General features: G+C 44.2%; 8 protein-coding genes across 11 annotated transcripts; 3 read left to right on the top strand and 5 right to left on the bottom strand.

Moving 5' to 3' along the window:
* Positions 1–53,659: 53,659 nt before the first annotated feature.
* Positions 53,660–65,735, top strand: lrfn2b (leucine rich repeat and fibronectin type III domain containing 2b; the record flags this gene model as incomplete). Its single annotated transcript, XM_079996728.1, has 2 exons — positions 53,660–55,050; positions 64,748–65,735. 2 exons carry the CDS (start codon positions 53,660–53,662, stop codon positions 65,733–65,735), a joined length of 2,379 nt encoding a protein of 792 aa, XP_079852854.1.
* Positions 65,736–79,130: 13,395 nt separating this feature from the next.
* LOC307244480 (ankyrin repeat domain-containing protein 9) lies at positions 79,131–80,960 on the top strand. Its single transcript, XM_080019659.1, has one exon. The coding sequence runs from the start codon at positions 79,249–79,251 to the stop codon at positions 80,128–80,130; it is 882 nt and encodes a 293-aa protein (XP_079875785.1). The 5' UTR covers positions 79,131–79,248; the 3' UTR covers positions 80,131–80,960.
* A 281-nt stretch (positions 80,961–81,241) lies between these two features.
* LOC307248097 (4-galactosyl-N-acetylglucosaminide 3-alpha-L-fucosyltransferase 9-like) lies at positions 81,242–83,967 on the bottom strand. Of its 2 annotated transcripts, none has more exons than XM_080024328.1 (2): positions 83,872–83,967; positions 81,242–82,665 (listed from the first exon to the last, which is right to left on the bottom strand). In XM_080024328.1, the coding sequence occupies exon 2, from the start codon at positions 82,661–82,663 to the stop codon at positions 81,554–81,556; it is 1,110 nt and encodes a 369-aa protein (XP_079880454.1). In that variant the 5' UTR covers positions 82,664–82,665; positions 83,872–83,967; the 3' UTR covers positions 81,242–81,553. The 2 variants fall into 2 exon arrangements, with proteins under 2 accessions (XP_079880454.1, XP_079880455.1); XM_080024329.1 differs by lacking the exon at positions 83,872–83,967 and adding an exon at positions 82,751–82,798.
* Positions 83,968–86,628: 2,661 nt separating this feature from the next.
* On the bottom strand, positions 86,629–87,595 carry LOC307247821 (4-galactosyl-N-acetylglucosaminide 3-alpha-L-fucosyltransferase 9-like; the record flags this gene model as incomplete). Its single annotated transcript, XM_080023942.1, has 1 exon — positions 86,629–87,595. Exon 1 carries the CDS (start codon positions 87,553–87,555, stop codon positions 86,629–86,631), a length of 927 nt encoding a protein of 308 aa, XP_079880068.1. The 5' UTR covers positions 87,556–87,595.
* Positions 87,596–92,136: 4,541 nt separating this feature from the next.
* Positions 92,137–101,322, bottom strand: LOC307248099 (4-galactosyl-N-acetylglucosaminide 3-alpha-L-fucosyltransferase 9-like). The gene is made up of 2 exons (XM_080024331.1): positions 101,184–101,322; positions 92,137–93,635 (listed from the first exon to the last, which is right to left on the bottom strand). Exon 2 carries the CDS (start codon positions 93,626–93,628, stop codon positions 92,561–92,563), a length of 1,068 nt encoding a protein of 355 aa, XP_079880457.1. The 5' UTR covers positions 93,629–93,635; positions 101,184–101,322; the 3' UTR covers positions 92,137–92,560.
* LOC307248098 (4-galactosyl-N-acetylglucosaminide 3-alpha-L-fucosyltransferase 9-like) lies at positions 99,562–101,301 on the bottom strand. Its single transcript, XM_080024330.1, has 2 exons — positions 101,184–101,301; positions 99,562–100,814 (listed from the first exon to the last, which is right to left on the bottom strand). Coding segments are annotated over exons 1-2 (1,092 nt in total). The 5' UTR covers positions 101,186–101,301; the 3' UTR covers positions 99,562–99,724.
* Positions 101,323–103,805: 2,483 nt separating the features above from the next.
* Positions 103,806–108,058, bottom strand: LOC307247970 (4-galactosyl-N-acetylglucosaminide 3-alpha-L-fucosyltransferase 9-like). The gene is made up of 2 exons (XM_080024145.1): positions 108,039–108,058; positions 103,806–106,122 (listed from the first exon to the last, which is right to left on the bottom strand). The coding sequence occupies exon 2, from the start codon at positions 106,113–106,115 to the stop codon at positions 105,048–105,050; it is 1,068 nt and encodes a 355-aa protein (XP_079880271.1). The 5' UTR covers positions 106,116–106,122; positions 108,039–108,058; the 3' UTR covers positions 103,806–105,047.
* An 8,314-nt stretch (positions 108,059–116,372) lies between these two features.
* On the top strand, positions 116,373–132,065 carry LOC307245490 (beta-taxilin-like). 3 transcript variants are annotated; one of them, XM_080021083.1, is made up of 11 exons: positions 116,373–116,499; positions 121,368–121,557; positions 122,041–122,116; positions 122,205–122,296; positions 122,970–123,140; positions 126,184–126,378; positions 126,552–126,671; positions 127,655–127,729; positions 129,652–129,744; positions 129,833–129,928; positions 130,425–132,065. In XM_080021083.1, exons 2-11 carry the CDS (start codon positions 121,375–121,377, stop codon positions 131,409–131,411), a joined length of 2,088 nt encoding a protein of 695 aa, XP_079877209.1. In that variant the 5' UTR covers positions 116,373–116,499; positions 121,368–121,374; the 3' UTR covers positions 131,412–132,065. The 3 variants fall into 3 exon arrangements, with proteins under 3 accessions (XP_079877209.1, XP_079877207.1, XP_079877208.1); XM_080021081.1 differs by lacking the exon at positions 127,655–127,729 and adding an exon at positions 127,454–127,528; XM_080021082.1 differs by lacking the exons at positions 116,373–116,499; positions 127,655–127,729 and adding exons at positions 120,502–120,543; positions 127,454–127,528.
* The last annotated feature ends 10,435 nt before the right edge of the window (positions 132,066–142,500 follow it).

The raw sequence follows: 142,500 nt of genomic DNA, 5'->3' as shown, positions 1-142,500 counted from the left end.
TCCGGTCCCCTCGCTGCACCGGTGCGGCTCCTGCGCTGCCCCGTGGGCAAAGTGTCTTCTTGTGGGTCCGCAAACTCTTCTCCTTCAGCGCGGCCTCAGGGTTGATTTGTTCACGAATCTCTTTTTCTGAGACCCGTGCATCCTTTGAAACCAGTGCTCCCGCGACCGGTAAAACTTTTCTCTGTTTTTCTGAAGGAGGCCCACTGCAACACCGAGCTGCATTTTGGTTGATGGAAGGAGCTTGTTTGTGCTGTTGATTTTGGGGAGTGTCACACCAGCCCACGCAGCGAGTTTGAAATCCAAATGATGGGACTTCCTCGGCCAGGGAGTCGGCCTCGACTTTCACGGCGGCGTCCGCACCGCCCTTTCCCTGACTTCTTCCTGGTAAAGGTTCAGTACCGTTAACCCGGCTCTCCCACCGCGCTTCACTGCGGGACCGGAGTGCGAGGTCCACGCGCTTATTCAAGATGGCCGACCTTTGAGGAGAAGCTGCCAAGCGTCTGTCAAGTTTTTCCACGTGGACGCTTGAGTAGCATTGGAAACCATTCGATTCAAGGTATGCGCTTCACAAGGCGCGTGAAACCACACGGTTTCTTCATCACCAGCTTAGCCTGCACACCTTTATTTTTTCGCCCTCCATGTTTGCACCGTCGTCATAAGCTGGTCCCCTGCAGGCAGTCCCTGCAAGAGATGTTCGGTTCTTCAAGCCTGTAAAGAATTGGTGTGGACAAGCATCGACCAGTAAATTCAGGAGCTATGACAAATCCCAACAGGTGTTACTTTATCTCTGGTGTTTTTCCAAGACTTACAGTGCGCACGGCAACAGACGTCTGTTCCTGGTGACTAACATCTGGGGTGCAATCCAATATCACGGCATAATATTCAGAATCTTTCATTTGTGCCACCATTTTGTCCGGTATTTTGTCGCTGACACGGCTTATCAGCTCATTTTGGATTGTTTTCCCCAAGTGATATGCTGCACTCCATTGTGGATTCGTCTCATGTGTCTTGCGTGATCTCTCAAAGCAGGATCAAATTTAAAGTTCCCATTGTTGTCCTGATGTAATGGATCCGCAGACCCCCTGAGAGGCCGGATCCCTTTCTGCCAAGGACCGGATAATACTAATGAAGCGGGGGTGAATATCTCTCCAGCGATTCCTTTCTGCCTCCACGATGGCCCTTTCTGTCTCGACGATAGCGTTCCCCTTTGAACGCCCGGATACAAAATCCTTCCATTTCGCCGTGTCGTCGGAATGATTAGGGCTATTTTCATGCTGTTTTACTAGCGCACCTGTATTGACCCAATCCCGCTGTCCCCGTGTTCCCAGCTGTGTGGGCTTTCTGGAGAACAGTTTGCAGCAGAAGCAGTAGACTGCATCATGTGTTTTTGAATGAGTGAGGCAGCTCCCCTTGTTTTTTTTTTCCCCGTTGACTAATTGCCCGTAGGTGTAGTGGTTGTGGAAGTTTCGGCCATCATGACTTTTATGGAATGTGAAGTTTTCCTTTATGGGCAGGGGCCCTCTGCTTACGACATCAGTCCTTTCTGAGTCGGACAGCACAGATGACCCCCTGAGCTGGGTCGGCTGCAGGAGCTGCTGATCCATGGGTGTGGGCTGGAGGTTGCTGGGGGAGTAGATGTGACGTTGGCGACTACAGAGATAGAAGGACCTATAGGGAAATAAAATTAACAAATAGAATTATAAATATCTATCTGGGGATATTCTCCATTAAGCTGAGGAAAAGGACAGTGGGATCACCTGATGCAGGTGTCGGGAAGTGCTCCTGGCCTGCAGAGAAAGATGGACCTAAGATAATAATATAAAAAAAAATAAAAATAAAAAAAAATAGACAAATAAAAATAATTTAAAAAAAAAAATAATAATAATAATAATAATAATAATAATAATAAAAGCTAGCCATGTTAAATGTCATATTGAAAGGTAATGTAACTACTCAACAACAAAAAAGATCTCACAAAAGGCATGGTTTATCCATGTAACGTCAATATATTGATCTTGAAAGGGAAAATGACCCTTTGTTGAAAACTCACCTGCTTCATTATCATCATCTGAGGAGGATCAGTAGCGTAACTATCGACGGTGCAACCGGGGCTCAGTGGTCGCTAGGGGCCCAGCCATGGGGTTGTCCCGTACCTCCAAATAAAACCGGTGTGTTTTTTTACATGTAGGCTATTTTATTTGACTCCGTTCCTCATTGAAAAAGAAGCACCGTGCCTAATGGACCATGCGTAACGCAGTCACACCCCCAGTACGGAGATGATGGAACACTATGACTTTATTTTACCAACATAAATTCTTATGCTCAGCAGCAAACAGTTTTACAGTTTGTAATGATATTGGAATGTGATAGCAAAAACCCCAAACTGGTGATGTAATCATCTAGGTTGTTATCAGTAGTAGTTTATGGAGACAGATGTATTTTCATTGCAGGAATGCAGTATATACCCAGTGATTTTTTTACACAGAAGGAAAAAAAATGTATTTTATAAATAGCAAGGCTTGTTTTTGACGCAGCTACCGTAGCCAGTGAAATGTTTATGGTAAAATACTGGAATTAGTCATGCAATTTATGCAAACATACCTTTATCTCGCTGTCCTTTTCTTCTTGTCTTTTCTCTGCCCCAGAAGGATGTGTACTTTTTTGCAACATTACTTTTTTTGGACCGTAACCTCACGCACGGTTGTGCTGGCATCAGTGCACGTGGACGTCACGTGGCAGCAGCTCTGACAGAGGCAGCAGGAATTGATTCAACCTGTAGTATTAACATAATATTCTTTTTTTTTTTGTATGATTACCAACAACATAATATAATGTATGAAAAGAAAACATTTCAAGCTCTCTTGGTGGCCCCTCTGGTCGCCACAGGGGCACTATGCAGCCGCTTAGTCTGCTTATGCGTCAGGCCGGCCCCTTTATCTATATATCTGTCAGTTGGTACGTCTGTCTGTCTGTCTGTTATTCTAATTGTCTATATTTGTCTGTCTGTCTATCTATCTAAGTGTCTGTCTCTCTATTATCCTATTACAGGGTAGTACAAGGATAGTGATATAAAATTTAGTAGAAAAAGTCGTAAATGGCTTATCGCCATTATTTGTATGACAGCAACGAAAATGTCATGCTGATGACAGCCCTGGTATTTAGACGGTATTGATTTCGGCAGACGGGACCGTTTTTCCTAAGCTCCGTCTTTGTTCATCTCCCCGTTTGAGCCGCTCTGTGCGGCAGAATCCTCCGGAGCACGGCGCTCGGCGCTGGTCGGCGTTGGGGAGGCAATGCCGCGCTTCCCCGCGGATCGATGAACTGTGTCATGAACTCCTAACCTCGTCGTCAGCGCCTGAAAAGCAGGTCTTCCAACGGGAGGAGGAACTTCAGAGGACGTTCCCGGGGCTTCAGGGCACTGATGCATGGCTGCCATGGGGATGGCTCCCGGGCAGATTGATGCCTAACTCCTCTCTCTCCGCTCTGCTCGTCCACAGGAGGTTGTTATGGTGTGGATGAGCTTTGAGCCCCGGGCTTTGCAGTTGCTGAGGAGATGGAATCCCTGACCCGGGGGGCACTTCCACCATATAATCCCCTCCAAAATTACTGTGAGTACAGCATCCGCCTGTCTACATCTGCCACGCAGGTTGCAATGCCTTCTTTCCACAAAAAGTCCAGGAACGACGGCAAAGGAACCCATACGTGTTTTAAAGGAGTTGTGGAGTCAGAGGACGGGCTGTGGAGAGGCCAGGAAAGGATGTAACGGTGTAAAGGATCTCCAGGAGGAAGAGAAGGTCTTCCAGGCTCAGGCTAGGGCGTGCGGTACCTCTGCGGGAAGGCTGGACGATATATCGTTATCATATCGATATCCTGCCATAGGGTTAGACATCTTCTGGGATTTTGGTGTTCGTGCTATGGCTCTATAATATTACATCCAGACGGCCATCCGGAGCCACGGACCTCTGGCCCCCGAATCGCAGGAACCACACACGTACGAGCGGCTCCACGTTGGTGGTATCGTCCACACTTCGCGTGGTCCTGCCGTGAGAGTTCAGCGGTACTAGGGTTCACTGCCAGGCCCAGTGTGAGTACATCGTCTCCGCCTCATCCGCCTCTTGGCTACCAAGCAGAAATAGATGTATTATTGTACTTTTTTAAATTCAATTCACCGCAGAGAGATCTGTTGAGAGAGCGTTTATGTGTTACTTTACTATATGAAAGTTCTTACCCTTTTTCTGGTTGGAATCTGGAATGCTTCAACCTAAATTTAAGCTAGAGGGCACGGCGATATCTCCTCATAATATCAATATGATAACACAGCTGCAGGCATTCACCAGGTCCCTTATCCACACCAATAACAAATTTTCGAGTTACCATGGAACGTAGCATCAGTTCGTACTGTCGCTCCTCCTGACGTCAGCATTACGTGTAAAACGAGTTAAATTTTCAGAGTTTCATTGGACGCAGCCTGGGCTCACGTGATGACACGGTGAGTCCCAGTGACACGCAGAATTACTAATACAAGGATACACTTGTTGCGTGTTGTGACTTTATCCTAAAAATGAGACGGTGTCTGTCTACTTCCTGCCTCACGGTGTCTGGAAGGAATTCACTCCGTGTGGAAGTTCCCAACAACCCCCTTCCATTCAAACGGATTAAACACTGCACGCCCCCCAGAGACGTTTCATCAACTTTTTAAACTTTTGGGACTAAAATAAAAGTGACATGATTCCGGCCCGTTGCTCAGGAGCTGCGAGCGAGTTCCGTGTTTGACGACACAAATACGGAATGTTTTGGACTCCTACAGTTCGTGTAGGATCGGGGGCACGGCACTGGTTTGGATGCAAATAGATTGTGTTTGTTCACGAAAAGGTAAAACAAATAGAATATCAAACCAAACGCCCCGCTGATGTCAAGCAGGTAAGGCAATACACACACACACACACACACACACACACGCACCAACCAGTATGGAGCGATGGAGTCCACACTATGCAGCTCACACTGCACTCCCAATGCGAATAGACGTTCGTAGCCAAACCTGTAAATATATAGTGAATTGGATGATGATGTCACAAAGCGTCCTACTCCACAAACTCATCTCGCTCCCCCACCGACCGGAAGTTTTTAGAACGTTGCCGTGTCGGCGATGCACAAATGTTCGGCTACTTCCGGTCAAATTTTGGTGATCTTTCACAAATTCCTGCTCCATATGCGGATCAAGTTGGATAAAGGTTCAACTAGGAGATGTCTGCGACCTCCCGGTACTAACGACACCCCAGCCGTGTCCGTAGCTGCAACGGTTGTCCTGTTCCAGACACTTTTAGCCCGATAAGTGCCAAGGAGAATAAAAATATTATTAATAATAATAATAATAATAATAATAATAATAATACAAAAAATAACAGGATGGACCCCTAAATATCCAACCGTGATATGAGACGAGATATCGTCTTGATTTTGATGTTTGTGATATGGTGATACGGTTAAAAGTTGTCTTGAAGGAGCATTGCAGTAAAATAAGGCAGTTTCCTGAACTTCACACACTCTTCTAGATGTTCCCATCAACGTTTCTCAGATATTGCTCATGTGTAAAACCAGTAGCAATCCCCAGAATATCATCAAATAAGCAATATCGAGGCATCCATCAAAGAAATATTATGGTATTATTTGTCAGAAGCCATTTTTGGGGAAAGGCTGTTCTCAAAATGCTTTTCATGGCGATGCCCGTTTCTCTACCACCGACCCCGACCCTGAAATAGAGACGATTATGCGGCAATAAGGAGCATTCGGTTATTTTAACGTCCCAAGGTCGATCGTGGATGACAGTGTTGCCGCAGCGACTCCCTCAGTTTGTTTTAGAGGTTTGGTGACGTGAAGTGAAGACCGGGAGCGATGCTTCCCGGTTTTACAACACCACATCCTGACTGACTATGCCGCTTTGATACGGACTTCCAGCCCTGTCAATTAAATTGCCTTTTTCAGGAGGCTGTTTGGAAGCAACTGGCCGGGAATTGGCTTTTTATTTCAGATGGATATCTCAGCTGCGGACACATTTGTCATTTTGTCATTTTCAAATATTCCCCTAAGGGATTTCCTCTGACATCGTTTGCACATTGACCCCAAAATGCCTGCCTCCGAGCCGCCTTGTCTTAAAACTGTTTTTTTTGGCCGACTGGGAGTGATCGTGTTTCAATAATTACTCAAATTCAAAACAAATCTCCCGGTACCTTGTGCCGATCCGCATTCACTGGGGACAATTATGCAAACCAGTTTCATCAATAGAATTTTCCCTCTTTCTCTTCTCGTCTCAATAAATAAAACATTTTAATAGGGCTTTGACAGCTGCAGACATTATGGCGCTTGTCTCCGGATCCTTTGCATCTTAATCAACAGTGTGGATTTTTCAGCTTTTCTCTCTCTCTCTGTGTATTCTCTCCATTTCCCGCAATAAAACAGAGATTAAATATTGATACAAGGATGAATTGAGAAAGATTAAGATGGGGCGATGGTCGGGTGGAGAATAGTAAGTTGTCGGGTGTTTTGTTGTGTTTATTGGAGCCGATCCCATGACGGGGCGTCGCTCGTTTGGAAGCACGGGACGTTCCCATTACGTCCCCATTAGGTGAAATGTGACTACGAACCCGGACTTGGTTTTAAAATATGAGACTCTACGGTGAGGAGTGCGGGTTGAGTGCAGGTTACTGGAGCAGGCGGAAATTCAAGCGGCGGAAGAGAAGGAAAAATAATTCAAATTATTGAAAGAACAACAAAGCCAGAGCCCCTTACTTGCTCCTGAATATTTCATGGTTGTGTGGTTGGTCCATTCAAGTGCCAAATGAAGCTCCATCAGCAAAGGAGGAGGAGGAGGAACCACAGAAGGTTTCTGGCTCTTGATCATTTATTAATAGACGGTGAAACCTTGTTCATTCCAGGCTCCCTCATCTGGACTTGGCGCTCAACCCAGCTGTGTTTTATTCATCCTTTTTCTTTCCTTTCCGTCGCTGCCTCAGTCGGTTGCTGGGCGGCGGCTGCAAGGGGCAGAAGATCGGGCAGAAGGGCTGGAGACTGAACCCGTGCCGGCGGCGGCGGCCAGATGCGAGGGTCATCGCCGGTTCACAAGTTTTTGTTTCTATGTATGTGCGTGTATATATATTTTAGAAGAAGATTCTTTATTTATCACACACATATATATATATATATATATATATATATATATATATATATATATATATATATACACACACACACACACACACACACACACACACACACACACACACACACACACACACACACACACACACACACACACACATGTACTTCTGAAAAAGCGTCTTATATTTGGGGTCTAGACTTTTAAATCTCCATATACGGTGTAATAATAAAAGATAAAACGTGTGCATTTGGAGGAGTACAGTTCAATCTGTTTCCGCACACATACAGTATCTTACAACTGTGGAGCAACGCCGACACACCGTCCTCGTCCCATCCACCACTCGCTCTCTGTCACTGTCGTAGTTCGCAACTCGGAGCCCGAAATGTTCCCACGTGGTTGTTTTAAAAGAAGCAGGCGTGTCTTCTCGCTCCTGTGTGTCAGACTCATTTCCACTCGGCACAGTGTGACTGACTCAGTCAGACGCCGGTCGGCTTGAGTTAAGCTCTGCATGTTTTTGAATTGAAGACGGCTTCCGGGTGGAACTCGCGTTTGTGAAATTTGGTTCCGCATTTCATACGCTCGTCGGCCACCGCATAATCTAGTACGACTGCATGCTGCGTTATCATTATTTTCATAAAAATAAGATTTGGTCTTCAAAAAGTATTTTTCCAAAAATGAGTCTTGAAAAAATGGAGTCGTCGTATAATGAAGGCCGTGTCATATTGGGGTCAACATTGTATATGTGACCCACCGCAGATTTAAGGTAATTTTGGTGCCGTTTAATTTTCTTTTCGCATCCTTTGAAAGTGAAGAATCAGAGCTTCAAAACGAAGTGTCGCTTTTTTTTTTTAAAGCTATGACTTGTTAATGACGAGGGTGCGAAAAACTGTGTTTCTGAGATAATCACCTTAAAAGTTTTCCCCCCACACTTGGCTTCATTCAGCCAGCTCCCAGAATGCAATGTGTTGGAGGACCAACAAAGCCACATGGCCACCTGACACCCTGCGGAATGGTTCTTGTGTTTTGAGGGAATGTTGAACAGCGTCATCAACACACAGCATCTTTGTTTAAAAAAAAGCTTTTATTTAACAGTAAGAATATACATGTTTTATAAAAGTGGAATTATTTAGGAGTTAAAAAGTGCGGACAACACAACAAAATGTAAAATCTGTCAATAATATTAGTCTTTGTAGATTAACCTCGGTGTGTCATTTAATATATACATGTGCATATGCCAAATATCTTCAAAGTTCTTGGAGTTATTATGTTGGCAAACCCCACCCTACCCCAGCTATACTCTGAAAGTGTGTTTGGGGCCTCTTTGCATTTTTTTTTTGCCCCTGGCTGTATTTTCAGTTTAACTTGAGAATCTTGTGCATTACTACTTGTTCATAATCTGCATTACCAACCTCAACGGACTTCATCACGTCATCTTGTCATATCGTCACATTCAGAACTGACTATCATCGCGGAAAAGTCCAGTACACGCTGCTTACACTGACTTGGATCTATCGCACTGGTCAGATTATGGTCCGCGATATGATTGCGATTTTCCTCCACCCGCTTCTCCTAATCCATAACAACGCAGAGATTAAAGCTTTTACAGACAAGTGAACCCGGATCCTTGTCTTGTTTACGGAAGTGACGCCAGCATTACTTCTTCGTTGGTATACGTTGGTATACACCCACCTTCACAATGATGTCTCAGTGTGTGAGTGTGTGTGTGTAAAAGTAGTACAATTTAAAAGTTGAACTCGATCAAAACGGTTTCACATTGTGACTTCACCTCACACGGAATATGGAGGAATGATCTTCACCCGAACGGTCGCTTTAAAGGAAACAATCGATCAGCGTTGTTCAGCGCAATTCAGCGTCTCTTTAAGTGAACTGTGTTTCCCCATGTAATCTAAAGGGAATATTTAACTCCCCGGTTTACCATTTTTATACTATTTATAAATCAAACTCGGTTTTGAAAATATGTCAAGAGATATATAAAAATAACACAATCTAATTTTCCTTCTAGAAAAGTCTTTTTAACTTATTTTGCTGCTCCTGGCGACTTCAGAAATGTGCGACACTGCGGCTTCTGCTGTTGTGGGTCTCTAGTTTCTGCCTCGCGAACGTCCATCAGATAATAAACATATTTCCACTGAACTCTCAACAGGAACAAGAACATCTGTGTCCGTCCACTTATCCATTCGACCCGAACTCAAACTGACAGCCCCCCCCCGCCATGAAGGGTGTAATGGACCGCGTTGTCCTGTGTTAGATAACTGGGTGTCATTAACGCTTGAGGTTTCTAAAATGTAGACAGAACACGGCTGGGCTGGAGCACTGAACCTTCTCAGGGTTCCACTAAAGCTATTAAGCCTTTCCATCACACCTATTATCTCGTAGCTCCTTTAATTGACTGAATGGCAGCGGATCCTCCGTCTTGATAAAACAAAGCTAATGAGCTTTGCAGGTGTACCGCGCTGTAATTAAGAAGTGGGTTATTTATTTATTTGTATTTTGTTTTATTTAACCTGTGCTGACAGCATACTGGGCATACAACACAGAGTATTTGTTGCTTCTAGGACAGAGTTAGTCTGCAAGTGGAGTTCAACTTCTCCACCTGCAATGCAACTCCTTATTAATTCTTTAATCATTAACAACTGCTGCAATAACTCTGTCCTGTGGACGACCTGTAGGATGACAAGAGCACAGCTTTTGGTTACACAGAACCACCACCGATCCCTCTCTTTGGAGAACCATCTGAACATGTTTTGTTCTAAAAACAACTAATCGTCATTACTTCTCCAAGAGGGGAGAATCCCCACGGGTGAGACAAATAATCAAAGAAACAACAAATAAACATAGACCCAAACATGTAAATAGAAAAAGGTAAACAAATAAACATCAGACGACAACATGTATTAACAAAACAGAGTTTATTTCGTCCAGGAAAAGTAGAACAGCAATTGGGCGCATCCCTCAAGGAGAGGGATGCGCCCTCAGCCACCTGAGTCCCGCAGCCACCCCTGAATTCCCCAGCCACCCCAGAGTCCCGCAGCCACCCCCGAGTCCCGCAGCCATCCTTGAGGCCCGCAGCCACCCCTGAATCCCCCAGCCATCCCTGAGCCCCGCAGCAACCCCTGAGCCCTGCAGCCGTACAGACACTTCACAAACTCAGGAAAGCCCCGACTTGCAGCCACAGAAGACCCCCCCGGGCCCCTAGAGAAGCACTGAGAGCCCACGGAGCAACAGCCACGCCCGGCCCCGAGGAGCATAAACCAGTCCCAGAAGGCGCAAGGAAACCCCGCACCCCCCGAAGCACGCACATACAACCCACCCACACGTGCAGGCACACGCACCGAGAGCGGAAGTGGGTTATTTGACATCTTTTGTGTGTGTGTGTGCGTGTGCGCACACAGCAGCAGCGAATTCCTGTCAGGACGAGTTTCTCTCTCGCAGCGACGACGTCTGAGTTCCTCTCGCTCCAGTGTGCGGAGAAACACCTCGGCATTAAAGAGCCAATCTGTTATCTCCGACGGCGACGCCCCTTCGGTCTCCGCCCCGCAGATTAATTTAGAAAGGTGATGCGTTCCCGTTCACACATCTGCCGTCCCTGGCTCTGGTGTGGGACACGTCTGTGTGCTTGTGGATTTTCAGACTTAGGAAATGAGCAATAAAGGGATAAAGAAGATGGATGACGGGGGCATAGGGGTGATCTTCTTAGGGCGTCGACGGGATAACTGTTGATTTAAGTTGTGCTGTATACAGGCCCCAAAATTAACTTTGAAAGGTGTTTGCCTCGTTGGCAACCGTGTGTGTGTTGGTCGCCAAGCCTGATAAAATGGTTTCCGAATCGTAATAATTTTATAAACTTGCTGATAATGATCGTATGTATAGTAATTCTTACCCATTTTGCGATATTAAGGAAATGAGTCAAGAAATCATCATATCATATCATATCATATAATATTATTCATTATGTTTTTTTGGGGTTCTAATTTTTGGTTGTGTATATAGGTTAAAGGATAGATTCATAGGTTGATGGATTGATAAGGATAAGAATAAGAATCTGTTTATTTGGCCAGGTCAATTTCTATATCCAGGCATTTGTGGTAGTAAAGACTGGTGCATGGCTGAACAGACATAAAGGCATGAAAAGCTTGACAGTCTGAAACGTTAAACGAAAAAATTAGCTAAATATCAAAAGAAAATAGCCCACAAGAAGGCCAAATATACAGAATATGCAAAAAAGCGATCAATCAATTGATCGAGTGATCGACATATATATTTTGGATAAGCTTTACTACCAAAATAATTAACAATGGTAGACTAGACCATGAGTACCAGATGGTTTGCAATGGCCCAAATCTGGTTGCCCAGGGCAACTGGGGAACCCTTATTGTTAATGTCTAAATGGATAAAGATGCAGATACTGTGTGTGTGTGTGTGCGTGCGCCGTTATAATCTTAAAAAGCTTTCTATCCTTCACCGGATAGAAAGGCTCTTCCACACGGCGACCCCACCCTTCCTGATCCGTCCGATCGCTCCGACGCGGGACGCTTACAACCTCGTTAAGATAAGATTAAGGAATGGGGCCGCTGTGTCTTTAACGGGGTGAGGGTTGAGAGAACCGACCATGACCGGACCTTCACAACCCAGAGCTTTGGGGCCGATCCGTCGTGGGGGGCTGGGGCGGGGGCTGAGTGGGGGGCGGAGCCCGGAACGGTCGGCTGCTTCCCAGAAGGAGAGATGACCGATTGCTGACCCTGCGCCGGCCGCCCACACACGTAGGGGAGAGAAAGACCGCGGCTCTTTGGCCAGACTCCCTCCCCAGCCGGAGCCGGAGGGAAAGGAGAAACGGATTCAATTATTGACACCGGCCAAACATCACAGCCACTCGGTAAAAATACAACGGGAGATTATTTAAGTAACTCCACACAATGAGTAAAAAAATAAAATAAAAATAAAAAAATATATATATATATATGTACATATTTATCACACGCCTCTGTGGAATACTCCAGCCTGATTGGTCGATAGCGGTAATCAGCGCTCTGTTATTTCTGAATAATGACCTCCGTTTGATAGTAACGGCTGTTGCCACGGGCAACCACTCCGCCTGGATTCATGTCCCTCATTTCACAGTGTTTAGGCGAGGCGGGGCAGGTTTAACTCGTAGAGCACATTTCGACAACAAGGCAATTCAACATGCTTTACATAAAAGATAAAAAAGAATGAAGACAAAGTGCCAAGAGACACATAAATGCACATGGAATGCATAACCGCAAATATAATTCATGGAATGCGTAACCTCAAATATAATACATGGAATGCATAAAAGTTGCCGTGCAACGCAAGAAATGAAGAAATGAACTCTCAAATTAGACATATAGTTGTGGAGTGTTTTCAAACCGATATTACGCCTCGATACATTATTTAGTAGGTTGTTGTTCAGAAAGCAGCCGTGTCCCTTCAGATGGATACCAGCCTGACGCCGGCTGCACGCCGTCCTCTGCGTCCGCGCGCACGTGGTTGGTACTGACTCGTATACGACGTAGGGAGCCAGGAGCTGGGCTTGGACGGGGTCTCTTTGGACCTGTTCACCAGGCCGTGGCTCCTGCACGCTGCCTCTTCACGCTCCTGTGGCGGCCCGGCACCACCCGCGTCACCCGACTCCGCTGGATAGAACCCCCGCCTGGGTTTGGGGACCAGTGTGGTGGCGGGGCGGGGGGGGGGATTAATCTGGATTTTCTTTCCCCCTCCCATGTCTGCCTTTGAACAAAGCCAGAATCTGGTGAAACGTAAACGACAAAACCAGGAATCAGCGCCTGCGAGCGTGGGGGGAGGACGGGCTCCGCTAGCCACCGCTCCTCATGTACGTCCAGTGGATGACCCGTCTATCTGCGCCTCGTCGGGACGGTTCTTTTGCCCCCCGCGGTCCGGGCTCGTCAGGGGCGCGAGAAAAAAAGCGGACAACAACAACTTACACCGGAGAGAAAAAAAAAAAAAAAGGAGCCTCCAACCCCCACTCCCGCTCCTTCCTCCCACGGTGAGGGGGCAGAGTCCCGGTCGAGGGCGTCCCAGGGTCAGGTTCCCACTCTGACGTCGGGTGGAGTCCACATTAAAACCTCCCCCGAGAAACAAGATGTTTGTTTACCTCCGTTATGGTACCACTGGGCCGGCTGGTATCCATCGGTCTGTCTGTCTGTCTATCTATCTATCTATCTATCTATCTGTCTATCTGTCTATCTATCTATCTATCTGTCTATCTGTCTATCTATCTATCTGTCGGTCTGTCGGTCTGTCGGTCTGTCTATCTCTCTATCTATCTATCTATCTATCTATCTATCTATTTATCTGTCTATCTATCTATCTATCTATCTATCTATCTATCTATCTATCTATCTATCTATCTATCTATCTATCTATCTATCTATCTATCTATCTATCTATCTATCTATCTATCTATCTATCTATCTATCTATCTATCTATCTATCTATCTATCTGTGTCTGTCTGTCTGTATCTCTATAAGTCTATCTGTATATCTATCTATCTATCTTTTTTATCTATCTGTTCTTTTTGATCTATCTATCTAAATGATATTTTCATCCATCTATTTATTTATCTGTCTATCTCTCTAGTTACCTGTCCGTCTGTCCATCTATTCATCTAGATGGACAGACAGATACAGAGTGGTATCTATTTCTCTCTCGCTCTATCAATCTGCCTCCATGTTCTTTTTGATGCATACATTTAAATATTCTTTATGATCTGTGTGTTATATTATACTTCCCGTCAGGGAGCTGTAGCCTTGACGCTGCCAATGTGGAATGTGATCTGCTTCTGCCGCCGCCGCTTAATTCACTGAGGATTCGTCCGTGAGATAATAGCCTCAAAATGTAAAATGTGTAAATCAGGTGTGGATGTCAGCGCCGCGGCGAGCGCCTGGGGTTCACCGCGATTCATTCCCCGTCTCCCTCCTGCCGGACGCTTCCCACCGAGGGCGGCTCCGCTGCAGCAGCGTCGGAGGAGCTGATCTCAGGAGGATTTACCATTATGTAATTAATCATATCTGGACACTGACCCATTTGAGAGGAGCACGCCTAAAAACCTGCTCTGTACACTGAAGTACGTGCGTGTGTGTGTGTGTGTGTGTGTGTGTGTGTGTGTTTATTTGAGAAGAAAATTCTTTATTTATAACACATATATCACATTTATATACACACACACACACACACAGTATATAGTGTTTCCATAGAAATTCAATTTATAAAAAAATATATGTATATTTTTGATTCATTTTATTATAAATTAAATGGGAAAGAAAAAAAAAAAAAAAAAATATATATATATATATATATATATATATATATATATATATATATATATATAAATGATTTTATCAAAGTATGCGACCGAATGCTGCTGGCATTTGTACAAAGCTCGTCCAAATGCTCAGGAACACACTCCTCCCAGCTGTCCCACTCAACGGTTAAACCCTTGAATATTCATCATTCACGAAGGAAAACATTCCTGCTGAGTGGAAGGAGCACCTTCTGTGATACTGACCTGAGGAGGTGGACCAGGCCTGTGACTATTATAGGATGTGAGGGAGACACTTTAGAGAGGCCAACATCAACCATTTTGCCCCCGAAATTTTTGTCGGAAAAATGAGAGTGACTGGAGTTTTGTTTTTTTCTCTTTTATTTCTGAAGTTCTTCACGTTTTTCTGGAGGCAGACCTCGCCCAGAAAACAACCTTTTCTCGCTGTGCTCTCAAACTGAAAAGGGAATTTTTGGTCTGTTTCAAAGGTATTCCGCGTTTCATTTTTGAAAAATGCCAAATTCCCTCCGGTCGGTCCACGTAACGCATGGAATTCCTGGTGTGACCCTTGACGGGTGGTGTCGTCCCCAGGTCGTCGGGCGGAGTTGGACTGAGAGACGTGGAAGCCGAGCCCCATGACTGAACCTATGGCAGAGACACAACACGGTGCAGGTACCAGCCAGGGACGAGGGGGGGGGGTAAAAATGAAAAGGTGTGTGTGAGTGTGTGTGTGTGTGTGTGTGTGTGTGTGTGTGTGTGTGTGTGTGTGTGTGTGTGTGTGTGTGTGTGTGTGTGTGTGTGTGTTACAGTACATGGACGAGCTGCTGTGTTCAAATATACAGTATATGTACTGTACATGTATCTATAAGTTAATATCACTACAACCGTGTCCGTCTATCTGTCTGTCTGTCTATCTGTCTGTCTATCTATCTGTCTATCTATCTATCTGTCTGGCTATCTATCTATCTATCTAGCTCTCTATCTGTCTGTCTGTATTTCTGTCTATCTGTCTATCTATCTATCTGTCTGTCTGTCTGTCTGTTGGTCTGTCTATCTATCTATCTATCTATCTGTCTGTCTGTCTATCTGTCTGTCTCTCCGTCTCTCTGTCTGTCTGTCTACCTACAGTGTCTATCTATCAATCCATCTATCTGTCTGTCTGTCTGTCTGTCTGTCTCTCTGTCTGTCCGTCTGCATGGATATAACTTAATGGGACTCAACATTGCAGCTGTATTTGTCAACGGGATTTAGTCCAAAAGATGTAACTCTGTCTCCTGCGGCGGTGGCTCTGTCCATCCTCCACGTCTTCTTCTTACGTGTCCACCCCCTGACGACCACTTCCCTTCCTCCTCCTACCATATCACAAAAGGCTGTTCTGTTACCGCACGTCCACCAGTTGGAGGGGCACCGAAACCGTACCGCCATGAAGCCTTTCGGAGGGGGGTCGATTTTGTTTTCAGGTGCTCGATCGGTCCACAGCTTCCTGACCTTGATGCTGTTTGGAGGCTCATGCGTCCTGTCGTCTCTCTTTGAATCGTCTAATGGTTAGAAATCAGCCAGGGGAGCGTCACTTCCTCTCTTCGTTTGTTTCGCTTCGCCGGCACGCTGCCGGCACATTTCTCTCATTCTCATTCTCGGTTACGGAGACGACAGCGAAACCAGGATCAAAACAGTCATTACTGTACGCGGTGCCGGCGTCTCCTGAAATCGAAATGCGTAAAATGAATAGAATTAAATAAATAAAATCGACTTCTTTATTTCTATAGCGAAGTGCTTTACATTGAAAGAAAGCTGTCAAACAGTGACAATCAAAGCAAAGCAAGCATCTACAAAGTAGAATCATCAAATTATGAAATACATGAAAAACAGGGTAAGATCTGGGCTTTCTCTACCTGCTCCTTACCTGCATTCTGTTTCTCCCTAATGAATAAAGGTGACGTTTAGCCGTGGATCACTTTGCCGGGGACCCCCTGGGACCTCCCGAAGGACCCCTGATGGGTCCCGGGACCCCCTGTTGAGAACCGCTGCCAAGGCAGACCGCATACGCCGGCTGCTGTCTTTATCAGGTGCAATAGCTGTGTGCGCGCGTGTGTGTGTGTGTGTGTCTTCTGGGCTTCACGGCTCTCGGGGTGAACCCGGCGCTGGCCTTTGGAGGCAGCGCCGCGTCTGTTGACTCGCAGGGCATCGACGGCAGCGACGTCCTTTATTGAAAAGTTCATCCGAGCGTCGACGGCCGGCTCGCCCACGCCGCATCGATCTGAAGGCACCGGCTGGGAGCGCAAAGGTCGAATCCGCCACGCGGACGCGCCGGGAAGGCTGTTTGTGGAGGAGAGATATCCGCCCGCCTTCTTTAACGGGCGTGGCATGTCGTCACCAGTAAAGGACGGGGTTGCACCTCCATCCAATGAGTTGAATTCAAGGGTCAAGTCATATCGTATGTTTCAGTCAAGCTCGTGAGGAAAATGCTGGATTCGCTCATCAGTTCCCTGTGGAGGCAGAGTAGAGGCAACGTAGAGTAGGTGTGGAGTAGAGGGAGGGAGAATCGAGTACAAGTAGAGTAGAGTAGACGTGGAGGAGAGGTGGAGTAGAAGGAGGAAGAATAGAGTACAAGTAGAGTAGAGGCAGAGTAGAGTAGACGTGGAGTAGAGGGAGGAAGAATAGAGTACATGTAGAGTAGAGGCAACGTAGAGTAGATGTGGAGTAGAGGGAGGGAGAATCGAGTAAAGGTAGAGTAGAGGCAGAGTAGAGTAGACATGGAGGAGAGGTGGAGTAGAAGGAGGAAGAATAGAGTACAAGTCGAGTAGAGGCAGAGTAGTGTAGACGTGGAGTAGAGGGAGGAAGAATAGAGTACAAGTAGAGTAGAGGCAATGTAGAGTAGATGTGGAGTAGAGGGAGGAAGAATAGAGTACAAGTAGAGTAGAGGCAACGTAGAGTAGATGTGGAGTAGAGGGAGGGAGAATCGAGTAAAGGTAGAGTAGAGGCAGAGTAGAGTAGACATGGAGGAGAGGTGGAGTAGAAGGAGGAAGAATAGAGTACAAGTCGAGTAGAGGCAGAGTAGTGTAGACGTGGAGTAGAGGGAGGAAGAATAGAGTACAAGTAGAGTAGAGGCAGAGTAGAGTAGACGTGGAGTAGAGGGAGGAAGAATAGAGTACAAGTAGAGTAGAGGCAACGTAGAGTAGACGTGGAGTAGAGGGAGGGAGAATCGAGTACAAGTAGAGTAGAGGCAGAGTAGAGTAGACGTGGAGGAGAGGGAGGAAGAATAGAGTACAAGTAGAGTAGAGGCGGGGTAGAGTAGGCATGGAGGAGAGTTGGAGTAGAGAGAGGAAGAACAGAGTACAAGTAGAGTAGAGGTGGAGTAGAGTACACGTGGACTAGAGGGAGGAAGAATAGAGTACAAGTAGAGTAGAGGCAGAGTAGAGTAGACGTGGAGGAGAGGTGGAGTAGAAGGAGGAAGAATAGAGTACAAGTCGAGTAGAGGCAGAGTAGTGTAGACGTGGAGTAGAGGGAGGAAGAATAGAGTACAAGTAGAGTAGAGGCGGGGTAGAGTAGGCATGGAGGAGAGTTGGAGTAGAGAGAGGAAGAACAGAATACAAGTGGAATAGAGGTGGAGTAGAGTACACGTGGACTAGAGGGAGGAAGAATAGAGTACAAGTAGAGTAGAGGCAGATTAGAGTAGACATGGTGTAGAGGGAGGAAGAATAGAGTACAAGTAGAGTAGACGCAGAGTAGAGAAGAGGCAGAGTAGAGGTGGAGTAGAGGGAGGAAGAATTGAGTAGAGGTGGAGTCGACGTTCAATAGAGGGAGTAGTAGTAGTAGAGCAGAGGGAGAGTAAAGGTAAGAATAGAGGTGTAGAGGTGGAGTACAGTACAATATAGGTAGAGGGTAGTGGGGAAGAGGTGGAGTAGAGTAGAATATAGGTAGAGGGAAGTGGAGTAAAGGGAGAGCTGAGGTAGAGGCGGTAGAGTCGAAAGCAGAGAGGAAGTAGAGCAGAGATGGAGTAGATTAGACTGGAGAGTAGAGGTAGAGTAGAAGGGTGTAGAGTAGAGGTATAGTGGAGGGTAGAGGGGGAGTTAATGTTGAGGTGGAGAAGAGAGGTGGAGGTAGGTAGAGTAGAGGTGGTGTAGAGTAGAATATAGGTAGAGGGAAGTAGAGCAGAGATGGAGTAGAGTAAACTGGAGAGTCGAGGTAGAGTAGGGCAGAGGCAGAGCAGAGGTAGAGCAGAGGGAGAGTAAATATTGAGGTGGAGTGGAGGATGAGTGGAGAGGTGGAGGTGGGTAGAGTCGAGGTAGAGTAGAATATACGTAGAGGGAAGTGGAGTAGAGGTGGATTAGAGGGAAGCAGAATAGTAGAAGTACAGTGAGTACAGAGTGGAGTAGAGGGAAGCAGAATAGAAGTAGAAGTACGGTGAGTACAGAGTGGAGGGAGGTAGAGGTGGAGTACAGTTGACTAGGTGTAGTTATGTTGACATCATACTCACACTCGTCACATGGAAGCTTTCATTGTTTTTCTGTTTGACTGGTTGTTGTTTTTTTTTGAACATTTTGATTCTGTTCGTTGTGTTTCGTGTGCGTGTGTTGGAGCTGCTCCAGTGTTTCATGTCCTTCCCCTGCAGCATCACCAGCCAGGGGGGAGGTGTGTGAGTGTGTGTGTGTGTGTGTGTGTGTGTGTGTGTGTGTGTGTGTGTGTGTGTGTGTGTGTGTGTGTGTGTGTGTGTGTGTGTGTGTGTGTGTGTGTGTGTCCTTTTCTTCCTCTCCCTCCTCCCCACTTACTCTTCCTCATCCCCTCCTTCTCCTCCTCCTTTTCTCCCTGCTTTCCCTCCTCTCCATCCCCTCCCTCCTACTCTTCCTCCTCCTCACCCTCACCCTCCTCCTCTTCCTCCTCTTCCACTCCAAGTCACCTGCCAAGCATGTCAAGCAACACCAGCGCTCTCACTGCTCTAAGGAAACACAAGCTGGCTCCGCAGCACAGGGTCCCTCTCTCCCTCTCTCTCTCTCTCTCTCTCTCTCTCTCTCTCTCTCTCTCTCTCTCTCTCTCTCTCTCTCTCTCTCTCTCTTCTTACTATGTTTTATCTCTCTCTCCCTCCACCAACCTTTGTGTTGTTTTCCAATCAGTCTTTCTGTCTGTCACTCAATGTATCTGCCTCTTCTCATTTTAGGTGCATCTATCCATCCATCCATCCATCCATCCATCCATCTATCTATCTATCTGTCTGTCTGTCTGTCTGTCTGTCTGTCTGTCTGTCTATCTATCTGCTAGTCACTCCTCCCCATCTCTCTCACGCCATCCTCCATCTCTGTTGTTTTCTCCTTCCCTCAATCTCTCTCGCCCTCTCCCTCTCCCTCCCCCCTCTCGCCCTCCCTCCCTCTCTCTCGCTCTCTCTCGCTCTCTCGCCCTACCACCCCCCTCTCTCTGTCTATCTCCCTCTCCCCCTCTCTATGCCTGCTTCCCTCCCCCCCTTCCCTCCATCCCTCTCTCTCGCCCCATACCTCTCATCCCCATCGCCGTTCTCTCTCTCTCTCTCTCTCTCTCTCTCTCTCTCTCTCTCTCTCTCCCTCTCTCGTTCTCTGTTCCAGGCCTGGCTGGGAGCTTTGTACATGTTCCCTCACCTATAATTTAGCGCTAGAAAGTGGCAGAAACATTTTTTGGCGATTGGGAGCAGGAGTGGCCGTTAAAAACGTGGATGTCAGAGGGGCAGAAAGTAAAAGACGGGAAAGAGCACAGAGTGTGACTCACACAGGAGCCGCCTGGTCAAACTTTGCATGGAAAATGGCATTAATTCTCACACGGACCGCGGGGTTTCAGCCGGAGCTCTCATGGAAAGCGCGGTAGGAGGTGGGGGTAAAAAAAAAGGTGTTTCCAGATTGCGGATCCGACTGTTTGATGCTCATTTCACAGCAAACCGCCGAGCCCCACAAGCGCGTTGGATGAAGCAGATTTGAAGTCGTCCAACGAGGTGTAAACTGGAAGAGAGGTCCGGAGTAGAGGGAGGGAGGAGCGTAGAATGTGTGTGAACATGATTGATTCATTTGAGCCAAAGCCAGTGTAGGTGTGTGCGTGTGATATGGGAGAGCAGTAACCAAAGCGGATGTCGTCATTATTATATCCCCTATTGTTATCGTTCGGATTATTTTCCTTCTAATTTTTCGGGCTACAACTATTTGGAACAGAAATATTTCATTTAAATGTGCACATTATGGTTCAGAATGTACATTGGCACCGTGTCCAGTGTGCGGTGTAGACTCCGTCACTCTGTAGTGCTTAGAGATTACAAACTGGGCGTGTGTGTGTTTATGTACCTTCTTTCCCTCGATGTCTGTGAATCTGTTCCATTGATATCTGCTCGACGGCGCTGATTCGGCCAGCTGGGCCTGCTGCAGAAAGGAAGCCACGCTGCCGTCTGCAGCCGCAGCTTGACCACGCCCCTTGGTCGGCGACAACCATACTCCAAACATGTGACACCAACAGCCGTCTCTGCAGTACGTTGCAGAGAAACAACCGTGCGACACAAACAGACAATCGTACAGCAGGAGCGCCGGTGCTTCCTCCGTTCTCTCCCCGGCCGCGGGGCTCTCTGGCAGCACCCAGCGGGGATGAGGCCCTCCGGAGCTAAGGCGGCAGGTCTTCCTAAAACGCCATTTTGAACTTGAACCTGCCCCCCTCCCAACCCGTGCCTGAGGTGGCTCCCGTCCCCGCAAAAAGGAGAAAAACATGAACATGAAAGCATGAAAGTGCCGCACAATAAAATGAAACCCAGTCTCAAATTGATGAGCACTAGTTATTTCAATCAGGCAAGACGCAGCCTGGCTTTTAATATTTTGGGCAAATATGTAACAAGTCACAAATAGTCTCAAGGAGTAAAAAGTATACATCGATCAGCCACAACATTAAAACAACCACTAATAACACTAATACTGTGTAGCTCCTCCTCATGCTGCCAAAACAGCTGTGACCCGTGGAGGCATGAATTCCACCAGACTCTGAAGGTGTCCTGTGGTATCTGGCACCGAGACGTTAGCAGCAGCTTCTTTAAGTCCTGGAAGCTGTAGGTGGGGCTCCCATGGATCAGGCTCGTTGTTCCAGCACATCCCACATATGCTCCATCGGATCGCACCCTAACCCCACCCATCCACATGATGGAGAACAAAACGTGATTCATCAGACCAGGCCACCTTCTTCCATTGATCAATGGTCCAGCTCTAACGCTCACGTGTCCATTGTAGGTGCTTTCAGGGGTGGACAGGGGTCAGCATGGACACGCTGAGCGCTCCCATACGCAGCAAGCTGCCATGCACTGTGTGTTCTACACCTTTCTATCATAGCACCATTCACTTTTTCACCACTTTGTGCTAAGTAGTTTCTTCTGTGGGATCGAACCAGACAAACTAGACTTCACTCCTCACGTGCATCAATGAGCCATTGGCGTCCGAGACCCTGTCGTCAGTTCATCTGTTGTCCTTCCTTGGACAACTTTTGGTAGGTACTAACCACTGCATAGCGGGGATACCCCACAAGACCTATGGTTTTGGAGATGCTCTGACCCAGTCGTCTATCCATCACAATTTGGCCCTTGTCAAAGTGGCTCCTGACCACGCCCATTTTTCCTGTTTCCAACACATCAACTTCAAGAACTGACTGTTCGTTTGCTGCCTCATATATCCCACCCCTTGACAGGTGCCATTGGAACCAGACGAGAAATGTTATTCACTTTAGCTGTCACTTGTTTTAATGTTGTGGCTGATGGGAAGCCCCTTCAGAGACGTTAAGGGGGCAGGTGCTCAGAAGAGCGCGTATCCCGTGATGACAATCCGCGACCTCGATGCCCATTCACGCTTAATAAGAAATGTGCCTGATAAATAGGGCACCATGGGGCATCAAGGGGCAAAGGGGCAGGTGCTCGGACACCCCCGCCCGCCCCACCCCCCCACCCTCCTCTGCACGTGCCTGCTGATCAGTGTACAACTAGTTCAGAAATGTAGTCGAGTAAAAGTTAAAATAGCTAGAAAATCAACTACCAAAGTAGTCGTACCTGATGAACCGTATCACACTCGCCCTCCTGCTTGGGGATAATCATTTGAAAAGGATGTTGAATGAGTGTGTCTGGAATAAGAACCTTGTTCGCAGGAGTGTCTGTCTGCTCTTGGTAATCCTACATCTAAAGAGCAATTTACTGGGATACTGTGGATCTGAACGGTAATATGCAAGGAGCCGCGATGAAGCATCACACTCTTCGACAAAGGAAATTTAATCAGAGGAAATTTGATTCAGTTGACAGAATCCTGTAATGTGAACCCTAATGTGATTAAGATGAATTCACTTTGAAGACAGCGCCGGTAGCGGCTGCAGCCTTCGACGTAGTCCGGCTGTGACGCCGTCATGAAGATCACCTTGGATAAAGTGTGGACGCAAACCCGCACGAGTCCCCGCTCGGACGTCAGGGAAGTCGGGTTTGGGCTGACCCCCTGCAAAGCCCAGTCTCAAGTCTCAAGTCAAAACCAATCCAAACGCAATGCAAATCTACAGCAAATACAGTTATCAAATCCATGTCAGTAGGATAAGCTGCTGTACATTCAAATCAGAATGACTTTATTTCGCCAGGGGCATTTACAGTACATGTAATAGGAATTTGTCGTGTTGGTTATTTCCATCTACAGACAATTAGCATTACTAAAAGCTTACCAGTCTGAGAAAAAAACATTAATATATAAATAAAATCAATAAAAATATTTTTATTGAAATTGTAATAAAAATAATAAAAAATAAAATAATGTGAATAAAATGCTAAAATAAAATAATAAGAAAAAAATATATAAGTAAAAAATGCATACAATTTTCCAAATATACACAAATAACTGAAAAAAGCAAAACAAGAATAGCCAAATATATGATATATACAGAATATGCAATGTGGTCCTATGCACAGGGTAATTTATTGGTATGGTTATAAATTCTGATTATAAATAACTATGTATTAGTGCTATCGTTGTACCTCTAATAATCGTAACGTAAGATGTTGGTCGACACCATGACGCCGTTGATTGACATTGATTGAAGCAGTGGAGGGGGAAAGCTGCGTAAAGGAACAGGTGTTGTAGTACACGTAGGGGAGACGGAATGGACACCTTGGGTCAGGCCTCGTGCATTGGATTCAGGCAGACCCGCCATGAAGACCTCATCCTTGGATCATGAGGACAAAAAGGGAGGCGTCCTGCCCTGACCTCTTCCCGACCCCTTTGTGGATCTTCCGGATAAGGTCCTTGGATAAGACTCGGTAAGGGGCCGAGTTTTGGGACGAGGAGCAACTTCGATCCGTGAGAGCTGAGATCGCGGCAGCACCTGGCGATTCGGAGACGCGGGGGGGGGTCATAGTTGGCGGTATTAAAGCTGACAGCGGTAACACCGCTTGACAAAGTGTATCAGCTCGTCACTGTACCGCGACGACGCGTTAGGGCGCGCGCCGACAGAGGAGAGACGGCGTTCTCCCCGGTCGGCTTGTCACCCCTCCGACGCCGCTGCAGGTATGAACAGTGACAGGGGGGCCGCGCGGGGTCCGCCCCGCCGGAGCGCCCGGAGCACCAGGGAAACCCCCCCGCCGTTCCTGGAAGACGGTTCCTCTGAGGAGCTGCTGCGGCTGCCCCTTGCTTTTTTTCAGCCGGGGGACGGTGGTTTCTGGAGATGGGACGGAGGGGGTTCCGGGAGGGCCGTGTCTTGGAAGTCGGAAATCGGTCCAAATCGCCCCAAACGCTCTCAGTGATGCCAATTTGGTTCTGTTTTTAGGTGTCGTCTGAACCCAGAAACTATTCCTTTAAAAACGGCCACGACGTGCCTGCAATGTGCAGCGCATACTTGTAAAGCGTCCTTGAGACTTTTGATAGGCGCTATGGCAACGCAAGCCATTATTGTTATTAACGAAAATGTGTAGTTGTTAACAAAAATACGACAAGCTTTATAAGTAACTGTGTCCTAATCTCAGCTGTGAATTTATTTGTTCATTATTTGTAGTGATTTGGTTAACCTTTATTTTACCAGGTTACGCTCATTCAGAACACGGAGGCCTAGAAAGCCGTTTTTAAGAATACACGACACAAAACATAACACATAAAAGGTTTGGCACTGCAATATAAAACAACATTTGCAGCTTGTAACGCAGGAAGCAACGGGATATTCAATTTTGCATTCACCATCTGTGAGGTTTACAAAAAACGGACCAATAAAGCAAACCAGCAGAGTCTTATCTTTTCTTAAACGTACATGAAAATACAAAAAATAAAGGTATAAAATGATGATTATTCATTGACCTAACTTACTGACTATCCTAAAATCCTTCCTCCGGGGGCACAGCCAGGAGCAGTGGGCAGTCGTGGACGCACCCGGGGGGCTGGTGATGAGTGTCCATAGCTGGTCAGACGATGATGGGTGCATGTTTTTGGTGGGGGTCCTTACTGACGTTAGGTGGAGGAAACCCCATGTGAGCACGGGGAGAACATGCGAACTCCACACAGAACGGCTCCTATTTGGGAGATAACCCACTGGAGCACGGTGCCAACAGCGCCCCAGGCGGGAATCGAACCCAGGACCTTCTTGTTGCTTTATTTCAAGCGTGGCAGGATAGGATCGCAGGGGCGGGGGGGGCCGGTCACCAAAACAAGAGGGCGAGAGGACGGAGAGATGGGCGTCGCCGGCCCACTTCTTAGCGGCCGACGACGCGCATCTCTCTCACGCCCCCCGGACCCTAGCAGTCAACGGTAGTGTGAGGTGGGTTCATGAGCAGGTCGGCGACAATGGCCAAACATCTGGCTAAAAAGAGGAAGGAGGCTCTGAAGAGGCTAAAGAGATAAAAAAAAAAAAAAAGTCACTTCAAGCGGATGCTACAACTTCATGAGGTGAAGTGATGTGTTGGCTCCAGGCTCCGAGCACAACGCCAGCGCCGGCATTAAGTCATCATTTGGTCCATAAAATGTCAGAACACTGTCCAAGGTGACTTTTACAACCTGCTTGTTTTGACTGACCGACAGAAAACCCCAAATACATAATTTATCAAGATTTTACACAACAGAAAAGCAGCAATCTCAGATTTGGGCACCTGAATCTATCACTATATACTTAATAAAAGACTTTTAGGATTGAAAGTGGAAGTGGTAGTGAAAACAGAGCCACTAAATATCATTATTATTTACTTCACTCACCAATTCTCTCTATAACAAATAATCCAGCCACGTAAATATCCACTGATGAAGTGAAACCGCACAGTTTAGGATCCTCCTTTTCCCGGGAACAGGCACCAGCATTGATGCTTTGTAAGAGTGCCATTTAACAGTGGAAGGGACGCGAAACAGCGTTTGTTACGAGGGATTTTTCTATAGACCAGCTATACCCTCGAGCTAGTGCAAAGATATACAAGCTGGTGTTTTATTATTTCTATCTAATTTTATTGTTTATTGACCGGCAGTACCCAGGCCAGGAGTAACGGTCTGCACCGTAGCAGTAATTCATTTTACTTTTACTTACATTTAGTTCATTTGTCCAATTTTAGATATTATTGAGAGTTGGTTAGTGTATTTCAATATTTATTGTTTCACTGCACTTTAAACAATAATTCATTTCAAACATCAGGTAGTGACTGTAGACATTTGTAATTCTTAAGACCTGCTCTGAAGAGTAAATCCTTCAAGTTTCAAGGTCAAAGTCATCAAATTGGCAATGGTATTATCTGACTTATTTCCTGTGCTGAAATAGGTTATACAGCCTGTTCAAATATAGACATTCATGAAACATTGACTGCCTGAATCTATCGTGGTATCCTCACAGGGGTGGCCTGCCGGCAACAAAACTTTCGCTTGCTCGTAAAATATCTTGGATTTAGTGTTACCTAGAGTATAAAGCCCAGAGTATCCATCCATTGTGCTTATAAGTGGTGCTACCAAGCGCCGGTGTGTTTGTATGTGCGTCGATGGGGTGGGCGTGGTGGAGTGTCCACGGGCTGGTTGTGGTGGGTTGGGTAAAAAAGTCCAGGGCCGTTATTTAGTCCCAGTCCCTCCCTGGTGAAATATAAATGAAGGTATTAAGTACATAATCAATACATAACAATCCATTTCCGGTGGGTCAACTGAATGATCATGGAGTGATAAACAAAATGCTCATTCATATTTACATTAATGCAACATGAATTAATGAATGTTACCTGAAGGGGCGTGTCTCAGTGAGTGTTAAATACCATTCGCTCGCAGGCATAAATAAACAGCCACGAGGGAAATAAAAGTGCAATATTTGACGTACATAATCGTCCCATCGACCTTTGTTGTTTCTGAGATTCCAAATTCTACATTAAAGCTCTGAACTTGAAGCCTTGGAAACCTCTGGCATTTCCGCTAAACAAGCGAAATATCCCCAATCTCAGTCGGGCTCTTTCGCTTTACCCATTAAATCTGTTTGGCTTTGAGAAGACGAACATAATGAGTTTTTGTTTACTTGTGTTTTTATATTAAATATTTGTTTTTACCTTAAGGGCGTGCGGTTTCACACACACACATACACACCCACACACACCCCCACCAAAAACTCACATTCGATTATTAGGACGGTGTTCCTTCTACTTTGCACACTCTGCGTGGTGTGTGTAAAATCCTCCCAACAGCGTGAAATATAATCAGACGGATTTGGGCTGGGGAATTCTCTGCATTTCATGGGCAGTTCTCAGATTGATCCGCTGAGCCGCAGCCGCTGTTCGGGCTCTTTGAGGATGAGAGCTGGCGGGGCTAAAGAGGAAGAGAAAATACCTTAAATCCTTTCTTAGCGATATTTTATTGCGATTTTATTTGGAGGGAAGAAATTTTTTTTTTTAAATCCATGACTCCACATTATAAATCCTGATTTTTTGTTCTCTGGAGGAAGGCCGTGCACTTCTTGGTGACATAAGTAAATCTGGTTCTGGATGTTTTTGTCCGTTAATTTTGAGTTTTGTATTCGGCTGTCCTTGGTTTGTTATATAGACAGGAGTGTATGCAGTCTTCTTCTTTTAAACACTATATCTATACAGCGTACCGAATTTCCATTGCTGTGCTTTTATTTTGAAACACCATTACAAACTGCAGCAGGTGACTGTCAGGACTGTATCACAAATGTCTCACATCCTACTTATTATTATTATTATTATTATTACCATTATATTTTTTATACTTATTATTTATTATTTTATAACTATTGGTATTAGTATTATTATTATTATTATTATTATTATTATTATTATTATTATTATTATTATTACATTATATTTTTTATTATTAATTATTATTATTATTATTATTATTATTATTATTATTATTATTATTGTTATTATTATTATATATTTTTGATAATTATATGTTTATTGTTTTTATTATTATTATATATATGTATTGTTGTCATTGTTATTATTGTAATAATAATAATAGTTATTATTATTATAATTATTATTATTGTGTATTTATTAATATTGTGTTTATAATAGGCTTTATTTATTCAGTCTCATTGAAATAAATATTTATTTTGCAAGAGAGACCTGAGAACACCTTACATACTGTTTATAAAAACAATCTGTTACACATTGAATATGGCAACATAAACATGTGTATTTCTCCTCGTTTGAAATGTTAAATAAATAAAAAAACAGAGCCATATATAAATATGTGAACATTTATTTATATTTCCAACTCCCTGAATCCTAAATTAGCTCCGGCATTTCCATATCGCCAATTATTTCCCAGAATAACAGCTTTTTTTTTAGTTTTTGTTTTTTTGTTGTTTATTTTTACCCAGAAAATAAATGGGGGGGGGGGGGTACTCAAAGATTCGGGTACCCATTCAAACAAACATTTGCGACAAACAGCGGCAGAATAGTGAAAGTGGAAAATAAACTGGTTGCGCACAAACACCCAATAAGGACGTCCATAAAGGAAGGGCCTCCCGCGCTTCACTCACTCAGCCGCTTTGAGAGTGTTATTTATAATATGCTAATGCCAGGAAGTCCAACTGAGAATTCATGTTTGAAGTGTGACTTGGAATCCCAGGCGGGCAGCGGCGGAAGTAAAATAACTGCACGTGCAAAAATATCACAGGAGAATAAAAAGGCCACGCCCCCTGGTGGCCGACGAAATGGCGGGCGCTTTGAGAAATCTCCAATTATCCACCAATGGAATCTCATTTTCGACAGGAAGCGATCGCTGTTCCCCACGCATCAACAAATGTGTTTATTTATTTGGAGATGTTGGTTTAGATGTTGTTTGGCAGCCGTTTGTCCACCTATGCCTGTCATCACGTCATGTTTGGTAATGTCAAACTTCACATACTCGAGATACATCCTCCATTGTGTTCGATGGATATTGCTCTTTTTAATCAACTCGTTGCCTCGTTGTGCAAAATGTTACACATTCACAGTTGGCGCCGATGGGGCGTGGCCCCATTAGGCCCCGCCCTCCAGGATTCTGATGGGTTTTCTAAATACCAACAACCGACAATGTTGGGGTTTTTTTGTTTGTTTGTTTCTCATTTGTCAGTTGTTTTTCACTTGTTCCCGAATTTCAATGTGTGGTTTTCTCCGGACTTTTCTCCAATGGAAGCTCTGGAAAAAAACGAGACAATCCATCAGCAAACCGAGCAGGATCGCAGGTGAATCCCGAGTAGAATTCATTTCCTAAATGGAAATGAAAGAGCACCGGAGCAAAACCTCGATCAGGGCCGGGATCTTTACACTGTGGCTCCTAGTTTTAATTACACTGCTTTTCAGTTTTGCCGGAATTTATTTTATTTATTTTTTCCTCTGAAATTCTTAGCGCCCGCGCGTCACCGCGCGCACGTACGTGTGCTGCACGACAAATTAACCCACAGACTGGAGTGATTCGTGGCCTTATCTTTGGCTTGAGCTCATCATGTGGAGAGGGGAGCCCGTTCACTCAGCCGCTCAGCGAAGAGCCCGATAATACCAGTGGCACCACGCGCTGCGTCAAGGTTAATTGGTACCGTGTTTGACGCTGGAAACATGAATGGTCCACTTCACAAACCAGCACGACTCATTTGTACTGCGTAATCGGCCCCGGGGTAATTGGAAGTTAGAGGACAAGGGGCGTGCATCACCTGGAGGCTTTCTGCCCCCAAGTGGGGGGGTGGGGGCCCAACGCCCTTTCCATCGGATCGCTCAATTTGAGTCTCTTAATACTTTGAGTCTCTTAATACATGTACTGTATATCACTTTAGAGGAAGCGTGCTGTTCACTGGTCAGCTGTGTTGTGTCAAGCTAAATCGGGTGCCAAGGCAGGAACCAGGGCATAGGTGTGTCTTATTATTACATACTGTAGCACTATAATAAAAATAAATGTGTTTAATTATTTTATTATAATAATAATAATAATAATAATAATATATATTTTTTTATTATTACCAATTATAATAATTACCAATAATTTACTATCACAACTAATAATTATAACAATAATGATTATTATTATTTTTATTATTATTATTTTATTATTATTATTATTACCAATAATAATAAGTCCCAATAATGCATGATGACAACTGATGATAATAATAATAATAATAATAATAATAATAATAATAATAATAATAATAATAATAATAATAATAATAATAATAATAATAATTTGTATTATTTTTATTAGTTGTAGTAACACATTATTTTGAACATAATGTCCAGAAACCCGCAAAAAAATATAAATATGTACACTATTTTTGTTTTGCCTCCTATCTGAACCCCGCTGGAGCTAGAGTTGAGTTGACTGAGGGAATTTGCAGGACATAACTGGTCCTGAATGAATCAGTTCAAAGTCCATTCAAGCTCCTGTCAAACATACGAATATTCCTTCCTACAACATGGTACGAACTGGTGTGTTCCTCGATGACGCCGTGAGGCAGTTTGATCGGAAATACTTGTTCAAGGTCAAAACCGAGCGGTGGACATTGAACATGGGTCTGTTCCAGCAGCATGATCCATTTTTTATTTCAGTTCATTTAATATGTGAATAATATGACAAGATCAAATATACAGGTACAGTATATGAGTCATCTATGAGATGTTTATTTATTTATTTATGTCATGAGTCCTTTCGTAAAGATTTCATTTGCTGTTTTACTTGCATTATCTGTTTCGTATAGTTTTTATAGTTGAGTACTACATACTACTATATACTAATACATTTACTAAACTAGCAACATATAGTTTAATTATAATATGTATAAACACACCAATATATGTATAAACATGTATAAAATGTAAAAACATGTATAGGCTAAATAAAGATGAATCAATACATTATATAAAAACGGGCAAGTTTTATTTTGAATATATTAGAGTGCTCCTCATTCTATTTTATTAAATTAAATAAATTATTTATTAAATTAAATAAATTCTAATGATTAAAGAGATTAGAGAATGGGTAAAATGCAGAGGAAGACTAACTATTGTCCAGGTCAAAATCGGATTTTCATTAGTTTAAGGTATGTAAAAATAATATATACAATTATTATATTATATTATATCATATAATAATATGGAATTAATATCTCAAACATATATTGTATTTTTTGTAGTATAAGTATGTGGTTTTAAACTCACCACAAGTATGTTAAATCTGTATGAAAAGGTCCATAATGATTTGGTAAAAGATACACCATTAGTTTTTCTTCCTATGTGATTCAAACAATATATCATATCTACAGTACACAACATGTATGATTCGTATTGATTTTCAAGCTGTGAGATACTGTTATTTACCTTGAAGCTGAATTCCCCTATAAATTAGACAGCTTATAACAAAAGATTAAGTCAATGAAAGTAACTCCAACTAACTCAACTTTAATTAAAGGTATTCCGTCCGTGTGTTGTATCCTCAATGCAAGGAAGGAGCATCTTGACGACGGAAGCCACCGTCCTGAAAACCACTCATAGAGAATATTGCAATTTGACCCAAAAGTATGAAATATATAAATTACTTCTCAGCCGTATCGTCTCATCCTGGAACAAAGTACGTTATAATAAAGTAATAAGAGCAATAAAGTATTTAGTGTCTGTGGCTCCACTCACCTGGCTCTAAACACAGACATGGCTCTAAACACACACTCACACTTATGTAACAGTGTTTTGCTGTCAGAGCCGCGCGGTGCACGTTAGGGCGAGCGAACGTGCGCCAGTAGCTCCTTGTGTGTGATTGGGTATTTGGTGCATGTTCGTGCAGGGAGACACTAGAGGCAGAGCACGGAACGCAAGCGCTCCACGGAACGGACGCGAACACCACACCATTTAAAGCAAAAGGTTCCTGCATCCAGCGGAGCAAGTCTGGTGGAACAAGAGATTCTATCTCTCTCTCTCTCTCCCTCCGGCAGCAACATTAGAATAGAGACAAACACAACATTTTAATGGATGATATAGTCAAAAAGAACATTTTGATAGATGGACAATAAGAACCTTTTTTAAAGATGGATATCGTCAAAAAGAGCATTTTGATAGATAGACAATAGGAACATTTTGATAGATGGTTATAGTCAAAAATAACCTTTTTAATAAATAGACAATAGGAACATTTTGATAGATGGCTCGTCAAAAAGAACATTTTGATAGATAGACAATGGGAACATTTTGATAGATAGCCAATGGGAACCTTTTGACAGATGGATATAGTCAAAAAGAACACTTTAATAGATAGCCAAAATAAACATTTTTATAGATAGACAAAAGGAATATTTTGAGAAATGGATGTAGTCAAAAAGAATAGTTTGATAGATAGACAAAAGGGACATTTTGATAGATGGATAAAGACAAAAATAACATTTTGATAGATGGACAAAAGGAACATTTTGATAGATAGACAAAAGGAACATTTTAACAGATGGATATAGTCAAAAAGAAAATTTTGATAGATAGGCTAAGGAACATTATGATAGGTGGACAAAAGGAACATTTTGATGGATGGACAAAAGGAACATTTTGATAGATGGATATCGTCAAAAAGAACATTTTTATAGATAGACAAAAGGAATATTTTGAGAAATGGATGTAGTCAAAAAGAATAGTTTGATAGATAGACAAAAGGAACATTTTGATAGATGGATAAAGACAAAAATAACATTTTGATAGATGGACAAAAGGAACATTTTAATGGATAGACAAAAGGAACATTTTAACAGATGGATATAGTCAAAAAGAACACTTTGATAGATAGGCTAAGGAACATTATGATAGATGGACAAAAGGAACATTTTGATGGATAGACAAAAGGAACATTTTAACAGATGGATATAGTCAAAAAGAAAATTTTGATAGATAGCCTAAGGAACATTATGAGAGGTGGACAAAAGGAACATTTTGATAGATGGATAAAGTCAAAAAGAACATTTTGATAGATAGACAAAAGGAATATTTTGAGAAATGGATGTAGTCAAAAAGAATGGTTTGATAGATAGACAAAAGGAACATTTTGATAGATGGATAAAGACAAAAATAACATTTTGATAGATAGCCTAAGGACATTATGATAGGTGGACAAAAGGAACATTTTGATAGATGGAAAAAGTCACAAAGAACATTTTGATAGATAGACAAAAGGAACCCTTTAATAGATGGATATAGTCAAAAAGAACATTTTGATAGATAGACAATAGGAACATTTTAATAGGTTGATATCATCAAAATGAACATTTTGATACATAGACAAAAGGAACATTTTGATAAATGGACAAAAGGAACATTTTGATAGATGGATATAGTGAAAAAGAACACTTTGATAGATGGATATTTACATTTACATTTCATTTAGCAGCAGCTTTTATCCAAAGCGACTTACAATTATTCAAACACCGACGGACGCAGCCATCAGGAGCAATTAGGGGTTAAGTGTCTTGCTCAAGGACACTACAGCATGCTAGCAGGAGGAGCCTGGGATCCAACCAGCAACCTTTAGATTACTAGACCACCAGCTCTACCTCCTGATATAGTCAAAAAGAACATTTTCATAGATAGACAAAAGAAACATTATGATAGATGGATACAGTCAAAAACAACTTTTTGTGAGATGGACAAAAGGAACATTTTGATAGATAGACATTAGGAACTTTTTAATAGATTGATATCATCAAAAATAACATTTTGATAGATAGACAAAAGGAACATTTTGATAGATGGACAAAAATAACCTTTTGACAGATGGACAACAGGAAAATCTTGATAGATAGACACACGGAACATTTTGACAGAGGGATATCGTCAAAAAGAACATTTTGATAGATAGACTAAAGGAACATTATGATAGATGGACAAAAATAACATTTTGATCGATGGACAAAAGGAACATTTTAATAGATGGACAAAAGGAACATTTTGATAGATAGACAATATGAACATAGTCAAAAATAACATTTTAATAGATGGACAAAAGGAACATTTTGATAGATAGAGGAACATTTTGATAGATGGACCAAAAGAACACTTTGACAGATGGACAAAAGGCACATTTTGATAGATAGACAAACAGAACATTTTGATAGATGGACAAAAGGAACAATATTTGATAAATGGAAAAAATAACATTTTGACAGATAGACCAAAGGAACATTTTGATAGATGGACAAAAAGAACATTTTGATAGATGGACAAAAGGAACATTTTTATAGATGGCAAAAAGAACATTTTGATGGATAGACCAAGGGAACATTTTGATAGATGGACAAAAAGAACATTTTGATAGATGGACAAAAAGAACATACAGATATAGACTAAGGCTAAGTTCACGCTGCAAGCCCTAGTGCTGAATTTGGATTTATTGCTCAGATCTGATATATTTTTTGTGGCTGTTCACATTATTTTTTAATTGTGACCAATATCAGATTGCAACGTGAACGGGTCACGGTCCGCACGCGCAGCAGCAACAAAGACACGCAGCGCACTGTCCAACAGAATTAAACATGGCAGGCCAACGCACACGGTGGTTGTCGGAGGGCGTGGGACCGTGTACCTCGGCTCAAGCTCGCGGATGAAACACACACACACACTATTTTTAGAACCAGTGCTATTCATAAAACACGGCGAGCCTGGGTGCCCCCTCTCCTCCCAAATTGGTCTATTTATCTATTTATCTATCTATTATTTATTTACCCTCCCCGTCCTGGATAGGCTGCTTAATAGTGGCAGGCGGGCCGTGGCGGTGGCGGGCAGCTGCGGTGGGGGGCGGCCGCGGTGCGGGTGGGGGCGGATGCGGTGCGGGTGGGGACGGACGCGGTGCTCGCTCTCTGCTCGTCGGTCCTGAAGTCGGGGGAGGAATTCAGAATTTGTTCTTGAGACACAGGGGTACTTTTCCTTTCGCCTCCCCGGTCCTTGTACATTGCGTGCGCTGCGTTTCGGGCCGTGATAATAAAGAGGTTGCACCTGCTCCAGAGTGACGTAGAAGTTGCATGAATTTACGATTCGACTGTTCGGACTGTTGCAAAAAATCCGACCTGTATCCAATTTAGGACCACCTGTGAAAGTGGCCCTATTCCGAATTGAAAAGATCGGATGTGATGTGTGCTGTTCACACTGTCTTGAGGAAAACAGATCTGAGCCACATACGAGGCAAAAAAAATCGGATTTATCCGTCTGCAGTGTGAACGGAGCCAAAGAGAATATTTTGCTGATAGACAAAAAGAACATTTTGATAGATGGACAAAAATAATAGATAGATAGACAGACAGACAGACAGACAGACAGACAGACAGATAGATAGACAGACAGACAGACAGACATAGATAGATAGATAGATAGATAGATAGATAGATAGATAGATAGATAGATAGATAGATAGATAGATAGATAGATAGATAGATAGATAGATAGATAAAAAGACACTTGAAAGATTGGCAGAAAGAACAGATCCATGGACAAATTGAACGTAAAAACAAAAACAACACATCACACACAAACTTATAATACTAAAAAAAAGAATACACAGAGCGGGCCAAAGTTTTAAAAGAGAACAAGAAGAGTGAGAAAAAAAAATGTAAAACTCAAGTTATTCAAGCAACTCAATATGGCTGACATCAAAATCAAAAACAAAGAAAAGAAAACAAAGGGGAAAAAACGAAAAGAGAAGAGCGTTTTGGAATCAGTTCGGTGAAGTCAGGTGAAAAATTGCTGTTCTCAAGAAATACCTACAAGTATGAAAAAGCTATTTTCTGTTTTGTTTTCTATTCTTCCTTCTGTTGGCTGAGTCACTGTGTGCGTGTGTGCGTGCGTGCGTGCGTGCGTGCACGCTTACGTGTGTGTGTCCTGCCATTGTCTCCAAGGTAACGGTGGTATTGAAATCTGTGTGTGTGTGTGTGTGTGTGTGTGTGTGCGTGTGTGTGTGTGTGTGTGCGTGTGTGTGTGTGTGTGTGTGTGTGCGTGCGTGTGTGTGTGTGTGTGTGTGCGTGCATGCACGTGCGCTCACGCTTACGTGTGTGTGTGTCGTGCCATCGTCTCCAAGGTAACGGTGGTATTGAGATCTGTGCGTGCGTGCGTGCAGGTGTGTGTGTTTGTGTGTGTGTGTGTGTGTGTGTGTGTGTGTGTGTGCGCGTGTGTGTGTGTGTGCTCTGATGCCTGTTAACTCTGACTTTGGGACCGGAGGGGATGCGCACAAAGTCACAGTTTACAAAAAAAAAAACAAAGAAATAAAACCCCCTCCTCATTTCCTGTTAAAAGGCAGCAGAACACCATGTTATTATTGCTGTGAATTCTCATTGAGGGAGGGAACAATGCGGCGGAGCACACTGTGTCTGGGATGGACGGCGGTTGATCGCAAATAATCCCCTTAAAGCGCACGCAGTGTCCTTATCTGTTGCTCCACTGTGTACAGTACACTTCCTCCCGATGGGGATGTGGGCGTGGCCAGCAGCACCGTGGCGACCGGTGATGAACAAAGCAGATTGTAAGCGTCCTTAAAGACCAAGGTCGGCAAAATTGGATTTTTTAAATTTTTTTATGGGGGTGCTGTTTACTTCGAAATAATAAATCATAAATTATAATAATAATATAATAATTAAAAAAAGACCTGTGAAACTCACCTGTGACGTCACCGGCCCAGACGTTCAAAAAATAAATAATAACAAATAAATATAAGAAGAGGCCTTTCCTTCCTACACCTTTTCCTCCAAAACTCAAAGTTCACTACGTTTCCGCTTTGAGACGGTTGCCACGGCACCTGGAATGAGAAACCCTGGATGATCGTGAAGAGCGGGTGCGGCAACTTTTACGCATCCCAGACGCACAAACGATGGGATCTGTGTCGTCAGATTCCTACCCGTTGCCCTTTTGAAATGAATAATCTCTCATTTTCCGTGCACTCGGTCAACCATTCCATTATCGAACGCTTTTGCTTTTCGCTTTTGTCTTTCGGTTTTTCTCCGTCATGCACCACCCGCGCGACGCCGGGCGGCTCTGTGGTCATTTTGCCCCAAAAACAAAAAGACTGAATACACTACCGACCGGCGTCCGCCATGGAGAGCGGCCGTGAACGCAGCGACTCCTCAAATGGAAGGTTTTGAGGTGTAAGGCGGAGTTCTCTGCTCCACCCTCCGCCCCGAAATAAAAGGCCACGCCGCACGGCTGCCTTGCTCAACCGCCGCTGCCCACCGAACAGAAGGAGCGTGTGGAAACGGTTTCACTCGACCTGCGAGTGGGCGTGGCAGCGCTCCACCAAGTTCAGTTTAACTCTCAATTTTTGGACTTTTGGTGCAAAAAAAAAATACAAACTGTAAAAAGTAGCTTTGCATCCGGGAGCGTCGCAAAAATACATCCAAATTGCTCAGAGATGCTCTGGAAACCTCCGCCGTTCCCCTACCGCCCCCTGTTTGTTTTCGGAGTCAGCTCCACCCCTCCACCCGTCCACCTCCCCACTCCTCCATCCCTCGCCCGCTCCAGAGGGAACCTCCGCATCGCTCTCCGTTTCTCTGATGTTCTCTGAGTCGTCGCCAGTGGGGGAAATCCGAGCCCGGGGCCACTCTCCATATAGAACGATCCTCCGTTTTTGGCTGCACTGTACCTCCGCCCGCTGCCTCCGCCCGACGCTGCCGCAGTTTATCGCATTTCTTTGCATTATTTTTATTTTTTTTATTTTTTATTTTTCACTCAACTAGTTGTGGAGGCAGAGGAGCGGGCAGTGAGTCATTCAGTATTATCTGCACACACTGCCTGTGCAGCATACTGAACAAAAAATAAAATCACATCCTATTTAAAAATTGGGGCCATATCATGCACGGAATGTTTTTAAACGGCTTTGCTCAGGGGCACTGGGGTAGTCGTGCCGTAACGCACGTCTCCCAAATCTCGTCCCCCGTGCGCACGTCACTTTAACGATAAATGAGATTCAGCTCGATGTGGAAAGGCTGTGCTGTTCCCTCGCCGCGGGGCACAAACGCTCCTGTAGTATTATTGTCTGTTTTTTTCAGATGGTATGGAGATGCGTTTTTACCGGAGCGCATCTCATCGCCGCCGTCACCGCCTCTCCAACCAGATACCGTTACCGCCGCCGTGTCCCTGGGATACGTTTGTCTTTCCTCCAAACCGGGGAAGGACGTCCCACAGCGGCGTCATCAGGGTTTCACAACCGTGCCGTCGTCTCCTGCACCGAACTCAGCACGGGAACGCAACGTTTGTTTTCCCGGCTCGGCAAAGAGGCGGTCGGCCGGCCCTTGGGCCGGCCCTGGGGTTTCCCAGAGACCTCCAGGGCTGGGCCCCGGCTCTACCCCCGCGCGCCCGGTTACGGCTTCAGGAGACGGGAGGATGTCGTCTTTGTGAGCCGGGGGAAAGACTCCGGCTGCAAAATGTCGAATCACGGATCATCGAGGGCCTCGTGAAGTTCTCAGATTCCGGTTTCTCCGAAGGAGATTGTCAACCCAAGGTTCACTGACTCATTCATGGGTATTGACTTTCCTTCGCGCCACCGCTGAAAGCGCTTTGTTTCCTTTCACCCGGCGCCTTTTCCTTTTCAAGTTTGACGTCGCGGTCGATCCATTTCTCCACCTTCCTCTGGTTTCCGTCCCGGAGACGTCGGTTCCCGGGCCAGGGGCCCCCGTCCCCGTGGAACCCGGGCTCCTTTCAACCCGGGTGTTTTATTCACTTACGCGGCGGTTTCAAGCCGCGATGTTCAGACGGTGAATCCGTCGTTCTCCGACCAGATCTCTTATCAAAGCTTTCAATCTTCTGTTTTTTTTTTTTGTTTTTTGTGGAGCGGAAAAAATAAAGCTCCCTGTGGATTGAGATGTTTTCTTTGAAACTCTCTTTCAATTTGAACTGTTTTCGGAAATTACCGCACAACATGCTCCCAATTAACGAGCCCGTCTTCAAGCAAATCAATTCAGGATTATTTGCAATTTTTCTTCATTGCGTCTTTCCCTCCTAAAAAAAAGGAAACTGAATAGAATTAAACAGAGTGAGCGTGTCAGCGGTCGGTCTGATTGCAATGCAGCAACGAGAGACTTGTCGTGGGATTCTCAACCTTGGGGTCGCGGCCCCACGTAGGGTCACTGGATGTGCACGATGTGGGGGTCGTGGAACAGATATTGATATTTGATTGATTTTCTTAGGTTTTTTTTATAGAGAAAAATTGGTTTGAGATTTGTCCAGATTCCTGTATAATGCGTTTGGAGCTCCCTCCGTCCCCCATGGCAGCCTTTCTCGAAGCGTGGGCCGCGGCCCCCCGGTGGGCCGTGAAGGTACCGCGGGCGGACCGCGAGAGATCGTTCACAATAAGTAAATAAAATGTTTGTTTTTTTATTTTCACTTCTGTTATTAAGTTTGAAATTGCCATAAAGTATTTACCATTAAATATTTGCATTTAATCGGAACTAATAAAACACAGCCGTGGGATTTCAATAACGTGTTATTCTATATTTATCTGACCTATTTTTGGTCCGGATCGTATCTTATGTCTCGTCATTGAGTCTTGGCTAAAGGTTTGGGTTTTGGCCGCAGGTGATTTTTCTCCTGAACCCCCCGGTCGCCGAGTTGAGGGAGAAGTGGTTTTGCGCTGGAGTCGCTCCTTGGTCCGTTCTCACCGACACAAACGACTCCCCGTCGCCGCCTAGAGGCAGCAGCGCCAGGCCTGATGGAGATAACAAGAGAGAAACCCCAAAGGAAGCGTCTCGTCTCGCGGCCGTCTTTTTGTAATCCCTCCATCTTAACGCGGGTGGGTTGGCGGGCGGACGAAGAAGAAGAGGAGGAGGAGGAGGAAGGGGAAGAGGAGAAGGAGGAAGAAGAAGAGGAGGAGAAGGAGGAAGAAGAAGAAGAAGATGAGGAGGAGTAGGAAGAAGGGGAAGAGGAAGAGGAGGAAGAAGAAGAGGAGGAGGAGGAGGAAGGAGACGAGGAGGAGGAGGAGGAAGGGATAAGCGCTGGCTGCAGTGGAGGAGAAATTCAGCTGGAGCAGAGAATACACCCGCCCACTCTCCACTTCTCTCACCCTCTCTCCATCGCTCCGTCTCTCAATCTCACACCTCTCTCTCTCTCTCTCTCTCTCTCTCTCTCGCCATCTCCCTCTCCCTCTCTTTCCGTCTCACTCCTCTCGTCCTCTCGCCTTTCTTTTCTTTCTTTCCTCCTCTCCATCTGTCTTTGTGTTTTTTCTTTCTGTCTATCCATGCGTCCACCCCTCTGTTCGTCTGTTCGTTCATTCCATCCTTCCGACTGTCTCTCTCTCCTCGTCCCTTTCTATCACTCCATCCTTTTCTCGCACTGATACAAACAGGCCTTGCACTCTGCTACCCTGTACCTTTTACGTGGGCTTTCTCTCTCTCAATCGCTCTCTCTCTCTCTCTCTCTCTCTCTCTCTCTCTCTCTCTCTTGCTGTGTCTCCATCTGTCTGTTTCGCTCCCTCCATCTCCACCACCTCTCCCTCTCTCTTTCTCTCTCTCTCTCTCTCTCTCCCTCGCTCCCTCATTCTCCTAATTGCACTCCTTCCTGCTCTGTGTGCCTTTGTTCTGCTTTTCACCTCTGCACTCACTGTCCTCTGATCTGTGTTTTCCTACTTTCACACATACACGCATGCACGCACACACACACACGCACACACACACACACACAAACAATTACCACTCTCAGCGTTTTCTTCACCAGTGCAAACTGAGTGGTCGCACGCAACGTGCATGAGTATCTGCCGCCGCCTTCTACAACTCGTAAAACTCACATTTACATTTTCCTTGTGTCTCCGCCGCTGTTATCTGAGGCTACTTGCAGCGGCCACAACAGAAGGAGCTTAAATTGCTTAATCACCACTACAACAGGCAACCGGGCATGTGGAGCGGCGGCAGCGGAGGCAGCGGAGACAGCGAAGCCGCGCCCACGTTCACGACACGCGTAAGAAGAAAAAGAAGAAGAAGAAGAAGAAAAAAAAAAAAAGCCTCCTCACCGCCACCTTCTCACCCGTCCACTCCTCCATAATCGTATCCTCCGGAAAGGAGGCTGACAGAGAAAGTGCGCCCATTAGGCGTTTCGTTCCATAAGGAAGCGGAGTGAAATAAAAAATAACATCTAAAATCGACACTACATCTCAAAGGAAAAACACACCATTTCGGCGCCGTGGGCACAGCCGGTGCCATTGGAGAGGGAGCGATCACAGCAGTTCCTTTCAAGCCCAAAAAAAGCACCGAGACGCGACAGCCAAACAGAAAAACATGTCTTCGAATCTGCTCCGTCAAATAGATGAGAATGGAGGGTGGAAACGGCGGCACTAGTTTCCTCAGAGCAACAACCGTTTGTTAATCACTTAAAATTGACCTGAAAAACACCGGAACAGATGGCACGGCAAATGCAAATCACTTTCATGCAAATACCAAAGTTTTAAACATTTTGTGATCTTTACTCCTGCTCCGTTGTTATTGTTAATTAGTGATAAATACACTAAATATTATTTTGTCTGTTGGTTGATTAGTGTATGTCATGTATAGGTGAAGCATAAGCAGGGATTTGCATTACAAAACGATTGAAATCCAACCACCAGGCTTCACTGTGCTGGGATCCAGCAGTTACATATTAAATGCGATGGAGACAACAATTTTAAAAACGAAAAACTACTCTGTGTAGTTTACAGTAAAAAAAAAGGAAATGAGAAACAATACTGTGGAAAACAAAATAGTGTAAGTCGTTGGTTTTAAAATCAAGTGGTGCAACACAACTCAGATCAACCTCAGTTTGCTCCCAACCCTCCCCCCTTTCCCTGGTATTTGCTGTGCACGTCCAGCAGAACAATTACCAGCCGCTCCTCGTTCTCCTCTTTAAAACCAGCTCTCCCTCTGTTTTAGAGGCCATTCCACACTGAGCGCTGTTGTCCCTTGAGACTTGAAACAAAAACCATCATGTCACTGTAACAACCCCCACCAAGCAGAAACAGGCCCCAACAAATTGACCGACTGACTAAATAACTGACTGACTAACTGACTAACTAAATAATTGACTATCTAATTAATTGAATAACTGGCTGGCTAACTGACTAACCAGCTGATGGACTGATGGACTGACTGACTGACTGACTGACTGACTGGCTGACTAACTAACTGACTGACTAACTAACTGACCGATTGACTGACTGACTGACTAAATAACTGACTAAATATCTAACTCACTCACTAACTGACTGACTGACTAGCTAACTGACTGACTGATTGACCGACTAGCTGACAGACTTTATAACTAGGGATGGTAGCTCAGGCGGTAGGGCTGGTGGTCTAGTAATCTAAAGGTTGCTGGTTGGATCCCAGGCTCCTCCTGCTAGCATGCTGTAGTGTCCTTGAGCAAGACACTTAACCCCTAATTGCTCCTGATGGCTGCGTCCGTCGGTGCTTGAATAATTGTAAGTCGCTTTGGATAAAAGCGTCTGCCAAATGACTAAATGTAAATGTAATGTAATAACTGACTAATTAGCTAACTAACTGACTGAATGACTGGCTGAACTAACTAACTGCTTACTGACAAACTGACTAATGAACTGACTAACTTACTGTTTGACCAACAGACTGCCAGACTAACTGACTGACTAACTATCTGACTAACTTGCTGACTAACTATCTGACTAACTGACTGACTAACTATCTGACTAACTGGCTGACTGATCCACTACCGAAACTCTGATCAATCACATTTATTGACTGACTCCCAGAAACACAGAGAGAAGGAGAGAGAGACAGAGGAACAGAGTGAAGGAGAGACAGAAAGAAGGAGGGAAGGAAAGGCAGAGCCGGCTTTCCATTACACCGATGACTTATGTGACGGTGGTGAACCGGGCATGGAGCCGGGCGTAGATCCTGAGTGGTGTTTATGGACGGGGCAGTTCACTTCCCTACGATTCAAACCTCTTGATTCCCGTCCGAGCTCCGTGTTTCCCACAGATGCAGCCATCCGGCTTCCAGCTTCCAGGTCTTTTACTTTTATCTATGTTTTAATGGGGTTTGTACCAGAGGTGTGACTCTTCACTGGCCTCACGCAACGATTCCATTGCGATTCACCTTCAACCATTCTCGATGCATCGTGATGCAATCAAGATGCATCGCGTCCCCAGTTTTCTTTGTGGGCACTGAGGTCATTTTTTGGTCATGATGGGTCATCACACTCACCCCAATAACTTTTTTGTCTTCTAACTGCTCTGTACTTTCCATAGAACCATATAAGGTCATGTTATTTAGTCCCTTATCCAGTGTCTGTGCTTACGTGTGGTTGCACACGATGTTCCCCGGAATATCCCGAACGTTCAGCTTTTACACTATCCACAACTGCACCTTTTGTGGCATCTGCCAGTGAAGGCTACCACAGAGACTATATAAGCAGCCGCCCCCACAGATCCGGGCTCTCTTCTAGAACCGACCCCTGGTGCATGTTCTTAAAGCATCAGCATTCACCGTGGTGGCAGAGTCGGTAATCCCTGCCACATGTGTCCGGTGTCAGACAGCTGGAACTGAGCCTCCACTCTTTGCCTGTACCGACTCTTTGCCCATTTCACAGCCTCCTCAGTTGGTAAGACGCCGCTTTGTAATCGTCCATGTTCCCCGACACGAGCCACGACGCGGCGTAAGCTCAGTGCGTCCTGTATGGATTTGTCAGCCCACGCTATAGCACCGTAACCATGGAGCCACAACTTCCAGTCGCTTTGCAATGAAGTTCATCAACACTTCCGTAAACTCTCTGACATCATCAGGGGTGGAGCGAAACACGGCCCAGTCGACGTATCTCAGCACGTCCCGCAGCGTGGCTCCTGATTGGCCGGTCCAGCACCTCATCTCCCTCGTCACCGGAGCATCCCAAACACGACGGAGACAATTCAATTTTGTGTGGGCTGTTATTTTAATCACAATAACATGTTAATAAGAAATGAACGGGAGGGGTTTTTTTTGTTTCATGTCGGCCTAATTATATTTCCAATCCCCTGATTATGTTCTGTCACCACATCGATGCAGAATGGTCCACATCCGCATTGCGATGCATCTTAAAATCGAGAAATTTCCACAGCCTCACGTTTGTACCAGCTGGCTACAGAAAAGCTTAGTATTATCAGGCCCTATTAATATTTCACACAGGTCTAATTGCTCTCATTATGGCGACATTGCGCTGTGTTTCTGTCGATAATTACTTTAAAGGGTATTTAATCACTTTTTTATTTAAATTTTTTTACGGCTGTAAACAGCCATAATCCAGCATTCTAATAGTCCCCCTGAACGTCCTCGGTGTTCGTTGAACACCTCGGCTCAACGAACCACAAACACCGAAAAGTGGGACAGCTCGTCTTCCAGACTCTGGGTCCTGGAAAGCCGGGGTCTCTGCGGAGGATTACCAGGAGGGAACACGGCTGCAGCACTGCACAAACAGGGGAGGGAAAGGAGGCCTTTGTTGTCTTTTATTTCCCTTCTTTCCTTTCCTTTTTTTTTTTTTTTACCTCAGTGAGTGATGAGCGCATGCTGTTATATAAGCGCGCTAATAAAATGTAAAAACAAAAAATACCTATCCATGCCTCTAATTAGTTGAAAGGCTTTGGAACAGGCCTTTAAAGATCTGGCTTTTCATAGGTACCGTGTCAAACGCTTTCTCACCTCCTTATTATCGCGGCGCGCCGCGCGGCATCATGTGCCAGCGGCTTTGACAGCGCCGAATCCCCCGTGGGCGCCCTATCGCCGGCCCCCGGCCTCCGGGCGGGCGCTTTGATCGCAGGCGCGGTTTTTTCCAGGCCCCGGCGCCGGGACCCGCGGCGGCGCTCCACCTCCTCCACCGACGTTACGCCGAGCTGGTGCCTCCCACTCCACCTGCGCCGCTGGAAGCTTCCTCTCTGTTGGTCGCCCCGCCCCGCTTCCCCCCTTTTTCGGGCAGCGGTGAACATGGTGGGTTGATGTCAGCTCGCAGCCTGCCTCCGTGAGATTATTTTGATTAAAAAAATCTTGTTTGATACTTTATTTAGTTGCCACTTCATTAGAAACATCCGTTTGAGGTATTTGCATGATGCATGTGCTCCTTTATACGCTGTTTCCATTGTTGGTGGCGGAGTCCGCCTTTCCTGCCGATAATGCAAAAATCAGGCACTGGCAAAAAATGGATGTCAGCCGCGATGAATGAATCAAGCAGCGTACTCAGTTGCGGTCAGTAAAAAATATTTTAACCACCTCAAGTGACTAAGAAAAACAAAATAAATCGATCAGAAAAACACTAACTTTGTAGGAAAAATAAAGGTGTTGTTCCTCGAACAAAGATGAGGGTAAACCCGGCATCCGGAAGGCGAGGTTTCCTCATTTTGGTGTCGAATACTCAAACGCCCGACCGCGTTTTCAACCCTGCAAAGGAGCTCAACAGCGGCATCAGATCTCAGAGATAGCCGGTGCCACGACGGTGACCGCGCGGGGGGGGAGCTTGAGGGTTTCCCACCGCCGGTCGAGATAAACAAAGCGGAGCGCGCTCATTAGCCGTGGAGCTCGTCTCAGGTTTGACGGCGACGCCTCCGGACGCCGCCGCGGGAGTTTCTAAACGTGTTCCGCGACGAGTCCCCGCAAAACAAAAGCAGAAGAAGAAGAAGAACAAATGTAATTTCCTCCCGCTTCACTTTGGTGTCAGCGGGAGCTTTGTTTTTGTTTGTCTGTGTGTGTGCGTGCGCAGGCCTGCAGGCCGTGTGCGAGCGGACAGGCTGCCTCTGACACGCTCAGATAAGCACCACGTTGGCACCCAAGGTCCTACTTAGTGGCAAAAAGGACAAAGTACTTTTTTTTTTTTTTTTTTCCCTTTTTTTGTTTTCTCCCTACTTTGCCGGCTCACGTGACGTTCCGTCCTCTCTTTGCGCGGCCTCGGTACGGCCGCAACCTTGTTTTCCAGGGGGAAAACGCGGGAGTGCCTCCGAAAGTGCCGGGGCGCAGCGGCCGCCGTGGATTAGTGACCCCGTTGAACTCATCGCCCCGGATACCCCGGCGTTCATTTCAGTGGCGATGCTGCGGTGGAGGCGAAACTGACGTATCCAGTGGCGAGTGTTAACGACGTTTTGGAGCGACCGTGGAGGCACGGTGGCGCAGTGCATTGCACTGCTGCCGCACAGCTAGAAGCTCCTGGGTTCGATTCCCGCCTGGGGCGCCGTTGGCACAGTGCTCCAGTGGGTTATCTCCCAAACAGGAGCCTTTCTGTGTGGAGTTTGCATGTTCTCCCCGTGCTCACATGGGGTTTCCTCCACCTGACGTCAGTAAGGACCCCCACTAAAAACATGCACCCATCATCGTCTGACCAGCAATGGACACTCGTCACCAGGTCCCCGTGTCCACGAATGCTGCTCACTGCTCCTGGCTGCCCCCCCAGAGGGAGGACAAGCCAGGATGGGTGAAATGCAGAGGCCTCATTTCACCGGCCACCACCCAAAGTGTGTGTGTGTGTGTTGTGTTGTAGTGTGGCATGTCGCGTGATCAGTAAAGATTCTTCTTCTTATTTCAACGTGTGCGGTGCGGCCTTGGGGCAGCCAGAAACTTCAACTTAGGGTGCGTCAAATAGTTTGAGGGAAGCACCAAGAGACCTACTAGATCCGGCGAAATACGGTGTCGTCCAAACGCCACACGCGACGCTGGCGAGCGTATCCCACGCTGAAGTCCCCTCCGGAAGGAAGCGCCGCGTCCGCGAAGAGGCCGAGTTTTTTTTTTTACTCGCGGAGTGTGAATGGTTGTTATTTCTCGGCGCCCGAATGGAAACCACGGTGCATTTATTTTTGGGGTGTGGATTAATTTCCCGCACCCGCGGAACTGACGCGACGCTCGGCTGTGGAGCGATACGAGCGCCCGCTCTGCTTTCCACCCGGAGGACCGGCCCCGCGGAGGTCAACGGCGAGGCGTGTCAGGGTTTACCGAGCGGACGGCGGCAGGACCGGGGGCGTGGCCGCCTCGGAATTTATTGCACTTGGTGCGAAATGTGGCCGCCGCACGTTCTGCTGCGACCGGGTTCCTTCGGTGACGAACATCAATACTGTCGTAGAGTGAGATCAGGCTGCTTTTTTTTTGTTGTTGTTTTTTTTGTTTACACACAAACGGACAAAGGGGAGTGAATGCACAGATGCGCGCGCACACACACACACACACACACACACACACACACACACACTGCGGTGTAACAAACAGCTCCTTATCGCTGCTCCTCAGGCAAACAGCTTCCTCTTCTTCTCCTCACCAGAAACGATGATATTTTTACCCCCCCCCCCTTTCCCCCATTTAATAACCCAAATTGGTGTCAATTTCTGGTGGCCTGCTCTCTGAAACGCAGACACCAGGCCTGCCGCGTCTCTGGGGCGGCGACGCCGCGACGCTCTCCGTGTCCTATATGTGTGTCGTGAATCTCCAGCGTCCCAGAGCGAGCGGATCCAGAGAGCACAGGAACCCAGAGCACATTAGTTTTTCTAACAGAGAACCAGCCAATCACAGCTCTGAAATGAGGCCATGGATGGTGTGTGCGTGTGTGCGTGCGTACGTGCGTGTGTGTGTGTGTGCGTGTGTGCATGCGTGTGTCTGCGTGTGTGCGTGTGTGTGTGTGTGCGTGCATACGTGCGTGTGTGTGTGTGTGTTGGTGTCTGTGTGTGTGTGCGTGTGTGCATGCGTGTGTGTGTTGGTGTCTGTGTGTGTGTGCGTGTGTGCATGCGTGTGTCTGCGTGTGTGCGTGTCTATGTGTGTGTGTGTGTGTGTGTGTGTGTGTGTGTGTGTGTGTGCGCGCGTGCGTGCGCGCGCGTGCGTGCGCGCGCGTGCGTGTGTGTGTGTGTGTGCGTGTGTGTGCATTCCGTTCAGGGTGTCGCTGCATTTGAAGTTTTTACCTTTTGTGGTGGTAACCATGCGCAGGACACAGGGGAGTCGTGCTTAGCGATATAAATAAATGTGGATGGATGTGCTCTCTGCACGCGATGATTGAAAGACAGCGCTCGGCTGCTCAGACTTTTTTAATTTTTTGCTAAAATTGTGTAGTGTTCCCCTATAAACAGGGGGTGGGGGCTCATTTTCCGAAATTGGATATTGGCTTCTTTTTATCAATTTGAAAAAAGTGCTTTTACTCATTCTTCTGATCTTATTTAACAACAGTTTGCAAAAGAAAACGATGACAACTGGATTAAAAAAAATGTTTTTTTATTTAATGGTCATATTAATAATATTTTTTTTCATAGTTCATAGTGTTCTCGTCTATGGCTCGCTGCCCTATATGTAATAATTAATCAGGTTCCCCACCCTGCTCTGAATGTTCAGGGGACCCCGGCTTTGAACAGGGTATCCAACGCTGCCGGAGGGAGACCAGTCCTTTGTGTTTATTTGTTTTAAAATGCCTGAAGGCGCCGTCCCTGCTACGACTGTGCGGCCAAGCGGGAAACTCTGTGCACGTCGCCGCGTGCACGTCGCCGCGTGCACGTTTCGGCGTGCGCACTGCGGCGTGCACGTTGCCCTGCTGTCCGCGGCGCTGGCATTTTCAGGAAACTCATCGCAGGCTGTTATCTTTCTCTCTGCCGTCCCTGGAGAGGCCGAACCATGAAGGTCACTCATCTGAGGCACAGTGATCTATAGTGAAGGGGGCGAGGTGAGAGCGACCCTGACTGCAGGCCAGGGAGATGGCCGGAGAGAGAGAGACACACAGACAGACAGACAGACAGACAGACAGACAGACAGACAGAACCCTGTTTATCGTTTTAATCCGACATTCCATTTGCTGCGGTGTAACTTTCAAACCGTGATCCTTATCCACCAGTGTTACCGTCTCGGCGTCGGTGCCTTGGTCCTGTTTATGATTTGACACCCCAATAAACGTGCTCCTTGAAAGGGATTTAAATGTCGAGATAATTTCTGTCCAGCAGCAGTGTTCCCATCAGTGAGAATGGCTGAAAGACCGGCTCGTTTTGTCAAGAGGCGTTCACCTCATCAGGACGCTGTTATTGCGAGCGCTGGTCTATTATCCTTCATGCGTCTAATATGGCAGCCATTACCCCATTATATCAGTCATTTGGTTTTAATTGTGCCGCTCTCCCGTGGCCGACCCGGATAGGACTGTCAGCGAGACGCCTCCCGTGTCAAAACCCGGTTGCGTGATTTTTTTCCCCACCTCAAAAGGCGCCACCTGTACCTCGTCTTTTCCCCAGGCGTAACCGCCTCTCGCCGGAATGCTCCTGTCTGTTTCGGAGAAGCGGCGAAGGCGGCGGAGGCGGTGGCGGTGGCGGTGGCGGTGGCGGTGGCGGCGGCGGCGGCGGTGGCGGCCGTGTCCTCTTGTCGAGGCCTGAAAGGGAATTCGAGAGCGAGGAGGTTAATTAGCCAGACAATAGGAAAAGCAATTTGGTGATGTCACTTCTGCTTCCAGCTAAAAATTATTAATCTCTTGAACAGAGCTTCCTGCAGACAGGGTTTCCAACCTGACAAAAAGAGAGAGGGAGGGAGGGAGAGGGGGATGAATGCAGAGGCAGACTTGCTGCCAAATGAGCTGTGGGGGTTATTAACAGGAGACGGGCCTCCTCTCTGCAAGGAGTGCCGGAGTGTTCCCTTTCTCTTAGTTAGCTGAATAAGCCGATCTTTAGCCCGAGTGGCTGTTATGAAACGGCCCCCTTGTCACTTTTGATAAATGAGATCGGTTTGGGCGGAAAAGAAAATATCACGCAAGGCACCCGAAAATGGCACCGTGGCAAAAAAAACGAAAGAAAAAAAACGCACTTTGCAAACGACGACGCTTTCACGGGGGGAGCATGTGTTTGAGGCTGTGTATGTTGGTGGGCGTGTGTGCAAGGCATTGAAGCCCAACGCCGGAGCGGTGGCCACTCGGCTAGACTGCTGCTTCAGGAAAGCTCTGACTGAATGGAAGTCAATGGAAAAAGGAAGAAAGCCCCCCTCCCCTCCCATTAGGAATACAGAGTAAATAAATTTATTCAGCAAGACTTTAGGGTCTCGATATGCTGTATAACATCTTGGTCAGTGTCTTGGTTGTGATTTTGAGGATTATTTTTCCATAAAGCAGATGATGAGGCTTAAAGTTGTTTGTTTGTTGTTTGCGTTGGGGCGTAGTCGCCTGGATTGACAGTGATGCTGGCATCCTTCCGCAGACCGTCTGGTGCTTTCAATCTCCGGACCCAAACCCCTCCTCGCCTCCGCGATTAAACTGTCTCTACCAAGATTCATCCTCGAAAGTGCAGAGGCGTTCAAGGGGGGGCGCTCGCCGGAGAACGAGCTCCATCCGCCGGTGTCTCCAAGATCCGGTGAGGTATCAGGTGCCTGATGCACCCGACACCTCCGCTCCGCCGCCGACTAGAGTTTAACACACAGACGCACGCCCCAAATCCCTGATCCGCCCGTGTGCCGAAGTCAGATTTTCCACCGGATCCCGTGTCAGGATCCTCCTCTGCCCCCTTTTTTTTTTTTTTTTTTTTTTATCGGAGCAGAATGGAGGCGTAAAACCCGATAATCGAGTGTTGCATTAGCGCAACTTGGGGGAAATTTCCCGCTCGGCTCCAAGTGGTGAGCCTCAGCCTCGTAATCGGGGGGAGATAATCGGAGCCGCGGTTGTGTCACGCTCTGCCCGCGAGGCTTCGCAGGGATTTTAACCCCAAACCACCCCCCCCCACCCCCCCCCCAATCCCCCATCGTAGCCGGCGCCTCACTCGCCTCTTTCATCTTCACAGGATCGCCAGATAAAGAGCGAACGAGACTTCCTGCGTTTATCAGCCTCGCACTCCCCCCCCCCCCCCCCCAGTAATTTAATTTTAACGATACTGAAGATAAACCAATTAAAATCTGCTAACACAGCAGAGCAAATGATATATCGTACGCGGGATTAGAGGGGAGATAATAATTACCCGACCGGGGAACCTCCCACTCTCAGCTGCGCACTAATGGGACGGATACTTGTTCAAACAACGTAAAGACAGACTGGTGTATTATTCATCAAGCCCTAAATCATGATTTCCCAGCAGCGCGTCGGGCTCCAGCTCGCGCAGTAAGGGAGAGCAGCCGATCCAACACCTGAGCACATGGTGAGCTTGTCAAACACTCTGCGTTCCGCACAGACATCCGTGCTTGGCGGGAAAGAGGAAGCCCAACGCGGGAGAACGCGGCGGCGGCAGGGGCGTGCGTCTGCATCGACCCGGTGGACCTGGCCGCGACGGGGACGCGCGGTGGGTAAGGCGGTTGGTGGCGAGGTGTTTGTGCAGTACTTTCTCCGGGTTTGCGAGAACGATGATCAAATGCAAATGAGGATAGGATCCCATTAGAACGACATGATGAGAGGACAAGTTGGAAGGTTGAGAGACGCCGTGCCGCTGAGTGGATTTGAGATCACGCGTGAACTGAGCCGCTCCGACGCAAACCGGAGCCGCTCCGTCTCCGTGCGGCGCCGGGATTAGTCTGACGTGCAGTGAGGCCGCGATCTGACGAGCGGAGACCGCTCGCAGCGTGTTCTTAAGCGTTCCCCAACCTCCTCCTTCTCGAAGGAATTAAAAAGGAATTTTTCACAATTGATCGCGAAGCCGACCACAATGAGGCCAGAGCGGCCGAAACGTGAGCTGACCCCTCTGGTCTCGGTTGCGACCGGACGGCGGTGCTGGGGCGGGGGGTGTCAGACACTGCGTCCGCAGACGGCGCCACTGGGGGGGGGGGGGGGGGTTGGGGGGGGTGTCAGACGCTGTGATGAGTGTGCACATCAAGGTCTTTGCCACTGATTACTGCCGTCCCGGGGTCGCGCCCCCCCGCCCTTCCCCCCCGCACCTCCGCAACGATCTGGTTTTCCTAACTTCCCGACCTCTGACGCCATCCATCCTCCGCGCGCTGCGTCCTTGACTCTGACCGAGTGATTTACGGGGCCTCCACCCGCTCGGCCCAAGGCGTCGGCCTCGGTGATGGAGCGATTTCTATTTGTGCCTCCCGAACCATGTGATTATATACACTCGGCAAAAGGACTTGTTTGGGCCGACACGCAATTTGTCTTACTGTTAAAATGGCTGTACATCACACGTTCCATCAAAGCGAGGCGCCGGGAAGGGGCCGCCGGCCTCGCCGCGAGCTGCAGACGCGGCTGTGAAACTCTGTAAAACTCTGAAGTGTGGAGTTGTGCGTTTTTTTGATCACAAGTATCAGAAATGTCCCGGGTGAAGGTTTTGTGTGGAGGCTCCGCCCTCCTCCTCCCCCCAGCAGCTTTTGTATTGAACTGTCCAGGTTGTTTTATTCATTTCAAGTTGATAGAAATACAAAAGGAGTTCAAGTCAGCGCAATGAAATGTGCTTCCTCAGAGAGCAATTCATTTTATATGGAAATTCATATATATATGTGTGTGTGTTTCTGTGTGTGTGTGTGTCCATCTGTTTATAACAATGCAGGGGGAACGTTGACATCGTGGAGGATGCAGGGTTCTTCTTTCTAATATATTGCTAATTCTTCACGATGGGGGTTGTGAGTCGTTTTTCACTGTATTCACTCCTCAGTTATTTTTGAATTATCTTTTTGGTGACTGAATAATTACACTGCACTTTGTACAAATGCTAAACCAACATATGCATCAGTGTCTTCACGGTATTAGTGAAGAGGAGGAGGCCTCATGTTCAGCGACAATATACCTGGAATAAAATGACGGGCTGGAGTAAATGGTCGTGGACAAGGTCCCATTTTATTTGACCGCTGAGATATGCTAATTTATTCCCATCCCATAAATATAAAGCATAACCCCCACTTGTAGGCACAGTACCCCTGGTGGCCTGTGCCCGCTGTGCACGCCTCCATAAGTGCCAGCTGTCCAGCACTCAACGCTGAGTTATTACGCCCGATCACAGAGCTGCATTATGATTACAGCGTTATCTACCTGAGTGCCATGGCCTCTGCCGAAATAGACCTGGACCACCACGTGACTTCCCCGATCCAGACCATTCAGGTGTCCTCAAGGGGTCTGTAAATGACGGGCTCCATCACAGAACAGCACCAGACAAACACAAGATGAACAGCGTGGAAAGTGTATCTTCCTTTGAATTAATCGTTTTTAGACCGTGTGCTTGGACGTCCCATGAGAACATTTACACACGGGAGCAAAAGATTTCCTCTCGCGCATATTCCTTCCCTCCCTCCCGGCCTTTCCTTGAGTTTCACCGCTTCCCTGCTCTCACCCCTCGCTTTATTCCTGCTCTCCACCTTCATCTCTGTTTTCCCTGCATTCTCCCCACCTTTCTCTCGCTCCTCCTTCTCGCTCTCTTTCCTTTCCCCGCCTCATCGATCGCCCTCCCTTCTGCCCATGAGCAAATGGGCATACCGTACGAGTCCCAAGATCTTGCCCAAAGACACAGTGACAGCGCTCAGGCAGAACCAAAGTCTCCTCAGATTAATACAGCTCAAGACAGACCCAGGGTAGAATCAGCTACACGGGCTGTGAAGACTCAATCCCGATGGCAGAAATCCAGCGGGGGATACTGACAACGGCAGTTTAGTCCTTTGTGTGTCTGCGGCATGAAACCAATACACCACATAATGGGTCAAAGCGAGCCATATTTATTGGTTATTGTCTGGAAATTCCCATCCACTTATGCAGCTGCAACCGCAGTGAGCGGGAAGGCTTTTACCCCTGAAAAATGATTTGATGCACTGGTAATATACTATTTGTTCTGGTGATTTCTTTGCGCAGAGAGAACATCGCAATTGATATTATATTAATGATTCCCACTCTCTCTTTCTCCTCTACTTCTTCTCCCGCTATCTTTTCTTCAACCAGGTTCCTATGTATGACTCTACCATGGACCACATCCTCTGTTGCCTGCTGGTCCTGGGAGCCACAGCCATGATCGCCCACGCCTGCCCAAAGTACTGCGTGTGCCAGAATCTGTCAGAATCCCTGGGGACCCTGTGTCCCGCCAAAGGCCTTCTCTTCGTGCCCCCGGACATCGACCGGAGCACAGTGGAGCTCCGGCTGGGGGGCAACTTCATCCTCCGCATCACCCAGCAGGACTTTGCCAACATGACGGACCTGGTGGACCTGACCCTGTCGAGGAACACCATCAGCTACATCCAGCCCTTTTCCTTTGGCGACCTGGAGACCCTCCGCTCGCTCCACCTAGACAACAACCGGCTGATTGAGCTGGGACCGGATGATTTGCGGGGCCTAGTCAACCTGCAGCACCTCATAGTCAACAACAACCAACTGGGTCGCATCCATGACAAGGCCTTTGAGGACCTGGCCCAATCCCTGGAGGATCTGGACCTGTCCTTCAACAACCTGATTTCCCTGCCCTGGGACTCTGTCCGCCAGATGATCAACCTACACCAGCTCAGCTTGGACCACAACCTGCTGGACTTCATCCCGGAGGGTACCTTCATTGACCTTGAGAGACTGGCAAGGCTAGACCTCACCTCCAACCGACTGAGAAAGCTACCTCCGGACCCCATCTTTGCCCGCGCCCAGGACTCCCTGATCCTGACCACGCCCTACGCCCCCCAGCTTTCCCTCAGCTTGGGCGGGAACCCACTGCACTGCAACTGCGAGATGCTGTGGCTGAGAAGATTGGAGAGGGATGACGACCTGGAGACCTGTGCCTCCCCTCCTGCCCTCAAAGGCCGTTACTTCTGGTACATCAAGGAGGAGGAGTTTGTCTGCCAGCCGCCCCTCATCACCCAGCACACCCACAGGATGCTGGTGCTGGAGGGGCAGACTGCCAGCCTGAGGTGCGAGGCCACTGGCGACCCCGTCCCGACCATCCACTGGATCTCCCCTGATGACCGACTGCTAGGCAACTCTTCTCGCACGGCGGTGTACAGCAATGGCACCCTGAGCATCACCATCACCACGTCCAAGGACTACGGCACCTTCACCTGCATCGCTGCCAACGTGGCCGGGGAGTCCACAGCCTCTGTGGAGGTCTCCATCATCCAGCTCCCTCACCTCAGCAATGGCACAGGGCAGCCACCGCAGCCCAAGTCCCGGCTCTCCGACATCACAGGCACCACCAGGATCAGCAAGGGGGTTCCCAAGAGCCAACCGGAGAAGGTGGTCTCTGTCTCTGAGGTGACGGCCGTGTCCGCACTGGTCACGTGGACCGTCAGTAAAACTGCACCCAAGGTGAAGATGTACCAGCTCCAATACAACTGCTCTGATGATGAAGTCCTGATCTACAGGTAAGAAGTGTCGGTGACATGTGGCTCATAGGTTTCTGAAGGTACTTTTTCAAGCCTGGAGTTTGGCTTTATACACGCTGGGATCTCGTCAGTTGTTAGAGACTGATCATCCAAATGTCATCCTGGGTGAGGCTGAGATGGTGCTATAAAGTTGTGTAATATTTCTGCATTTGCTTATCTTTTTCGCCTTTAGCCAGAAATCTAAGTGAGTTTATCAGCGAATGACTGTTGGCTGTAAAGCTAGAAAACAGCAACTATGAAAGACAGTTTTGGCTTCCCAGATATTTTCATATTTTATTATCTTACCCTCATGCCACAATATATTAACATTTATTTAGAATATCAAACGAACAAAAGGAGTGTGTTTTGAGGGATGAGGTAAATTAGTAGCCGCTTGGGGCTTGTACACTCATAACCAATTTCCCAACAGTTCACAGACCTCCACCTTTCTGGTGGTCGGTTGATTTGCTTGGAGGCAGAGTTCAACTTCCTCCAGAACATTTACTCACTGTGTCATAGTAAACACACAGGGGATAGGTTTACTGACAATGTTTGCCAGTGGGTCTTTTTTTTTTCCTGTGTTTGCAGTGTACAACCCCCTTCTCGCTTCCCAGCTTTTTTAAAATTCCACCTCAATTCCATATGCACAAATGTTAATATTTTTGAATCATGGCAGTTCTGTGCAATCTTGGGCTAAACTTCAGAAGAAAAATACAGGAGCAATAGACTTTTTTGCTTTTACCTATCATTATGCAGCTAATGTTGATTGCACAGTGTAATTGCTGTAGAATAACGACACCATCCGCGTTTATATTGGTTCCCTATAAGCCTCCATATCACTGTGCATTGGGACTGTCTGGACCGGGTACAAACTCCTGGGAAAATGATGGATTTACGGCAGTGTGTCACAGGAAGTGCCTCAAACAATGCGCAACCATTAGTGGAAATGTCGGACGGAGGAGCAATGTACTCCAGGTAGATTATAAACCCTTCAATATAAATACCACTCGTTGAAATGGGTTGAGAAATGTAAAGGTTATAGTGTTTTTTTTCCAGAAAAACTGCAGCCCCCCCGTTTACTTGTAGTTGTTTACAGGCCAGTCTTGCCGGCTCTAATATGGCAGCGACGTTGACGTCACATCTATGATGGTGCAACCGAAAGAAATTAAATGAAACTAAAATTGTTATTTAATTATTTACCAACCTTAATTAACTGACCTCTTCAGTGAACATGCTTGTCTTCTCTCTTATTTCCAAAGTCGTGTTGATCATTGACATGGACGCTCTGAGGAAAAGCGATCCAGTTGTCTTTGCAACAGCGGTGCAAAAGTTGTCTATTGCAGCTTTAAACATTTAGTAGTGGCTGTTTACAGAACCGTCCGTTCAGAGTCCAGGAGACAGAGCTCCCTGTGGATGCTGTGTTGTAAACACAGTTTTCCATGGTATTACACAATCAGGTGGGTGAAGCCAAGGGATCCATCTATCATCTGACGCCTCCACCCGAATATTATTTCTCAATAGCGGCAACGGGCTTCCATTTCCCTGCATCCTTCTCATCAGCGGACCTCTCCTTCACCAAGGAGCCTGTTGTCTTGCGCTATTATGTTCAGTAGCTGAGAACCGAGGGAATTTCCGAACGCGGTGGGCCGCGGTTCTGTCAGTTCAGCGCCATGTTATTGTGCTGTAACTGCATGAGACCAGGCTCCGGCTCTTCCAACACAGGCCCAAGGATGAAGGTGGAACCAGACAGAATACAAACCACGAGGCCATTACTTAATGGCATGTAAAGCAGATACTTTGAATAATACACACGTTTGCATAATCAGAGCTGTTTTTTATTGAGGAGGTTAACCTCCTTTGGGTTCCTGCTCTGCCTCATTTTTCATTTATTTTTCTGTACTAATGGACATTTTAAGAATATTTCAGTGGTTATTCATTTGGACACTTTCACACCTCCTGTAATTATTCTAATTATACATGACAGTTGCGAAGAGCAATTCAATTAATTCCATGTAATGTCATAAGTATTTTCCCACTCAGTTAATGTCCATGCTTTATTTCTCTTTCCAAACAAAATATAGCAAAGACTTTTAAATTGAAACATTGAAACAACATGGAGTTCTTAATTCCCCAGCGTTCACAGCTATAATGAAAATATATCAAGGCAGTTAATAGATATTGTGACAGAAGGTGACTTTACTGCCTTATCTGTAGCTGTCCCTGTCGTTGCATAGCAGAGGAATTGATCATTGATCACAATTTGGGGCTTTGCCAGCTCCGCCCGCCACCCGAGTGACGTTGTCAGGGCCCCCCGACACAGAGACACAGGCAGAGATGTTGCAAACACCAGTTTATTGTAGAGAGTGGACAGATGGAACAAGCCAGGAGCAGATGGACACATGTCATGACAGAGGCTTTCCCCGTGTGTTTGTGTGCGTGTGTGTGTGTGTGTGTGTGTGTGTGTGTGTGTGTGTGTGTGTGTGTGTGTGTGTGTGTGTGTGTGTGTGTGTGTGTGTGTGTGTGTGTGTTTTAACATTTAACTGATTTAACTGTTGCTCGTTGATTGCTCTAATGAGCAACAGACGTACAGCAACCTCTGGTCCCGGGCCCAATTTCCTAGACCCAACACCAAACCCATCAGTCGACTGAGATTCTCCAAGTCGACCAGTGGTTTTTGTTTTGTTTTTTTTGGGGGGGGTGCATTACAGTAACAGGATAAAACAGCTAGAGGATTACAAAATGCACAGGTATAACATTTCAATGAGGAATTATAAACAAGGGGCATCATAAATATATTTCTATACGTGTGAATCGCCCAGACACGGACCCTGACACGACTCTATCTCTGCCCTGATGGCCGATCGCCGAGACCCTTTCCTCCAAAAATAAAATCCTATAAACAGTGTGGGGGCGGGGCACGGAGGAACAGGGCTCGACTCGTAGAGACTTCAAATAAACTAAAAACAGACTGTTGTAGTCAGTACCGTCGGAGAGGGAGACAGGCGTGCAAAATGCCCCCCAATCGCTCCGCACCTCGCCTCATGAAGGCGCTCTAGTCGGCCGCCTGTCCAGCCTATAGGAAGAGCTTCCCCCAACCCCCCACCACCGCCCCCACCAACGAACAGTCAAATATTCGCAATGAACAGAAAAATCTGATTAGACTGACAAACTTCTGAGTCGGGTACAGCCCTACTTATAGGGAGCCAAAACGCTAAACGCTGATGGTGTCATTATTGTAAAGCCGTTACACTGTGCAATCACCATTAACTTCATAATGATAAGTTAAAGCAAAAAAGTTTTCTATTGCTCCTTTAATTAAGGCTTAAGGCATTGTTCTCGGTTTTGATCCGGTAGCTGCAAAAAGCATAGTTAACTGTGAGTAAGTGCATGGTTAACTGCTAATAAATGCTATTATAAACACTTGTATAGTCTTAACCCAATAATAATGTCAATATGCATCTTGGAGGACCTCGTAGACTACTAACTAACGCTTATTACGAGCACCTTAATATGAAGCGTTACCTAATGTTCCTCATAAAATAATCAATTTATATGCCTGGGGTCGGACGTGACCCCAATTGGTTTTCTTGAGGGTTACAACCAGTACCTTTCACATTACAAATCCATTCATCTCAAAAGCATTCATGATAAAAAAAAAACAACCTCTTTTTTGGGACTTGTAAAACACGCCAAGTAAGGTGTTGATTACAGTCTAACGAAAATAACTACGTTTTTATGGAGTTTGAACAAGCACCAACATGAATATTTCAACAACGACGACACCATTTGGATAACCTTGGATGACCTTTGGCCTGAACGCTCAGCCGCCACCCTGCTTTGCCACATTCTTGACGTGTGCGGAAAACGACTCAATTTCTCAACTGCGAGAAGTATCCTGTTTATTGTAGCCACACCCACATTAGCCATAGCCACACTAGCTCTACCCCTATTAGCCACACCCCTATTAGCCATAGCCACATTAGCCCTACCCCTATGAGCCACACCCCTATTAGCCATAGCAACATTAGCCCTACCTCTAATAACCACACCACTATTAGCCATAGCCACATTAGCCCTACCCCTATTAGCCGCACCCCTATTAGCCATAGCTACATTAACTCTACCCCTAATAGCCACACCACTATTAGCCATAGCCACATCAGCCATACCTACATTGGCCGTAGCCACATCAACCATACTGAAAAGAGTAAATAGTATAGGAGTCCATGGAGCAGGGCAAAGGGATCCTACGTGGCCATTTTAAATGGAAGTTATGTGTCAGCCGCAGACCTTTAGCAATATTTCAGCTGGATTGAGCTGAGGCCTTCGGGCGACGCTCAGACCGGATAATGACTTAAGTGTCGCGTGTTACGTGATTTAACAGGGGACGCGCTTCGAGAATGCGAGGCGGCCGCTTCCCGAGGCCACTGCTGGGGGCCGCTGAAAGGCGTGTTGGACTCGGGACGCGCGGATTGAGAAACATGTTCTATCGATTACGGCCCCGAGGGGGGGGGGGGGCCTGCGCCCGGGAAGTCCATCGCTCAGAAATGTTACAGGATTATTTCGTAGATAATGTCGCAGTAGGTTAGCGAGCGGATCACCAAAGAGATACCTAATACGTTTTTTACGGCGTGAAATCGTAATTTCTCATTTGAAAGTGCCATCAACCTTGGGGGTGGGAGTCGCTCTTTGGAGACATTTGTAACGCAGTGGACGGTATAATGGAGCTTTCGCCGCACGCCGCAAGGTCAACAGGACCTTCAGTTCGGCTCCGGGTTCATTCCGCTCCGCGCGCTGTAATTTACCGTCCGCTCCCGGGTAATTTGTGTCCTCCAAATTAGAAGGGCCGGCCCCCACTTCCGCTCCCTCCCGGCTCCCGGACGGACAGCCCGCCCTTTGTGATCCGGCGGGAACGTCAGTGTCCCAGGCCGGAGCGCGTGCTCTTCGTGTGTCTGCACGGTGTCAGCGTTAACGTTTTCAAGGTTTACGGCAGCGGTCTGGGGCTTTTAGCCGCGGAGGAGCCCCCGCTTTGGCGTTTCGGGCAAAAAAAACTCCAGTCGTCCGTCGGAAGCGGAAGCTCCGGCCGTACCCCTCGGTCCGGACGGAGGTGTCGGCGCCGGTGCCATCCCCTCCCCCCGCCCCCCCCGGGTGTGGTCGTGTCTGTTTTTTTGCAGCGCGAGGAGCCTTTCAGACGGCGGCGTCCCTCCGTTGCACGCCATAATTCTCTCTAACGAGAGGGAGTTGTGGAAGTGACGGAGGCCCCTGGCGGAGGTCCTTACACCACCTCACGATTAGATCGTCTGAGCGTGGTGTGTGTGTGTGTGTGTGTGTGTGTGTGTGTGTGTGTGTGTGTGTGTGTGTGTGTGTGTGTGTGTGCATGTGTGTGTGTGTGTGTGTGTGTGTGTGTGTGTGTGTATGTGTGTGTGGGCGATCCAGCCCGAGGTAGCGCCGTCACCCCTCCCGCTCGCCTCCCGCTAATGCACTCATCCATTACCGTCGCAGTTAAGAGTAAGGGGGGGGGGGGGGATGTGTTACCACGTCCAGGCGAAGGCTCGAGGGCGGAGACGCAGATGGAGAAAAGCGTCACAACCCATTTAATCCCCTCTCCTGCGACGGCGCCGCAGCGGGAGAAGGGGGGGCCGTTTGGGAATGAGCTTACGTGAGTGTATTCAGACGTCCTGGGCGGTGCTGCCGATGTCCGGGCCGGATCGGCGGGGACCTCTCACCGCGACCTTGTCCGTGGCTGTCGAGAGGAAAGGCCTCGGGGGCGGGGGGGAATCAGCCTGGGGGGGGGGGGGGGGGGTCAGCCAGGGGACTGAGTGACGGTCTGCAAACCGACAAGTCTCGGGGAGTTGGCGGCGGGGAAATAAAGTTTCAAGTTTAATGGCTGCTGACAGCCCCAACGCAGCCGGAAGGGAAGGCTCCGTGGTCCTGTCGGGGCCTTTGTTGCGACCGGGACAAGATGTTGAATATTAACCAACAAATAACTGACAAATCTCTTAAGCTTAAAGAAGCCTGAGCTGTGACCTGTCTTCCCCCGACGCAAGCTGCTCTCTCTCTCTCTCTCTCTCTCTCTCTCTCTCTCTCTCTCTCTCTCTCTCTCTCTCTCTCTCTCTCCTCCTCTCACTCTTTTGCTCTCGCGCGTTCTCTCTTATATCCCTCCCTTTCTTCTCTTTGTCTCGCTGTTTTCCCGCCCACCGCCGTGTCTCTACGTCTGTTTTTCTGCCCTCTCGCTCTCCCTCTCTCACTCTCTCTCTCGCTCTCCCTCTCTCGCTCTCTCTCTCTCTCTCTCTGCCCTCACGTTCTTCCTCTATCGTTCTGATTAATGTTACGGCCTCACACAATCTCTGGAAAGCCAAGAAAGGCTCTTTTCAAATTGCCTCTGAGCAGCCTGAAGGGGCGGCATAGGGAAGGGATAAAAAATAAATAAATAAATACAGAAAGGAAAGCCTCCGGTTATCTCCCTGTTGATAAGCATGGGCATGCGTTTCCCCTTGGCTTCAATTTTAATCCTCCTATTTGAGTTTAAATGAATTAAACAGTCGCAGAGAACCCGGAATCAATTAGGCACGGACACAAGCGAGGACGGTGCCCGGAAAAGGCGCCGGGCTCCAGGATTCCTCCTCTCCGTCCCACGCGGCCCATTAGAACGTGTGCGAGGCGGCGGTGCAACTTTGCTTACGTTAGGGCAGATGCGCTTCGACTCGTGATCATTATTTTAAGAAGAAATAAATCCTCTCCCAGCCCTTGGCTTGCGAAATAACGTTTTTCAGGGTGGGTTGGCGTGACAGCCTGGATCTGCTCACCATATGTACCAATGACCCCAAGAGCCTGGTATGTTTGACTTTCAGCCCCGGTTCAAGCCGCTGCTGAAATCAGTTCATTGCTGATTTGCACCAGCAAGTGCCAGAAAAACATGAAAAAATAAAAAATAAAATAAAAATAAAAATAATAATATTAATAATAATATTAACAATAATAATAATAATAATAATAATAATAATAATAAATATAGCTGCAGGCAGCAATCCACGGGGTCGATTTTTTTTGTCTCTTCATTTGAAGAACTCTGTTCAATAGATTTATCGCCTGTTATGTAATATAGATAACATTTATTGGGCATTAACATTCATTTGCAATTTGACTTATTATGGAAGGATGTGTCACTGCTCAACACCTTCTCCCTTTTCATTTTAAGCCCGCTGCATTTAGCTGTGGGAAGCTGCGTGTACATGAAGTTTCTTGAAAACAACCGTCTGAACAACTTGTCATTGTTATAACTCACCGTGTTGTCTGTGGAAATAGAGCTGCAGCCACAGTGACGGGAAACCCGAAAAGCGTTGATGTCTTTCTGTTAGTAACGACAATTTTCCCAGGTACTAGTTTTCCGACGCGCTCCGAGTACATAAAACGCATCACGGACTCGCACAGTGAGGGTGGACCCGACCGGACGTGGCGACAACTTTCTGTGGATCCATGTTTGTTTTTTTTCAAATCCCAGTTTTCAGATGGGTCACGATTCCATGAAAGCGCAAAAACAGTTGACCTAGTTTGTGACCTCTAACCACTTCACAGCGACTTCATAGCACGCGATTGGCTCATTTGTTTGACCAATCGGCGTGGACTTACGTTACTGAAGGTTGTGTTGGTTAGTCCTTGGTCCTCATGTACGGCATTTTAAGAACTACATATAACCCAGCATAGTTATATGTAGTTCTGTAGTGTATGTACATTAAAATAACTTCATATTCGGACGATGGTGTGTCAGAACTGCCCCGAATCGTACAGTTCGTATTCATCGTGTTTGCGGCTGCGAAAAGGGGAGAGCGTCGAGCCAGCGGAGCTGCTGCATCTGTGCACGCCGCCATCTTGTTGAGTTCCCGATTGTCTATGACCAATCAGTAGGCTGCAGTGCGATCATGTGACCTGTGCGGGCCGCCATCTTGTGCATGGGAGCGCGAATTTCACCGTTGCGGAGATGATAAATTACATAGTTTTTAATACACTTATTCCACAAAAATGTACCGATCTAGATCAAACTGGGACCAAGGCATGCCGGAACTGCCCGAATACAAACCTTATTCATCGTGAGAGCCCCTCCCAGAGCCACACGCTGCACATATATAACAAATTTGACGATGTCACAAAGCGCCCCGCCCCACCACCCTAGTCGGCTCCACCCCCCCAACCCACCCCACTCCGCCAACCCAGGTCCCTTAGTCTGGCAACTCCCTTATGTCGGCTCCACTTCAGAGAATTTTTTGTTTTTCCACTAATTACTGCTCCAAATGTAGATTGATGTGGATCAAACTTGAACCACAAAATGTCTGGACTGCCCCGAATACAATGGCGCTTCATTCGTGTCCTTGGGTTCAGCGGTTGCTGTAGGGGCTGGACCCCTAATAATAACCTTTATCTGTATAGCACCTTTCACGCACGACATGTAACTCAAAGTGCCTTACATTAAAATAAGTCATCAGATAGTGACAATAAAGTTAGGCAAAATGCATTTACAAAGTAGAATAATAAAATAATGAAAAGAATGAAATACATTTCAAACAGTGTAAGAATAAATGTCACTCCGCGAATGATTTTCTTATTTCAATGGAGTCTTGGATTTTACTCTCATGACACCCAAAATGCATATCTTTTCTTCCCTGCATTGTCTTCCTCCCTAATTAGTTTCTTCCTCATCCACTTCCTACAATCCACACGTAAACATTCACCATGACCTTCTCACAAAACCAGATCCCGTCTCTTACCTCAAAACTTTTTAAAACTCCTCTCCTTTTTTGGACTCCAAACTTTTTTAAACGCTAAAATAATAAAATTCTAATTTAAAAACAACGAAGAAGACGAACTGAACGCTCAAAAAATGCTCAAGAATTCCGGCGGCAGCCTTTAACCCTTGAACTTGAGTCGGCGGACTTTCACGTTCCCCTTTCGACGCCAAAACACCCCCAGTGTTCACGTGGAGGAAGTCACTGTTCACCACTTTTCACGGATGATCTGCAATCGGTCCAAAATTGTGAGTTCTGAGGCCGCGTTCAGCTTTCTTCTCCAGCCTCTTTCAGACTGACGCTGCTCAGGTACAGGTTTCTCTTTCGTGAATTTCTCCCTTTGCTCGTACCGCGGTGCCTACTTCACCGCTCGCCGAGGTTCCGTGCGAAGCCCAGTACGCCTCGCTCCTCAAGGCTTTCTGGGACGTCTTTGGGTTCCCGGTTATTTTGTTTACCGCCGCTCCGCAGCTCTGATACCAAATGCGCGCTCTGTTCAGAGCAGCAAGACAGATGGCTCTGAGAGATAAAGCCAATTACTGCTAGCTGGCGGTTAGCGCGGGGACCACAGACAGACTTAGCTGCAGACAGGCCCTCTCAGGTAATGCAAATGGAAAACCTCTCTGCGCTTAAATCGAGGGGAGAAAAAAAAAAAAAACACGTTGAGTATAGCTTTCCTAATACCACAGAGGTTAGTTAAGTCAGTGTTTGAAAAAACAATTTTAATGGAAAAATATTGAAAATGATATGTTTGATGTGTTTCTGATCCGCTCTTCCCATTCAAGAGTTCCGCTGTAACACACTGCTAATGTTATTCCAGCCTCCGCCGTCATTAACGGAGACCCCACAAGCCACGAGCGAGCTCATCATCTTCACACCCCAACCTGACAGTCTCAATCCTTTCCCTTGTCTCCGTTCAGGATGATCCCGGTCTCCAGCAAGGCCTTCCTGGTGACTAACCTGGTGTCTGGCACCCGCTACGATCTGTGCGTGTTGGCGGCCTGGGACGACTCGGCCACCACCCTGACCGCCACCAACGTGGTGGGATGCACCCAGTTCTTCACCCAGGACGACTACCCTCAGTGCCAGTCTCTGCCCAGCCAGCTCTTGGGCGGCACCATGATCCTGGTGGTGGGGGGCGTCATCGTGGCCACCCTGCTGGTCTTCATCGTCATCCTCATGGTGCGCTACAAGTCCGGCGATGGCGAGCCTCCGGCGGGGAAGCTGATCTGCGTCAGCGAAACCCACTCCCAGACCAACGGAGGCCGGCTGGGGCAGAACGGAGTGCTCCTGCCCCAGACGCAGCCCCAGGCCCCGGCGCAATCCAAAGCCAAGTCTAAAGTGACGCTGCAGGATGAGGTGGTGGAGTTCAAGTGCGGCTCCCTCCAAAGCAGCCTCACCTCCTCCTCCTCGTCTTCGGGCTCGCTGGCGCGTTTCAGCCCCAACAGCACCCTGGCCAGCATCTGGAGGTCGGCCCCTGCCAAGCCCCGCGGCCCCAACCTGGACCACCTGTTGGGGGCCTTCACCTCGCTGGAGCTGCGGGGGGCGCAAGGCCGGGAGTCCGCGGCGTCCGGGAGCGCGGCAGGGGCTTCTGTGGCGAGGCCCCCCACGGACAAGGAGCCGCTGCTGGGCCGGACGCTGGACTCTCGGCTCAGCAGGCTGCTCATGCTGCCCCTGGACTCCAAGCCCAAGAGGAGTCAGTCCTTCGACATGGGGGACGTGGCGGGCGCCACTGGGGCTGGGGGGGGCGCCCAGACCTCCAACTACCCCCGCAGGCTCAGTAGCATCTGGACTAAGAGGAGCATGTCGGTGAACGGCATGCTGCTGCAGTGCGACGAGGAGGGGGACACGGTGGGGAGCAAGGGGACTATAGATAGCGCCGACTGGGTGATGGAGAGTACTGTCTAGGAGACGGACAGGGACGACGGGAGGGCACAACCACCCCCACCCCCGCCCCCACCGCGCTGGTCAAAGAGCCTTGTCTTTCCCCCGCCCTGTCCCGCACGTCCGTCCCACGCTGCGACCGGGTGAGGCAGCGCTGTAGCAGCGCACGAAAGGGGACGGCTGAGGCGGAGGAGACGAGGAGGAACCAGAGATACAGCCAAACACAAACTGCAGGAGCAATATGTCGGGATTGCTTTGCCTCAGAATTTTGCGCTGAAGTGCAACGAGGCCGTCTATAAAGACCCGTTGGGGGTGGGGGGAAAAAAAAGACAGTGTCACGATGCACATGCGTTCTCCTGGACTACGGTTATATCGTGTAAATTCACTGTATTGCAAATAAAGTGTTCTTTTTTTTTTTTTTTTTTTTGCCGGACAAACACATTCACCCATCCTGCACAAGAGCAGGGTGACCGCGTCTTTTTAAAAAGTCAAAAATATGAATCATTCCTTATTTCAGACGACACGTTCTCCTGGACTACGATTATATTGTGTAAATTCACTATAAGTATTGCAAATAAAGTGTTCTATTTTTTTTTTTTTGTTGTTGTTGGACAAACACATTCACCCGTGTCGGTCACCCACTCTGCACATGAGCAGCGTGACCGCGTCTTTTAAAAAGTCTAAAATATGAAGAATTCCTTATTTCATACGATGCAGAACGCACAGAACCAGATCAACCTTATCTGACTTAACGGTGCAGTATACTTAGATGTGTTGCTATGAATCATAAAGATGTAAGAAAAAAAAAAGTATTGACAAAAAGTGTATGTGAATATATTTACTTTCTATACAGAGTATATATATATTTGAGGGCTTTCTGAGTGGTTCTATGTCCTGTCCATTTAAGATTTCATGTGATTACATAGATGATTAAATAAATCAGCTCCTAAGCCATGTATGTGAACAGTCAGTAAGACGTTTTCATGCCAAATATTGAAACAGAAACTACTGCAACGGGAAAATGTTTCAAGACAACTGGGTGTTGTATTTTCCCTGCATACATCCATTTTGGGACGCTCCTTTGTGTTTGGAGTTTGATATTTCTAAATATTCCAGGATGCGTTTTTTTGAAAGCCGTGTTATTCTCGCACACCCTCCTATGAAAGGTACAGGGATTTATTTGGAGTTTTTGGTTTATTGATTCGGTTTTATTATTATTTTGCACAATTTATTTTCGGTTTTGCCCTCGTTTTCGGTTCGAAAGGTCAATTTCCATTTTCACGCCTCCGGCAGCATTTTAGCCCTCTGACTCTGTCAACACCAAAATTGGGAACGCATTGGTTTGAAAAGAAAAAAAACGACTCCAAATCTGACAGGTGGTGCGTTGAATAGTACACAGAATTTACGTTCAACAACGTTAAGGTTGTTTTGGGGTTTTTTTGTTAGTTTTTTTGTGATGGGGGGGGGGGAGTGCATGTTTTTGGTTCAATTTCAGCTCCAATCTAAAGCCCACAAGATGGGACCAGACTCCCGACGACCCCTCCGATGAACTGTATCCTGTCTCTGTATATTTGGCTTTTTTTTTGTTTTTGTTTTTCTACGGTACTCCGGACGGAATGTGGCGGCCTGGGGAAGGGAGCGGGCGCGTCGCCATGGAGCAGCGGTGTACATTTCTTACTCGGAGTTGTAAAGGAAAAAAAAAGAAAACACAAAAGAAAAGAAATCATGTTTGTGGGGTCAAAACTGTTGTTTTTGCTACTAAAATATAAAACTAAAAACAGAACTGAAACAACGGCGAGGTGTCCGCGTGTTCTCTTGTTACGGCGAAGAACGCTGTCGTTGTGTGTTGCGTAGCCGGTGGAGTCATTTAAAGTGGTAATCCGTCGGATCGTACGTGTTGGGTGGACTTCACTAGAAGCCCCTAGAATCCCTTTATAAAGAAAATGCAAAAATTGCACATTTTAGCCCCGTCTTCACTCTACGATGATGTCACATTCTGTTGTTGTGGTTTTTCTAGTGTGGTGGTGGCGGAGATGAGTTTTCATCTTGCCGAGAAAGGCGGACCCCACCACCAACACTCGAAATAGCATATAGACAAGCACGTGCAGCGGGTGGCTGTTTCTTATAAAGTGCCAGCCAAATAAAGTATCAAATATGGATTTTTTTTTCAACAAAATAAGAACAAAATAATCGTATGGATTACCACTTTAATTCAGTTAATAAAAAAACTTTGTTTATTCATCCCCAAGGTGGCATTCATTGCTGGAGCATGCAATGAAACCACCAACGCAGAGAATGTCTGAGTTAGAGTTGACATGTTTTTTTGTCTTGTTTTGTTTTTGGGGTTTTTTTTTTTGTATTGTTTGTTGCATTGCCCCGCTTGACATGCCTGTTCTCCCTCACGTTGCCGCTTAGCAGGATCATTTGTCACGCCGGCTCCTCCTCGGGTCGTGAGATGCAATTGCGCTCTCTACGTTGTTTAACTGCAGTTTGTCAGACGAATTGTGCCGGTGCCCGTAATGATCTTTCTGCCGCTTTCTCTGATAACTATCCCCGACTCTGGAAGCTGCTTGTTAAAAATCCCTTTTGACCTTCAGGTTTCCAGCAGAACTCTAGATGCCTGCTCCAGTAGACCGAATCTAATCTTCCTTATTTGTAATTGAAAAACTGATCACTTCCTGCGCAGCAGTTATTATGAGAGTATACTGAGGAGTGTACTATCCAGTACACAGACACTCAAAATGTGCACTTCCAATGGCTGTTATGTCGCTTTCATTGGAGTTTTCTAAGGTCCAATTCCAATCCTGCCGGAGATTTCATGTGAATTTTCCACCGAAACACGTTCAGCAGCTTCAGTCAGAAATCCCAGAATACACCAGGCCTGAGTGAGCTGTGCCAGGGGCAAAAACTCCATGTGAATGGAACAAAAATAAAGCCAGGCCCCGGTGCCGCGACCGAATTCACATACGAGAGGCTACGCGTCAGTACGATATTTCCATCCTACCTTAGTGTGCGAGTCAGCAGAAGCCGCTCCGCTCCCTGTCAGAAACCCGGCTCGGGCTGGTGACGACAAAACGCATTGTGGGAGTGTGCGGCGTTCACATACCATGATATTTAACCAGGTGAACTGTAGCTTCGTTGTCCTGGTACTTTTCTCGGGCTTTAGTGAGGACGCTCCCATCCTCACCAAATGTGCTAAATCGTGTGTTTTGTGCCGCTTGTCCAGCCTCCCAGATCCGTCCTCATTTGCTTTGAGTAACAGCCGAGCAACGCTGTCTAAATTAAAAGGAAATTCAGCAACACGCAAAAAAAGTCTCTTCTGCATATGAAAGCAGATTATCATTTTATTGAGCGAGACTCTTAAGCTGCCTGACAATTTTAATCAGAAGCTCTTATGGTCTTTCAATGTCAGATATCAAAAGAGAATTCACCGACCAGCCACAACATTAAAACCAGTGACAGGTGAAGAGAATAACATTGATCATCTGGTTCTAGTGGCACCTGTCAAGGGGTCGGAGATATGAGGCAGCAAGTGAACAGTCAGTCAGTCGATCCCACAGAAGAACTACTGTAGCACAAAGTGGTGAAAAAGTCAATGGTGCTATGATAGAAAGGTGTAGAACACACAGTGCATGGCAGCTTGCTGCGTATGGGAGCGCTCAGCATGTCCATGTTGACCCCTGTCCACCCCTGAAAGCTCCTACAATGGACACGCGAGTGTCACAACTGGACCATGGAGCAATGGAAGAAGGTGGCCTGGTCTGATGAATCATGTCTCTACATCATGTGGATGGCCGGGTGGGTGTACGTCGTTTACCTGGGGAAGAGATGGCATCAGGATGCATTATGGGAAGAAGCTTAGCTGGCGGAGGCAGCGTGATGCTCTGGACAATGTTCTGCTGGGAAACCTTGGGTCCTGGGATTCATGTGGATGTTACTTTGACACACACCACCTTCCTAAACATTGTTGCAGACCAAGGACACTCCTTCATGGCGAGGGAATTCCCTGATGGCAGTGCCCTCTTTCAGCTGGACAAGGCGTCCTGAGACACTGCAAAAAAAGTTCAGGAATGGTTTGAAGAACATGACAAAAGGTTCAAGGTGTTGACTTGGTCTCCAGGCTCCCCAGATCCCAATCCGATGGAGCATCTGTGGGATGTGCTGGAACAAAAAGCTTGATCCATGGAGGCCCCACCTCACAGGACTTAAGGATCTGCTGCTAATATCTTGGTGCCAGATACCACAGGACACCTTCAGAGTCTGGTGGAGTCCATGTCTCCACGGGTCACAGCTGTTTCGGCTGCACGAGAATATTAGTGGTTATTAGAGGTGGTTTTAATGTTGTGGCTGATCGGTGTGTGTGTGTGTGTGTGTGTGTGTGTGTGTGTGTATATATATATATATATATATATATATAATATTTTGATTTTTAATTACATTTCGAAGCAGACGTTGTTTTTCAGTGCCCCGTTATGGAAGTTAATTAGGGAGGAATTCTCAATGTCTCCCCCTTGTTAAGGGCAGTGCTTTGCTCAACACGTGAGTCTGATTCTGGAACATTGCGGTCTCCTTTACATGACGGAAGTGGCGGGATGTGTGTGTGTGTGTGTGTGTGTGTGTGTGTGTGTGTGTGTGTAAGTAAACATTGTTTGGCCATCTTCTTCCTGCTGAATAACAATGAGACGGAGAGAATGTCAACCTCCACCATGCAGACGAGCTCTGTTCCCACATGGCGGGGAATTGCAGTGAACTCACTTGACGCAGGCTGAATTTAAACCAGGAGAGCTCGGTCCCGAAAAACACCAGGTGTGTGTGTGTGTGTGTGTGTGTGTGTGTGTGTGTGGGGGGGGCGAACAGCGACATAGATACAGAGGAGCACGAAGCTGCACCTGTTCCCTGCTCAGACAGGGTAACGCTTCTCCACCTGTGGACAGCAGGGGGTGTCCTGAATCAGAACCAGAATCAATTAGAGCAGCGTTCAAATAAAAGCTTTGCCTGGGTATGAGGAACACACACACACATACACACTCACACACCTACACACTCACACACACACACACACTCACATACACACCTCTCATCCAATGGCAGCGTGCCAAACACAAGTCGTCAAAGCAAACTCATTTTGAAATTCAATTAAATTGGTCCAAATAGTGTGTGTGTGTGTGTTTGTCATGATCCCACCAGCGAAGTCAAACTGTGAATCTAATGAGCTCAGGTGTGTGATGAGTGAGGTCAGGCGTTATGTGTTTTTTTGTTTGTACGACACTGAGGTCTCGTCCGCACACGTTTTTGAAAGCGTCGTGTTTTCTCTGCGTTTCGGCCCCGCCCCACACGAAAACCACTTTTGAGGAAATGGAAACAAAGCTTTTTGAAAATGCCTTCCAGGATGGAGATTTTTCAGGCACTTTCTGTTTTTTGGTGTGTTTTTCATGTGGAGCAGGTAAAACAGAGCTTCTTGGAAAACGTCAGCACCTGGACCTGCGTCAGGGAGCTACGAGCGCTGGTCGACGCCCGCTTCGTTTACCTGTGATCAGCACTTCAAAGTTTAAACGTCTCTCCAACTTTGGGAATCGCGTCCATACAGTATTGAATATTACCAAGAAGCTCAATACGCCGCATGCTCCAAAATGTTCTTCCGTGGTGTTTGACATCAAGTTTTATGAGACTATCGCCCCCTAGTGGCCTGGGGTGCTCATGCGAGCGTTTTGCCGTTCTGTGGATGAGATGTGGAAAATGCGTTTTTTCAGAAAAAGAACACAAACAGATCACAGTTTTCGGGGCTGGACTCTACACAGCAGCTGAGCAGTCTCATCTCCGTATGAAACATTGATATCGTATGGTGCCGTACTCCTGCTCCACTGAGGACACGAAACAAATGAGGTGGAAAGGATCCGCAGCACAACAGGACGTTTTGTTCAAACCACGTGGAGGCAAAGCACAGAAGCTGCGCGTGGTGAGCGAGTAAAAGGCACCGAGGGTCACCAAGCTACTAAGCCATGTCGGGAATTCCTCACCTAAGTCGCCTCCCGCTGCTCTTCGACACGGTGTCACGCTTTTTCGTGCCGTTAGTCACAAAAAGTACTCTACTGAATCTTGTCCCGGAGCGCGATCGTCCGACTTTTCTACACAGAACGATTTAACTCAATTCATTTGAATGGGGAGCCTTTCTTTGACCTTAAAAGGTTGGATTTGGTTGTTTTTTTTTATTCTATGCCAAAGTCAAAAAAACATTGGCACCCCACTGCAATGGCAGGGTCGGATTTTTGAAAAAGTTTCATCTTGTAGGTTAACTTATGTCAGTTGGAGCGATTTTAGTGGACACTCGACTGAGATATTGACCTTTGAACCCTGACCAGAGGTCACATTTGAAGCCCTATATCGCAGTAATAAAAGAGCTACCAGAATAAGGTTCAAGTTCAAGTTCAAGTTCAAGAGAGTATTTGTCACATACACACACATACGGTCTGTTTTGGACAGCTCTGGACTTGTTCTTTTAGAGGGGCGGTAGTGTCAATAGGCAGCGCCACATAAAATGGCCTATGATTCAGGGCTTCGCAAAAAGTCTGAAAATGCAGGTATATTACCCGACCAAATGAACCCCTTGTAACTTGTGCATGTCGTTTTTCACCCATAACTTATTTTCCTTTGTAGGTTTATAAAAACTTAACTACCTTACCTATGAGGCCATTGCATCAAGATGCACAACAAAATTCCTCAGAATTGTAGGTTTTGTAGTTTGTTAGGGTTAGCGTGAGGGTTTGCATTAAGGTTTGAAACGTATATAAATATTGTGTAAATATTAAGCAATATATTTAATAATACGTTTTTGCTCCTGTAGAAGCCACAAGTCTGTATATCAACCTTGTTTAAAGAAAAAACATGTTTCATTCACGATGTCATGGAGACTACACTACCCATAATCCTCAGTGTAACAGCGACGTCTCTGATTGGTGGAGCTTGCTGTTACCATGGAAATGTTTACCGCACTGGCTGATGGGTACACAGGCGCACAAATGTTGATATTTATATCCAGTTAAATTGTTATGAATGAAATTGATATTGAGGGTATGACCCTTTATCCCTATTCTCACCCAACCTTGACTTTAATACACCATTCAATAGAGAAAAAGCGAAACCAGTATCGCGGTTGTATTTTGTGCTCGTCACAACCAAACTTAAACATTTACATTTACATTTAGTCATTTAGAAGACACTTTTATCCAAAGCAACTTACAAGGGAGAATAACATTCAAGCTACATTGCGACAGAGACATTAGTGCAACAATAAATACTGCTAGGTAGTGCTAAGTAATTGTAGGTTAGGAGAGGAGGTACAGATACAGAGGAGGTACAGATACATTTTCATGACTATGAGCATGAAAAAGCTTGAGAGCAGGTTGTGCTCCTACCGATAAATATGATAAATGATGAATGATAAATTTTACCTTTTAACAGGGACCATAAAAAGTTGAGGAACCACAACGATGGTCGAATGCTCATTTTCAAAGATTTCTCGAAAATCAATTTTACCAGCAACAAACAAAGATTTAACATACGTTTAATTCTAGCTGCACTTTCCCATTTCTGACAATTGCAGAAACTTGGCTTTGAGTGTTCAGTGGGTGCCAATTTCCCCCAGCTGGTAATTGGTACCGCAGGGTCCAAAAAACACAACTAGTGTGACACTATTACATTTCAAAGTCGTTCCGAACTGTTCGACTGCTCGTCCACGCTTTATTGAACTAGTCTCAAGGCGCTGAAATGATCTCTGCAAAATAACGATTGGATAAAAAAGGGGGGTTTTATATTTAAAGTGTCATTACTGTGTGGGAGTAAGTGCAACTGGCTGGTTTCAATTTGATGAGAGTAATGGTGTCGTAGAAACAATTTTACAGTATAAAGAGAGTTGAGGTGCCATTTCAACAAGACAAAGGGAATAACTTCATCACTGCGTCTCCAGGTCTCACAGAGTTGAATTTAATGCCTTTTTTTTTTTTCTATCTTTTTTAACAAAATGTACTAATTTAATTTTTGGACAAATCTCTCTCTGTCTTATTCAATCAGCTATTGCAGGTAAGTATAAAGTTAAGTACTTTACATTAGATTAGGTAGAAACAGGGAAGGTCATGAACTGAATAATTCTATGAACTGGTAAGTGTGAAGGGGAGAATCTGGTTCAGTGGTAGACTTGGGATTTTGGGTTGAGGGAAAATAAATGTCCAAATGAATAAAATAAGAAAAAATGTTTATGTTGAAATTGAAATAAAACTTCAGAACTTCAAATGTACCACTATTTCATGACATTTTTAGGCCTAATAAAAACTGAATTGCAGACTTTTTACTGGGCCTGCAGACAACTTGCTTATTAATGGATCTACTGTACAGTGAATTTAAGAATTTTACAGAATTTCAACATTATTTGCAATGTTTGTGTGTGTGTGTGTGTGTGTGTGTGTGTGTGTGTGTATCTATCAATGTATCCAATTATTTATTTATTTATCATATTATTTATCATACTATTTATTATAAGCTGTTTCCATTGTTTGTGACAGGGTCCACCGTTCCCACCAAAAAAATAAGGAAAAGATATCCATCACCGCCTCAAGTGACCAAGAAAACAAAAACAAATCAATGAAAACAGACTTGAGCCAAGACAGGGTAAAACAGGTTTCGAAGGGAATTCTGGGACTGCTGTTCCAACCCGTCCCAATCTGATCAATCAGCCTGACAAACCACACATTCAGTGCTGAACCCTTGAGGTGAAAAACCTAAATTAACTTCAAATGAAGGTACAGATGAAAAGTAGACCAGCACAACACAATATTTGTTATTCTTCTAATATATATATATATATAACTTTTTTTTGTACTTTCTCCTGCATTTGTTAATGTGATTTCAAGATTCAAGATTCAAGACTGTTATTGTCCCATTCATCAAGAGCAGTGAAGTGAAATACAGCATTGCAGTAAAAAATAAAATAAAATACCATTTAAAAATGGGAATGAAATACGGGTCAATGACAGGAGTAAAGTGCAGGGCGGTGGCTGAGTGGCTGGTATCTGGCCTTTACGGAACAGTATGTACATGCAACGTCACTGTGTCACGGGTGTGGGTTCTCTGTTGAGGGGTCTGATGGCCTGGGGGAAGAAACCGGCCGTCTGGGGGAATTGGCCTTCACTTCCTGATTGCCCGTTGTAGATATCTTCCAGGGAGGGGGTTTCAAGCACGTCCTCACCACCCTCTGCAGCGCTTTGCTGCTGAGGTCTGTGCAGGTGGCGTGCCAGGCAGTGCACATTCTCTCAGTAGTGCCTGCCTTTGGCTTGAGAGCAATCTGCTGAACGTCTGCGGTAACGGTGGATCTCTATCATCTCCATGTGGCCGACGAATGCAGCGCAGCCCCCGAAAAAAGTCCCCTGGAAAGGGTCATTCTCCACCTCTTACATAGCGAGGAGAGAATTTTGATACGCATTAGGACACGGACCCATTTTGATATGAATTTGTCTTTGGGACCTCAATCTGAGATTTGACTTATTCCAAAATTTCCACTGTTGTCTATACTATAGTTACAGAAACCAGTAAAAACACAGGATCACAACAGTCATTATTGTACATCATCAACTCCTCGTCAGTGAAACAATGTTGAATATTAACTATTTACTGTTTCGCTGGGTGACCCTTGGGGGTCCCCAGACCCCATGTTGAGACCCACTGGTCTAGAAGTGGCTACTAGCCTAGCCTGATATTCAAGATTTGTAGTTGCGGTCAGTGTGGGGTCCATTCTGTTTAACAAGCTTTGTTGCCATGGATACCAGGTACCTATGGCAGCGACCGTTGGCATCGCCTTGCATCTCTTTGTTGACATGAGGGTAAAGGTAAAGTGACAGAGAACACAAAGGGGTTATTTCTTTCTATCTCTACTCTATTAGCAATGTCACGCATGTCAACATGAACCTGAAAAAGCAGCTTCGGCTCACCCCCTCTGTAATCTCGGGGCCGAACCTCAGGTTGGAAAACAGTGCTCCATTCTATTCTACTGTAATGTGCTCTTTATCTGGGACAGGAGACCTGATCACCAAATCACTGCAGCAAAGCAATATTTAGAAATGGAATTATCATTAATAGAGAATCATGACCTACTTTAAGTTCTCTTTGTTGCAGTTTCTGCCTTTAAAATGTATTATGTGAAATACATATACATATACACTCAGTAGTACTCTGACATCAGTCAAAAATATAATTGCATTTACACATTTCCGACTATGTCAACAAAAACTGAACATCATAAAAGTAGAATTCATGGCAGAGCTGGTGTATTGGATTGGATTGTACAGGTGAACATAATAAAGTGCACACTGACTATGTACACAGATCAGCCACAACATTAAAACCAGCGACAGGTGAAGTGAATAACATTGATCATCTGGTTCCAGTGGCACCTGTCAAGGGGTGGGATACATGAGGCAGCAAGTAAACAGTCAGTTGTTGAAGTTGATGTGTTGGAAGCAGGAAACATGGGCGTGGTCAGGATCCGAGCCACTTTGACAAGGAGCACATTATGATGCTGGACGACTGGGTCAGAGCATCTCCAACACCACAGGTCTTGTGGGCTGTTCCCGCTATGCAGTGGTTAGTACCTACCAAAAGTGCTCCAAGGAAGGACAACCGGTGAACTGGTGCCAGGGTCATTGACGCCCAAGGCTCATTGATGCACATGGGGAGCCAAATCTAGCCCATCTGGTTCGATCCCAGAGAAGATCGACTGTAGCACAACTCGGTGAAAAAGTGAATTGAAAGAATCTTCTTCTTTCTATGATAGAAAGGTGTGGAACACACAGTGCATGGCAGCTTGCTGCGTATGGGAGCACTCAGCGTGTCCATGTTGACCCATGTCCACCCCTGAAAGCACCTACAATGGACACGTGAGCGTCAGAACTGGACCATGGAGCAATGGAAGAAGGTGGCCTGGTCTGATGAATCACGTTTTCTTCATGTGGATGGCCGGGTGCTTGTGCGTCGTTTACCTGGGGAAGAGATGGCACCAGGATGTATTATGGGAAGAAGGCAGGCCGGTGGAGGTCCTGTGATGCTCTGGATAAAGTTCTGCTGGGAAACTTTGGGTCCTGGCATTCGTGTGGATATTATTTTGACACGTAACACCTACCTAAACATTGTGAAGCGGGTCAGCGCTGTTTTGGTGGGACAAGGGGGAACTACACAATATTAGGCAGGTGGATTTGTGGCTGATCGGTGTGTATATATCTACTTGATGCTGGCCTACAGGGCAGTCACTGGATCTGCACCCACACACATTGCATCACTCATCAGGCCATATCCCCCAACCTGCTCTCTGAGGTCTGCAAACGAGCGGCGGCTGGTGGTGCCTCACTCATGCGTGGTGTCCCCGTGCTGGAACAAGCTTTTCAGCTCAATACGCTCTGCAGAGACGCTCACTACCCTCAAGAAACACCTGAAGACTCTGCTCTTTCAGGAACACCTACATACATGATCCTATCTTAGCTATGACTAACTATTATTGTTTCTGTTGAGGCTGACTGGCTTTAAGTTCTTGTACTGATGTAATTCATTATATTTGGGTGGAGGATGCTGACTAGTTTTAAGTTGCTGTATTGACAACGCACTTACATCACTTAAGATCGAGGTTGCTCTCATGGCCGATGTCTGCTTTGATTGTTTCTAGCCTCTCATGCAAGTTGCTTAGGACAAACGACCAATGAATACATTTTATATATACACACACACATAGGCACATGCACAAACTATGTGGTTGAGGGATGTGCTCTATGCTCATTTTTACATGCAGTTAAAAGTTAAACAGAATTCCGCTGAGATTCCTTTCTGGCAATCATTACACCTTTGCTGTGCTGGAGATCAATGGACCCCAATCTAAACATCAGTTAAAAGTTAAAGATAAAGCTTTTGTAAATAAGTAAGACTTGGTAATCCACAAGCGTGTGTGTGTGTGTGTGTGTGTGTGTGTGTGTGTGTGTGTGTGTGTATATATATATATATATATATATATATATATATGGCAGATCTGCCTGCCACACACCCAAGTGGCGTTTTCAGGGCCCTCCAGCACAGACACACAGAAGCCGATAGGTTGTAGACACCAGATTATTGTAGAGAGGAGGCTCGGTGGAATTAGCCAGGAGCGGATAGAACAGGTGTCATGACAGGGCTCCTCTCCTGAGTGAGTGTAGGGATGGACCTTTTAACCTGTTGCTTGTAAGACCAACCAACGGGCAACAGGTATGCAGCCACCCTGACCCAATCACCTAGATCCAGGTCAGGTGTGGTCGCTCGAACCATCCCACCCCCACACAACATAATACAGTATATATATACTGTGTGTATGTATATATATATATATATATATATTTATATACATACACACAGACACACACACACATCTATATATACTTTGATTAAATAAATGTTGCATTGAACCGCATAAAGTGAAATAATATACAAGCCCACGGTGACGTTGTTATTCGCAGCGCATGCGCAGTATGTCAGCACTCCAGCTGGCTCTGGCCTTGGCAGGGTGCAGGACTGTCGTCAAACGGAGCCACACCAGCGACACCTGGTGGTCGGCAGTAGTTACAGCAGCCACTTCAACTTGAACTGCCGGCCACGCCTCTGGTATTGACGCTCCGGTGCATGAATTCCTGTTCAATTATTAACGTGCTGCAATCAATCCCGAGTAGAGTCTGTTTAAATGTTTTGTCTATCTCATCTAAAATGAACTAAACTAGTTATTTTTCAATGAGAGCAAACGGTATGAAGGCAGCATAAGCCTTATTGTATAAGCCTTATGTAATGACTGCTTCCTGTCATTACATGTTCTATAGGCCCTATAAACACGATGCATTTATATATTATTGATTTATATATGATATACATAATAATAATAATAATAATAATAACACATATTTGTTATAAATTATAAATATTGTCCCATCTTGATTGTATAATGAGAAAACATTTCACCATCCGTTTTGGGGAATGAACGTAAAACTGGACAAAAAAAGAGGCACACGTAGACCTATTAGGACAATACCCCACATTGCTCTGCCCCCGGGGGCACGATCATGTGACGTGATGTCTTTGTGACATCACAACTCTTCCGTCAGTTTACGCTTCAGAAGGCGTACTACACACTGGGCCAGCACCCTTTTTGTCATAAATTGTCAAAACTCAAAACCTGAACTCACCTCTCTTTCAGCTGTATTTGTAACGATCCCATATTTTAAAAATAAATATGTAATAATAATAATTGCAGCCCATCAAACCACTTCCGGGTGGGTCCGTCACATGTGATCGCGTTTTCTGACGTCACAAGCACGTGGTTACCGTAGTTCGACGCGCGCTCCGGCACGCTGAGTTGACGCCCTGCTCCGCACAGGGCGGGAACCGGGCGGCGGAGCATCCGAGGCCGACGCGATGCGGCTCCGATCGGCCTGAAGCTGAGCGGAGCTCCTCGGGGGAAGGCCGCGCCGCGCCGCGCCGCGCCATGGCCGCGTCACCGCCGTACGACGCGCAGGTCATATCGTGCGCCCTGTTCTTCTACAACGCGGTGCGCGACCTGAAGCCCGTGTGGCTGCTGGAGGACATGCGGACCATGGAGACCCTCTACCAGGAGGACGCAGTCACCCTGCGCAGCTACAGCCCGTCGGAGGCGCTTCTCTACGCCGTAGTGCACGACCACCAGGCGTACGCCCGCTACCTGCTCGGCCACTACGCCGGCGAGGCGCTCGCAACGCCCGGGGAGCACTTCTGCTGCTACTGCGGCGGCTGCGGCGCGTCCGTGCCGCACCTGGCCATGGCGGTCCGCTACGACAGGCTGCGCATCCTGGGGCTCATCCTGCAGGAGGTACGTCGAATGCCCAGCGTGCCCTGGTACATGGACACAGAAGCGGGGTGCCTCCATGCGGAGGGTCCGCAGCATAAGACCCCCTTGCATCTGGCCTGTGAGCTCCTGCGCCCCGACGCGGTGCTCATGCTGCTGGGCGGCGGCGCGTCGCCGCACGTCGCGGATCGCGGCGGCGTGACCCCGCTGGACGTGATCCTGGAGCGACTGAGGGACCCGAGGGCCAGGCCCCTGGACGGAAAACAGTGCCTGGACAACCTGCTGATGTTCATGCCCGAGTTTATGATAAAGTTCAAAATGAAGGGTTCTCTGGTGCAGGAGCCGGAGTGCTGGTCCGAGGCCCTCGGAGAGGACACCTTTAGGTACCTGGTGGGTCAGAGCCCTGCACCCCTGGTCCTGATCGCCATGCGGACTGTCCTCAAGCAGCTGAGCCCTGCAGGGTTCCCAGAAAGCCTGCACCAACTGCCCATACCCTCCTCCCTGAAACCACTGGGCCTGCCCTCCTGGCGGGGCCACAGCCTCTAGTGTAGAAGATCCAAACAAAACAAAAAAGGCTAATTTATGGTACTATGTCAGCATTATGTGTGTGTGTGAAAAAAGCTTGTATGATCGACTGATGTGAATGATTTCTACTGGTCATTCAGCCACCAAATGGTGAACACAAGACACTCCCAGCGGTGGAAGAAGTACTCAAGACCTTTTACTTCAATAAAAGTACAAGTACTGACACATTACTCTGGTAAAACCTAAAGTACCACATTGCTCTAAGTGTAAGTAAGTGTCCTTATATAACAGCTTTTAATATGACAGAAAGGGCCCACTGGAACTTTTTTTTTCTGCAGTGTGAGTGAGTGTTCATGCATATACTGATTAAAATTTACAAAAAAAAAAAAATAGTATAGCCGTGGAAGGGTATGGACCTATATGGATCTAGTCTCATAAATAAATAAAAATAACTGAAGACTGTTAGAAATATGCATGTACTTATGCAAAGTATAGAACCGTGCAAAGTATTTGTTGTGAAAGTTGTGTGACAGGAATTGAATGTCTCTGAATATACTGAAGTGCAGATACTTGAAAATGTTCTTCCAGCACTGAATGATCATAATCCTACTGGTTACTCTATTCAGCCTCTGGGTGGTGGAAACACTACAGTATTGAAGTAGATGAGATATTACAGGTCATTCCGATTGTCAAGAAATGTTTAACCATGCATATCATATTTTTTCGATGTATAAAAAAAAAAATGAATGAACAGTTTTGTTTCAGAAAGTGTCAGATCTCATAGATCACTTAAAAATCGGTCCAGATTGACTTGATTTAACATTTTACAACTAATTTAAAAATGTATGTGTGCCGAAATTACATCAGTCTGATCAATTATATGTGATCAATATATGCATCATGAATGCACTTTCATTAAAATGTATTTAACTCAAATTGATAATCAAAGTGGTATTTATGAACATGTTTGGTGTAAATCAGCATAAAAACATCCTGTGGCGCTTCAAGCATCCGGAAGTGGAGTCGCCCCAGTAAGTGTCCCTCCTTTCAAAACCAAACTGAAAAAAAGCTTTGCGTGAAAAGAAAGTGGAGGCGTGGTGTTTTGTTTTAATATTTCAAATTCGAAGGACATCTTTCAGCAGAGCTTTATCCTCCGTACAGACAAAACTTCACTTCAATTTCAAATTGAAATTTCACACAAATTTGCCCCCCATAGGTTTACACGGTCACCCTACCAGCGGCAAACTAAATTGTCCAAATGAGAAAAAGGAGTCATTTGTTCCCCGTCGTCAGTCGACTTCATTTTGCTGGCACCGTATCAGAAGCAGCCGTTCAACGTATTCACTTTATTCATGTCTTCCTCTGATGTTTCCTTTGTCAGTGGCTGGGTCCGCCTTTCCCGGCAGCGGCGACAGTTTTGTTAGGGCGTGTGTTGAAAAGTGACCTAACCAAAATACCACTTGTGAAGGTTGTGGATGACTCTATAGTCTTTGTTTCTGTGAACAAAATCACAGGCTTTACATATCGGCTTCAGGTACTTGTGATTCTGGGCGGCCGCCTGGTGGTTTGCGTAAAAATGCTTCCGCCACCCAAAGTAGCGCAGGTAGGCCTCGTTGTCGACGCCCAAACCGGACAGGGCGCCAGCCAGCGCCTTGGCGTCGGGGAAGTCGTCGACGTGTATGAAGGAGTCCCCTGGGACGAAGTCCTCGTAGTTCTGTCTCGGCGGGCCCAGGACCACCGGTACAGTGCCCACCGCCAGGGGTCCGTTCAGCTTGTCCGTGATGTAATCCCTGTGGATAACGTCCTCGAACGCCAGGTAGAATTTGCAGCCGCTTATGAATGAGAAAAGGTCCCGGCGCGCGGAGGACGAGGGCGCGGCCCGGTCGTAGACGTCGACGCCGATGTGCTGCGAGAGCCGCTTGTAGTAGTCACCCCCCGTCCCGTTCTCGACGTCGCTGCCGCTCGTCGCGTAGCAAACCAAGTTCTTCTTTTCGGGTATCTCGAATGTCTCACCTGGGGGCTTCCTGTGGTTCAGATCCACATGCACCCGAATGTCGGCGTCGTGCCTGAAGGTCAAGCTCAGGTTAAAAAGATTGTCGATGCCCTTTACTATGTGCGTGGTCGCCGGCGGTTCCATGTTCATCCAGATCCAACGCTGAACTTTAGGTCTTGGCACGCTGGGAAGGTTGGACAAGTTGTCTTTAATAGCGTTATGAAATATGATCACGTCGTCCGCTTGCAGGTATAGCGCCCGATCGTCTGTAAGTATGCAGCTGTCGATGTCGAAGTGTTTCTTGCAGTCGCCAAAATCAAACTCGAGATCTTCGGGCCAGAACCAGAGCAGCAGCAGGGGTTTGGGCCTCCCGGTGTAGGGGTGTTTTACGTAAGTGGAGTTTTCCCGATGCTGATTCAGAATGGTGGGGAGCGGGCGGCACTCCAGCGAGGGGCGAGTCTTGAAGAACATGAAGAAAAAGGTGAAGGCCCCCAGGGCAAACAGCGCCAGGAAGGTGAGGCGCAGGACTCCGGTTCCCGCTACCGAAGGAACGCCGGCCATCTCTGCAAACACACAAAAACAACAGGTGCCTTTGGGTCAGTCGTGTTCTATAAGGGACGTCGTCAGACGGTCTTTGCATGCACTCACCTAAGAAGGTAAGAACCGCTCTGTTTTCCAGAATTCACCATACAGCTGCGCCACACAACTGATCCCGGAGGAACACCGCAATGTCTGGCAGATCAGAACGGGCTTTCCGCCCGAGCGGTGCCCGAGCAAAGTACCGCCTGTAAATACCACATGTATTACTTAGCGACACGAGTGCCTCCCAATGTTTCCCCGAACCATGAAATCCAAACCAAAATAAACGTGGCTGAAACTAAACAGGTAGGACCTGTTTGCCTCTGTGAAATCGAGCTCTCAAGTAGGAACGGGAGCTTCTCGCAGGATCGACATCCTGCTCTGTTGGGTGATCCTGTTTTTTTCCCAAATTAACGAGATACGGCTCTCGTTAATTCAGAAAAAGGGGGCAAGCTCTTTCTCTCTAGTGAATGCATAACGCATCCATAGATATCGCTCGTGTTTACCTACCTACCTAGTCTCGGTGCCACGCCCCATTCTTACCATACTGGTGAGGGAACCTAAGACAGTTAAAATGTCAAATTAAAAACTCAATATATTTATTAAATTGAATTAAAATCACTGAACTTTAAGGTTTTCAGTACAGATATTATTAAATAGGCAGATAATTTATTAATCACCAGAGGAAAATTGTGTTACTTGTGTGTTAAAGCAGCGTCAATAATACTATAGCAGCAATAATAATAAAAGTAATAAAAATAAGAAAATGTAAAAAAAAACGCAATATACCAATAACAAACCATCACAATAAACAAGAAACTATGATAACACTATTTATCAAGAAAATTCAACACTCTGTAGTTGTACTAATACAACTGTACTATTACATTAGTATTACAATAATTATTAGTACACGCTAAAGCTTAAACGAGTATCCTTCGCGTCCCTTGACTCAATTTTTCATAATTATCATTAAATATATCATGAAATAGAGAACGATTGGAGCAGTCAAATCAACAAACACACACAACTTAGTCAACACAGCGCTACTGAGACACTCAATTCCTTAATGTTGAATCAAGGCAAAATTAAAATAAAAACATAATGAGGACTGCACGGCCAAACATGCACGGCAATTAAAATTTAATTTAATTTAAAAAATTGTCAAATTCCCTTCCAATCCCACTCACCTTCAATCAAGCTTTTATTATTATTATTATTTTTTTTTTAAATCAATAAAAGCAACCGCTGCTTGTCATTATTCTCCTCGAATGTTCAGTGGAAACTGATTCTATGTGCGCCTATTGCCTCCGGTGGGACACATCCTGGATGCCGGTGGGAAGTGCAGCAGCTCTCAGGTTACCCAACACAAAGTCACACCCACACCGGGAGGGGCAGCACTGTTGAAAGCCCCAGGGCCATAAATTTCACGTACAACGGTGTTAAAGTATAACTGCGCCATAAAGCACAGTGGGTGCCACATTATGTCTAGCGACTGGATGTTTCCCTTTACTTGTATCATGTGACCTTTGACTAAACAAATTGGTCAATCAACAATCTTCTAGGGGAGCAGAATGTCTCGTAAAAAAATAAAAAGTCGATGTGTCAGTAGTTGTCAGTAGTCAGGGACCGAACTTTGCCCGGGTTCCATTGTCTCAGCGTAGATATCTAACTTAAATGTTCCCTTTCGAGTGAAGGGCGCGGCCCAGGCGCTGACCATCGGCTGGCTGATATCACACAGGCGCTGTTTGGATCTCTGGGAAGTGTAGTCTGCCATAAATAATTAAATATGGCTGAAATGTGAGCTAAAACTGTATTTGTTCAACTAGGTCAGTGGGATGTGTTTGTACTGTGTTGTATTATATTCTACGTATCACATATACGTATGTTTGTTCTCTGTATTTTAAACGGGTCTTGATCAATTAGCAAATGCGTCAGCAGCTCAAGGTCTCTGATACAATATCGGCTCATAATAAAACACATTTAAAGTGATTGCACTCTTTCCAAACTATTTCTATGTGGTTTTATCGCGTGTTTCTACAGAATAGGCTCATGTAGCCGCACGTTGCTGCAGCGACCCGTGTTGGAATGACCTAGTGAACGTTTAATCAAACAAATGTTTTCAAAAAGAAAAATATCGAATATATGGGGTCTTCACCTCAATAACAAATAATTTAAAATATATTTAGTGCAATAGTGTTTTTCACTCCACCGAGGTCATATGGTTCCGATTTGAGTATTCACTTTTTTCATAAAAAGGTAAAAACATGTTCAAACCATTTTTTTCGATGCAGTGGAAAAGATTTATGGAAGAGGATTAGGGTCAAGTGAAAACATGTTTTGGCCGGGGAGAAATTGAGTTGATTGAATTTGAGTTTTGAGAATAAATGACAATTCTGTCGTTGCAAGTCTTCGTATTTGGGGCTCACTCGCATTGACTGTGAATGTTGCTCAGCATGTTTGAGTTAAAAGATGCTTGGAAGTCTCGTTCGGTGAACAAACAGCCACAGAAAATCTTGCAGCCATCTTGTGTGAAACCTCGACCCTTCTTTTTCTCCCTTCCTTTCTCCATTTTTGTACATTTCATATATTTTTCTCTCTGTGCAGTTGAAAGGAAGTGACCCTCCAAAAATGCAGACAGGAGTCCATAGTGACCCATAGCAACCGTCAAAACGTCACGTTCCCTAAAGCGATGTGCTTAGCTGCGGGTCCCGGTTGCAAAATGTCTATGCTTCATTAAAGTTAAAGTGGCTCCACGAGGGTGAAGTTCGCAGCCCATTCATGGTGTTTTCATGGCGAGTTCATAATCCTTGGAATTTGGTGTTTTTAAGCGCAATAAAAGCTTCTTATTATAATCTAAGTCAAGGTTTGAAGACAATAAGTACAGCAATGTTTTTAATTATCATCTAGACCTGGTTGGTTGTCTGTGTGTAGAAAAAAACAGTCAAAGCATTCAGAGGATTTTGAACGCACCACGAAATCATGCTGTGTAGGAGTAATTCATATTTGTTATTTATACCCTACTGTTTGTACCCATAATAATTTGTCCTGGGCATAGTATCACATTTTGTCTATTTCTATATATTTAAATATCTGACTTTTTGTTCTGTACTTTGTTTATACATTTTGGCTATTTGTATATATTTAATAATTTATTTGTTATTTATTATTATTCTTTTTTTCTACTTGTTTTTGGGGGTGGTATTGGACAACACACACAACAATAATTCACATGAGAAAAGCTTGAAGATTCTTATTTTTTAAATAATTTAAAAGCAACTTATGATGAATGTTTTATCCCAGCTCATTTTTAACTTAAACTTGGAACCCATTACCAAAGGTTTTACCATCTAGACATGACTTCTTTTTGTTACTTGACCTGCAAATCCTCAATAATAATGCCAAAGTCTATCAATGATCTTTTTTCTTCCCTTGCAATGTGTAGGCCCATGTAGCTATGCAGTGAGCTTAACACTCTCCCAAAAAAGTACCCAAGACAGGAGCTGACTCTGTCTTTTATAGTAGTTGTGTGAGACTGCTGAACCACTCAAAATTATGCAGATTGATAATCAATAAGTCATCATAATATTTACACTGTTTGAATACACAAATCAACTGAGATTCTGCTTCCTCGAGGGCAGTAAATAAAAATGTGGGTGGAAGATGTGGTGTTAATTCGGCTGGCTGATTTTTGTATGAGGGTGTAACGATTTCACATTGCTGTCACAGTGCTGTGATGTCACAGTGCAGATTGGGAGGGGCAGAACTTTAATAATATTGATATGAATGTACCCTAATAAAAATGTTCTATAGATCAACCAAACCTAAATGAAGACATCATTATCTGCAGCAATGCCTATCTTATAGTTAAACAGTATTAACAGGACATAGTAGAATATCAACATGTATTCAAATCATATTTTATTTGATATCATAGTCTACAAATGTCAATATGAAAAGTACCAATCGTATAGATTGTGAACAACACTATAACCCTCGTCTCTCGACATGTGTTCACAGGCATAACAGATGGGTTTCGTGAATTCATTATAAATTGACAAAAGATGAGGTGTGGCTTTGTAAAACTTCCTCCAGTGAAAGTACTCCATGTATTTGTCATCGTTCTTATCCAGGTACAGTAGGTATTCTGCCAGAGCCTTAGCATCAGGGAAGTCATTGATATGAATGAATGAATCTGGTGGCATATACTCTTCATAGTTATCTCTCGGCGGACCCAAAACCACCGGCACACTTCCTGCCACCAACGGTCCGTTCACTTTCTCTGTGATATAGTCTCTGTGAACTGAGTTTTCAAAGGAGAGGTAGAATTTACAACTACTCATGACTGGGTAGTAATCTTCATAGGGCAACGGCGACCCACTAAAAGCTCTCCCAAAGAGTTGCACCTTTATGTGCTTAGAGAGCTCTTGGTAGTACCTCTCTCTGGTGGTTGTCCCAGTGGCAGGATCTTTGTTACTCACAAACCAACAGACTAATTTGTCTTTCTTTGGCAAGAGAAAATCAGCATCCGATTCTGTTCTCGCAATCGTTAATTCCTCCCTTACAGGGATGTCTGCATCTCTTCTGTAACTCAATGTCAGATTGAACAGATTTTCCAGTCCTGGTATTTTCTTTGTGTTTGTCGGAGACTCCACATGGTACCAAATCCATTTTTGGAAAGGTGGACGAGGTTCTTCTGGCAGGTTATTCAAATTCCAGTTAATTTGCCTGTGAAAGAAAATGACTGCGTCCGCTTCATGGTAAAGAGATCTGTCATATGTCAGGGTACAGCTTTTGATGTTGTAGTATTTCTCACAGTCATTAAAATCAAAAGATGTACCTTCTGGTAAGAACCACACCAAAACTGTAGGCATATGCTCAATTCTTGGAAGCAAACTGGATGTGCATGAATCCGAGGTTGATGGAAAATATAAATAAAATGTTATTGTCCACACAAGTCCAAAGGCAGCCAACAGTCCCAGAAAAAAAGGTTTGGGGCATATAGAAGTTATCATTTTCCCACAGCACGGTTATGTTTCTGCAAAAGATGAGAGATAAGGGCACAGCAATGCAAGCAAGTGGGCAATGCAAGTTCTAAAGCAAGTTTAGCAACTTCTAAACTGACTTTCGGTGTTCCCTTGTGTCTCATTTTGGGATGTCAGTTAGTGATGTACACGTGGAACAATGTATAAAATAATGCCAGAAGCACTGAATAACACATGAAGTTTTACGTTAAATATATTTGACTTGTTGGGGGGAGGGGTAGAGTGAAGAAGGGTTCCCATATTTAGTGACTAAAACAAACCTACAGTAACACATAAATTAAGATGATTAAGTAAGAGTTAATTCAAGAATCAATACTCACAGGACTCAAGCAGCTCAAGCAGTAGATGACAGGGGATAAACCCTTGCTATCAGGAACAAACTGAAACCCTCGTTAAGTTAGTTAGGTTTGTAAACAGTTACACAAGGGTTTCTCTCCGTCCCATTGTCCGGAGACAGTTCCCACACTTCCTGGAAGGTGGGCGTCGCCTTGCGACTATGCCCCAGGCCACATGATATGTCTGCATCATCATGACACTGTATCCGCGTCACCGCGTGTCGATTACGCACATTTGAGTATTTTTCGAGCTTATAGAGCTTGTGCATAATCACCGGGTGTCATGACATTTCACTGCATATATGTACGACCGTATGTGTATGTATGTGACAAATAATCTCTTGAATTTGAATATAAGAAAATGTGTATAGCAGGTACAGGTACAAGGACAGAGTAGCTTAGAAACTTGAGAATTCTCACTGTATTGGGCGGGACAAGCAAACCTGTTTCGCAACATAGTTGATGTGCAAGTGCCAGCCGATTTAAAAACCTCCACCACATGTTTTGTTGGAATCAATGTCCAATGGAGTCAAAAAATGAACGTTCTGTCACTAACGTAGTCCACCCATGGTTAAATAACCATGGGTGGACTACGTTAGTGACAGAACGTTCATTTTTCTCTTGGGGCTCTTCTTCTGGATCTGGTGAGAATGAGAGTGGGGTGGGGGAATGGCTATATTTTATGTCCTGTCAGGAATTGTTTTCCCGGTTTGGGTGATCCGACCGGAGTCCATAGCGACCCATAATAACCATCAAACTTTGCGTTCCCTATAGTGATGTGCTCGGCTGCAGGTCCCGGTAAAAACGAGTCTATGAATTATTAAAGTTAGCGTGGCTCTACAACGCCCAAGTCTGCAGCTGAGTCATGGTGTTTTCATGGTGCGTTCAAAATCCTCGGAATTTGATGTTTCAAATGCAATATAGGCGTCTTATTATAATCAAGGTTGTAGTCAAGATTTGACGACTATGAGTACTGTACAGTCATTTTTTTAACAGAATAAATGTGCCTGAATGAGAGGGGAGCAGAGGAGAGGAGGACCTGGTTGGTTGTCTGTGTGTAGAAAAAAACAATCAAAGCATTCAGAGGATTTTGAATGCACCATGAAATCACGTTGTGTAGGAGTAATCCATATTTGTTTTTTATACCCTACTGTATATACCCATAACAAAAATGTCTCCTCTGCATAGTATCACATTTTGTATATTACTCTATGTTTAAATATCTGACCATTTGTTTTGTATTTTGTTTGTATGTTTTGGCTCTTTGTAAATATTTAATACTTTATTTGTTATTTTTATTATTCTTTTATAATTTTTTTATATGATTTTTTTACTTGACTTCTTTATTCTATTTTATTATTTTTATAATTATTACTTTTATAATTTTTTTTTTTTCCAGACTGCTAAGTTTTACTATTTTTTTATGCGTTAATGGTCTGCAGTGTAATTCATTAAACCTCACCAGAACAAATTCCTTTGTAAATGGACCTGGTAGAATAAACTGATTCTGATTCTGATCCCAAATTTCCTCAGAAATGGGAATGTGTTTGGCTGCGGGTCCAGGTTGCACTTTAAAGGCAGACTTAACTTTGTTTTTAGACCACTCGTTAGCTTAAAATAAAAATAATAAAAATAATCTCCTTTTTCTTTCGGCTGCTCCTGTTAGGTGTCGCCACAGCGGTTCAATGAGATTTGTTGTCCGCATGTTTTATTTGGCATAGTTTTTGTTAAGCCTCGGGTAAAGTCAACGGTACCGCTTTATGAGACGGTCTGCGTTTTAGAGTGTAACTTCCCATCTTCTACAGTGTAACTTCCTCGTATCAATCATAAATGTATTAAACAATTTTTTTTGCCCTCTCATGGCAGTTCGGACAATATTTTTTTTTTTGACAGGTGTGTTCTGCAGGCACGCTCCACCCACACTCCAGGGGTACAGTATGTGTATCGCATGTGAAAATGTTCCACCTGTAATTTGTGGTGCCACCTTGCTTACTTTTCTTTTATTGTTTCTGTTATTCACGACAACAAATGACATAATATCAGAAAAACTTGTAACTTTCATTCAGTTTTTATGCACCACATATCTAGTGTTATTTGGATTACCGTTATTCACACTGGGTTGTGGCACTGCACCCGTTACTGAGGAAAAATTGGGGGGGACTCAGAGACGCAGGCCACACGCGCTTTTTTTTTTTTTTTGCTTAACTGAACTCAGAGCAGGCCATACGCACACATTTTTTGCTTGATGGGCATGACACACACTTTTTGGCTTGAACAAACATACAGAGACGAGGAGGGTGTGGAGCATTTGCATGGACAGCTGACGCACAGCTGATCAAACTAAGACTTTGGCAGAACACCAGATTTATGAATCAATCTCAAATAAAACCTTCCTAAACGTTCCCTCAAAGCAAACTTTGCGTGACCGGTGAACCAAAGAAAAAAGAAAGTAAAATATATATATATATATATATATATATATATAAACACACACACACACACACAAACATACATACACATGGAAGTAATTTGTTGGTAACCTTACAGCTCATTGAAATATTGCTTCATTCTTCCTAACCCTAACCGCATTAAACTAGACATTAAATTACATCAAAATGAATCAAACTACATCAAATGACTTTAAATTAGATCAACCTGTGTTTGAATAGATTAAATCGCATTAAACTACATGAATCTGCATAAAATATATTAAACTGCATTAAAATACATTATCCAGATTACTGGATAATAAGACTGCTCTTGTTAAGGTCTTCAATGACATCCATCTAAACACAGACGCTGGCAGACACGGTTGACCATAACATATTACTAGACTTCCTGGCACAGTACTAAACCGGTTTAAATCCTACTTAAAGGACAGGAACTACTTTCTGTCCATTAGTAATTACACATCTGAGCGTACAAAAATGACATTCTGGGGCGTCTTCTGTTTAACATCTACATGCCCCCACCGGCTCAGATTACGGAAAACAGCAAAATATGTTCCCATAATTACGCAGACGGGTAATCTGCACGTGTGTGGAGTTTGCATGTTCTCCCCGTGCTCACAATGGTTTCCTCCATGTAACATCAGTAAGGACCCCCACCAAAAACATGCACAATATCGTCTAACCAGCAATGGACATATGGAACCAAGGTCCCCAGGCGCATCATTGTATGCTGCCCACTGCTCCTGGCTGCCCCCCCTGAAGGAAGGACAAGCCAGAATGGGTCAAATGCAGAGGAACCATTTCACCGGCCACCATCTGAAGCGTGTGTGTTGGTTGCTGTCACTTCATGAATGCATGTGTTGTGGTGTGCCGTGTGACAATTAAAGATTATTCTCCTCTTCAGATGACATACACATTTACATAACCATATCACCAGGGGACTATGGTCCAGCTAAATCACAGAGCAGAAGTGCATTGAACAAATCAACTATCGGATGTGCCGGAATTTTCTCCAACTTAACAAAACAAAATGGAGTCATTGTTTTTGGAGCAAAGGAAGAACGACTAAAAGTCGGCGCTCAGCTTCAATCATTTAAGTTAAAAAGCACAAACCAAGCCAGAAATCTTGGTGTAGCCATGGACTCCTACCTAAATTTCGACAGCCACATAAAAACGATTACAAAGTCAGTCTACTATCACCTTAAGAACATATCAAGGATTAAAGGACTAATATCTCAGCCGAATTTCGAAAAACTTGTCCATGCATTTATCTTTAGTAGACTAAACTACTGTAAGTGTCTTTACAGGTCTCCCTAAGGGATCCATCAGACACGTGAGTAAAGCTTACATTTTTTTTTTTTAATTATTCAATATTTAAAAGCAACCTATGGTTAATGTTGTATCCAAGCGAATGTTCAATGTAAAACTTGGGACCCATTACCAAAGGTTTTAGCAACTAGACTAGACTTCTTTATTGTGACTTCAACTGCAATTCCTTCATCATAATGCCACAGTCTATCAATGATCTTTTTTCTTCCCTTGCAATGTGTAGGCCCATGTAGCTATGCAGTGAGCTTAACACCCTCCCAAAAAATACTCAAGACAGGAGCTGACTCTAGGTGTCTTTTATAGTAGTGGTGTGAGACTGCTAAACAGCACAAAAGTTTGCAGATGAATGATCAATAAGTCATCATAATTCTTACACTTTCTGCATACAAATAAACTGAGATTCTGCTTCCTTGAGGGCAATAAATAACAAGGCGGGTGAAGAGATGGTGTTCATTCAGCTGGCTGATTTTTGTATGACGGTGTTACGATTTCACATTGCTGTTACAGTTCGGATCGGGAGGGACAAAACTTAAATATCAATATTTATGTATCCTAATAAATAAATGTTCAATAGATCAACCAAACCCAAATTCCTAGCCAAAGATAAAGACGTCATTATCAGCAGCAATACCTCTTATAATTAAACAGCATTAACAGGACATAGTAGAATATGAACATATATTAAAATCATATTTTATTTGATATCATAGTCTTGAAATGTCAATATGAAAAGTACCAATCGTATAGATTGTGAACAACACAAAATCCCTTGTCTCTCGACATGTGCTCACAGGCATAACAGATGGGTTTTGTGAATTCATTAGCAGTTGACAAAAGATGAGGTGTGGCTTTGTAAAACTTCCTCCAGTGAAAGTACTCCATGTATTTGTCATCGTTCTTATCCAGGTACAGTAGGTATTCTGCCAGAGCCTTAGCATCAGGGAAGTCATTGATATGAATGAATGAATCTGGTGGCATATACTCTTCATAGTTATCTCTCGGCGGACCCAAAACCACCGGCACACTTCCTGCCACCAACGGTCCGTTCACTTTCTCTGTGATATAGTCTCTGTGAACTGAGTTTTCAAAGGAGAGGTAGAATTTACAACTACTCATGACTGGGTAGTAATCTTCATAGGGCAACGGCGACCCACTAAAAGCACTCCCAAAGAGTTGCACCTTTATGTGCTTAGAGAGCTCTTGGTAGTACCTTGCTCTGGTGGTTGTCCCAGTGGCAGGATTGTTGTTACTGACAAACCAACAGACTAATTTGTCTTTCTTTGGCAAGAGAAAATCAGCATCCGATTCTGTTCTCACAATCGTTAATTCGTATCTTACAGAGATGTCTGCATCTCTTCTGTAACTCAATGTCAGATTGAACAGATTTTCCAGTCCTGGTATTTTCCTTGTGTTTGTTGGGGACTCCATATGGTACCAAATCCATTTTTGGAAAGGTGGACGAGGTCCGTTTGGCAGGTTTTCCAAATTCCAGTTAATTTGCTTGTGAAAGAAAATGACTGCGTCCGCTTCGTAGTAAAGAGATCTGTCATATGTCAGGGCACAGCTTTTGATGTTGTAGTATTTCTCACAGTCATTAAAATCAAAAGATGTACCTTCTGGTAAGAACCACACCAAAACTGAAGGTATATTCTTCATTCTTGGAAGCAAACTGGATGTGCATGAATCCAAAGTTGATGGAAAATACAAATATGATGATATTGTCCACACAATTCCAAAGGCAGCCAACAGTCCAAGAAATACATCTTTTGGGCATATAGAGGTCATCATTCGCCCACTGTAAAGAAAACAAAAGTTTTTAAGTTTTCCTTGTCATGACAAATCTTATAAATGAAGGTGTATTGCTGGGGACCCAAGAATGTGCAGTGTCCTATTTGGTGCCATTTGGTCACATGACACGTGTAATATTAATAAACCTTCAATAAACAGTAAGCCAACGGGGGACGGGGCTTCCTGTGAAAGCAATCGACCTGTTCGGAACAGGCATGTTTGGTGCCGACATGCGACGCATTGTAACTTGAATAAGCTTTGAATAAACAAGCGAACATCCACTACATTCCAAAGTAAATATCTATACTTTTAAAATATTTTTTGCTCTCCTAGTTTCTTAACATTTAATCAGGATTTACATTTTTCCCGGTTCAATAGAGTTTGGCGCTGAATTTCCGGTGTCCAAAAGCGTGTGGTGCCTTATCTCCCGTGAGAAATTGTGTATTTTTAGTTAAAATTAACTACAGGAAGACATTGATTCAGTTCACAGCACAAGCTTAAACATACAGCCACCAGTAAAACAGGAAATGTATGGTATGTGGAGCTGAACATATACGGATATCCTCTAAGTTTCAAAATAGCCAGCAGCTCAAGCAAATATAATTCCCGGCCGTGAAAATAAAAAAGTCCTCCTAATTCCACTTCAGAAATTCAGAGAGATGGTTATGGAGTAAACAAGCTACCCGCAGCAGGCAAATGCGCTCTACCATGCACACTGAAAGGAAAAACGCAAGTATGAATCCTCTATTGTAAGGCTACCAGTCGCAGAACCTGTAATAAAGAGGAATGTCTGGAATCCACCCCACGTGAAGACTCCATCACAACCCATGACCACTCGGTTCCACTATTCGAAGCTTCTTCCTCAAGCTCAGTCTTGTTCAATTTACCCAGAAATTTGTGAAGCTACTCAAGTGCAGGCTTTGCCCCCACAAAATCTGTGCCGGGATCTGACCACAGCTTCCTGGGGTGTCCCCTGAGGGAAGTGAACCTCTGATACGCAAGCAGAAACTCTTCAGAAGACTGGTCACTGACGACATCAGTGTGTATGGTCCTTGAAGCCATACAGCAGAACACAATGCCCCAGGCTTTGACTCTTTTCCTAACCTCATCCTTTACCTTGTAAGGCCCAAACAGATCCATGGTTGTGAACTCAAATGGGTTGGCTGGGCTCGCTCTCTCTTAGGCGGAAGGTCACTCATAATTTGTTGACATCGCTTTGCTGTGGCTTTCGTGCAGGCCACACAGCTGTCCACCACTCTCTTCGTGAGTCTTCGACCTTTTACCCACCATGCCCTTTTCCTAATCCTGAGAAGAGTTCCAGCTATGCCTTCGTGGTTGGCTTTGTAGGCCTCTCATGCTACCAGTGTAGACAACCATGCTTCATATGGTATAATAGGAACAGCAGTTTTGTCTTCATTGAACATCTGGATTCTGCCACCACAGACCTACAGAAGGGTCCAGAGCCCACTTCTCTGTACACTAATAGGCTGTTTAAAGCTGTGTCTGGAAAAGTGGCCCTTTCTTGGGCAGCGAGAAAGAGGTCTCTGAGGGCATCTTCACCTTCCTTTGGTGTCAGAACAGCCTCCTTTCCCTTTGCTTGCACTCTCCTATTTTCCTTCAACTCCAGCCACTTTTTAGCAGCTCACCGCACCCCGGCAATGACATTAACTAGAATGTAGATCTATCTAAAAGCTACATAATGATACTGACCAAACTATTGATGGCATATCAATGTAGCTGTGATTTTCCCTCACAACCACTTTGGAGTAAGAGTTTGTTGAGTTGATTATATTGAGATAAATATCAGACTCCAACAAAATCCCAACACTTCTCTGAATTCAGCAGGGACTCCAGAGGGTTAAGATGGCTTACTTTACCACTTACATGAAAAATATAAAGCAGTCGTTATAAAAATCCACTTTCTAAACATTGTTTTCTTTAATTAAAAAACAACATATAACACAACGTTAATAAACACTGTTTACTCTGACAATTTCATACAAGTTGTTCATTTTCTTTTTTTCTTAAGATTGCCATTTTAATGATATTAATTCTTTATTTGTTGTGTGATCTTTATAAATACTGTGATTTGTTTAATTATTTTGTCCAGCTGTTTTGGACAACTGTTTAAAAATATATATATCTGACTTGTTTTGTCATGTGTTGTGCTAATTTACTAATTACTAATTACATTCTACTTTGGAACGTACAAACAATATTACAACTATAAACTCAAATAAATGGAAATGCACCATACATAATGCCATGGAAGTTGGATTCATGAAAATTTCATAAATCTATCATGTAATTTAATAACATGGACACTACTACGTTGTGCTTGTACAGTATGTCCAGATCAGTCTGAAGGTCAGTCACAATATTCTAAAAGAAAGCACGATGGGCATGACTGAACGACGTAACTCTACGATGTTTGATATTTGTCCGTTAAGTAAATCGTGATGCATTTCACATAAAACAAAGAAAACGGTAGTTCTTACCTAAAATGAATAAGCTGGACTCTGTGTGTTGCTGCCTGCAGCTATATTTATTAATTATTATTATTATTATCATCATCATTGTTATCATGGCTTATGTTTGGCTGTCTTATAATATTAGATTTTATGTCGGCATTTCCACCATGCACAACTGATACTCTTTCAGGGTGTGCAGAATGCAGCATTCAAGTATAATAGTATTATTGTTTTAATTGTGGTAAAAAACCGGCACATTTTCGTAGTGAATATTGAAAACCAGGATATTTAAGTGTTTCACAGATGTTTGTCGGGACTCCGGATGCACAGCTTTAAACCGGAACGCCTGGTCGCCGTAGTTTAACATCTCATGCGCTGTAGTACATCATAGTCAGGAACAAACTAATTCAATTTAACAATGGCCAATTTTGTTTCTAAAATAATATGCAGCCCATACTCAGACAACAATTGATTGGTGAGGTGGGGCGTGTCAAACTTGTTTTAACATCGTTATATGCCAGCAGACTCCTGCACAGACTTTGGCTGTAGGGGGGACTCACTGAAAATGAGTCGTTCTTGCAGTGGATTTAGTTCTTTTAGTGAATCAAAAGATTTGTGTCCCTGAAAGGAATCGAAAAGTCCACCACGACAGAGAGGACAGCCATTATGTCGTGGAAATAGTCACATTATTTTGAATTTGTGGGTGAAAGGGACAAGAACATTGCAGTAAAATGGGGGTTTTCATTTTTGGTAACGCAAAAGTACTCTAAGGAGTTTCTTTTCTCAGTAGGTAACGCTGTAACGTAACAAGTTACTTTTTAATGGTGGTAATCTTGTAATGTAACAAGTTACTTTTAAAAGTAACGTTAGCCAACACTGCCCATTACTAACACGTGTATAAAAGTGTTCTGTTACAGTTATGTACTGTACTTTAGTCATGCCTTTGTGTGTGTTTTTGGTAACACCTCGTGATTGCTTAGGGTAGGCTCCCCAAAAAAATAACTGCAGCAAATGACCATTGACCTTGTCACGTGATTAAAATCAGGAAGTATAATTCAGTGTGTGGTCAATAGTAATGTTGCCAACGTGGTGACTTTCTCGTTACATTTTGCAACTTTCAGACCCTCTTAGCGACTTTATTTCTAAAAAATAACTAGCAACAAATTTAGGGACTTATCCAGACCATGAGGGAAAAGGCGAGAAATATATTCAAATACACTATATTGTAATTCATTCAACGCATCATGGTGCTCAGAGTAATCAAAGTCCACGGCTCTTCCGGCATTAGCGCCGGGCAGTGTCTCTCCCTTCCCTAAGATTTCTCTATTTAACTGTTATATGGTTTAAAGGAGCAATAGACTTTTTTTGCTTTTACTTCTCATTATGAAGCTAATTTTGATTGCAGTTTAATTGCTGTCGAATAATGAAACCATCTGTGTTTAGATTGGTCCCCTATAAGCCTCCATATCACTGTCCAATGCGACTGTCTGCCACTTGTCTGCCACCTGTCTGCCGACCGTCTGGAAATGAAGACTGTGGAGGAATGTACTCCAGGTAGATATATAGACACATAAACCCTTGAATATATAAACCACTCATTGAAATGGGTTGAGAAATGTAAACGTTAAAGTGCTTTTTATCCAGAAGAAAGGCTTACAGGCCAGTCTTGCCTGTTCCAATATGGTGGCGACGTTGACGTACGCGTACGAACCCCCGGGAAAATTATGGGTTTACTACAACTACAACTTTTGTAGTTAGTGCTACTTTCATTGGAAAATAGTTGGCAACAGGTATGTTGCCAACTATGTTATTGTAGGACTAGATGGTGAAGCATGGACGATAAATTGTAGTTTAGTGTGTGTGTGTGTGTGTGTGTGTGTGTGTGTGTGTGTGTGTGTGTGTGTGTGTGTGTTAAGGATTTAGATTGATAAGTCCAGTCTCTGATTGAATATTGAATTCAATCTTTAATGTTTATCTACAATTACACTGCATTATTTCATAAAGAAAAGTTATATTTTGTGCATTTCGGGGATATTGATGCAAGATGTTTAAAAGCTAATGACAGGTGTTGGGAATAAATGAATCATCGTGAATAAAAAGTAATACCTCAACAATATAATGAGCATTATAATAAGGTAATTCATGTATAATTCATGCAGATAGGTGTAGGGCTTAAACAGTGAATACATTTTGTGGTACTGTACTGTATATTCCCAGCGTATTTATTACATTCAGTGTATTGACAAGCTTTTTACAATACTTACATTAAGCATCATTTTTATCAAGTTCTTTTGTCTTTGTTGTTTGTTTCACCCTTTTTCTGGTCAATAAACCTGCCGGCAAAGAGTTCACTCTCGACTGAGTGTTGAAAGGAAGATGTTTAGGCTGACTGCCAAATATATACAGAGCCAGCCATGTAACCTTAGATAAACATTTAGAATGGGTCATACAAAAGAGCTATTTCGGCCACACCGTGCCTAAGATCACCATTCCCAATACCAAGCGTCAGCTGGAATGGTGTATACCATTGCCCCCATGCCCCCATTGGACTCTGGAGCAGTGATTAGGCCTTCTCTGGGGTGATGAATCACCCAAACTGGCAGTCGGGTGCACAAAGAGAAGTCAGGAGAGCCCTACCTTCCTGAACGCATCGTGCCAACTATAAAGTTTGGCGGTGGAGGAATAATGGTCTGGGGTGTTTTTCATGGTTTTGGTCCGTAAATCTACAGCATACCATGACATTCTAGAGAATTGTGCACCCCCAATTTTGTGGCCACAGTTTGAGGCGTGTCCTTTTCTGTTTCAGCATGACAACACCCCTGTGCACGAGGCAACGTCCATAAAGAAATCGTTTATCAACAGCAACTTGACTGACCTGCAGAGCCCAGACCTGAACCCATTGAACACCTCTGGGATGCATTGGAACACTGACTGCCAGCCATGCCCCATCTCCCCACAACTTACTGACTCTCTTCTGTCCCAATGGGAGCAAATGCCTGCAGCAATGTCCCAAAATCTAGTGGGAAGCCTTCCTCGAAGAGGCTTTCAAAAGCATCCCCATGTTTTTTTTTTAAATAAATGTACATTTTTCTGCAATACAGTCTGCTGATTGTTCTGATGATTGTCCTGGTGGAGTTAAATGCTGGTTATTCAAATAAATCATTTTTTTTTTTGTATAGCCCTGATCTCTGGATTCTTTTTTTTTTTTGCATAAAAAATATATTTTTTAAATGATTTAATATTTAAAAGCAACTTATAGTTCATGTTTAATCCATGGTAATGTGCAAATTTGTTAATTAATGTTTCAAACGTGGAACTTGGAACCCATTACCAAAAGTGTTACGAATGAGACATGACTTCTTTATTGTGACTTCACCTGCAAATCCTCAATAACAATGCTAAAGTCTATCAATGATCTTTAAGATGGTGTTATATAAATATCAATATAAATATATGCTTATTTATAATAAACGTTCACTTGACCAACCAAACACAAATTCTTAGCCAAAAATAAAGACATCATCATCTGCAGCAATGCATATCTTAGTTAAACAGCATTAACAGGACATAGTAGAATTTGAACATATTGAAATGATATTTTATTTGATATCATAGTCTACAAATGTCAATACGAAAAGTACCAATCGTATAGATTGTGAACAACACTATATCCCTTGTCTCTCGACATGTGCTCACAGGCATAACAGATGGGTTTTGTGAATTCATTAGCAGTTGACAAAAGATGAGGTGTGGCTTTGTAAAACTTCCTCCAGTGAAAGTACTCCATGTATTTGTCATCGTTCTTATCCAGGTACAGTAGGTATTCTGCCAGAGCCTTAGCATCAGGGAAGTCATTGATATGAATGAATGAATCTGGTGGCATATACTCTGCATAGTTATCTCTCGGCGGACCCAAAACCACCGGCACACTTCCTGCCACCAACGGTCCGTTCACTTTCTCTGTGATATAGTCTCTGTGAACTGAGTTTTCAAAGGAGAGGTAGAATTTACAACTACTCATGACTGGGTAGTAATCTTCAGAAGGCAACGGCGACCCACTAAAAGCACTCCCAAAGAGTTGCACCTTTATGTGCTTAGAGAGCTCTTGGTAGTACCTTGCTCTGGTGGTTGTCCCAGTGGCAGGATTGTTGTTACTCACAATCCAACAGACTAATTTGTCTTTCTTTGGCAAGAGAAAATCAGCATCCGATTCTGTTCTCGCAATCGTTAATTCCTCCCTTACAGAGATGTCTGCATCTCTTCTGTAACTCAATGTCAGATTGAACAGATTTTCCAGTCCTGGTATTTTCCTTGTGTTTGTCGGAGACTCCATATGGAACCAAATCCATTTTTGGAAAGGTAGACGAGGTCCGTTTGGCATGTTTATCAAATACCAGTTAATGTGCTTGTGAAAGAAAATGACTGCGTCCGCTTCGTGGTAAAGAGATCTGTCATATGTCAGGGTACAGCTTTTGATGTTGTAGTATTTCTCACAGTCATTAAAATCAAAAGATGTTCCTGCTGGCAAGAACCACACCAAAACCATAGGTATATTCTCCATTCTTGGAAGCAAACTAGATGTGCACGAATCCGAGGTTGATGGAAAATATAAATAAAATGTTATTGTCCACAATAGTCCAAAGGCAGCCAACAGTCCACAAAATAAAGGTTTGGGGCATATAGAACTTATCATTTTCCCACAGCGCGGTTGTCTCCTGCAAAAGATGAGAGATAAGGGCACCACAGCACTGTTTATGTGTTTATACAGCAAGTGTGCACAGCAATGGGATTTCCTATCCCGTTTCAAATATAGTCTAAAGTGACTTAAGTGTTCCCTTCTCATCAGTTCTCTCTCAGTTCTCATTTTGGGAGGTCACATGGATGTGCATAATGGAACAATGTATGAAATAATGCCACAAGCATTGAAAAACACATTTAGTTTTTAGTCAAATATATTTTACTTGTTGGGGGGGGGGGGGGGTTAGAGTGAAGAAGGGTTCCCATATTTAGTGATTAAAACAAACCTACAGTAACACATAAATCAGGATGATTAAGTAAGAGTTAATTCAAGATTCAAAACTCACATTACTGCCCTGTTGTTTAAGCAGTAGATGACAGTGGACTACCTTCTTCTTGTCCTGGAAATTCCCCTGTGCAGTCGGAAAGATAAACCCTTGCTATCAGGAACAAACTGAGACCCTCATTAAGTTAGTTAGGTTTGTAAACAGTTACACAAGGGTTTCTCTCCGTCTCGTTGTCCGGAGAGGGCTCTCACACTTCCTGGAAGGTGGGCGTCGCCTTGCGACTATGCCTCAGGCCACATGACTTACGAAACATGCCCATACAAGGAAATACAGGGTACCCACAGACAGAGCAGATCAGAACATGGAGCAGTGAATGTAAGGCTGCATTGTTACTTAGACCTGAGAGTAAGGGGGTTAGAGTGTAACACATAAGCACATAATGGTAACCTGGTAACTTTACTTCCCTCCAAATAATCTCCAAAAACTTGAATAATTTGTTTGCAGTTGTTTGAGAGCAAGAGAACCAATGGATCAACACACTTTGCATTGGCTTTTCCCATGGAAATTTGGTGGTGATAGAAGCAGCAGCAGCATTTGTTGTTCCCCTTCTGCCTACTGTATAAGCCCTCTGAGACGCCTACAAAGCCCCTCCCCCGTCCTCTGTTTTGAGGAGGTGCACTGACGTCAACCAGAAGCCCCTACGCAGAGCGGAACACAGGACATCTGTGTCAGGCGCTGCAGGAAGTCACCCGGAGAGCAGACTTTCAGTTACTTCCTGTGGTAAGAGGGATCGCAACCTTGGGTTACGTGGCTTTTACTGCTTCATGACTGAACTCCGTCCACTGCACTACACTCGCATCCCCTCATCTGCACTTGATTGTTGTTATTTTTACTGTATATTTATTCTCATATGTGTATTTTATTCTAGCATGTATATGTTATATAGTTTTAACTGTACTGCACAGTTCAGAGTTCTGGACAAAAGATGTTCTCTCACTGTGGACCTGTATATTGTGAGAATAAACTTGAAATAGTAGATGCGGTGTGGGTGTGGGTGAAGTGAGCGGGGCTAAAACTGTTCCTCTATTATTAACCACATCTAGTTAAAGTTGTATTGTTATTAAGGTTTTAGTTGAAAGCCAGGCCTGCTGGTTCACAGATAATCATGTTTATTTATTTTAGAATGTCTTTACTGCGTCCAACAACAGAACAAGGTTTAGATCGGGGGTTGGGGAGCCATATTCCTCTTTCGGCTTTTCATGAAAATGACATACACGATAGCAGGCCATAGACTATAGATGAACTTTTAAAGAAAACGATTACTATGATTGCTACTATTTAAAAAAATACTTCCAAAAAATTTCCAAGGCAAGGTTTTGCAACAGACCTCCAAAACTCTCAATATATAAAATCTACACCAGCTTTCAATGTTGCCATTATTAAGCTATATTATAAAAATATTGCAAATTAAAGCAGCAGCATTTCTCAATCAGTGTTTATTTTTTTTTTTATGCAACCTTATCTAGTTAATCTTTAACCAATTAGAAATGAGTAACACAGGTGAAGGTCATTGTAAAGAGGAACCAAAGGCACCGTTTAAATGTACATAGAACAAACCCTTATTACATCTATATATACTGGACAATTGATAGGTAAATAACTCAAAGGTTGCACAGGGTAAGTCAATCTTAAATATTATAGTATAGAAATATTACTGTAACCATCTACAAAAGATAAAGTATTTTACACACACACACACACACACACACACATGGTATTTGTAACAAACCAAACCGCTTGAAGATTCAACGACTTGTGATGATTAAAATAGTGGATCAACCGGCTGGCTCTGTACACATACCTGCATTGGGTGGCCCGGGTGCCCCGTACAAATACTGCAGCCGCGTTGACACACAAGAATCAGCCAATGTGTGTGAGGTTGGCAGTGGACCAATCCACCGTGAGGCATATGAGGGAGGGGCACATCATTTTTCAAAAATGAAAAACGCATTGTTTTGCATCTATAATAAGCACAAGTGCTTTCAATGCATATTATATGGCTTAAAATGATAGTTATGTTAACAACGATATATTGAGGGGGACAGCTCTGTTTTTCCCAGGAAGGGGATGTTTTTCCCTTAATTTCCGTCCTGTGTGTCTATATACAGTATGTATATATATATATATAAACTGAAATAAACTATTTGTCAGTTGTTTCTCTGGTTATCAGTATGTGATTGGCAGACCAATGGGTAAAAGGTCAGATGGTCAGACAACACGGTCAGTTCTTTGTGAGCTGCTATTTCAGAAAACACCCTGAAAAACCCGTTCAGATCTTTGATCCCTTTGTATGTCACAGGACCCACAGTAGAATTAGAACCATCCCCCATATGAGTAAGTCAAATAAATCCTTTAAAAGAAAGATGAATTAATACCCACTGTCCATGAAAAAGACGCAGACGATGGAAATGTAAGTATTTAAAAAATAATTCTGCTGCGTGTTTCCCCAAGAACAAGACAAGACAATAAAAATAGTGTTTTTATAGTATATATTTTTATTTGTTTTATTTTCCAACGTTTACATGAAACAAAAAAAATCCCCGCAATTTCCTGGTGTATCCCGGTGTGTTGTCCATCTCGCCCACAAGCTTAGAGAATGGCAACAAAAGAAGAAAGGCAGAAAAAACTTTTAAATTATATCTTGGAGATCTAACATGAGTGAAGATTCAGCAACTGGATTGCATATTTCTTGCCTCAAATTTATTCAGAAACAGATTTTGGTGGACTAATAAGGTGAAATCGGTCAAAGTTATGGAGTAAATACAATTAAACCTGGAAGCCATGCTCAAACCCCATTGGCTCACAGAACTCAGAGCCTCGGGAGGGTGGCTTCTCCCACAGAAAACAGCCCGTTTTTGGAACAAGAGGGTTATAGAGGCAAATTAGAAAGCTATAATTCATATTCTGAGTGGTATATTCGGCAACAAACTTCAAACACATGTTTTGGAGACCCATATCACATTATGTAAAAAAGAGCATACTGTAATAGGTCCCCTTTAACTAAATAACAAAAAAAAAAAATCCAGAAACGAAATTAAAACAAACATTGAACATTAATTGGATTGAATGGTAACCTGTGGAAGACGATGGCCTCTTGCAACCATTACCAAAAGTTTTACGAACAGCCGTATTTCCTCAAAGAGTGACCAAAGCCTTTATTTACCATAACTGCAGTGGGTACCAGGCCTTTATTGGGAGCAGGCTTGTATTAGAGACAGGCTTTTATATCTAAATCCCACTGTTTAAGTATATTTGAAATTCAAATTTCCGTCTGGGTGCCATGCCATGCAAACAGATGTATGGTGATAAAAGAGAGCTGGCAGCTACTGTTAGAGTTGCACTTGTGGTGGTAGCCGACAGAGGAATAACAGTTTTCAGAATTTTCCATTGAATGCAGCACTTCCTGGCGTTCCTTGGCCCATTGGAGACGCGATCTGCGATTTGTTACGCAGCTGCAGGAAACAGAGTAAATGAAATACATCTATAATAAAAACACTGTTTTATTTGCTTTGGAGAAATGATGCATAGCTCCGATCAGTTTTTCGCCCGTTTTTTCAGGCAGGTTTTTATTGGTTCGTGACGACCAAGACCTACTCATTTATTAGAGGCCCAAATTTCATTTGACTACCAGTTTATATTTGTGGAAATACGACAGACATGACTTCTTTGTGACTACACCTGCAAATCCTCAATAATAATGCCAAAGTCTATCAATGATCTTGATGATGGTGTTATAAATATCAATATGAATATAACCTAATACTTGCACCAAGGCCTATCTTATAGTTAAACAGCATTAACAGGACATTGTAGAATACGAAAATATACCAAAAATGTATTTTATTGGAAATCAGTCTACAAATGTCAATATGAAAAGTACCAATCGTATAGATTGTGAACAACACTAAATCCCTTGTCTCTCGACATGTGTTCACAGGCATAACAGATGGGTTTTGTGAATTCATTAGCAGTTGACAAAAGATGAGGTGTTGCTTTGTAAAACTTCCTCCAGTGAAAGTACTCCATGTATTTGTCATTGTTCTTATCCAGGTACAGTAGGTATTCTGCCAGAGCCTTAGCATCAGGGAAGTCATTGATATGAATGAATGAATCTGGTGGCATATACTCTTCATAGTTATCTCTCGGCGGACCCAAAACCACCGGCACACTTCCTGCCACCAACGGTCCGTTCACTTTCTCTGTGATATAGTCTCTGTGAACTGAGTTTTCAAAGGAGAGGTAGAATTTACAACTACTCATGACTGGGTAGTAATCTTCAAAAGGCAACGGCGACCCACTAAAAGCACTCCCAAAGAGTTGCACCTTTATGTGCTTAGAGAGCTCTTGGTAGTACCTTGCTCTGGTGGTTGTCCCAGTGGCAGGATTGTTGTTACTCACAAACCAACAGACTAATTTGTCTTTCTTTGGCAAGAGAAAATCAGCATCCGATTCTGTTCTCGCAATCGTTAATTCGTATCTTACAGGGATGTCTGCATCTCTTCTGTAACTCAATGTCAGATTGAACAGATTTTCCAGTCCTGGTATTTTGTTTGTGTTTGTCGGAGACTCCACATGGTACCAAATCCATTTTTGGAAAGGTGGACGACGTTCTTCTGGCAGGTTTTTCAAATTCCAGTTAATTTGCTTGTGAAAGAAAATGACTGCGTCCGCTTCATGGTAAAGAGATCTGTCATATGTCAGGGCACAGCTTTTGATGTTGTAGTATTTCTCACAGTCATTAAAATCAAAAGATGTACCTTCTGGTAAGAACCACACCAAAACTGTAGGCATATGCTCAATTCTTGGAAGCAAACTGGATGTGCACGAATCCGAGGTTGATGGATAATATGAATATGATGTTATTGTCCACACAAGTCCAAAGGCAGCCAACAGTCCAATAAATAAATATTTTGGCCATATGGAGGTCATCATTTTCCCACTGTAAAGAAAACAAAAGTTACGTTTTTTTTTTTCTTTTGTTTGTTTTTTTAAACCTTTTCAAATCATAAACTCAAATCAACATGTTACACACACAATAACATGTTAAATGAGGCCCACAGTCAATCATTGGCAGTTTTAAATTATTATACAAGGTACTTATATTCAGTTAATATTGATATTTATTCATTAATATAAACAGGTATACTTACATCCAGGAATGTTATGACAGCAGCAAAACTTACAATCTATAAATCTTCGGTCGGTCTATATTAGACAGATTAACCCTTTGCATTGAACCTGGAAAGTGTATAAATCTTCTGTATAAACCGATCGGGAAGAATGAGAGCGTAATCAAACTGCTTTGCACTGCCTTACTGGTAAAACATGTACTGACACGCTCTTGTTTCCCAGTCCCTTCAAGAGGGTTTGGTTGATGAGGTTAATAATTAAACTTCCCCAGATTTTCGAATCTTCAAGTTAAAGCAGCCCTAGGCTTCTAAATAATGGCAGAGAATCTCTCACGGGCGCAATTCGTTTTCATTTTCCTGGAATCTCCTACGTGAAAATTAAAAAGAAACAAAATAGCTGTTTAATAAACCTTTCACATGAAACAAGTTTGCAAACAAATCCTCAAATTTCCACAGTGCAACACCTGCATTTACACCCCGACACTGCACACTGAATAACTCATCAAGCAACTCCAAATAACAAAAACATATGTATGAATATATGTTTATATATGTTTTTTAGCACCAGACGCACAACACAGCAACTTTCAATAACAGCCAATGCAAATATTTGACAGCCATCCGGTTTCTCCATCTCTTATACGCGGAACCGCTCATCAAGGGTGCAAACATTTTGACTTGGCTGCCACTAACTGGATGGACTCTAAACTTAACAGCACACAAAGACAGGGCACGTAAGACAAAGGTACCTCACAAAACAACGTGTAAATGGTAAGACATAACGACTAAATGTTACAGAGCAAACAACACCAAGATTCCACAACTTGTCTAAACTTACATTTCACGGGCAAGTGAAGTTCTGCCAATCAGCTGCACAAGTTGCTGGGCTCACACCTACGAGTGATTGAACATGAAAGACGAATGACCTAGCAGTCAGTCACATCAGCAGCTGCCCCCACCACGCCTCAGTGTACATAGCTGTGTACTGAGCTACCACAGCCATCTGCCAAAAAGCACCCTAGGACAGGAGCTGACTTTAAGAGTCTTTCCGCATTCCTACTGCAGGAACTTTCACCAGGAACCTGCCTTTCCATCGCAGGGACTAAGGTCTAAATGAAGTTCCGGGAACATTATTCTGGGAAACTGCGCTGACCTCAACCGCAAGGCCTGACGCAGAGCAGATCATAGGACATCTGTGTCAGGTGCTGCAGGATAATAAAAGTCGCAGCGTTGGGTCACGTTTACTGCTTAAACTTGATTGGCTGTTGTTCTTTTTACTGTTTATTTATTTTTGTATGTATATTTTATTCTAGCATGTATATGTTTTGTTTTAACTGTACTGCACAGTTCAGAGTTCTGCACATAAGGATTTCACTCAATGTGGACCTGTCTATAGTGACTAAGTTTGAAGAAAGAAAGAAATTTGAGATGTGGCACAGGGTGTGGGTGAAGTGGGCGGGGCTGAAACTGCTGCAACATTATCAACCACATGCAGTAAAAGTTTTTATTTTTATTAAGGTTTCAGTTGAAGGCGAGGCGCCCGGGTTCATAGATAATCATCTGTATTGCTTTCAGAATGTCTGTATTGCTTCACTGCGTCCAACAACAGAACAAGATCTAGATCAGGGGTCGGGAACGTTTTTCCTATCAAGGGCCGTTTCAATTTTTATAGCGTCCATCCAGGGTCATACTAAATTATTTTACACATACAGTATATCACACTTACCTTAATGCGATGGCTGGAACTGCTTAATTTTGGCAAGGCGTCTGATGTCAGATGGTAGTGATGATGCTACTCGCAGCTGCTTTTCCAGGTTTGGTTCAGTCAGTCTTGAGCGGAACCAAGTCTTTGCCAGAGTCTGTTTTGAAAGTAACTGCCCAGAGCAGTAGAATGTCCCAAATAGAGATGAAAACTGCAGCGCTGGGTAAACTCTTCAGGGCGTACATACAGTTTATAGTCACATCAGCTGGGTCCACAGGAAACAGCTACTAGACCGTCCACTATGAAAATATTGTTTTATGTCAATATTGACTCTGGCAAAAAAAGTAAAAGTAGGGGCTGGGTTAAAAGCCTGACACATTAAAGCATAGCCAGAAATTAGTTATTGTTTTTAATTTAAGTGCCTTTCAGTGATCGAAAAAAACAAAATTAAATATAGGCTCTCTATTTGGGCTTCATTCAATGGATGGCTGGTTTCTATTTTTCTGAATTTTACTAGAATCTTAACTGTGTCGAATGATTGTAGACGTCTGCAGAATAAAGAGAAACATTCAGTACTGCTCCAAAGCAGTGTTTGACCAGTCTGCCCCTCTTTCCGACGAAGACGGCTTTATACCATAGAGATGTTGTGGCCATTGGTCAGAAGTAATTTACAAGACTCAATTTGTCTCCCCGGATGTTACCTTTGAACAGTGAATTCACAGGTACTTGCAAAGTTTGGTGGCAGACGCAGATTAATATCCCTAACCCTCCCTAACCCCTAATCCCTATCCCTCTTCATCTCCATACAAGATTAAACAGGAAGAAATGTGGTCTTGTTCTTCAATGTTAGAATTGACATTGTAGAGAAAGAACAGCCTCTTTACATAAATTCTGGGGGGGGGGGGTGCTCCTGGAAACACAGAGCAATTAGGGGTTAAGTGTCTTGCTCAAGGACACTACAGCATGCTAGCAGGAGGAGCCTGGGATCGAACCAGCAACCTTTAGATTACTAGACGACCAGCTCTACCTCCTGAGCTAACATCCCATTATATCCCTAGTTCCTTCCCTATCGATTCCCTTCAAAATGGCCACACGTTGTGGCAGGGAAAGTGGGGAATCCACGGCACTTTCCACCCCCCGTATTATTTAAGTAAGGAGTCAATATGCGCGTTTTTTTTTTTTTTTAAAACACAGGTAAACCTGCTTAAAATAGGCGATTGACTCCTTTCCCATTGCCAGTAGATGAGTATCTTTTCTGCTGTGTCACGTTCAACGTATCGAACACACCAGGGGACGTGTCATGTTTCCAGTGTAATTGGGGGAAAAAAACTGTAGAAAGCAGCATGGAATACCCATGTCCGCATGGCAGCGTGCTGCCAATGAGCCGCGCATCGGGCCCGGTCCCTGGGCGGCGGGGAGCAGAGACACTCCTCCGGTTCGGAGTCCGGCTTGGAACGGTGCTGGAGTGCAGCCCGGCGGGAAGCGTGGGGGTTCTCTGCTACATGCGCACAGAGCGGTCCCCACATTTAGAACGTTTCATGGGGGGGAAAAAAAGTCAATAACTTCTGATCTTGATGGGAAATGGGATATAAAATGATCCATGGATATTCCTGTCTTTTTACGCGCCAATGTCGTAGGCATGTCATTGCATTGTGCTAGAAAATGATTGTAACCTTTCCCACTAAAGACAAAAGCCAGATGCTAGCGGGTGGGACTGTTGTCAGAGGTCATTCACTTTAATAGTAGTGGTGAGGAAAAAGGATGCACCATTTTTATTTTGTGCACAATAGGGTTGATTGTGGAATCATATTCAGGTTCATGTTTTTTACATTTCCAGGATTTGGATGAAGCAGTTGTCACATTAACAAATTCTATTCTATATATTTGTAGAAGACACCTCATTCAAAAAATGTTGGAAGCGTTTAACCCAGCGTACATCCGTACGTTTTACAACAGCAGCATTCTGAATGTCAACCATTGATCCTTATCTAAGAAATCCCAGAAAACCCTTGAAAATCATGTCCTTGGTGAATGACAGCAGTGGTTGTGTGATGTTTAAATTTACATCTTTGGGAAATCATAACATGAAGTAATTCATTAGTAGTTGAACAATAATGAACCAGAGTGTTGTAATTCAACATAAATATCCACAACTATTTTTAACCCTCTGGAGTCCCTGCTGAATTCGGAGAAGCGTTGTGATTTTGGTGTGCTCTGATATTAATCTAAATATAATCAACTTAACACTCTCACTCCGAAGTGGTTGTGTCTATATGAAGGAAAAATCACAGCTACATTGATTTGCCGTCAATAGTTTGGTCGGTATCATTACGCAGCTTTTAGATGGGTCTAAAACACGCAACATAGAAGGAATGTTTTTGTATTTTGTGTTGCCACCAGAAACGTTGTCATAGCAACGCACTAGAATAGTGAGGCACCGTTTTGTCAACACAAAACTTGTTCATCAAGGTCTTGGGTATACAATGAAGTCAAGACAGTTGATCAAACCTGATGATCCACACCTCTGACGGCCTCCTGGTGGGGGCCGTCAGAGGTGTGGATCTGCAGGAGGCAGGGCCCTCTCTCTGTCAGACTCTCAGACAAAGGAATGAGGCTGGAGGCGAGTGGGAGTGGAGCAATGCAAGAAATGTAAGAAATGTATCACATATCTCTACATATCACCAACATCACACCTGGCAGGGGAATGACACGTTACATACAACTCACCAGCTTATATCCTATGGTCCTATGGTCATCCCCAAACGCCTTGCGCCGATTCCAACCAGTAGATGGCACTCAGCCACAAAACTTTAATATTATGACCAGGATTGATGTGCTTTGTTAAAGAACATCATATCACGTCATATCTTTCATTTTACAGCTCAGAACATGTTATATTCCACAATACCTTCTTATTATCAACCTAATTACCAGCCAATTACATTAGAATATACAGAAAGGGGCGTGGCCAGAAAAAAAAATGAGACAATCGCCATCACGTCACCTACACACGCCCATCTGTAAATTTCAAATAAGTAAAAATTAAAAAAAAATTCCAAGGTTCAAATGTCCATAAAAATGTTCAATAACTCCGACGCTTAAAGGTGCAGTGTGTAGAATTTAGTGGCATCCAGCGCCCTATCCCTATGTAGATAAAAACGGCTCATTCTAAGGCAACAAAAAAAACATATTTTCACGGGATTATACACTAATTAAAACATATTTTTACATGTTTTATTCAATTACTGCCAAATCTGTTCCGTAAATTCTACACACTGCACCTTGATTGTGAAATAGAATTGACTTAAACTCCTGGGAAAAGAGCTGTTACGTAATAACAGCCTTAAGATTCAAGATGTTTACGTGAGCAGATGATTTTTTTTTTTGTCAAATAGTTACATTCCAGAATCATATATTTCCATCGAAATGTAAAGTCACTTTAAACTGTGTTAGAATTTTCACAACAAATAGAATTTTAGTAGTAGGTGAGTTTCCATCAGTTGGATTGGAAATTTGTATGTTCCCAATGTTCGATGCCCAAAACAGAATAATCTGCAATAGGTAAGTATACATTGTCATTCACGTTTTTTTCAGAAAAAATAAAAAAATAAAATAAAAATAAACAACTAGATAGTTAATTGCAATTATTTTTCCAACTCATATGACATGACGGTGACAGCACAAGGAGGGATATGTTGATGACATCATTATATAACCCACAGGTTCATCCCACAAAGCAAATGAAGGAGCAACGATGGCCACAAGCATCGCTTTAGTGAGGAGGCGTCCAATTAAAACCAAAAACCACCCTAATAAAACAAAAAGGGCAGGCACCCAGTGGCACCTACAGGATCGGCGCCAGTTGACGCCGATACTGAAGACACCTTTTACTCCAGCTGTTAATTCCCAAAACAGCGTTTCAGCCCAAACCCCGGGCTGTTAGCTGAGCTTATCACCATTGACGCTTCGATTACGACCCCGGTGTTTAGCTCGTGCTGAGGGGGCGGGGCCATACCGTGTATCACCGCTGTACGTCATCGGGTCATGATTCAGCTCCGCCCCCCAAAAGAAAAAAAAAAATCCTGACCACCAAAAATGGTGAGAAACAGTTTAACGGTCTAACGCCACGATTCAGTACTACATGGTTCGCAGTCTTTTCACATGTGTTCAGCAGTTACTTTCCAACACGTATAATGTGTTTAGAAACAAATCACCGAGTTCACTTTACAGGGACTTTAGTGAAAACAGTCAAACGTCAACAGCGGTTCAACAGTGGGTGGCGCTGGCCACACCAGACGCCGATCCGGCGGCACTTGGGAAGGCAGGTGCGTTGGACCATCTCTGCTTTTACCTCAACAACACGAGCAAAGCAAAAACGACTCAACACGTCGGAGGCTGAACTCACCCGTCCGTGCAGAAGATTCAGTCACGTGACCGAGTAGTTCCCGCGGGTGTTGACGGGTCGACCCGCGTTAGCCGGTTAGCATCGAGACGCTAGTCCACGCTCAGCAACCTGGTGGGAATGTTCCGAAATACTGACGTCGACCCGGCACCAAAAAAAAAAAAAAAAAAAAACATGGTGCACTTGAAAAAGCAAAACTCAAAAGTAAACGAAGGGTTTCCGAGTATATTCAGTGTGCGAAAAGAAATGAGAGGAAAAGCAGCGGAGTGGGAGCGGGGTCGCCATCGTCCTCTGAACTTTGACCCCTTCACTCATTGGTCACCCGAGTCTAATCGACGACTTAATTACCAGATTAATACAAATAATGATGAAAGCTATTTAAAATGAAAAAAATATATTTCCAAATCTCTCCTTTACGATTTATTTTAGCTGCGGCATTTACAGCTATTTATATTTTCGGTAGAAATTGCTGTGACCCCTTCACCCATCTGTCAGCCAATCAAACACTGATAAACAAAACAAAGAAATGGGAAATAGTTTATTTCAAAACATCGATTAAGGTTTTGAAATAAACTATTTTCCAGTTCTTTTTTTTTATTATATATACATATACACACACATATATATATATATATATATCTTGTGTGTATATAGTATATATAGTGTATATTCAAGATTCAAGATTTGTTATTCGTCACTTACATATACATACTTTCATACATATATGCAGTGAAATGTAATGCAACGCACCCGGTGATAACACACAATATGTCCTAGGAAAAATTTATTTCTAATAGACCAACTAACTGACTCCTAAAATGTAATACAGTAAGTCGAATACTTATAGAATAAAATAAAAATATATAGAATAAAATAAAATACAATAAAAATAAAATGAAATAAAATGGAATAGATAAAGGGAATATGCTTATGTATATGGAATAGGCAATTATGTATATACAGATATGTGCATTAAAGTGGCATGTGAATAAAGTGAGATAGTGTTTGGGATAATACAGCACAGTATACAACAGTACGGCGCAGCAATACGGCATCACGAACAACCCTGAACAGTGACACAGTATGCGGTACAGTATGCTACATACAGTACAGTAGGTAGTGGAGCCTATGTGTGTGGCTCAGTGAGGACCCCTGGTGAGTTCAGCGTTGACAGTTCTTATGGCTTGAGGGAAAAAACTTTGTCTCAGTCTCTCTGTTCTCGCTGTGTGACTGCGGAGGCGCTTGCCTGACCGCAGCAGCTGGAACAGTCCGTTGTTGGGGTGATGAGGATCCTTCATGATCCTGCAGGCTCTGCTACTACACCTCCTGGTGTATAACTCCTGCAAGGGGGGGAGGGTAGTTCCAGTGGTACATTCAGCTGAACGCACCACCCTCTGCAGGGCCCGCCTGAGGGCCCACTTGAGGATCCTCACCGAGACCCGGAATTTCCTCAGATGCCTGAGGTGGTAAAGACGCTGCCTCGCCTTTCTCACCAGAGTGTCTGTGTGTACAGTCCATGTTAAGTCCTCTGTGATGTGGACTCCCAGGTATTTGAAGCTGCTCACCCTGTCGACAGAAGTCCCATTAATCACCAAGGGCGCGTGGGTCCTCGATTGTGATCCTCGCCTTAAGTCCACAATCAGCTCCTTAGTTTTGCTGACGTTCAGGTGGAGGCTGTTGTCCTGGCACCAGAGTGACAGGTCAGCCACCTCCTCGCGGTAGGCCTTCTCGTCGCAGTCGGTGATCAGGCCCAGGACCACGGTGTCGTCAGCAAACTTGATGATGGTGTTGGAGCTGGACCTGGCCACACAGTCATGTGTGTACAGGGAGTACAGTAGGGGGCTGAGGAATATATAGTGTATATAGTATAAATAGTGTATATAGTGTATATAGTATATATCAAGACACTAGTCCACACTCAGCATACTGGTGGGAATGTTCCGAAATACTGACATCGACCCAGTACCACGGACGGGTGAGTCAAACTTCTGACTTCTTTTGAGTCGTATTTGCTTTGCTCATTTTATTGAGATGGTATAGTGTATATAGTGTATATAGTGTATACAGTATATATGGTGTATATATAGTGTATGTATTGTATATAGTGTATATAGTATATATAGTATATATTGTGTATATAGTATATATAGTGTATATAGTGTGTACAGTATATATAGTGTATATAGTGTATATAGTATATATAGTGTATACAGTATATATAGTGTATATAGTGTATATAGTGTATATAGTTTATCTGTGTATAGTGATCTTGTTTGGCTAGTGACCCCACAGAGAACCGTCTGAAGCTGGCCCCCCAGTGGAAAGGCCCGTACCCGGTGCGATACGGACGTGGCTGGGGAAGTCGGGGGCACTTCCCGGCTCAGCCGCCCCTTTGGAGACGATCCTGCTGTTCAGACGGTGCTTGATGACAGACTACGGCCCTGCGCCTTACCTGAAGTTGTCCCACTGTCAGGGCTGCCGAGGGTGCCTCTCCCCTTTCAACAGCCCATCGCCACTCGGGGGAGCGCAAACAGCCCCTTGCATACCCCTACATCGGCACGACACAAAGATGTGGAGCTGGACAACGGTCTAGAGGCTGTGCAGGGCGAATTCCCCATGCCCATTCCCCCTGACCTGAGACACTCTCAGGCTGGGAGGCCAACAAGACCCCCTCGGTATCTCATGGACCATACCTCTTAGACCGACACAGTACGCCAGTTAAGGACTGCTGAATGAAAAAAATAATTGGGTATCGGTTTGTTGTCCTGCAATGTTGATGTTGCGTTACACTAAAAAGTGTGAGTATTATTAATAGAAACATGGATGTTTCTTGTATTTGGGGGGGTATCATTTAAAATTGTTGCATCAGAGTTGGATCCCTCTGGCCTGGGGAAATGCTGCGAGGGCAAGGTCGACGTCATGGAGGGGGCGGTTCAATAAAAGGCCTGAAGAGCATGTCCAATGTACCCGGCCATGGGTTTTTGTTCGTACCTACGAGTGAAGGATCGTATGGAGCCCACTTTTCCTCCGACTTTACAATAACTATGGAAAAAACAAAATTGTCATTTTTGTACTTTGAGAGTAAACCGAGTGGTCAAAATCTTTTGAATTGAGGCAGCCTGCTGAAACTATTCTGTCAACACCGGATCAATTTGAAGTTTCCCTTTAAGTGATTTGTCCAAATTCACAATAGAACAGAATAGAATTAGACTTAGAGGGTTCAGCTCTGACATATTTTGGGGTTTGAGTCTGTGTTGGTATGGTATGGTATTCTTAAATCCAGTCATGGTGACTTATCATGAATATATGCACATGATATACTGTGCATTTGATAAGTCAGTAGGTAAGCGATAATGTATACACAGGCAGTCATTATCGCAATATAGCACCTGACAGACAGGGTCTCTCCCCGTCAGGAGTTATTTTGGCCCAGCCCATTGTTTTATGACTCATTGTCTATCCGTCCATCATTTATCTGCTATTCCATGTTAATCTGTGGATATTTGTTATTTGATATGTGATGATATTTTATTTTTATCTTATTTTTATTAATTTTGCATATTATTATTTATTTTTTGTACTATTTTTAATCATACATTTTTTATTATTATGATAATTGTGAGTATGATTAATTATTATTGTTATTATTATTATTATTATTATTATTATTATTATAAATTGTAGTCTGACACTTTATTTAAATGTAATTATTTTTTATGTTACATTTTATTATTTTTATTTTCATCTTACATATTAATAACTTTAGCTTATATTTTATTATTTTTAATCTTACATTTTATTATTTTTCTTTTATTGTTTGTATGTATAAAAATTAACAATTAAGCCAACACGCACACACACAGACACACACAGAGACACAGACGCACACACACACACACACAGATATCTACCCACAGCTGGCCCCCGTGCTCTGAGTGTGAGTTAAGAGCGTGGGGTTATTTTGGGGGTCTGTCTAAGTTCCAGCTGTCATCCCACCCATCAACGTCCACCCGGACCCTCCTCAATCCCCCTTTCTCTCTCTCTTACTCCGTCTCTTTCTCTGCTCCACTTCCAACGTCTCAGGTAAGAAACACGTATCTATCTATCTATCTATCTATCTATCTATCTATCTATCTATCTATCAGACTGTCTGTCTGTCTGTCTGTCTATCCGTCTGTCTGTCTGTCTGTCTGTCTGTCTGTCTGTCTGTCTGTCTGTCTGTCTGTCTGTCTGTCTATCTATCTATCTATCTATCTATCTATCTATCTATCTATCTGTCTATCTATCATCTATCTATCTATCTATCTATCTATCTGTCTATCTATCTATCTATCTATCTATCCATCTATCTATATCTATCTATCTATCTATCTATCTATCTATCTATCTATCTATCTATCTATCTATCTGTCTATCTATCTATCTATCTATCTATCTATCTATCTATCTATCTATCTATCTATCTATCTATCTATCTATCTATCTTTCTGTCTGTCTGTCTGTCTGTGTATCACATGTCTCTCTTACAACAAGAATCGAAATAGATAACGTTTTTTTTCCCATTGTACTTTGTTCCTTGTTTGGTCGTGATCCGCCGCCCACCTCTGGGGATCCGGGGTTTCTCCCACGTTTGGCTTTTTAAGGCGGTCTGGGGGTTATTTCCCCCCGATCCTCCCGACGCTACAGGTGTTCAGGTGGGAATATGGTCAAAACCTCCCTGGAGACGGGGGGCCTGCGGATTCATTTTGGGATTCAAAGTGTTCCAGGGTCATAGAAATAGACCAGATGGGACTGGACCGGGGCTGTTTGCACGAGCCGGTCGTGCGGCTGCCTCTGGTCTCAGCGCGAAGGGTCCTGCTGCGTCGTCTCAGGTGGAACAATCAGAACCTCGTCCCCTTTTCTCAGAACCGAGGAGGGATGGCACGACAACACGCTGGTCCTGAGGAAAATCAGAGCCTCGGGTTGTTTGACTCCTCGCTGGGAGGCGTGATGAATACCCAAGTATTTTATGACGTAGGCAATCCCCCTGATTTAGCTTTTGTTTTTTCGAAATGTTCTGTATATACTTAGTAAATTTGGATATATTTTGGAGATTTCTTTAGAAATGTGGCTATTTTGGTCGTATATATATATATTTCAAACTGTTCAATTTTCATGCAAATCCTTGTGCGTGAAAATGAACTTGGCAAAATAATCTGTGATTCTGCAGTCGTGAAGGTGTTTTCACTTGGGCTCGTGGTGACCCGGTATTTTTTGTACCGTACATTTTGGGGATTTTTACAACGTGTACAGTATATTCAATTTTTTTGTTTTTGCTACTACTCTGGTAGCCTGGGAACCGGACCAATCTGCAGCTCGTGTTTCATCCACTCTGCCGAGCACGTCTGGCCACCCTCCCGCTGAAACACATTTCCACTGACCTTGCCAGGGCCACGCCAATCACAGCCGTGCTTCTCGCACGAGGGCGGGGTTTGATACCATGACGACGCAGAGGAGCGCCGTCGAGACATTTTGGTAAACAATCAAGATGGCCGCCGCTGACGTGGAGCAATCTGTTGAATCCGCTATCGCAACCGTATTAAACCAACAGGACGGTTTATTTTCTCTGAAAAGCTCTTGTTGGCGAGAAAGATGCGTTTGTCATACTTCACACAGGATTTGGTAAAAGTATAATTTACCAACTCACTCGATTGTAGGTCGATCCAACGCTCTGATTGGTTGTAGGTACACCCAACGCCCTGATTGATTGTAGATCTATCCAATGATCTAATTGGTTGTAGGTCCATCCAACGCTCTGATTGATTGTAGGTCTACCCAACACCCTGATTGGTTGTAGGTCTATCCAACACTCTGATTGGTTGTAGGTCTATCCAATGCTCTGATTGGTTGAAGGTCTATCCAACGCTCTGATTGGTTGAAGGTCTATCCAACGCTCTGATTGGTTGTAGGTCTAGCCAACGCTCTGATTGGTTGAAGGTCTATCCAACGCTCTGATTGGTTGAAGGTCTATCCAATTGCGTCCAGAGACGTTTTGGTCCGAGCCCGTTTGTCTTGTAAATCAAAAATTGCGGTTCCAGGCAAATACGCAGCAATGGGCTACAACCCCGGTGAAGCCAAACGGGAATATCCACAGAAGTTGACAACAAAGTCTCTATCGATCAATAATAACAACGTACCAGCTGCACGACACCCAGGACAAAAGTGTCTTTGGAGGCAAGAGGAACAATATGCTGTTTACGTTACAAACTCTCGTTGATCATCACACCAATGTGAATCTTAAAAAAAAAAGGTGCATTCTGAGTGCAGCTGAATATTTAGTAGTGACAGCTGAAAAGATGAATCCAGACGGAGAGAGAGAAACTGGGGCCACTGGTCACTGTGAAATACTTCATGGAGTCCATTGTTTACGGGTTGTTTTGTTCTGTCGGCATGACGGACATTCCAAGGGATAGAAAACGATTTGCCGTGAGTTGCAGTGGGTGGGGCTTGAAGTGAGTTGATTGATGGTCATTGATTTGCTGCTTTGACAGGTTTGTGTGTTCAGGAAATAGACACTGGAGCAACAAGCAGGGAGACAAGACATACCAGCTGGCTCTTCTCAAACTCAAACACACACACACAGTATATTAACACACGCAAACTGTATACATACACACAATCTCAAACTTTCTCTGCCCACGAATGTGTGTGTGTGTGTGTGTGTGTGTGTGTGTGTGTGTGTGTGTGTGTGTGTGTGTGTGTGTGTGCAGGCAAACTGTGCCCATATTTAGAGACTCTCAGAATAGACAAGAACACAACAGGTGTCGTTTGGAACAGTCTGTGTGTATTAGGATGTGTATGTGTGTGTACGTGTGTGTGTGCGTGTTCATATGATTGTGTGTGTGTATGTTTGTATGAATGATTATGTGTGTGTCTGTGTGTGTGTATGTTTATGTGTGCGTCTATGTATGAGGGTGTGTGTGTGTGTGTGTGTGTGTGTGTGTGTGTGTGTGTGTGTGTGTGTGTGTGTGTGTGTGTATGTTTGTATGTGTCTGTATATGAGTGTGTGTGTGTGTGTGTGTGTGTGTGTGTGTGTGTGTGTGTGTGTGTAGGCTAATTTTAAAGGCGTCAGTAATGCCGGTGGAGGCCGTCGTCATGTCGCAACAGAGCTCTGAGACCAACAACCGCAGGACACAGCGGCTGCATTTAGCACTGACCAACACACACTCACACACACACACACACACACATTCTAAATTAAAAGTGTGATAGTTTAACAGACTTCTGGCCTCGGATTGGACATTACCGAACCAAATCCGAAGCATCCGCATATCGTGACACAGAAGACCCCGCAGATTTGGTGACACTGAGTGTATGTGTGTGTACTGGATAGTACACTCACAGGAAATGGTCTCATCACACAGGAAGTGATGTGATAAGCAATAAGTGCAAGTGGCTTTCAAAAGCTGCGTCCGTGTATCGAAAAGGGACTCGCGGTTGAAAACATTTTGAACATTTTAGCGTTTTTAACCCTTTTTGAATGTGAAAGAGGCTCATTCCTCCCAGCTCAGTGAACGGCAGGAAGAAGAAACTTAAATGGTCCAAACTCCAACAAATCGTTTTTTTTTTGTTTGTTTTGTTTTTTTAATTTGAATGGAAGAGGTTTGGAGAGTGGAAGATCAAACTTTGAATTTGAACTTGGTTGAATAATTAGGGGTTGCTTAAAAATAAATAAATAAATAAATGAAATAAAACTATCCCGTTCACTAATCGATTCTATATTGTGGCTGTTTTGATGATTGAACGTCTGTTTTTAATGAATGTAATGTTCTGAACTTGCTACCTACCTGTCTTGACTGGCGCCTTCTCGGGAAAAAAGAGATTCTATTAAAATTTTTATATTTAAATTAAAAGTAAATGTTCAGTAAATACAATGTAAAATGAATAAATATATACATCAAAATAAAAAAAATAAAAAATAAAAATTGGTCGGGACGTTTACTTTGAAAAGCCCAGCCCACTTTGAACCGGAAGTCGTCGCGGCGCTCCCGCTGACTTGACAGCGGGACGATGCTGAGTAAAGATGGACGCGGAGACATGACGGGGAGCGGCAGGAGCGTGAGAGGGGAGCGTTTCGTGATGTCCGCGGTAAATGTTTCAGCCAACTCTGTCCCATTTCTGCATGTGAGTGCGTGTTCGTCGCATCCATTCACCCGTCATTGTTATTAGTGTCGTTGCCCATCCTCATCTCTTGTTGTTAACCCTTTCGTTTATCAGGGAGCAGCGGCGGCGCGTCCCCCTGAATGATGCTGGATAGATGAGGGCTCAGGGGGTTTGGGAGGTTTCTAGCTGCTTTTTGACAAAATTATGACCAGGCGATGCAGAAATAAGCCGCAGTGCATTTTCAAGAGATAACAGATTAGATATCGGATCCAGTTCAATCGTTTTGCTGTATAATTTGCCTCAGCAGTGGACACAGATAAATATTAAAATGTGTGCGTGTGTGTGTGTATGTATGTATGTATGTATATATATATATATATATATCAAAATGGTTGTGATCACTAAAAAATACAAACTGATAAAAAAATAAAAATACATATAAAGGCTTTTTGAAAATGTGTTGTTTATCAGCGTCAACACTGTTGTTGAAATATTTCTAGATCTTTAATAGTCTTAACCTGTGTCAGATGAACTCAACATTAAGCACACTATTATTGTTGTTATTATTATTATTATTATTATTATTATTATTATTGTTGTTGTTGTTATTCAAGAGAGTATTCTAGTGTCAGTATTATTACCACTCACTAAACCGATGTTGGAGATCCACCCACGAGACGTTCTACTTATTATCGTATTGTAAGGAATCACATCAACATAGCAGCGTGCTTTATCATCTCACTGTCGTCTGTCTGTCTGTCTGTTTGTCTGTCTGTCTCTGTCTCTCTCTGTCTCTGTCTCTCTCACAGGGAAAGAATGGAGGCCTCGGTGGAAGCGGCTGAAGTGCTGGCGGCCCCCCAGCCCGCCGTCCCCTGCACAGACAAGAGCCCCCAGAGCCAGGCAGAATCCGTACCCGCAGCCCAGGCTGCGGATCCTATGGAGGAGCTCGGCCAGAGGCTGGAGGACATCCTCAGCACCTACAGTTCTGCTGCTACACTGGTATCTAACTGTCTGTCTGCCTATCCATCCTTCTAAGTTCTGTCTATCCATCTATCCATCCATCTATCTATCCATCTATCTATCCATCTATCTATCTATCTATCTTTTATCTAATCTAATGTATCCGTCTAGCTACCTATGCATCTATCTATCTTTGTATTTTTGTGATTTTGTTTTATTTTTTCTAGCATTAGATACCATAGGTTAGTCAGATTAAACAACATGTTTATGATCTATTTTACTGCATTCATTTTCATAAATGCAGTAAATAAGAGAAAGTAATAAGTAAGTGAAGTAAATAAGAGAAAAGCAACATGCATAAAGTGACATAAAAATAGAAGAATAGAAGAATTGTCAAAAATAGAATAAAAGTGGCCAATAAGGGGAAAAACTCATGAACCACTGACTCAGATATCACAATATGTCATGGTGGAATTATAAATTATGAGTGTTTACGAACTTTGTTTTGTTCAAACTTATCAGACTGCATTGGAACCAGAAACAGAGAATATGGAGCCGGCGGAGGCAGGAAATGACGTCACCGTCACCAAGGAAAAAGGTGGGGCTTAAACCTGACCAGTGTCTCCCAAAAGCGTCATCACACCACCATCAAAAACCATGAAGAAATTAACACAAAGCCTTTTCAGGTAAAGATGGCACTCTCGTCATACAGAGTTTGAGCAAACTCTCCTCTCCAGATGAGAAGCTGGAGGCTCTGGTCAGCAAGTACGCTGAACTGGTGAGACACACACACACACACACACACACACACACACACACACACACACACTGTGGTAACCAGTGGCGTGTTTGTCACTGTAACCATAAGTAAAACAAACACACACACACTCAGAGCAGGTAGCGTCTAACCTGAATAGATAGATCTTAAATTTGCAGTGAAAATTGATGGAGCCATCCCGAACGTTCATGTTTCAGCAAAAAAAAGCATAAAAAATACAAGGTCATCTCTGCTTGCTTAACCTTTTTATCAAGAAAATCGACACCTCTTCTTCAATCCTCACATTTTCCATTGTATTGCCCCTTTAGTTTTTTGTGGATTTGAAGATATATAACAAATAGTATATGTTTGATATATGATTTCATTTAATTAAAAATGTATAATATAGCATTTATTCACAAATTGATTTTAGTTCTGCTCTACATAATCCATCCTCTAGTCAGTGTCCCGCGCCTCACCCATACCTTCGCACCACCCCTAGGGGGCGAGCCCCACACTTTGGGAACCACTGCTCTAGTTTCTAGAAACGACACGTATATTAAAAATTCCACTGTGTGTGTGTGTGTGTGTGTGTGTGTGTGTGTGTGTGTGTGTGTGTGTGTGTGTGTGTGTGTGTGTGTGTGTGTGTGTGTGTGTGTGTGTGTGTGTGTGTGTGTGTGTGTGTGTGTGTGAGGCGGAGGCGCGTCGTTCGGATGAGCGGAAGGTGTGCGTCCTGCAGCAGCAGGTGTCTCGGCTGCAGAAGGAGAAGAACCTGCTGCAGGTTGAGCAGCGCCGCGGCATTCTGGCCCGCAGCCAGCTGGAGGCACTGTGCAGGGAGCTGCAGAGGCACAACAAGACCATCAAGGTGAGACGGAGAACCAGGGCGGTGGGACTCGAGAAGGTCTGAGGAGTAGAGACGGCACCGATCCGATAGCCAGCATTGGCGTTGGGGTTGATACCAACAGTGAATTCTGTTTGGACTTTAGTACAACAAACATGATGAAGCATTTGTCGAAGCATCTTCGAAAAGGAATATGATGAATTAATTCTGGCTACAGCTAAGACCAGAAACAAACAGAGTTTAGGAGACTTATGGGTTTAAGAATAGGTTGGCAGATAGTGGAGATTTTTGTATCTCGTGATCGCGATCAGAAAATAAGTCACAGCATCGTGCCTTTTCTACTCCTATTTCCTCATCAGGGCTTCAAATAACATAATATCATCTCATGGTGTTAAAAATGACTTGGATGCGGTTGAATAAAGGGTTTTACTTTTTACAGCATCTTACATTTTTTATTTCAAGTTTTTAGCTTATCAAAATGGCACTGCAGAGCAACCCATCAATGAAAGGCCTTAAAAAAGTCCATAAGTGGCTGACTGTACATATGACAACCATATTCTAAATTGGCCATCATGGGACGAGCGGGCCAATGATAAAGAGACAGAGACAAAAGACAGAGGAATAATGAAACCAGTAGAGATTTCAGGGGAAACACAAAGGGCCTCATTACCAAAATATTGGACTTTTCTTTTTTGTTATTTTTAAAGGGGACCTATTATGCTCCTTTTCAGCAAGTTAATCTCGGTCTCTGAACTCCCCAAAACATGTTTTTGAGGTTTTTTTGCTGAAAATACCACTCAGATTATGAATTATAGCCATTACACATACCTCTATACCATCCTGTTCCAAAACGGGCTGTTTTTTGTGGGAGGAGCCACCCTCCTGAAGCCCCTAGTTATGTGAGCCAATGGGGTTTGAGCTTTACTTCGGGTTCCGTTGTATTTGGTCCGTAAACCTTCACTAATTTCACCTTATCAGTACACCAAAATTTGTTTCTCAACACATTTGAGGGGAAAAATAAATTCAGTTGCTGAATCTTCACTCATATTAGATCCTCAAGTCTTCAAGTAAAAGTTTGTTCCAACTTTGGGTGCAGACACCAGAACGGGTCACCGCTGGATATTTTTTTCATGTAAAGGTTGTAAAATAAAATAAATACACCTAGAATAAAAAAAATTAAAATACTTATTTTTGTTTGGAGAAACGCACGGCAAATTATTATTTTTTTAAAGAGACACAGCGGAATTTTTTTTTAAATACCTACATTTCAATCGTCTGCAGTTTCTTCATGGACAGTGGGTATTAATTCCTCTTTCTTTTAAAAGATTTGTGCTGGTCTGTGAAACAAAGCAGTTCCCAGCGGCGCCTGTTATTCTCCAGCCGTGGGTGGATGGAGTTACTCAGATGGTGGGCTGTTCTAATTCTACTCCAGCTCCACTTGACGTACGAAGGGGCTGCAAATCTAAACGGCTTGTTTCATGAAATGTTTCCGAAATAGACAGCTCATAAAAAGCTGACTGGGTTGTTCTTATTCCACAGTTTGTGTGTTAGTTATCCCATCAGAGATCCAAATGTATGTGCACATACACGCACAGGGAGTTTTTCATAATTGGTCCCCTTTAAAACCTTTTTTACATTCCGAAAAGGCAAAAATACACAAAAAATTTCAGTGCTTTAAATTTGTGGGTAAAAAAGATTATTATTATTATAATACATTTTTACATCTGGGCCAGCGACAGATATTTAGCATGGTGAATGTGTTGGGGATTTATTATGTAGAAGTAAAGAGTATTATCCAGTATTATCCTTTTATTTAGTAAAATCCAGTTTTTACAAAATGAAAGTGTTTCCAAGCTGTATTTTTTTGTGCAGCTGTTGCAAAGACAACCGGATCGTTTCCTCAGAGCGTCCGTGTCAATGATCAACACCACTTTGGAAATAAGAGAGAAGACAAGCACATTCACTGAAGAGGTCAATTTAAATCGTCACAATTTTATTTTCATTTGATTTCCTTCGGTTTCACAATCAAAGACATGTATACACAGACTCCGCATTGACTGCTTGGGCTCGTTGCTGCGATACGTCAACGTCGCCGCCATATTGGAACGGGCAAGACTCTTCTGGATGAAAAACACTATAACGTTTACATTTCTCAACCCATTTCAATGAGTGGTTTTTATATTCAAGGGTTTATGTATCTATATATCTACCTGGAGTACATTCCTCCACAGTCGGCCATTGGCAGACCGTTGGCAGACAGTTGGCAGACGGGTGGCAGACAGTCCCAATGGCACAGTGCTATGGAGTCTTATAGGGAACCAATTTCAACGCAGATGGTGTCATTATTCTACAGCAATTATACTGTGCAATCAACATTAGCTTCATACTGAGAAGTAAAAGCAAAAAAAGTCTATTGCTCCCTTAAGTTAAAGAAAACAACAGAGAGACGGCCGTGACACAGGTTTTGTTTTGTTTCGTTCAAGTAGGAAGCGAAGGAAAACAAATACATCTAAAATAAAATAAAAACACAGCTTCTTTTTCAGAGCGGCTCTAGAGACCCGGCAGGACAGCGCGAATGTTCCCGTTTTTCCCTTTCATACCAGTTGAAAGCTCCGAAATAAATGAAAATCTGAGATAAAAACAAACCCACCCTGAATACCTCCTGCCAAGTCGCCTTTCATTGTAGCGCTCGCTCTGTCCCGTCTCACACCTGTTATGTCACATTCAAGTTTGCGGGCAATGTGAGATTTGTAGGTGGGTGTGGCTAGCTGCATTACAAAAATGCATCCAGCTGTAATTCAAAGTCCTTTTTTTATTATTATTATTATTTTTATTATTATTATTATTATTTTTATTTTTATTATTATTTTTTTATATATATATATATATATATATATATATATATATATATATATATATATATATATATATATATATATATAAAATAATGTAATTAATTTTTTTTAAATTTGAACTTTAATCAAATTGCATTTGGAAGAAGAAGAAACTCCCCGCTAGAAATGTAGAGCAGAAGACTGAAAGAAGCTCAATGTGCCCGCCCCCCCAGGAGGAGACGCTGCAGCGCTGCAGGGAGGACGAGGAGAAGCGGCAGGAGATCAGCGGACACTTTCAGCGGACGCTGAGCGACATCCAGGTGCAGATCGAGCAGCACAGCAATCGCAACACCAAGCTGTGCCAGGAGAACGCCAACCTGGCCGACAAGCTGGACAGCCTCATGCAGCAGTACGAGCAGCGCGAGGAGGTGAGGAGGGGTCAGAGGTCAAGGCGGTCATGGTGGCTACATTCACATACTAGTAACACTGGAGTAACTAAAGTGACTTGTCTGTCGTCCCAAATTAAGATTTGAGGAGGAGATGAATACATTCAAGCTTCTGTGTCAAAGGTCGGTCTCTCTCCTTCCCTCCCTCCCTTCAGGGTTTGGAGAAGGTCAACCACCACCGTGACCTGCAGCAGAAGCTGGCGGAGGCTAAGCTGGAGCAGGCCAACGCTCTGCTGGTCGAGGCCGAGGAGAAACACAAGCGAGAGAAGGAATATGTAAGTTCTTCAGTCGAACATATCCAGAGTGTCAGTGGCGCCCCCAGGGAGCAGGACGAGTTCGTTGTCGCCAAGCCACTATCTCTGTCTAACCTTCTGAATTAACCCATTGTCATCATTATTTGGATTGAATCATAGCATTAGAATTAGAATTAAGCCTCATGCAGTGACACGTTGTCATTTTCGCATCCGATAAACACTTACAGTATGTCTGACTACACACTCAGTTTTTATATTACATTTTTGCAGACGCTTTTATCCAAAGTGACTTACAATTATTCAAACACCGATGGACGCAGCCATCAGGAGCACTTAGGGGTTAAGTGTCTTGCTCAAGGACACTACAGCATGCTAGCAGGAGGAGCCTGGGATCCAACCAGCAACCTTTAGATGACTAGACGACCAGCTCTACCTCCTGAGCTCCCATCCCCTTTTAGTTTAACAAATAAACAATACAAATAAAAATTAATGGAGAAAAAAAAAAGGCAAAAAATGTTGAAATCTTGTTGGACTTTCTTGGCCGACTTAACTTCACAGCTGTCCTTTATCTGATTGGCTCAGATTGGCGCAGAGGGACATCACTTGATATTAATTTGTGCCAATCAGATGGAGCTACTGCAACAACCAGGGATGGCGCTGTCCCTAAAGTTTGATTCCATACAGTATCTGCATTGTAATATTAACAGTTGTACTTGTTGTTGTACTTTTGCGTGTTTACTGTGATGTACTGCACTCTCTGCCGGTATGTGATGTGTTCCTGTGTACTGTCTCTGTCACTGTAGTTGCTTAGGGAGGCTATTGACAAAACAAAGAAATGCTTCGCTATGAAGGAGCAGGAGCTGGCCATGAAGAAGAAGGTAATGACCCTGTCTCTCTCTCTCTCTCTCTCTCTCTCTCTCTCTCTCTCTCTCTCGCCCTTTCTCTCTCTCTTTCTTCTGGTCTCTCTCTCCCTCTCCCGCTCTGCCCTCTTCTGCTCTAACCAGTTACTGGTACAGGCCGCTCACTGGAAACTGCAGGCTCAACAACTCAAAGAGCAGGGGACGGTCATGCAGACTCAGGTGAATATTGTTCTGCCGGGAGAGAGGGGGGGGGGACACGCAGCGTACATTTCACGCAGTCCTACGAACGGCACATTTGCAGCCGTTTGTGAACACAAGGGCGTTTTTGCGCCTGGCAGTTTTGCGGCAGAGCCACCAGCCGCAGCAGCAGCAGCGTCGGACCCTGCTCTGCCGCCTGAGCTGCTTCGTGCCCTGGCGGCATCAGCGCCTTGCTCTTTGTATCACTGCGGGCGGGGGGAATAGAACTACCATCCGGGGCCGGGCGATGTGGAAGAACGGACTGGTAGGACGATTCGCGAGGGAATTCTGCGTCATACTGACGTGCGATCGTGAGAATCCGGTGTTAAAGAAATCGGGATGACGTTCATATGATGTCGGACCAAAATTGTAGATGTTGTTGTGGCCGCGACACGGTGATCTCCTTATTCCTCCACAACTGAAAGATGGTGAACAATGACACCGAGTCACCGCCTGGCTCCGCCCTTAACACAAGTGCTGCTTGTGCCCCGCCCTGCACGTGGGGACTTTTAACACCTCCACCGCAGGAATAACCCAACTAGCACTTATAGAGTTGTTTTTCTGCCTTGCCGTAGTGAAATAACAAAAGGAACGAACCAATCCAGCACTGGGGTGTAACCACCAGTGAAGAACACTTTTATTTTTAAAATGCGTGAAAATAAATGTGGGCGCCTGTGAACTGAAGATGTACATTCATCCTCTGAAAGATGATGACAAATGGCCCCGAATGGTGATTCATCAGTTTGACGCCTCGTCATTTGTATTTCCAAACTCTTCTCCAAGCTCAGGAAATGCTCAAATTAATATAAAGTCGCTGGCGTAATGCAACCAGGTATCTGCAGGTGTAGGGCCTTTTTTAGAAAGGCCAATGTGTTTATTCGTATTGTATTGAAGATTGTAATGTCACATAACCCGCGTAAAACTCACTTGAACTAATTAAAATCAGAAATTCCAGCTCGTCTGAGCTTGAATTGAGGATCCGATGGGAGATTGAGTTTATTCATTTCCATTGCTTTGTCTTGGTGCCGTCCCTGCGCTGGAAAGGATCACGTACCGACTGAGCAGAACGAGGAAGTGAAGGACGCTTTTTTATCAGCGGATGAGGTCGACGTGCGGGAGCCGGTGTCTGAGCAAAGCTCTTCATCAACTTCACTGTAGAGTCTGTTTTTAACTTGTCAACGATTTAGCTTTTTTATTTTTTTATTTTTTTTATTTTTTCAGATATTGATTGATAGCTCAGTTTTTCAAAACTTTTTATTCAAACAAGGATTTCCTTGTTTCCATTGTCCGCTAGGCAGACACTGAACCTTCAACCTCTCTCAGACAAATAACATTTGTCTCATAATAGTGGAAACTTTAAAGGCCCGAACAAAAGCCTCCAATAAAATGTCCTGATACAGTCAATACAGTAAATACTGAGGTAAACTGAAGTGTTTGAATATAGAGGAATGGTACTTATTTAAAGGATAGGTTTAAGGGCAGTTTCTCCCTGTGCTTAAACGCAGTCTAATGGGGGCAAACGATTAAGCCGCGTGAAAACGTGAAATTTCCTTTCTGAGAACGTGTTTACATTTGGATGCACATTGCATTTCAGTTGGTTTTGCTCTTCGCTTCAGCCCACATTCTGCAAGTTTTCTCTGCTTGTTGTTTGAATCTTTATTAAAAAAAACTTTTTTTTTTCTTCTTAACTTGTTTTGCGACTATTTATATTTAAGCATTTTTGAAAATTGGCACAAATAATAAGCATCTCAGTGCTGGCATGACACTTGCCGTAATGTTATGCATTGACAAATAAAACCTTTTAACTGAATTAATGTCTTAATTAACCATCTCAGCTCCGGTCTCTGTCTGTCTCCCCGTCTAACTGTCTCCCCGTCTAACTGTCTCTCTCTCCATGCCCACAGCTGACCCTGTACTCTCAGAAGTTTGACGAGTTCCAGACCACCCTGGCCAAGAGCAATGACATCTACGTCAGCTTCAAGCAGGAGATGGACAAGGTGGGTGCCGTGGCTCTGCGGGTGGAGTCGCTCGCTGTCCCCACTTTGCTCTTTCTTTCCATCGTCGTCACCGCTCTCCTCCCTCTAGATGACGAAGAAGATGAAGAAGCTGGAGAAGGAGTCCAACGTTTGGAAGGAGAGGTTCGAGAGCTGCAACAAGGCTCTGGCCGATATGATCGAGGAGGTAAGGGACCTGCTGTGTCTGCGCTAAGGAACCCACTGCTCTCGTTAAGCCTCCGTTTACACATAATATTATTTGACGCAAATCCAGAGCTAAATACAGAATGTGATACAAATCTTTGGTTTCACATTTCTGCTCGTTTTTCTCGGCTTATTGCTTGAAATGAATTGCTTGAAACAGTCATTTCAGCAAATGTTATGTAGTTATGCAGATGCAGTTTTCAAGAGACTAAATACCTATATCTACCAACTTTAAAGGTGTTGCTGATTTGCACATTTACACACCCTTACAATGGAATTGTTAAAGACAGAGTTTTTCCTGTAATGGCAAGAAATCCCAAATTACTATTATTATTATTATTATTTATTTTTTAATTATTAGGTTTTTTTTTTATTCAACAGTCCACCAAAGCAATGATTTTGAATGTTTTTTTCTTTTTTTTGATTATTTCCTCCCTCACTGCCTCACCAACCCTTCCGCCCCCACGTCCCGCCTGCAGAGGTCGGAGAAGGGAAAGGAGTTTGAGCTGTTTGTGCTGAAGATCCAGAAGCTGGAGATGCTGTGCAGGTCCCTGCAGGAGGAGAGAAAAGTCCTCTACGAGAAGATCAGAGAGGTGCGGAGCGCCAGCGCCGACCTCCCCTCTATCCTGAGGGAGACGTCCAAGCGGGAGGAGGCCCCGGTCCCCGAAGGGGCCGCCGACTCCCCCGCCCTGGTTGCCGAGGAGCTCCAGGAGCTCCAGGAGGCCGACCCGGTGCTGTCGCAGGACATGGCCCGGCTGAAGGCTGAGCAGACCAGGCTGCAGGAGTTTGCCGCCTCCCTGCTGGCTCCGTCCGCCGACACCGACACCGAAGATGATGAAGACGAAGCAGATTTGGATGCGGAAGAGTTTAAGACAAAGGTCCAGAAGACGGAGTCGGCTCCCGCCGAGCAGGTGGAGGTCGATACAGCCACAGAGTCGGTCACAGTGAAACCAGTTCCGGAAGAGCCGGTTCCAGAGCCGGTTCCAGAGCCGGTTCCAGAGCCGGTTCCAGAGCCGGTTCCAGAGCCGGTTTCAGAGCCGCACCCGGCCCAGAAGGTCCAGGAGACAACCTTGCCAGAACTGGCAACACCGCTGAAGACACCGCCACAGGAAGTCAACGCTCAGCTTCCCGCAGAAACTGTCAATGTAACCGAGCCGTCCACAGAACTCAATTCAGAACCCGAACCAGAGCCCCCAGTTGAGACTGTACCTGCCGAAGCCGCTGAGGTCCAGGCGCCCGAACCGGCGGTTCCACCACCAGCAGAGGAGGCCAAGCAGCTGCCCTCCGACCCGCCACCGGTGACCGAACCCACACCCACGGAACCTTCCGCCGCCACGGCACCAGAGAGCCACGCCACGCCCCAAAAAGTAGTGGGATCCTCACTCCCAGAGCGGCCGATCAGCACGGACACCTCCAAGAAGCAGGCATCCAAGAAGAAGAAGAAGAACAGCAGGAAACCTAGCTAAGACAGCTTAGGAGGAGGGGTTTATGGGCAATGGATTGAGTTGGTGTGTGTGTGTGTGTGTGTGTGTGTGTGTGTGTGTGTGTGTGTGTGTGTGTGTGTGTGTGTGTTGGGGTGGTGTGGTCGGTGAATCAGGGATAGTGTTAGTCAGCATGTTTTAAATCCTACCTAGTGCCTTGTGTAATGGGTACACGGTTTGTCTCACCTGGTACCACTGAAGCAGGCGTTTTGTGAAGGGTTTGAAACCAGGCCAGACCAACAGCTGACTGTATTGCACAGTCCTCAAACGCAACAATGGCAGCAACCCCGCTGGAGTCCGCTACGTCAAAGAATCAAGAGGCTGGTTTAGCATGTCTCACCAAACAACGGACGTGGGTACGGTGTCGTCTTTGTAGCCAGATGTACTTAGCTGTCACTGAAAAAGGGCCACACAAATGAAAGCTTCTCCAAAGAATCTCCAACACGTGATGTCTATATCTACCAAAATACTGTGTTCCCTTCTCCACTGCAAGATCACAGTGATGCATCTCAAATAAAGTAAAAAGAAAAAACCGTCCCTCTTACCTGCTCCATGTATCTTTTAATGATAAGCACTATTTTTTTTTGTTTGTTTTTCAGTTCAGATGGTGTTGTGCAATATAAACAGCCTAAAATCCACTGTCCCCGTCTTTTCTCTCTCTCTCTCTCTGCCAACTACTCGCACGCATCCGCTCCATAACTGAAAGCCAAAGCGTTGAACGTGTCCGGTCGTCTTCACAGTGAAGTGCATCATTTTGGCCGCTAGATGGCAGCAACATTATTCATAGCGAAACCCAATCATAAAACCTTTTTTTGGAGTGTCCACAGAGTTCCAGTTATAATTGTGTAACACCTGTTCATTTGTCAACAGAGCATTACACAGGAGAACACGAGGTGCAGTCGCGTTTCCTGTTGTTCGCTGTTCTGCTCAGCGAGCTACAGCGGAGAATCGAACACATAACCCACGCAGCCAGAGCCGTTCACCAAAACATGGAAACCAAACCTTTACCCCCTGGCAGGGTCAGCGCTGAAAATGTGGGGATTGAACCTCTAACCCCGGCATTTCCTGGGTGCTGCCGTCACAGTGCTGGTTTATAATGGGAGCATGGACGTTGAGCCGAAAGCCTCCGTCGGCCGGGTGTAAAGCCAAATTAAACACATCTTTCCTGTTGTTGAGATTGTAAACAGCAAATTCCAAAGTAGGTCAAATGGATCCGCAACCAGGAAAACACAAGAACCACAGGCTCATAGTTGTCGTTTGTACTTGTCGGGTCATCTACCCATTGTTTGGGAGATGTGACCACGGTCCGTTCACTTCTCCAAAACAACTTAAAAACAGTGCAAAGTCCACCCGGGCCGTATCAATGTCCACCATCGGTGCCACTTGGTGGTACGTCGCCTCCCTTTCTTCAGCTGCGAAGGCCTTTCCCTGCAGCAGCCAATCAGAAAGGAGCAAATAGGTCACCTGACAGTAAAGCCACGCTCGCTCCATTGAACGGCGGTGGGGCGCGCCGCCAATGCTCCGGCGGCAGGGAGCAAGGTTGACAAAATTCATGGAAATTTGACAGAAGAGGAGGAAAATGTTTTGATTAATAACTGGCACAATTGGCTCGATATTAAAAGTATCTCATCAAAACTTTGTTGCCGAATTAAACAGTACAACAAACTTCTAAGAGTAATTGGTGTCGCCCACGACCTCGAAAAAGAATTTGAGGTAAAAGGTGTTTTGGGCTACACGAAAAAAACACCCACAAGCAAAGCGAGAAACAAGAGAACCCTTGAAAAAGTGAAACCGAAAAGATAAATTGTCTGTCGTTGTCGGCGAGGGTTATGAGAAGTAGCTCGGAAAACAAATGGGAGCACAAAGAGCCGTGAGCCAGGAGAGAACGTCTTCACTTTGAGATAAGAGCGAACACAGTGAGAGGGAGGAGGGAGATAAGGGGGAGGCTGAGCGATGGAGGGGGAGAGGTAAGGAACCCAAAAGGATGATTCAGATTTGGTTTATTCAGGGTGTGTGTGTGTGCGTGTGTGTGTGTAGTTCTACAGTGATTATTTGTGCGAGTGTTTTGTGTTTATTTCTGTGTGTGTTACATTGATGTGGGCACACACACACACACACATTAGCTCTGATTAAACCTGCTGTGAGGTCATCGCCCGTCAACATCAGGGCTTTGAGACCTACAGAGAGAATGAGGGAGGGCTGTGGAGACCCCAGAAGAACCAGCAAATGGCTGCAGAAAGCTGTACTATGTAATGACACTAACCTGGTTAAATGAAGGTAAAATAAAAATACATTTTAAAATAAATCAAATAACGAATGTATAAATAAACAAATAAATAAATAAATAGAATATTTTATGAATAAATAAGTATATAAATAAGTTAATAAATACCTAAATAAATACAATTTTGAAGAAATGAATAATAGAATAAGTAAATCAATATCTTTTTAATAAATAAATAATCGAATAAACTAAATGAATAAGTAAATAAATACAATTTTGAATAAATTAATTATCAAAAAAATAAGTAAATAAAAAGAAAATAATTAAGCAAATAAATAATGGAATAACCATAAACACAGCTATTGTTAACACTCCCAGGCAGAGTGACAAATAAGAACAAGCATTTTTTTTTTCCGTCCAGCCACTTTTTAAAATGGTCTTTTATCTCATTTGTGATGTTTTGTCGCCGAGGACGGCTCACTGCATTCTGAGTGGAGCAGCTTAGGTACTTCAATAATACACCAAATGAGTGCAAATAATGGAGAACCACATTAATGATATTTAATGTTGCACCAACGGGGTGGACGGGGTAAGACCGTGTAAATGCATCACATTTATTAAATTACCCTGATACACAAAAACATTAATGAGGCATTTCAGCTGTAAATAGTTTCAAATCCATAACAATTTTATTTTTAAACAGATATCGAAATATGAGAAATAGTATCATCTTCATAATAATAATTTGCAAGTGTATGCGTGTGCGTGCGTGTGTGCGTGTGTGTCCTGCCTATCGGTAAGCAGCATGACAGACGCCTGTTAAGTTTCCTGTGCGCAGGCGTTTAAGCTAAGCCGTGTGCTTCTCACCACCGCCAGAGAACACGCACATAGGGAGAGAGCGAGAGAGAGAGAGACAGAGAGAGAGAGAGACAGAGAGAGAGAGAGACAGAGAGCTCCCCGCCAGTTGTTTCACCTCTCTGTACACCCAGTTACTCATGCCACTATTTCAAAATTAAGTCTTTATCCAAGATATACTGTTTACTGCATGTGTACACACACACACACACACACACACACACACACACACACACACACATATGTACATGTGTATGGTAAAACACACTGACACACATACAGACTTGGCACTTAGATACACACACACTATCACGCACAAAAAATCTCTTCATGCATACATACTGTAGGTACACACACACACACACACACACGCACACACAAACACACGCACACACAAACACACACACACACATACAGTTCATATACACACAAATATTTAATGCATCCACACTGACATCACAAATTTAGGCACACATACACAAGCACACACTTTACTTTAATAGTACACACACACACACACACACACACACACACACACACACACACGTTGCAGGTTCGAGCGTCAGTGCGACACTGACGCTCGAACCTGAGCTGACGGAGCAGCAGATCCACTTCACACCTGCATCAAATATGTGTGTGTGCGTGTGTGTGTGTGTGTGTGTGTGTGTGTGTGTGTGTGTGTGTGCGTGCGTGTGTGTGTGTGTGTACGTGTGTGTACATGTGTGTGTGTGTGTGTACGTGTGTGTGTGTGTGTGTGTGTGTGTGTGTGTGATGGGGAGGCGTTAAAGTCGTTCTATTCTATAATGATTTAAATAAGCGTTGACGCCGTCCACTGTTTCTTCCTCTTTTCTTCTTCTCTCCTTTATTTACTTGTTTTCTCGTTCTCTCCTCTGTTATGTTCTCGCCCTCCCCCATCTCTCCCCCCTCCTTCCTCTCTGCTCCATTCTCCCCTACTTTCGTCCTCTCTCCTCCCCTCTTCCTCTCCACACTCCCCCTGTTCTCTCCCCCCTTCTCTCATCTTCCACTCCCTTTCCCTCCTCTCCTCCACTCCATTGCTCCCCTCCTATCTCCTCTCCTCTGTCCTGTCCTTCCCCTCTCCCCTCCTCCCCCCTCAGCTCCTTTCCCCCGTCTTCTCCTCCCCCTCACCTCTCATCCTCTTTCATTCCCTTTTCCTCTCCCCCTCCTCCTCCCCTCCTCGACCCCCTCCCATCGTTTCTCCTCCTCCTCCCCTCTCATCTCCTCCCCTCTCCCCCTTTCTTCCCCTCTCCCTCCGCTATACTACCATCCCTATTCTCTCCAACTTCTCCCGCCACCTCTCCCTCCTCCACCTCTCCTCCTCTCCCCTTCTCTTCTCCTCCACTCTCCCCCTCCTCTCTCCTACTCCCCCGCCCATCTCATCTCCTCTGGCCCCTCCGCTACACTACCACCCCTCTCTCTCGTCATCCTCCTCTCTCCCTTATTCTCCTCACCTCTTCTCATCCTCCTCCCCTCCTCCCCCTCCATGAGTGTCCTGTCATTATTGACGAACTGTGTAATGGTGTCTGCATCGAGCCGTTCGCAGCTCAGTTCACAGCAGATGATGTGAAGTGGAGTGATGAAGACTGGATCTGCACTAACGAACGGAGAGAAAGAACCTCCTCCAGAGAAGGATTTACACTGGAGAGAGAAGGGGGGAGAGAGAGGGGGAGAGAGAGAGAGAGACTTTTGACTTTTAAGGTTCCTTCATTATCCGTAAGTCATGTCACAGCAGCAGAAACTTGATCACAATGGAACCAAAAAACAACAAAAACAGAGACAAACCACAGGAAAATCCCAGGTCACTGCAGAGGACAGACATCTCTCTTCGGAGACAACTAGGTACACAGGGATCTGCTGATGTCTTCACCAGGTTTGAGACCGCTGTTCACTATAAGGACGGCTCCCTGTGTAGCCCAGACTTCCTCCTTTGTACAGTTTACCTCCTTGGAGGGAGAGAGAGAAAGCGAAAGAGGGATGGATGTTCATTGATTTTATTGACTTACTGTGTCCTAAAACTTGGATATTTCATGTGTGAGGTTTGACAGAGGTTTTAAAGAAAAACACATGATGATGTTTCAGTGATTTATCCAATTCAATGTACAGTGGGAGTATTTATTTTACAACATTACACGAAACAAGAGCGCAGGAGTCTCCAAAATTATGCCAATGTACGGCCGGAGGTTCCGAATGATTCAACTGCTTTTTGGGGAAACGTCATTTTCTTTTCAAATTGGTACTTTGAAGGGTTGAACTCAACACCACGCTATTCCAGATACCTCAATCACAGCCAGTTTGATGGAACAGTACTTTTAGAAAATAAATAACAAATTGGAATGGAAAACAGTGCATAAAAAATGAATAAATAATTATAGGAAATGGTGATAAAAATATAAAATAACAATTCATGGGCATATAATGTGTTTTCAGGCTCAAATGATTTATTTTACACAACTGTTCTTACCTACAGTGCATATACGTATACACCCACACACACACACACACACACACACACACACACACTTATATATGTATATATATATATATATGTATATATATATATATATATATATATATATATATATATTTTTTTTTTTTTTTTTTAATTATTATTTTTTAATCAAATGATAAAGACGTGGTTAGAGTAATAAGCTACATCATACTGCATGGCCTGGTGAGACACTGACCTGCACGTTCCTCACACATTTCAGAGTTGCTTGACTGATTGCGTTTTCCATATTCTTCTACTATCACTTACAGAGATGCAGATCTTTACTCTGAAATATTCTTTCTTTCTGATGTCATTTAACTTGGTGACCTTATTTCTCAGATCACAATAAAGTCATCTACCTAAAAAGCACCCTGATTTATGAGCAGCTACCTTGTCCCTCTGACGGTGCATGGTGCACTACTTCCCATTACGCACCTTCCTCTAAGTGGACGTTACTCATTTATCCATGACATTTTCCAAAGCAATGTTGATATCATTTTCCTGACATACATCGGACCATTTTAAATCGTTCACCTCATTAACAAATGAGTCCGCATTAAATCTTTTATGTGACCTGCGATAAACTATCCCAGGCCCAGAATTGGGCATTTCAGCCTTTCTTGTTGAAGCAATGACATGAGGCCCCTGCATCCCACTGCCACTGATACTGCCTGTGAACGCAGCTCATGTATATTAGTAAAGAAAATATGATCAATACAGGTTGAATTATCGACCACTGAGGATTGTAGAAATTCCTCTGGGTTGTGTCACAACCGGGGCTAAGATTGCAGGCATCTGCCATAGGAATCGACTTCTTACGTAATGGACATTTTTTTAGAAAACCAGTCGATGTTCAGGTCACCAAGAAGGAAGATGTCCTTACTTTCATCTGTGACTATATCTAGATTTTCACATCTTCTCTCACAATACTTCACATTAGAACCGGGCAGCCCATGACGACGACCAGCTGGGAAGATGAATCTGTAGCCACAGACAGACAGACAGACAGACAGACAGATAGACAGATAGATAGATACATAGACAGACAGACAGACAGACAGACAGACAGATAGATAGATAGACAGACAGACAGACAGACAGACAGATAGATAGATAGATAGATAGATAGATAGATAGATAGATAGATAGATAGATAGATAGATAGATAGATAGATAGATAGATAGATAGATAGACAGATAGATAGATAGATAGATAGATAGACAGGTAGATAGATAGACAGGTAGATAGATAGACGGATAGACAGACAGACAGATAGATAGATAGATAGATAGATAGATAGATAGATAGATAGATAGATAGATAGATAGATAGATAGATAGATAGATAGATAGATAGATAGATAGATAGATAGATAGATAGATAGATAGATAGATAGATAGATAGATAGATAGATAGATAGGTAGATAGATAGACGGATAGACAGACAGACAGATAGATAGATAGATAGATAGATAGATAGATAGATAGATAGATAGATAGATAGATAGATAGATAGATAGATAGATAGATAGATAGATAGATAGATAGATAGATAGATAGATAGATAGATAGATAGATAGATAGATAGATAGATAGATAGATGGACAGACAGACAGACAGACAGACAGACGGACAGATAGATGATAGATAGATAGAAAAATAGATAGATAGATAGATAGATAGATAGATAGATAGATAGATAGATAGATAGATAGATAGATAGATAGATAGATAGATAGATAGATAGATAGATAGATAGATAGATAGATAGATAGATAGATAGATAGATAGATGACTTGTCTCAGCAGCATCGCTAATAGAAATGTATTGTGAGTCTTTTCCGTACAGGAGTGTCAGCAAAATGACTCAGATGATGAAAATGAAAAAGCTAATTTTGTCAATGCTCACGATGTGAAACCAACGGTGTGGAAAAGCGCTCGTCAGGCGGCAGAAGGAATACTGCTGATCCGTCTACACGACCGTTAACTTAATGAGCTCACCTTAACTTTGACTTTGAGCACTCGCCGCCAAATCCATATCCCCGCCGCACTCAGGAGTTTACGCACCAAATAAATCACACAGCAAGATGGATGCACACACCCTTCCAAAATCTCACTTTCAGTTTTATTTAAATGTCGTGATTTAGTTTTTTTAGTTTTTTTGTCCATTATATTGCGTCCACCATAAAATCTAAGTGAATTAAACAACATTAACACAACTCAATTAACACAACTCAATGCAAAAAGAAAGTTATGTCTGAAAGTCTGAAAATGTCCTTCCTGTTCATGTCATGGTTTTTCCAGGTTCCCATTCAGTTCTCCTTTGTAATTAAATAAATATATATAATTGTGTGTGCGCGCGTGTTTGTGTGTGCGTGTGTGTGTGTGTGTGTGGTTACTATTCCTCTGAATTCCCACCACACTGGAGATGAGGAAAAGCAGGTTCCGTTGCACTCGGCTCGCCATCTCATTGTCGTGAGGGAGAGAATTCCAGGTCACGGGCGTCTTCGACGACATCCAAAAATACAACACAGACAGGACGATTTAGCGCAGGCATTTCTAATTCTCACATCTAACGGGAGGAATCTCCGTCAATTTATGTGTGTATTCATGCCCCTCGATCTCGACAACCGTTAACCCGATCTACTTCACACTTTCTGGGTGTATTGATGGGGATTCATGGACGTGCAGTGTCAAAATTTGGTGCAATTTGGACATGCGTCACGTGTAATATTAATAAAGTTTGAATAAAAAAGCGAATAGCGAGCCGCTCAGCGGGGCGGGGCTTCAGGGCTGCGACTGAGTCACGTACTCCTGCAGTGTAGGCCCAATATGTAGTCAAAGTGTTCTTTTCCCGTGGGAAACAGTGTATTGCGTGCTTGCGGGACAGGCATTCAGACGTGCATCCTAACAGGGAACATCACTGCCTGCTTTGGGAACTGTACTGCTCAGGACAGGCGGGCCCTGCAGAGGGTGGTGCGTTCAGCTGAACGTACCACTGGAACTACCCTCCCCTCCCTGCAGGACATATACACCAGGAGGTGTAGTAGCAGAGCCTGCAGGATCATGAAGGATCCTCATCACCCAAACAACAGACTGTTCCAGCTGCTGTGGTCAGGCAAGTGCTCCGCAGTCACACAGTGAGAACAGAGAGACTGAGACGGAGTTTCTTCCCGCACGCCATTAGAACTGTCAATGCTGACCTCACCAGGGGTCCTCACTGAGTCACAGACATAGGCCCCACTGCCTTACTGTACTGTATGTGACATACTGTACCGCATACTGTGTCACTGTTCTGGGTTACTGCATACTGCGCTGTATTGCGCAGTAGGCTTTTAAGTGGCTTAAAAGCTTAATGTCAAGCCCTGGTTAGCATTAGCATTAGCATGTAGGCATTTTGTTTCGATTATAGAGAATTTCCATCATGAATGGCAATTCACTTTAACCATAAACATTGCCGAAAGAAACATGGCTGCGTTCCAGTCTTTAACCAACAACCACATTAAATTAACTAAATTGTGACCCACCGCAGCAAAACTCGCTGTCTTGCACATTTCTAAAATCGCCAGGAGCTGCCAAATAAGTTTGAAGGAAAATTAGATTTTTCCTTTCCTGTGTTCCTTTGAGGTTTTTTTTTATCTCTCAACGAATTTTCAAAACCGAGTTTAATTTATAAATAGTAGAAAAATGTTAAAACGTGGAGTTAAATATTCCTGTTAGATTAGATGGGGAAACGCAGTTCACTTACCAAGATGCTGAACGGTGGTGAACAACGCAGATCAATCGTTTCTCTTAAAGCGACCGTCCAGGTGAAGATCATTCATCCATATTCCAAGTGATGTAAAGTCACAATATGAAACCCTTTTGATAGACTACTTTAACACACACACGGAGACATGGAGGGGGCCTGGAGGTGGTGTGTACCAACGTCTACCATAAAAGAAGAAATCCTGACATTACTGACGTCACTTCGGTAATCAAGACGAGCTTCCGGTTTCACTTGTCTCTGAAAACTTTCGTCTCCTTGTTGTCATGGATGCGGGTGGAGGAAGATGTAAATCATATTGCGTAACCAAGTCAGTTTAAGCAGCTCGTACTGGACTTCATTTTCCACGATGATAGTCAGTTCTCCGACAAGCGACGCTGAATTTGATATTACTCCAGACTTGGAGAACATTTCAAACAGCGGATTTCAACCTGAATGTGACGATGAAACAGAATATTTTCAAGAACCACCGGAGGAGACCAACGATACGCCCGTTGATGTTACAACGGAAGAAGTTGAGGACATGATGAAGTCTGTTAAGGTTGGTGACAGATTTTCAGATTTCAGATTTCAGATTTTCCAAGACACATTTTGTTGTGTTGTCTGTACTTTTAAACTCCAAAATAATTCCACTTTTATAAAACATGTATATTCTTACTGTTAAATAAAAGCTTTCTAAAAACAAAAATAGTTGTGTGTTGTTGACGCTGTTCAATGCTCCCTCAAAACACAAGAGCAAAGCAGTGATTGGCCCATTCAGGAGTATGTTAAGTAGCCATGAGGCTTTGTTGGTCCTCCAACACCATTTGCATTCTGGGAGTTGGCTGAATGAACCTGGTGTGGGTAAAACTTTTGAGGTGATTATCTCAGAAACACGGTTTGCCACACCCTTGTCATTAACAAGTCATAGCTTTAAAAATATTTGCTTGATTTGCACAAGTGACACAGTTGTTTGGAAGCTCTGATTCTCCACTTTCAAATGATTACATTACATTACATTTCATTTAGCAGACGCTTTTTTCCAAAGCGACTTACAATTGTTCAATCACCGACGGACGCAGCCATCAGGAGCAATTAGGGGTTAAGTGTCTTGCTCAAGGACACTACAGCATGCTAGCAGGAGGAGCCTGGGATCCAACCAGCAACCTTTAGATCACTAGACCAGCAGCTCTACCGCCTGAGCTACCGTACGAGTCGAAAGCCGTCAAATGACTCAAAAGTATGCGGTGGGTCACAATTAACAAAAACATGACAGCGCTCCTGACTTTTAAACGCAGCAAAACTTAGAAATCCGGTGTTGCTACACAGTTTTTATACTTTAATCCCGTTTGTTTGGGTGTTTTTGATTTCAAACTTATTTTACTGTGGAAACCAAGTGTCTTGCACGTCTCTTCCTGCTCCCTGAGGTTTTACTGTTTGTTTAACGTTTTTTAAATCTGAAAACTTTTTTGTCCGAGTTAATAAACACGTACACTATGATATACACTTGATATACTATGATATATACATTTTATTAATGTATTATTCGATTTTATTTTATTTTATAACTTTAAATTAAATTACATTTATTTTATTATGCTGATATAAATTATACCACACTGAATTGTATAAACATTTAAATTAACAAAATATTATAAATAAGTACAAATCAAATGAAACTATATATTATAAATCAAACTGAAATTAAGTAATGAGATAAATGGAGAACTAACTGAGTATAAAA

The sequence above is a fragment of the Zeus faber genome (genome assembly GCF_960531495.2).
Source record: "Zeus faber genome assembly, chromosome: 2".
Lineage (NCBI taxonomy): Eukaryota > Metazoa > Chordata > Actinopteri > Zeiformes > Zeidae > Zeus > Zeus faber.
This window is presented reverse-complemented; position numbering and strand designations above follow the sequence as displayed.

Bases quoted from the DNA above. Each gene is read 5' to 3' on its own strand.
- LOC307244480 (XM_080019659.1), top strand. From the start codon at position 79,249: ATGGCCGCGTCACCGCCGTACGACGCGCAGGTCATATCGTGCGCCCTG.
- LOC307247970 (XM_080024145.1), bottom strand. From the start codon at position 106,115: ATGATGACCTCCATATGGCCAAAATATTTATTTATTGGACTGTTGGCT.
- LOC307245490 (XM_080021083.1), top strand. From the start codon at position 121,375: ATGGAGGCCTCGGTGGAAGCGGCTGAAGTGCTGGCGGCCCCCCAGCCC. The intron at 126,672-127,654 runs GTAAGTTCTTCA...TGCTCTAACCAG, and splicing joins ACAAGCGAGAGAAGGAATAT to TTACTGGTACAGGCCGCTCA. The intron at 129,745-129,832 runs GTGGGTGCCGTG...TCCTCCCTCTAG, and splicing joins TCAAGCAGGAGATGGACAAG to ATGACGAAGAAGATGAAGAA.
- LOC307248099 (XM_080024331.1), bottom strand. From the start codon at position 93,628: ATGATGACCTCTATATGCCCAAAAGATGTATTTCTTGGACTGTTGGCT.
- LOC307248097 (XM_080024328.1), bottom strand. From the start codon at position 82,663: ATGGCCGGCGTTCCTTCGGTAGCGGGAACCGGAGTCCTGCGCCTCACC.